The sequence below is a fragment of the Lynx canadensis genome, chromosome D4, assembly GCF_007474595.2.
Source record: "Lynx canadensis isolate LIC74 chromosome D4, mLynCan4.pri.v2, whole genome shotgun sequence".
NCBI classification, from domain to species: Eukaryota; Metazoa; Chordata; class Mammalia; order Carnivora; family Felidae; genus Lynx; species Lynx canadensis.
In genome coordinates, this window is record NC_044315.2 from 4,467,431 (window position 1) to 4,611,609 (window position 144,179).

At 51.7% G+C, this 144,179-nt stretch overlaps 1 protein-coding gene across 1 annotated transcript; it reads right to left on the reverse strand.

Annotated features, from left to right (window-relative positions):
* Positions 1 to 32,871: 32,871 nt before the first annotated feature.
* Positions 32,872 to 97,976, reverse strand: ROR2 (receptor tyrosine kinase like orphan receptor 2). Its single transcript, XM_032595656.1, is given in 10 exon segments — positions 32,872 to 34,121; positions 34,124 to 35,240; positions 36,778 to 36,980; positions 40,178 to 40,423; positions 41,975 to 42,289; positions 45,653 to 45,780; positions 61,180 to 61,210; positions 62,053 to 62,340; positions 79,160 to 79,237; positions 97,782 to 97,976. Coding segments are annotated over 10 exon segments (2,805 nt in total). The 5' UTR covers positions 97,858 to 97,976; the 3' UTR covers positions 32,872 to 33,798.
* Between the last annotated feature and the right edge of the window lie 46,203 nt (positions 97,977 to 144,179).

Below are 144,179 nucleotides of genomic sequence, written 5' to 3' on the forward strand. Positions count from 1 at the left end.
TGGTTCTCCCTCAGCATTGCCTCTTACACCCCCAGGTGAAGAAAGTGCGTGTGCATGTGTGTGTGCACTTGTAGGAGAAGTAAAGGGAAATGCTTATGACCATGTGGATACACAGGAAGAAATAAGAAAAGCTCTCAGAAATTAAAAAGGAGAAAGGACCCACGGGACGGCTTTTAAAATGGAGTTCAGCTTGGGGCACCTGGGTGGCTCACTCAAGATAAGTGTCCGACTTCAGCTCGGGTCACGATCTCGTGGTTCGCCAATTCAAGCCCCCTGTCGGGTTCTGTGCTGACAGCTCAGAGCCTGGAGCCTGCTTTGGATTCTGTGTCTTCCTCTCTCTCTGCCCCTCCCCCACTCATGCTCTCTCTCTCTCTCTCTCTCTCTCTCTCTCTCTCTCTCTCCCTCTCTCTCAAAAATAAAGAAACATTTAAAAAAAACTTTTTAAATTGAAAAAAACAAAATAAAATTGAGTTCAGCTTAATGAGTGATTGGAAGCTTTGAAGAAAGGTGGGGCGCCTGGGTGGCTCAGTCGGTTAAGCGTCCAACCCTTGGTTTCACCTCAGGTCGTGATCTCGCAACTCGTGGGGTCAAGTCCTGAGTCGGGCTCTGCGTTGGCAGCATGGAGCCTGCTTGGGATTCTCTCTCTCCCTTTCTCTTTGTCCCTTACCCACTTACACACACACACACACACACACTCAAAATAAAGAAATAAACGTTAAAAAGAGAAGAAGAAAGGTAAGCTCTAATGATAACAAGATTAAAATGCCTTAAATCACAGGGCAAAGAGTAGACATGACCAAGGAAAGTGTGACAGGAGTAAGCGTGGAGTCCTGTACTTGGACCCAAGAAATTAACACAATACAAAACTGAGTATGTAAACAAAGTGGGCGTAGCTGAACTCAATCTCAACTGAGTATAAACTCAGTATCAATAGCCCTTCAACAGAATTCATGTGGCCATGAATACATTAATAAGGTGACCGTATGTAGAATAAAGATGGCCGAGGTCCCTCCACCTTGTGTCTGCCCTCTCTGTAGGGTCCCAGGAATCCAAGGAGATGAGGGTGACGCCCAAACCCGCCTACCAAGCAGAGGGAAGAGAGAAGCGAAATAGAAGAGAACAAGTCTAGGGTTCAGCAGCCGCCAAGCCGGGGGCCAAACCAACAGTGAAGCCTCGGAGGTTGAGAAAATTCAGGTGGAGATGGGCTGAACGTCCCCACCCGTGTTAGCTGCTGCTGCTAATTGTTTGCCAGGATCTGGGGCTCGGAGGTCCGGGGACAAACACATTCTACTCTGAAGGTCAAGACCATGCCAGGGCACCATGGCAGTTGTTGAAACACACTTTATAAAGGCTTTTACTGGGGCGCATCTCAAGTAAAGCAACTAGACGGTGGGGGCACATGGAACGAGGACTGTAGCCTGGAAGAGACGAGTCCAAACAAGGGCACACGGGACACATGGACGTTGTCTTTAACGTGCGAAGAGCTGTCTTCTGGAGGGGGAATTTTGTCCTGTTTGATGAGTCACCAACAGGAGTTATACAAACATATAGTTCAAATAAAGAACTGACGGCCAGTGGAAGAGAAATGAGAGAAAACAGTTTCAACCCAAGGAGATAGGTGTTACAGTATGTTATACTGCCTGGGACCCGGTCCTCCCTCTCTCCAGCAGGTGTGTGTAGACAGAGTCATTGGAGCCTCTGTCCCAGCTCTTCTCTAAACACTGTAAGACTTGGGCACATCATTTACATCTCCTGTCATGCTGTGTGTCCGGGTCATCGGGAAGGATGTATCTGAAAGTGGTCCACACGTATCTAGACACTACAACGCAGGTATTGTTATCTGACTATGGAATCATGGGTAATTGTACCGATTAACTTAAATTTAAGGTCCCTTTCAATCTCCAGAGTCTATGATTTACAAGACAGGGCAAAGTTAAACTGCAGCCCCCACAGGGAGAATTATGACATATTCCAAGATACGGAATTAAACAGTCCCCGTGCATGTGTCTTTTCCGTTACCATCTGCTCGCCACGCACGGATGCTGGATCCCGGCAGCGTGGCCACTTCTGGTAACAAGAGGATTTACAACAGTCATCGATTCTCAGACTTACTCACAAAAAGACAGGCAAGGGGCGTTCAAGAGTCCTCTGGCTACCCCAGTGACTCCAGTCCCCCATCCCTCAAAGGCTCCAGAGTCTCAAAAGTTCCACTGGCCTTGGTACACGTCCCACACTCCCCCACTCCTCCGCATCTGCCCCACCCCACCCCGAAGGTAAAGGATTGGTATGTTCTGGAAAGCCCTGATCAAGCTGTACAACTGACTGATGCCTTGATTTCTTCCTCTCTAAAAGGAGGTGAATACCTCTCCCCTTCCCCCCTCCTTGGGTTGTTATGGGGATCAAATGATTCAATAAATAAAACATTTTCTAATTTAAATAATCATTTAAGAACTTCCAAAATCCCATGTTCCATGTCCCTGTACCAAATCATTTCCCAAACATTAACTTCTGATTCTCAAAAGTCTCTATGACGTCTCATTTTACATATTAACTTGACTGGACCACGGTGTGCCCAGATACGTGGCCAAACATTATTCTGGGTGTGGCCGTGAGAGTGTTTTGGATGAGTTCAACATTCAAATCAGTAGGACAGAGTAAAGTAGATCTCCCTCCCCAGTGTGGATGGGCCTTGTCTAATCAGTAGAAGGCATGAATAGAACCAAAAAGCTGACCCACTCCCGAGGAAGAGGGAGTTCTTCCCGCCTGACCGCGTTTAAATTGAGACATCAGCCCTTTGTCGTTTTCACATTTGAACTGAAACATCACCTCTTCCCAGGTCGTGAGCCAACAGGCCTTTGGACTAGATCCAAACCATTGGCTTTTCTGGGTCTCTAGCTGCTAACTCATCCTGCAGATCTTGGGACTTGTCAGCTTCCGTAATTATGTGATCCAATTCCTTATAATAACCCCATTGTGTGTGTGTGTGTGTGTGTGTATTCATATACACGTCCTACTAGTTCTATTATTATGAAAACACTCTCCTATTAAAATAGTGTTGCCCCATTTGACACAGAAACAGATGCGCAGGTTACACAGTACTTGTAAAGAGTAGCACCGGGATTTAGATGGAGCTCTAACTCCAAATGCTGTGTTCTCCACCATAGGTTATACTGCTTCCTTCTTCTGCCCATTATGATCCCCCCTTGGACAAAGCCAGGAAGGATCTTTGGAGAAAGGAGGGCGAACAGAATAAGCCCCGCATCCCTCAGAAGCAAACTTCCTGGGGCGCCTGGGTGGCTCAGTCGGTTAAGCATCTGCCTTGGGCTCAGGTCTCTGGGCAGACAGCTCAGAGCCTGCTTGGGATTCTCTCTCTTCTCTCTCTTCTCTCTCTCTCAGCCTCTACCCTGCTTGCACTCTCTTTTCAAAATAAATAAACTTAAAAAAACTATTTAAAAAAATTTTACAAGAAGAGGTAAAGTTCCTGTGTCTTCAGGAACCCACCAGAGAAACTGAGGCAGGCGGGAGCGTGATCGTAACCCATGAACTGCTGCGAAAGGCACACGCAGGCGCCGTGAGCCTTCAGCTGGAGGCAGGCGGCTGTCAGGACGGTCAGACACCGCCCTGACGGCTGTAAAGGCTGGAAGAATGTGGCTGCACTGATGTGTATCTGCTGGAAGTTTCCCCGGAGATCCACACACTCCATCGGCGTGCCTCAGCCCAAGTCATCCACAGATTGTCATCAAGACGCAAATCTGCTTGCAAAGAGATTTTCGCGGAGTTTAATTCCACGAAGAAAACACTGCTGCTTGTTAACGTGAAAGAGAGATACCTAAAATACTGACAAAGGCTGCATGCTGGGCAGTCCCCCAGAACCTGGCCTGCTGTCCCCTAAGTCAGCACAGATGGTCTATTACTTTGGAAGTATCATGAAAGGTCTACGGTACTGTGTTCATAAGAATCACAAATGAGGAAGGTAAGTATGTCTGTGCTTATGTGGCTACTTGAGTTGGCTAATCCATGCTTTCTTCTCTTTCGTTCTGTTTCTTCAGCAGTGGTTTCTCCTTTTTAAATTATCTTTAACTGGAGACCTTTAACACACATAAGCCTGGTTTTCATTATGAATCTGTAGGGCCGTTTGACCTTGTTTAGAAACACAACTGTATCACTTTAGTAAGAAATGATCTCCCTCCAATTCCCCCATTCCACTGTTCTTTCTAGGAAGTCTTATCAATTTCTTGTGTATCCTTTTATAAATCTTCTATGAATATACAAAAGCATTTTTTATATATTGACATAGATATGTATGGATATAAGCATATATGATTGCCAATATATATAGTAGAAGCTTAAATAGAGCTCTTTACCCTTTATTGTCTAATATTCAAATTTCATTTGAACTGCTACCCTTCTACATTTTTAAGTGTTTATAGCACATACAGTTCTGGTTCACTGTTTTTTAAATCTGCTCAATGTCCCAATATATGGAAGTACCGTACTTTATTTAACCAATTAACTATTGAGTTAAAGATAGGAACGTGGTTCACATTTTGGACAATTATAAACAATGCTTCGAATAACTTCCCTTCACGTACGTTGACGCTTCCCACCTGGGTACTTCTATGAGATCGATTTCTATAATCTAGCCCGCTGGATCCAAGGGTCGTATTTACATTTCTACACAAATAGTGACCCAGCCTGTGAACTGTGTACATGCACGTCCGCGTCCTCGTATTCTCAGAACGGAGGGCTCCGTCACTAGCTTCAATCAATTAATCCGGTTAATCTTTAATTTAAACTTAAATTTAAATTAAATTTTAATTTTAATTTAAACTTAAATTTAAATTAAATTTTAATTTAACTTGTGTTTCGTCGGTTATTGGTAAGGCTGCGTTTCTTTCCAGATATTGTTGAACATCTTGGTTTTCCTCTTCTCTGTTCATTTCCTTGGTCTGTGTTTCAGTTACACGATCTCTTTCCTGTTAATAGGAGTATTTGATTTGTTACTCATTAGCATTCTAAAAGTATTCACACAGGTCTTGCTGGTTTCTTTACGGTATGGCTTACTAAGTATGAAGTCTGTGGTCCTCCAGGCTTCCAATTCGACATCGCACTCAGAAAGACTCTTCCAACAGAATATTATAAAAAGTATCTATGTTTTCTGCCACTGAGAATTAGATTTTAGTTCTTGAGGCTTTCTGGAATTGACTTACGACTTGGCATAGAGATCTCACTTGTTTTGTTTTAGATTGCCAATTTTCTCAAATAATCCATATTTTCCAAACTGATTTGAAATGCGACTCTTATCATGTACCAAATGTCCATATTTACGTGTTTGAGTTGCTGGACTCCCTTCTGTTGATCCTTTGGTCCCTACCACATGGTTTTAATTGGTATAACTTTGGATTCTGTCATTTGGGGAACTTTAAAAAATACAATTATAGATCAAAGACAGTAGAGAGAGAGCCTGTGTTTCCTTCCCATTTGTCCCGGTAGTTCCGTCTTACATAATTATAATGCAACTTCAGAACTAGGAAGTTGACATCGTACCCTGTGTGTGTATGGTTCCATGCCATGTTATCACAGGTGCAAATTTGTGTCACAACAACTACAACCGGGATACAAAAATAGCCCATCGTCACACAGATCTTGCCTGTGCGACCCTTTGTAGTTACGCATCCCCCTCCCCCCCTCCCCCGCGCGCGCACACACACACCTGTCCCCATCATCCTTAACTGGTTCCTGGCAACCACTAATCTGTTTTCTATCTCTACAATTTTGTTTTTCCAAGAATGGTGTATAAATGGAATCATACAGTACGTGACCTTTGGTATTGGCTTTTACTGCTCGGCGTAACGCCCTTGAGACCCAGCCCAGCCGCTGTGTGTATCAACAGTCTACTCCACGTTCGACGTATCACACTTTGCTTGACCGTTCATCTGTTTAGGGACACCGCGGTTGTTTCCACTTTGGGGCTATTACAAGTACAGCTGCTAGAAACAATTATTTACGGGTTTTTATGGGAACATAAGTTTTCATTGATCTGAGATAAATGTTCAAGAGTACAACTGCTGAGTTTCTTTGGTACACGTACGATTTCGTTTTTTGCGAAACTGCAACTCTCTGCCAGAGTGGCTGTCACGTGTCACATCCCCACCAGCAATATGTGAGAGATCCCGTGTCTCTGCTTCTGCGTCAGAATTTGGGATTATCACTATTTTTTACATTTTCGTTCTAATAGATGTATAATGATATCCCATCAAGGTCTTAATTTGCATTTCCCTAATGAGAATTAAGCTAATGGTATTCAATATGTTTTTAAGAACTTGTTCACTATCCATATATTCTCTTCATGCCTTTTGCCCATTTTGTGACCCGATTATTTTTTTTAGCTTTGATTTCTCAGAATTTATCATTTTAAATATGAGTCCTGTGTCAGATATGTGGCTTGCAAGTATTTCTTTATCCCTTTGTCTTTCCATGTTCTTAACAGGGTACGTTGTAGAACAAAAGTTTTCATTTTCGAGGAAGTCTACTTCTTGAATTTTTTTTTTTTAATTTTTTTTTCAACGTTTATTTATTTTTGGGACAGAGAGAGACAGAACATGAACGGGGGAGGAGCAGAGAGAGAGGGAGACACAGAATCGGAAACAGGCTCCAGGCTCTGAGCCATCAGCCCAGAGCCTGACGCCGGGCTCGAACTCCCGGACCGCGAGATCGTGACCTGGCTGAAGTCGGACGCTTAACCGACTGCGCCACCCAGGCGCCACCCTATTCTTTTTTTCTAAACACGGTTTTGTTTTTAAATCTATGCTCAATTTTGTGCCAGTTTTTGCATGAAGGGTGAAATATAGGTGGAGGTTCTTTTTTGAGTGTTTTGCCTGTGGATACCCAATTCAACATTACCTGTTGAAAAAACTATCTCTCGCTACTCCATCGTTCCTGATCATAGTGAAAACACCCACTGTTGTCGATGGTTTTAGCTGTGGGGTTTTTTCTACATATTTTTTGTCAAGCTAAGGAGGTTCCCCACCACTCCCAGTTTTCTTCAGAGATTTTTCTCATAAATTAGTGCTGAATTTTTCAAATGCTTCTTTTCTTTATCGATTGATAGAGTCGTGTGACCTTTCTTGAGCATGGGAATATCATGGATTACATGGATTGATTTTTAGTTTTCTAGCATTCTTGCCTATTTTGGACATGATGGGTAGTTCTTGTCACATGTTGGTGAATTCTATTTGCTAATATTAAGAGCTTTTGCATCTTTATGATGATACTACTCTAGATTTTCTTTCTCTTTTGTACTATCTTTGTCTTGTTTTGCTATCAGCGTAATATTTGCTTCAGAGGATGAGGTGAAAATGTTTCCTTTGCTTTTATTTTCTGGAAGGTATTCTGTAGAATTAGTGATAATTCTTTAAATACTCAAATAACTCTCCGGTGAAACCATCTGGGTCTGGAGATTTCTTTTTCAGGAGCTTTTTAATGACACATTTAATTGTTTTCATTGTTAAATGGCTGCAGATGATCTATTTCACATTAGGTGAACTGTGGCAGCTTATTTTCTAAGGAATTGGTCCATTTCATGTAAGTTGTCAAACTTATGTGGGCACAATTGTTCACGGTATTTCCTTATTACCTTTCTCATGTCTGTAGGGTCTGTCATGGTATCCTCTGTTTCACTCCTGATATCAGTAATTAGTGTCTTCTCTTTTTTTCTTTGTCAGTCTTGCCAGAGATTTGTCAATCTCCTTGACCTTTTCAAAGAACCAGCCTTTTGTTGCATTGATTTTCTGTATTGTTTCTCTGTCCACAATGTCCTCTATTTCTCCCCTTCTCTGTATCATTTCCTTCCTTCTTGTTTCGGTTAGTTTTTGCTCTTCATTTTCTGGTTTCTATTACTCACTGGAGAATTTTACTCTCTTTCAATGCAGACATTTAGTGGGACAGTCGTGTTCCGCACATGTCGGCAAGATGTGTTTCATTTTCATTTAGTTCGGTGTTTCTGTTTTTGTTTCTTTATTCCTCTGAGACTCCCTTTTTGCCCCGCGGATTACTTGGAAGCGAGCTGTTTAGATTCCAAGTGTTTGGAGAAACACTTGGAGAAAAGTATCTCCAAGAGAGAATTTTCTAGTTATCTTCCGGGTGTTTCCACTTTAATCTTACCGTGGTCAGAAAACACACTTCAAATCTTTTACGTTTGTGGAGTTTATGTTATAGCCCAGGTTGCCGTCCATCTGTCTTGGTGTCTGTTCTGTGGGCTCTTGAAAAGAAGCAATCCTGCCATCATTCAGTGGAGTGTTCTCTGCTATTGAGAGACCAGTGTGGAAGTCCCCAGTGTGGATTTGTCTTTCTCCTTCCAGTTTTATCCATTTCTGCTCAACATATTTGGCAGCGCTCTGGTTCACTCACCTTTGGAATTGCTGTTTCTTTATGAGGTGACTCTGTCATCGTATGTAATGTTTCTTTCTAGCCCTGGCAGTTTTCTTTGCTCTACAGTCTATTTTAGCTGATATTAATATGGCCACTCCAGCTTTCTTCTGATCAATATTTGTATGGTATATCTTTTCCATCCTTTTACTTTCAACCGATGAGTATCATTGTATTCAAAATGAGTTTTTGTAGGCAATAGATACTTGAGTCATGTTTTTTTAATCCATTCTGCTGATCTCTGTCTTTTAATTGGTACATCTAGGACATTTTCATTAAATTAACTATTGACACATTAAGACTTAAGTCAGCCATTTTATTTTTCAAGCTTTTCTTCCCTTTTTAAATTTCTCTGTTTTCTTTTTCCTGCCTTTCTTGGGTTTCTTGACCTTTTCTAGAATTCATCTCTCTTTGTTTACAACAATTTTGACTGTCTCTATTGCTTTTTTAGTGGTTGCTCTAGGCATTATATTATATATTCAAAACTTACAAAGTCTGTTGGTGTTGACATTTTACCAGTTCAAGCAAGGTGAGGAAAAATTACCTCCTTTTATACCCCTTTACCCTTCATAGTGAATAATATAGTTGATTAAAATATTTCCTCTACATACTTTGAGAACCCTGTAATTTTTGCTTTGGCCATCAAATATAATTTAGAAAACCCAAAAAGAGAAGGAAAGTCTACTGTATTTATCCATTATTTTGCTCTACTGTGTTTTCCCTTCCTTCTTGATGTTCTGAGATTCTTTCTCTTATTATTTTTTTCTGTTTAGAGTACTTCCTTTAGCCATTATTTTCAGGTAAGAATGTGGGAAATAACTTCCAATCTTTCACCTAAGACTACCTTTATTTCATCTTTATTACTGAAGGATATTTTTGCTGGATATAGAATTCTTGGGTTTAGACTTTTTTTTCTTTTCAGCACATCAAACAATTTGCCCCTTCTTCCTGGACTCCATGTTTTCAGGTGAGAAATCCACCATCATTTAAATTGTTTTCCCTAATAGGTAATGTGTCATTTCTCCCTGGCTACCTTTAAGATTCTTTCATTGTCTTTAATTTGGGGACATATGACTGTTACATGTTCTTGAGTGGACTTCTTTTGAGTTTATCAGACTTAACGTGCACTTAGTTTTTTAATCTGTAGGTTTATGCTTTTTGCTAAATATGGGTATTTTTTTTAAGCCATTATTTCTCTGAATACTTTTTCAGTCCCACTGTCTTTCTCCTCTTCTGGGATCAAATGACATGAGTGTTAGATATTTTGTTAAAGCCCCACATGTCTGTAAGTCTCCTTTCATTGTTATTCTTAGTCTGCTTTCTCTCTGTTGTTGAGGCTAGCTAACTCCTATCATTTTATCTTCGAGTTTCTTTCCTCTTTCCTCTCTATTCTTTTGGTAAGCCCATCAGGTGAGTGTCTTATTTTGGTCATTGTATGTTTAGTTCTGAAATTTCCATTTGGTTCTCCATATCATCTATTTCTTCGCTGAGACTCCTACTTTTCCATTCACTTCAAGAGTGTTGGTGATTGCTTGTTGGAACACTCTTATGATGTCTGCTTTAAAATCTTTGTCATCCAATTCCACACACGTGCCCTTTGGTGTTGGTGTCTATTGATTGTCTTTTGTCATTCAAGTTCAGATCCTCCTGCTTCTTGTTTGCCAAGAGGTTTTGATTGAGACCTGGACCTTGATGTTATAAGACATCTTGTTGAAACCAGCGTTTTAGAAGGCTTCTTCTGACACCACTCTGGTGGGTGAAGTAAAGGATGCAGTATCACATTACCACCAGGTGGGATGGAATTCCAGGTTTTCTTCTTGATCTCCATGGACTCTGGGAAGGGAGGGGTTCCTTGTTACTGTTGGGCAGGGGCAGAATTTCATGATCCCAATTAGGCCTCTAATGGTACCCTCCTGGCTGAGAAGAGGCCTCCATTGATTCTGTCGGGAAGGTGACCTTCTGACTACTGATTGGTGGTGAACACCCCAATTCTCCACTAGGCCTCTTCTGATGTCACTCCTGTGAGAAGAAGTAGGGGCACCCTGAGTGGGGGTGGAAGTCTAACCTCCCCATCTGATCTGCACTGCCACCACAGGATGTGGGAGAAGGACTCATGGCCACCCAGTGTGAATGAAAGTCCCGGTTCCTCACTCTGCCTTCTCTGACCCCGTCCCAGTGGGAAGTTGGAGCGTCTTGTTGACCTGTCAACAGTGGACATCTAGGCTCCCCTCTCTGCCAGCTGTGAGTATGGCTCTGGGGCCACAGCCTTTCCTGTGGTGCTTGGTCTGAACAAAGTGGTTACTATCTGACAGTTCTGTCTTGCTGTGCTGCTCCTTTCCTGGTCCTCTGCAGGAAGGAGACGTTTCTGGGAACGTTTTTCTGTCCTGTGCACATGGGCGTTTTTAGGTTGCTGGCTTCTCCATTATCCAGTCTGAGGTATACGAGGCCAAAGAGAAAACCCAGGGAATTCACCATCATGTCATTCTCGGGTTCCAAGGTCCCTAAACAGTCTGCTTCTGCTGTCTGCCAATCAGAGTATATATATCCTATAGTTGTTTTATATATAAGTTCTAAGGTTTTTAGTTGTATTTATTGGGAAGTGTAAGGAAATGTACACCTTCTTCATTTCCCCAGCACAAGTCACTATAGCATGTTCTCCTTCTGTTAAAGAAAAGCAATCTCCATTCATCTTTCTTTTTCTTTTTTTTTCTTTTTTCTAATGTGTATTTATTTTTGAGAGAGAGAGAGTGTGAGCGGGGGAGGAGCAGAGAGAGAGGGAGACACAGAATCTGAAGCAGGCTCCAGGCTCCAGGCTGTCAGCACAGAGCCCGATGTGGGGCTTGAACCCACGAACTGCGATATCATGACCTGAGCCGAAGTTGGACGCTCAACCGACTGAGCCACCCAGGCACTCCTCATCTTTATTTTTCAAAATTATATTGGCTATTATGTTTTGCTCTTTCAGAGACTATTTGGGATAAACCTGTTGACTTCTCTCTTAAAATCCCCATTGGGATTAGATTAAATGTAAGGTGACTCTGTGACCCAGGTATGTAGAATATTCAGTAACTAAATCGTAAGTAATCCAGGGTCTCATATCAGAATGCTTGAAAATCTTAGGTTCACACATCAGCCCTGTACACTTAATGAAGGTTCCAAGATCAGAAGAGTTTCACTTCATATGTAACCGGTTGATCATAAAGTTCTGCCTCAACAGGTCTGTCCTCTTCAGTGACTTCTGTTTTTCTAGCACATCACGATACTCTATTATAAAAATTCAGCTTTTCCCAGGTTTCCACCCTAGTGGTAGGGCTATGAACTCCTACAGGATGTACCATGCTAACTGGGCGTTTGGTCTACTAACTTATGTCGCTGCTTTTAAATGAGAAATCTTTAAGACAACCATTGCCTGGCCTGTCCCTGTTGATAAAGAATCTATAAACCCTGGCTTTAGCTGGCTCTCCTCGAGAAAGCAGACCCAAATTTTTAAAAATAGAGCAAACAGGAGTTTCCTGAGTGTAGTACATGTCTGTGTTTGTTTTCTCCTGGTTATATAAATATAGCAAATCACTCGACAGAGAATTACATTGCATTTCCTGGGCTCCCAGGAGGGAATGTTTTCTTTTCACTTACCATTTCTGCAAGAATGTGACAGCAGGAAGAAGGAGGTGGTGGCATTAAAACAAGGAGTTACGACTGCAAGTTGCAGAAGGAACATTTTTGGACAGATGTCGGAATAAAGAATTTCTGGTCTGGAGAGTAATTTTTATGTAAGCGAGTATGAGGCAAATCACAGCGAAATCGGAAAAAGCGGTAGTTAAGACAAAGTGGGCCTTTTAAATCCAATAACAAGCACTAAAGGCTTTTTAAGTAACAACACCCTTATCCTCACAAACATACTATGATGGCTCCCCTAACTTCTCCTTGTCTCGAAGCACATGTTCCATTTCAGGGACACCGAGAACATGGCAGGATGTGTATACAGGTAGGGCAGAGTCGGCCCGAGAAGGTCTTCGTTTGACATTGTCATGTAACAAGGCCTGACTCTACTCTACGATGCCTGATTCCATTTCTTTTTGCTTAAAGATAAATTGTAGACATGCCCAGAAGAGCCCTCTTCTTTCCTTACTCGAAAGGGATAAAAGGACTTGATGGGGGGGGGGAGGGGGGAGTGGGGAGGAAGAGGAATGCTTTGTGATTCAATTACGAAGATTAGGTGACAATAGGCTTTCCTCTAGAGGAAGTACATTGTGTATGAGACACTCACTTACTGGCAAATGAATTTAATTAAATTTGACTGGTTGAGCTTCCAGTGTCCCAAGAGAAAATTCGTTAGCTTCTTTGCTTCTTAAAATTCTTTGGCGGTAACATCTTGGAAGAAGCATTTTACTTAAATGGAGTGTTACGGGCTGAATTATCCCTGGGCCTCAAATTCCTATGTTGAAGCCCTAACCCTTAGGACCTTGGAATGGGATTATATTTGGAGATTGGATCTTTCCTGAGGTAATTAGGTTAAAAGGAGGCCATATGGTGGGCCCTCATCCAGGATGACTGCTGTCCTTATAAGACGAGGAGACTAGGACACAAACGGGCACCATGGGACGACCACGTGAGGACATGGGAGAAGGTGGCCGTCGACAGCCCAGGAGAGGGGCCTCAGGAGAAACGACACCTTGATCTCAGACTTCCAGCCTCTGTCGCCGCAGGAAATACATTCCTGTCGTGTAAGCCGCCAGTCGGTGGCACTTCGTTGTGGCGTCCCTAGCGAAGTAACACATGGTGTTACGCCACCTTAGCAGTGAAGCTGTGGAAAGTTTGTTTCTGTGAATTTAAATCATAGACAAACAACAGAACGCGAAGCGAGTCATTTGTGAACCTGAGATGAGGCAGATAGAGAAGGCGCCCTTCCCTGGGCGTGCTCTCTTGGACAACGTAAGGCTGCAAACCTCCTAGCTCCTGCGGGCACGAGCGCGTGCCCAGGTCATGCTGCGTTAGGGAGCCTCTAAGCTTACCAGACGCTTCCTGCTGCTGAGAGTGATGCTGGCGGGGGCTGGCAGGGGCTCTCGGGGCCTTCCGAGTCTCTCCGCCCCCCTCACCAGACCTGCCTTCTGGGCTGTGCTCCCCTTGGCCTTGTTCATCTTTTTTCAGATCTCCCCCTCCCCCCCCCCCCCACCCTGCCTTTCTCATTCCCTCCTGGGAATCTCCACCTGGGGCTGGCCCGAAGCCACCTGGGTAAGTCTTGATCCTTCTGGAGAGGCCTGTTCCAACTCCAGACTACTGGTCTACCTCCTGCTGCCTTCTTCTACTCTTGGTTTCCCTCCACTCAGTGCTGGTTGAGTCGCTGCCTCCCTGTGGGACTGATGGGCTCCAGAAAACACAGTCCCTGGTCCCTTGATTGCTGCATTCTCAGCTCTGAGCCCAGCTCATTATTACATGTACACCCACAAAATATTTGATGAGTAATAAAAAAAAAGTCTAGAAGTATCTGTGTGCTTCCAGAAAATCAGCAGAATAAAGGGTCTTAAAGATTCTCCTATGTTTGTACCGCCCCATTCGTGAGTTTCAATAAGTCACTGCCTCCTATATCCTAATAAGCATATGGAAGAGCCCTCCAGGCCCAGGAACAGAAGAAAATGAAGTCCATTTATCCTTTGGGCCACGTTATCAAACTCATCTCAAATTTTCACTTATCCACACTGATTGAGCACTCTCTAAATGCGAACCGAACACCAGTGACATAGTCCTCGCCTCCGATCTGCTAGATAAACGATGGGTGTCAGCCCCCGTCATGTGTTATGGAGACAAAAACATGTGGAAAGGCTCTGGCAGAAAGCAGTGCTAAGGCACCCGTTCTGGAAAAGAAGTGGCTGGAAGTCCCTTTGGGAGCCACATCTGTGAGGCTAAAAAAGCATCCTCCTGGTTGAGACAGTCCGTGAACGCTGGGTTTGAAGCCAACTCGACAGTGTCACTTAGACTCTTCGGGGTACGTGATCGACAGTCCGAGGTTTCACAGGAGAATGCTCGGGCCTGGGAGACAACACATCAGATCCAAACACTTGACGAAGACTTCAGGGTCAGGCCTCTGGCCCCACGCCTAACGAGCTAATCGCAAAGTCCTCGCTGCCTCAATACGGGTTTCTTCATCCTGCAAATGACAGCTTGTGGTTTTATGACAACTAAATTAGCGTAATTCAATTCGTAGCGTTTGTCTCATCATTTCAGTGTGACCTGTGTTAGCTCTGGCCAACACGCGGATTTAATGAGAAAGACTCCATGAGAAATCCTGGTGCATTTCTGAACGTGCCAGCGCTGACTGACGGGACTTCTGAGACGCCCTGGGGAAGGCTGGCCGGCCCAGCCTTCCCGGCAGCCCGAACTTACCGAAGTGGATGAATTAAGAGAGGCGGTCTCTGTCCCCTGAACTTTGCAGGAAGGATTGGTCTTTGGCCTTCCTCCTCCTATCCAACCCTTTTTCATGGAGCTCTATGAAAGCCCGAGTTCCCGTCTTTTTATGGTGGCCTTGACCTAAAATAGAGCAACTCACATCTCACATCCTATTGGCTCGTGCTGTTCAGTTGGATCCTGTTTCATCTAATATTTCCAAGGGTGATCCTTTAAATGGCATAGAAATTATTTTCAACAGCAGGGATCTCCGTGACGCCTTCCCGGTCCCTGTCTTACCCCATGCCCACCTAACGTATCGCGTGGTCCCCCAAGGGCACCAGCACCTGCCTCCCAGGTGCCCCTCACCCCTGCTCTCCACCCACCTTCCTCCTACAACAGGGAGAGATGTGACCACAGGGTGTGGACATCTGTGCCACAGGGACCCCGCCACACAGTGTTGCTTAGATCACACTGTCCAAAATGAGGCTTGAGCTCATGTCCATGACTCTGTGGCTGGCTCTTGTCAACAATGAAAAGGAAACACACAGAAACAAGGCGGGGGAGGTCATCCAAGGGGGTCTTTGGCTCCTTGTAGCCTTTGAGGACTAGGTGTGGGGACGCGGCCAGTCTGGGACCACGCGCTACCCTGTCCTTCCCTTCCCTTAGGATATTTCCACTCTCTCCATCTGCTCCCTCTTCTTTGTGAGAGGACTAATACTAGTACCTCTAAGGATGCCGCGAGATTAACGAGGCGAGGCAAGTCATTTGAAGTCACAGAGTAAGCACTCTGTAAATGCGAACCCCGTCCCTGGTTACCTTCGTTCGCGAGGAAAATTGCAGACTTGTGAAGGACCTTTCTGCTCCCCTCGCTCCCTCCTAGCGGTTTGCACGGAGGCATCCGATCGTGATTGGAAATTAAGCGTGTGCAAGCACTTCTCTTCGCACTAAATAATTCACAGATGAAGAATCGGCCATAATGGGCCCACCCATCTGTATGAATTGTGAGAAAATCAGCTCTCGGAAGAGCCAAGGATGCCGGGAGTCAATACACATTTCTAAGGAGCAGCGCTGAAGCCGCGGGTGACAAGCCCTCGAGCGCCACCTACAGGCCGCGGCGGCCGTCACAGGCGGCCGGGCTCGCCCAGCTCCCAAACCCGAGTCCCTTCCCAGGGGAGTGACCGGGATAGATAAAAGAGAGTTGTACTCAAAATTTATACACGGACATAGACGTATGTGCGCGCACGCGTGTGCATGTGTGCGTGTTCCGGTGTTTCCAGTGGGGAAGCCTTGACCCCGAGCTCGATCTGCCACTCAATGTTTGGGGCGATCACCAGCCTCTCGGAACCTCTGCTTCCCCACTCGTAAAAAGGGAGTGACTCCACTTGCCTGACGAGACTATTTCAGTGATTCAGAGGATGACGCACAGGACACATCACAGAGCCCGAGACGGAGAATTACAGTAATAAGAAGAAGGTGGTGACAGCCCTCTGTTCATTTACCTACTGATTCCACAAGGATTTCTGGGGCCTACTGTGCACCAGGCGCTCGCTGGCCCCTTCCCTCTGCAAAGCCACCGGCTCCGGAGCCCCGACTCACAGGCGGGGAAATTTGGAAAACGTTACGTGGTTCTGAAGCACTGTTATGCTGGGAGAGAGTTCATATAAACACTCTCGTATCTCTTATCTGGGTAAATACAAACTCAGTGGAATTGGTTGGAACATTCCAACCGACAGCATACGCATTAGCCAGGGAGTGACTTTCAGAAATTATCTGCAGGTTAATGTATTAGTTTCTATTGCTACATAACAATCACCAGGTCACTACAGACAGGCTTAAAATGACACACACTTATTACCTCCCAGTGTCTCTGGGCCAGAAGTCCAGGCGCTCTGAGCTGGGTCCTTGTCTGAGGTCAGAGAGGCGGTAACAGGGGTGCCCACCGAGGTTGGGTTCCCGTCAGAGGCTTGGTTGGGGGTGCTCCTGCGGCTGTAGGATTCACAGCAGTCTCCTTCTCCAAGGCCAGCAGCGGAGACAGGAGGGCCAGCCTGCCGGCAACAGAGTCTTTAATAACACGCTCTGACCACAGAGTAACAGGCCAACCCCTTGACCATTTGCATCGGCATAAGCAAGCCACACTCTGAAAGAGGGGACCCTTCGGAGGTGTGAGCACAGGCGGGCAGACGCCTGAGGGTCTGTCCACACCTCGTTCCCAAAACATACCAAATAGGAAAAGGAGAAGCAGCAACTGTTTGCCAAGTACATCTTATTTCAGAAAATAAAACAGCTCTAAAAAAAAAAAAAGAAAGAAAAGAAAAGAGAATGGATCCAAGATGTGCCATATACCTCGCGGCAATGATTCCCATGACAATTCTGGAGAAGGCGAATACTTCTCAACGGTCCAGGAGCTTGCAAGCTTAAGTTTCAGGACTAAGAAAATGCTGAGGGTTTCTGAAAGAAAAGCAAGTGAACAGGTAACGGGACGACGAAATTCCTTAAGACTGGCGTTGCCACCCTTTAGGTTTTAAGGAAGAAAAAAATCTCATTTGGCAGATAAAAGTAAACTGCTTATCAATCAAATAGTCGCTGACTGATTGCCTAGAAGGGCCATCCTGGGATCGTCCGGATGCCTCCTGGGATCACTGTCGGTGGTGAGGGAAAACGGCACTGGTCCTGTGGTCCTGTGACCTCCCAAGCAACTCAGAGCCTCACCAAAAGATGATGCGTCTGCTCCTCTCTACAACCCAGATGAACGAGACTGAGAAATGAGAGCTAACTGATTGTGGCACAAGAGTGTAATTTCCCAACCTGCTTGTCATGTGTGGGCGGCATTCAACATGCAAATGGAACCTTAAAAACAGAGTATTATTGGTTTTAATGAAGCATTTTTTAAAAGTTTTTATTTATTTATTTTGAGAGACAGAGACAGTACCAGTGGGAGAGGGGCGCAGAGAGAGGGAGAGAGAGAGAATCCCAAGCAGACTCCACACTGTCAGTGCACAGCCCGATACAGGACTCGAACTCACGAAACCGTAAGATCATGACCTGAATAGAAACCAAGAGTCGGACGCTTAACTGACTGAGCCACCCAGGCATCCTTAGAAGCATTTGTTTTTAAAATATGGCTAGACAAATGAACCAGTGGAGAAAATAGTCTAGAAACAGACTTCATATGTTATCCAGAAGTGGCATTTCTTTTTTTTTTTCTGTTTTCTTTTTTAACGTTTATTTATTTTGAGACAGAGAGAGACAGAGCATGAACGGGGGAGGGTCAGAGAGAGAGGGAGACACAGAATCTGAAACAGGCTCCAGGCTCTGAGCTGTCAGCACAGAGCCCAACGCAGGGCTCGAACTCACGGACCGCAAGATCGTGACCTGAGCCGAAGTCAGACTCTCAACCGACTGAGCCACCCAGGCGCCCCCAGAAGTGGCATTTCATTAATAGAGAACCATCCACTCAATGGACAATTGGCTGTCCTACAGAAAAATCGCACCTTTGTTTTCCTACCTTACACCACGCATGCGCGCGCGCGCGCGCGCGCGCGCACACACACACACACACACACACACACCACGGTGTATTCTAAATGGATTAAAGACCTACCTGTGAAAGCCGACTGAAATTTTTGGAAGGAAATACAGGCAGCTCCTTGTGGAACACCAGGATAAGGAAGAAACTGCTGAGCAGGACACAATGCATAGTGTAAATGTTGATTGTGTTAAATATATAAAAAACTTGATTATGTTAAAGATAGATGTAATGTTGTATTTTAAATTATGTTAAAAATATAAAAAACTTGACTGTGTTAAGAATAAAAAGTTTTGTGAGGCAGAGGCTATAAACAAAGTCAAAGCCAGAGATCTATTGGAAAATATATATTTCATTTATCTGGCCAACTAAGGATTAATATCCAAAAATACGTAAAGAACCCCTATAAGACAGTAAGAAAATGGCAAGCCGCTCAACAGAAACAGTCAAGAGCTAGAAAAGACTCAATGAAAAAGAAAACCAGGTGGCCAGGAAATATGAAAAGGCGTTCAACCTCTCCAGTAATCAGGGAAACGCAAATTAGAACCGAATTAAAAGTGCAAATGAAAACCGTTAGCAAGATACCATTTCACCCACGTGGGTTGGTGGCCAAAGTTGTGGCCTGCAGTCCAGCACAAAATGACACTGTCTGTGTGACGGATTGATTTCTCCGGATGCCGAGACAGTGCCGTGTGTTACTCTGAAGCCTAAGATACAGAGGGGGAAATGCAGGGATCCAAAAGAGGTGAGAAGGCCCTGGTCCCCTACAGCACCACCCCCTGCAAGGCCCCAGGGAGAGACATGGGGCCAGGGCCCTCCGTGGGCTCTCATCCTGGGGAGGAACCTTGCTCCCTGGAACTTTTCTGGGAAAGCCGGCTGCCCCACCTGGGAATCTTGGAGCCAGTGAGGGTCTAGGCTGTCCTGCTGGGAGACGGGGAGGCCTTGATCCCACCTAGCTCACCCAGAGGTCCAGCCAGTGACCCAGAGGGAAACCTTGAGGTCATTCTGAGACAAGGCTCTTGGCACCCCGAGAGATATCACTTAAGGTGCGGTCTTGGTGTAAGATAGGCTGGGGTGTTTGCCTGTACCCCAAAGGCCTTACACAGAAAAGGGGAGGTAATCCAATGTACAGTTTAGGAAATTGAGTCGGACCTCTAGAATGGATGAGAAGCCCTCTAGACCTCTAGAATGGATGAGGTCCTGCAGGGTTGGGGGCAGGGGGCTCGGAGGCTGCTGGTGCCCCCCTTGTAAGAGGTGACGTGGCTTGCATGGAAGGAGCAGAACTGGGTTTCTCTGAAACAGGAAACCAGGAGGAAAATGAGTTTTAGGTAAAAAGATATGTCTTTCCGTGAAAGATTTGTGAGTTTGATGAGCCAGTGCGCCATGCAGGCGGAAACATCCAGAAGGCACTCGGACGTGTGAGTATGGGCATGAAACATTGGATCTGGGCTTACCAGTTCACCAGGAGCCGCTTCCTTTGGGGTTTAGCTCTGTCTTCACGCTGCTAAGTCAACCTAAAACGGCTTCTACTGTGATCCCCAAATTCTGGCCAGCAGCCGCGGGACCCCCACATTTCACGGATCACGCCCAGAGAAGGGAAGAGAGGCAGAGACTTTGTCCAGCACTTCTGGTAAGCCCTTCAGCTGACTGGTCCCCAGCTGATTCCACCGCGACCACTTTGCCCGGACCCGAAGTCAAGCGCAGAGCCAGCCCCCGCTAAGGCCATAGGCATTCCCAAACTGAAACTCGGGGACGTCAGAAAGGCGACGGGGGAAACAGGTGCCATGGTGACAGCCAGCAACTGTCCCCTGAAACTGTTCAAGGAAGCTGGCCAGTTGAGCTCTTCTCTGACTTCATTGTCTCAGCTCTCTCGGGGGCTCAGACACTGCAGAGCAAGGAGCTGGGGGGATCTGGGGCCGTGGGTCCGATCAGGAGAAAGCCCGTACAAGGTGGGATGGCGGCTGGGGAACCTGCAGCACAGAGGAGGGGGCTTGCCTTCTCTTGAGACCCGAGGCCGAGGCCAGGAATCCACAGCCCTGGGAGCTCAGCCAGCAGAGGACAGCACGGGGAGGGTCACATCTCAGCAACTGCCCGGCCCTGGGAGGGACCTGCATGGGGGCCGCTCCCCTCCCCGGCTGGCCAGGGAGTGGCCTAGAGACCTGACTCTCCCCCCTGGGGGACCCTCGGAGAGCTCAGCGCTCATTTACTTCTTCCCTTGTTTGGCTTTGTTTTCATTGACTGAGTTCTCCGGCTCTGGGCTGGCGGTCAGACAAAGTTGAAGGACAAGAAGCAGTTAAGTCATAAATTTTCTCATGCACAGCACACAGACCAGAGCCCCCGTGGGCTGTAGAAAGGTACGGCATTCACTTTGGAGAAGGATTTCAGGAACCATCCGTGGCGCCTTTTAATTCTAAGAAGAAGACACGAGAGGCTTGCGTCAGCCACTCCATTCGAAAAGCCAACTCGTGGTTGCACAGCAGGTTCTCTTTTCTCCGTTGCCATGATATCTGCCACTGTTTTAAAAGCCACACGTCCAGGGGCGCCCAGGTGGCTCAGTCGGTTAGGCGTCCGAGTCTTGATTTCGGCTCAGGTCACGAGCCCGTGGCTTGTGGGTTCAAAACCCGTGTCGGGCTCCGTGCTGACAACGTGGAGCCTGCTTGAGATTCTCTCTCTCTCCTCTCTCTCTCTACCCCTCTCCTGCTTGTGCTCTCGCTCTCTCAAAATAGATAAATACACTTAGAAAAAACTAAAAACTAAAAATAAAAACCATACATCCAGCAGCCCCGTGCCCTTTGGGGTCTACAGCATGTCTGAGCAAGGAGCCACCTGACGGCAGGACCCCTGTTCCCGGGAGGCTCACGACCATTTTCTCTCCTCTAGGGGCTCCCCTGCGTGCAGGTGACACAGGGCTGGCTGGGGAGCACAGAACAGATTCGGGAGAGCCTCTGTGGCAGTTTGAGGAGCTGCTGTGGAAGGAGACCTGGCCAGAGAGGCTCTGACTCGAAGGCAAAGGGCTTCACCCACACCTCTGACAGCAATGCGGGTGGGTCACAGAGGAGCCACCCGGGCGGAAAGCAGTTCGGTGTTTGTCCAGGTGGTACGCACTGCATTCCGTGACCAGAAGAACGAGCTGACCTGGCCTCACTGAGGGCCACGAAATTTATTAGCACGTTATCCCTGCTCTAATCACACCTCGATGTCTTCCTGAAGTCCCCGTGTCTGGAAACGTGCTCGGAGAAAGATCTGCCCAGGGAGCGTGTATTTCACTGTCACTGGTCAACCTTGAACCTATGTCTCGTTCCACATCCATTCAGGGGCATGTGAAACTGTACAAGCCCCAGAGACAAAGCCTTGAAGGGAAGACAAGTCTCCCACTGTGAGGGTGTCCAAGCTGAGAACTGGTTTTGTCTGGCGGCCGCAGACCTTGGCAGCCGCAGACCTTGGCGGCCGCAGACCTTGACGCCAACATAACCATCACCAGCACGCCGCTCACCTCTCTGGGTTTGTCAGCCGTCATCCAACGAGACCAGAAGCCTCTTTGCTTCCCACCCCACTCGGGTTTATCAGTACTTAAGAGGTTTTGTAGCTTTTGCTGATGATTGATGATGCGCAGAGCCATGGACGTACGAGAGGGGAGAAAGGAGAGGCTCCGCAAACGTCCCAGCCACCAGAGGGAGGAAGGCCCAGATGGCAAACGTCAAATCGGTGCCTCCCACGGGGGCAGATGGAACTGGAAGACAGATGAGAATGTTATCCAAGCACTAGTAAGAATTCTCAAGGAGCTGCACCAAAAGCATTAAATGACTTTGTAGAAGTAAATACATGCTTTTCAAACTTCAGTACGTGAAACGAAAAACAGGATGGTCTTTGTTCAGACTGTCTCTGGAACACCAAGTAGAAGAAAACCTCAGAATGCAGAGCAACGATGCGAAGAGGGAAATCACGAGGAGAAAGATAGGAGCCTTCGAGCACAGACCCAAGCAGATGGGACGTGTAGCCATAGAAGCGCAGAGAAGAGATCCGTAAGCAAACACAACCGACATGATCAACGTGAAGAATCAGACCCACAAACTGGCCGATCGAATATATTTAAAGGGACACATGCTTGGGGTCATGGGTTGAATTGCGCTCCCTCTCCCCAAATTTGTTAAAGTCTTAACTCCCTCAATCTCAGAATGTGACCTTGTTAGGAAATAAGGCTATCACAGATGTAATTAGTTAAGACGAGGAGTGTGGGTGTTGGGGCGGGGGGTGGTCCTAATCCAAGATGACTGGTGTCCTAATAAAAAGGGGAAATTTGGGGCGCCTGGGTGGCGCAGTCGGTTAAGCGTCCGACTTCAGCCAGGTCACGATCTCGCGGTCCGGGAGTTCGAGCCCCGCGTCGGGCTCTGGGCTGATGGCTCAGAGCCTGGAGCCTGTTTCCGATTCTGTGTCTCCCTCTCTCTCTGCCCCTCCCCCGTTCATGTTCTGTCTCTCTCTGTCCCAAAAATAAAAATAAACGTTGAAAAAAAAAATTTTAAAAAGGGGAAATTTGGACACAGAGGCAGACACAAGTAGAGGCAAGAAAATGTGAGGACTCCTAAAGATACCCGTCCAAGCCGGGGAGAGAGCCTGGCACAGATCCCTCCCTCACGGCCTTCAGAAAGAACCAACCTTACTGACTGTCCTTGACCTCAGACTTGCAGCCTCCAGGTCGGGGAAGCCGGCCCATCTGTGGGTCTTTGTCATGACTGCTCTAGCAAGCCAATACACTTGGCAACAGCCTGATGAAATTGCTGAATTAGAAGGACAAAAATCCTAAACGAAAAGACAGAAAACACCAGATGGTTATAATGTAACAAGAGAATCAGAGCGGCATTGAACTTGGCTCCCAGGACAGTGACACTTTTTCAAGGGTGGCCCACACTGGTTGTCATTCATTTCTCTCTTCCCCTTTGCTCTGGAGCCCTCGGTCTCCCCACCCAGGTGTCTCTTATCGAGACCTGAATGGCTGTCCCTCGTGAAGTGCACGCAGTAAGGACCGCTGGTGACCTCAGCAAGAGCGTGGCCATGGCTGTTCTCTCAGCCCTCCTCCAGCCTCCCTGGACGTACCTCGCCTCCAGGCCCCACCAGCGGAGGGCTCCCCAGCTCCGTCTCTTGCTTCTTCTGCTTTTAATCAACGCTCACTCCTTGGGTGACATCTCGTCCAGTGTCAGGGCTTGGAATGCGAACAAGGTGCTGAAGGCTCCCAAACTTACCCAGAATTCCAAGCTTGCACACCTGCCGGCCTCGGTCAGCATCTCTGGCTGAACATCCTACGGGCGTCTGTCTACACTGGGTGCCCTAGAAAGCAGAGTGAGACAAACTGGGGAGACCAGGACTGAGGGAGAGCCAGTGTGACAGAGTGAGAGACCGAGGGGGCACTGTTGGGCCCACGCACAATCAGGGGACTGTCGTCACACATGGGTGACTTGCAGGACCTGGGGAGAGTCGATCTGCAAGGGGTCAACCCACCAGCTCCAACCTTCCCGGCTCACGGTCTCAGCCCGGCGCCCCTCTTCATGTGGGCGGCCTGTGTGTGGTCACCTCAACAGAGACAGGGAGTCTCCGGAGCGGGTCCCCAGGGCACGTGGTGTGGCCCTGCAGCAGACCCACACGGAGGGTCCCCAGGGGTGGAACGGGGCACCCTGCCGCCCCTCCCACATCAGTCAAGAGCAAGCCCAGCCTGGCCAAAGCCAAACACCTCATCTGGTCATTTCCATCCTCCGATGCCGTCCCATAGTGGTTGCAGCCGCCATACTCCCCCGTGTTGCCCTGAATTAGGGGCAGACTGGCCTTGGGAGTCTCATCCACTTGCAGTCACGTGGTGGTTGAAGCCGGGGTCACCACCTCCCATGTCCAGGGACTGGCCTGCCCCTCGCGACCCGACTCTCACTCCTCTCTCCAAGCCTGAGGCGGAAACGGTCTTTCCATCTACACGACGGAGCAAAAAATTTTTTTTGATTACGTGTGACTGTAAATAGACTGGCCTTTTGAAATTCTGTGATTGGCAGGCATTGGCATCTGCATTTAAGAACACGGGAAGGGTGCTTTGTATTTTAAAATAAAAAGCACTACCTTTTCAAGGTGTCACTTGAAGTGTATAATTTGCACCCACTTAAAGTGTCTAACGTGGTGAATTTTGAAAACTGTATACTCTTGTAACCATCTCCACGTTCAAACTGCAAAATATTTCCATCCCTCCTGGAAGTCTCAGACAACCCTGGAGATGCCTCCTACCACTACAGATTCCCATTTCCTGTTCCAGAACTTGACACGGAGTCGTACCGTAGGCAATGTTTTCTGTGTGGTCTCCTTCGCTCTGATGTTTTCGAGACCCACCAGTGTGTGTGTGCGTGTGTGTGTGTATGTGTGTGTGTTACTTTCATGGCCGAGTAGTGTTCCCTTCCTTGGGTGTGCCATAGCTGGTTTTCCATTCACCTGCCGATGGACACTGGGAGGTTTCCCATGCTTGGACACTAGGACTAAAGCCACTATGCACATTCCTGCACGATGCCGCGGGCAGACCCATCTTTTCATTTCTCTTGGGCAACCTCTTAGGAGGAACGTGCTCCCTCCGGAGATCCCCTTCTGGCTCCAAATGTACAGAATCTGCCCAGCAAAGCCCAGGTGTCACCCCAGCCCTGGGGAGGCTTCTGTCTTGGGGACTTTCAACTCTTGTCAACCCACCTCTGCAGGAGGGAACTGACCTCTGGATGGAAAGGCACCTGGAACGCACTTCTCTCCACTGACTTACATTTATGCCCCAGCACACTTGATGGTGCATCAAACAGCCACCCTGCCCTTTTTTTCTGGCTGTGAACTAAAATTATTTCTAGGAAAAGAGACAGAGAGGGAGCTCAGCGAATTAATTCAAGTTTATTTTCTAGTGGCCTCTAGTGGCATTTGTCAGAACTGCATCTCAGTCGGTGCTTTGGAGACCCCTGACTGCCCCAAAAGGCTGAGGACACCCTCCCTGCCCCCGCCCCCAGCCTCTCCTTCCCTCCCCCGCCAAAACTAGTTCCGGCTCAGCTGAAAATACACCACACTCCTAGGCAGCTAACCCTGTGGGGTAAGACTGGCTTCTCCTCCCCATTGAAAAAAATCAAAACTGCTTACCACCGGTTTCTCTTTGCCACTCCCTATGATTCCAAAACCCCAACCTTGTGAATTAGAAATTCACGGATTGTAGGGATAGATGTAGTTAATACGGCCAATTTCTCCGTTTCTGTTATTCTGGTTTTTCCGTCTTGTATTAGCGGGAGCCCGGTTGCTATACCCGCATGGTTTTGTTTCCAGTCAAAGTGAGTGAAAAAAGCCACCGCGGGTCACAAGGAAAGGAACTTTGAGCACAAACCTTTTCAGAGGATTCTTGGTCACAGTGTATCTTAGAGGCACACTTGGCGAGTAAAGACCAGATCGTGTAAACTGCCCACTCTCGCCAAGGGGTCTCCCCTCGTGCTGCTGGGTTTTCCTCAGACAACGGAATACCATGGACATTCGAGAATGTACTTTGCTTCTGAGCCCATCTGCTGATCTCCCTGGTTCTTCGCACGACCCCCAGCACGGCAGGCTGCCACCAGCATTGGTCACCACGCTAATCTAATGATCTCGCCTGGGGTCAGTCTGGAGAGGGTCTTGTGTGGTTTCTGTGGCCCAATCTATTGGACGGACGTCGGACGGAACGTTTCACCCACAATGAAACCCGCGCCTGCTGTTCCAGGGAACAGTGTTACCTCCAGCGTGTCAAGAGCGGAGTTTGCCACTAAGCGCTCTCATTTCCTTGCACGTATCAGGTTTCTACACAACTGTTTCCGCAAAAAAATGCCCCCAAGGTATAACCAAGCTAATGAAATTTATTGAGAAGACACCTAGTGCAATGAACACGCATATTGATAGGACCTACATCATCACCAGCTCTCATCAGACCACTGCACTTCATGAAGTGAGCGCCGTAAGTTTGTAAGAAAGGAATGGGACATTTCTCTTATGCTAATGAAATCCACCCTGAGAGCAATCTGAAGTAGCTAGAAACTTAGCCTTATTGGATAATCATTAAAACTCGAAGAACATGTCCCCGGAAGGAAAGGGAGGGCCTGGTTCTCCGGGTGAGATGATGGCCTTGCTCCCAGAGCCTCCAGGAGCCCGAGGCCCCTCTGCTCCCCCCGGGGACGGTGGGGCACAGAGAGAACACCTAGTGTATTGTAGGGGCCTGTGAGCACAGGAGATGTGAAAAATCAACAATTTTGAAATTTCAAAAAAAAAAAAAAATACAGAACCATTCTGTGCCCCCATCCAGCTCCTACATCGCCACATTGTCTTCTTGATGTGCGCTTAAAAAACTTTGCTTTGGATGTTTTTATTTATATTTAAGACAGAAAGCACGAGCAGGGGAGGAGCAGAGAGAAAGGGAGACAGGAACCGAAGTGGGCTCTGCGCGGACAGCACAGACCCCAACACGGGGCTCGAGCCGTCAGCACAGAGCCTGATGCAGGGCTCAAACCCACAAACTGGGAGATCATGACCTGAGCCAAAGTCGGACGCTTAACCGGCTGAGCCCCCCAGGCGCCCCTATGCAGTATTTTTAAAAGCAAAGTTAGGATGTGGTATGTGTGCTCCTGTATTCACTCAGGAACAAGATTTTGCAGCAGGTCTGATCAGGGGTATGATCTTGGAGGACCGAGGATCGAAACCAAACGCGGGGGCATCTGTCACAACCACAGGGGTTCAGAAGAATAAGCGATTTCCACCAGCAGCCAGCCCTGAGAGCGATGAACACCTCTTTGGGTTTTCCCTACGTTTATGATAAGAGGAAATGCTACATTTCACTCAGAGGTTAGTGAAAATAAACATGTGGTTTCCCCACCACGTTCACAGGCAGGTCTGGAGGCAGGGGAGGGGGGCACCTGCAGGGCTCCAGGGCCCTGCCAATGTCTTCTGAGATCCAGGAAACGCTGGGGTCTCTAGATGAAAGCGGATCGTCCAAAGAAAGACCCCAGGAATCTATAGTCCTCACAAGCCCTGAAAACAGTGGGCAGCAAGTCGCCAGTGTGCTCATGACAGTGGGGAAAGTTTCTGTCCTTTGTCGCTGGCAGAGGCAGGGACCTGATCTAATTACACCTGAGGGACCTTCATCGGTGGCCACAGTTGGCTTCTGCCCAAGGCATCAATGAATGGCAATTAGTGCTACCCCGGCGGGGGTGGGGGTGGGGGTGGGGGGAAAGAGCCTGTTTTCACAGTATTTCTTGCACAATAACCTTCCTCTTGAGAAAGTGGGAACGTTCCCTGTCTTGTTCATCACGGAATCCAGCCAACTGCACACACTCAAGAAACATTTGTTGGGGCGCCTGGGTGGCTCCGTCGGTTGAGCGCCCGACTTCGGCTCAGGCCGTGATCTCGCGGTCGGTGAGTTCGAGCCCCGCGTCGGGCTCTGTGCTGACCGCTCAGAGCCTGGAGCCTGCTTCGGGTTCTGGGTCTCCCTCTCTCTCTGCCCCCACCTCCCACGCTGTCTCTATCTCAAAGATAAATAAAGATTTAAGCAATTTAAAAAAAAAAAAAGAAACTGGAGTCCTCTATCATTGCTGGCGGGAAAGCAAAACGGTGCCACTGCTTCTGAGAACAGTTTGGGAAATTTCTTAGAAAGATCGCTGATTTACCGTATGACCCAGCAATTCCACCCCTAGGAGTCTACCCGAGAGAAGTGAAAACCTATGTCCACATAGGTTCATAGCAGCACTATTCATAATACCCAGAAGCTGGAGAAATGTAAACACCCACCGACAGATGAGTGGCTAAACCAGCGTGGCCTATCCGTACGATGGAATCCTACGCAGCCGTAAAGCGAACTTCTGACACGCCCCGCAACACGGGTGGACTGCAAGACCATCGTTCGGTGAAAGAAGCCAGAAGCGAAATGCCACGTACTGTCTAATTCCGTCTAAATGTCCGGCAAAGGCGAATCCGTGGAGACAAAAACCAGAGAGCCCAGGGCTGACGTGCAGGAAGGATCTTGGCGAGGGGATAGAAATGTTCCGAAGTTAGATTCGGGTGAAGCCCGCACGCTTAGCACATTTACTGAACGTCACCGAACTGTACACCCGGAATGGGTGAATTTTACGGGAGTCAATTACAGCACAGTTCAGCTGGTAAGAAAAGAGTGATGGTCAGGCCAGTGGAGTCTGAAAGGTCCTGGAGACCTCGACCTGAAGGAAAGGGAAACGCCTCCTCCGGAGCCCAGAAGGAACTCCCTGTTACAAAATGCTGTGGGTCTCCCGGGGTGAGCAGTGCGGAGATACGGTACCTCAGAGCCTGGAAACGAGGTAAAAGCCAGGCGTGGAAGTGTCGTATCTACAAGTGGGAAGGCTGGGCCATTCCTCACCTGCAACAGTCATGCAGACACCCAGTCACGTCGGATTTAGTGCCGTGGCCAAAGTACACCCTTGTGCTACCCACGGGGAAAGCTCTGTGTGGACACCAGTAGCAGGAGGAAGGGTCCTGAACACTAAAAACCACCTTTCAGGCAACTTGCACGTTAGTTTCTTCACTCTCTTTCCGGGCTCTCAAAGCCTAATTTGTGCATCTCAAAGTCACGGCGAATCTTCTTAAAATTCTACGGTGGCATGGATTTTTTTTAATTGAAGAAAAAAAAATTTTTTTGGAGAGACAGAAAGTGTGAGTGGGGGAGAGGGGCAGAGAGAGAGAGAGAGAGAGAGAGAGCATCTTGAGCAGGCTCCATGCTCAGTGCTCAGTGCAAAGCCTGAGGTGGGGTTCAATCCCACGACCCTGGCAGGATCACGACCTGAGCCGAAATCAAGAGTCAGACACTCGACCGACTGAGCCACCCAGGCGCCCCATGGTTGCACGTTCTTGGGGTCGGTTTAGACTGGCGTTCCCCCAGAGAGGTGGCTTTGGTGCAGGTTTCCATTAAAGACACCGTAGTGAGGAGACACTTTCTAGTAAGGAATGAAGAGGGCTCTTCTGGGCATGTCTACAATTTATCTTTAAGCAAAAAGAAACGGAATCAGGCATTGCAGAGTCAGGCCTTGTTACGTGCCCATGTCAAACGAAGACCTCCTCGGGCCGGACTCTGCCCTACCTGTACATACATCCCTCCTTCCGAGAAAAAGGAGAAGCTTCAACGCGGAACTGGCACGAGTTGGGGCAGCAGCACAGGGAGGGACCAGGCTGCCTTTCCTCCCCCCCAGTTCCCTTTAACCTGCCTGCACCCCGCCTCCCCTCCACTAAGAAAGATCGGGAAGCAGGTAACACCACTCACCTGAACTCAGCCCCCTGGTGGATGTGACAGCGAATGACACCTGCACTTTACTACCTAGAGCCGGGGTGCAGGGGCGGTAATACCCATCCTGGGCTGGCGGCTATCCGTACAGCTGCCTTCTGGAGTTTTCTCACTTGGTCTTGTGTCTCCGCGGGTAGCTGCACACGCCCCTAAGGCCTTCCAACACACAAGGGATGGTTTATCAATCTGCTTCTCTGCCTCTGGGCAACATTTCCCACTAAGGCCTCAGCACTGCAGAGTGGGAAAAAGTGAACGGGACAAATTCCAGAAAAAGCAATACTAGGGAGTTAAAAATGCTAACTTGCTCTTTTTTCGAGAGAGAGAGAGAGAGTGTGTGTGTGTGGGCAGCAGGGGAGGGGTAGAGGGAGAAGGGGAGAGAGAGAGAGGATCTTAGGCAGGCTCCACGCCCCGATGCAGGGCTCAAACCCACAATCATGACCTGAGCTAAAATAAAGACTCGGATGCCTAACCTGCTGAGCCACCCAGGACCCCCCGTCCCATCTGGTCCTTTTTAAAAACATGTATGAGCACCAAGCCAAGGCTCCTCAGTCCTGCTCAGCTTTATCCCCACCTACGCCTGCAGGCGAACAGCGTTCCAGGCCCAGGGGCTCGGGACTGGCACTGAGACATCACTGAGGGGCACTGCGAGAAATTCCTCCAGCAGACTAGCTCCCTACCCACCGGAGGGCACAGAGCCCCAAGATACATGGTCACCATGAAAAGAAGCAAGGCAGGAAACAATCTGTAGAGAAGGGGACCGCGTACACATTAAAATAAAGGGCTACAGATGAGAACATACAGGTATGTTTCCTCACGCGTGTACTAAAAACTGGGTGGGCCCGTAACAAGCCAATGACGGGAGTTTACCTGGAGGGACACGGGGCGGACGGGATGGGCCGTGTCTCTGACCTGCAGGAGCGAATTCACTATGCAGTACTTAAGTGAAACAGAAATACAGAATTATGACAGCGCTATTCTGGTTTCAACACCTGACCCCGGGGCTCATGTCCTCGCGGGCCAGTGCCAGGGAGGCTAAACCCAGGCTTCCCCACCTAAATAAAACCTCACTCCTATTTCAAGAGCCAATGGCTGCTTGCTCACCAAGTATCATGCCAGGAAGTACTTAGTCTCTAGTACTTTGGGGACTGATGAGGAGGGAGGCGGGGGCGTGGTGGGAGGGGGACAGACCTTCCGTAGGTCACCTTGGCTCATGGTGGCGAGGTTTCCAGACGGTACTCCGAGCTCCATTTACTCTTAAAAGTTAACCTCTTAAAAGTTAACCTCAAACCTCCCCCCACCCCCCCAAAAAAGGTTTAAATGTTCCTGTAAGAATCCCACACAGAACTGATATCTGTGTAAGATCCGTTTCAAACAAAGGTGTAAAAGCACCAAGTCCCCCCACGTAGGTACCGACGCCGAATTTCCGAGGAGGAACCGAATGTCAAGGGAGCCTATTTAAAAAATGTTTCCGTGTTGAGAGAAGCAAGAGGTGTTCTTGATTTAGAGGGGGGGCTACCGTATACGGTGGCGTTTGGTCCAACCCTCTAAAATTAGTACAGAAAAATCAGCCATCGCTCTGACACGCTGTTCCAACAAAGGCTGTTCGTCAAAAAAACACAAGAACTGAAAAAGCTATTTGGGGCTTTGCACGGCTTGACGAAACCAATCACACGTACACGAGTTACTCAGCAGCTGCGGCTGTCTCCCGCCGTGGGATGGACGGGGACGGGCGTGCGGCCCGCGCACGGCGCGCGGGACGTTTATCTGAATCCTGCAACTTGGCTCTAACGTCAGTGGTTCCAGAACCTCCCCGCCAAGTACCTGTTGTCCAGCGGACTCCAGAAACTCAGTCACCTTCCTCAGGATGTAAGAGGCTTTACAGTTAGAGCCGTAACAAAAGAGGCTGTGTTTACCCAACAAGCAAAATCCCCCAATTCAAAGCCTCTCCCGCTCCACAAAAAAAAGCCCTGCCAACTTTTCTGCAGAGCCTGTGCTGGGGGCTTCAAGGCGTCGGCGGCCTGGGCCGCTGTCCCCGGCTGGGCACCGAGGGCTGGGGAGCCGAGGCGGCAGCTGCTGCCCGCCTGTGCCCGCGGCCAGGTGACAGTTCCCATTTTCCACTCTCAGGTGTCAACCCAACGGTTAAACCATCAGGTCAATGGAAACGGGAAGCAGCCCTATCCGATCCTGAGTTCTTTTCCTCCGCGCCTCAGACCACACTCGCCAGGAGCAGGGGGCTCCCGGGGGGGGGGGTCCGGGGGCGGGGGTGGTGTCCCAGTCCCAACCGCCCAAGCATGCCGCTTCCTCTGCCAAGCAGGGAGGCCCTCCGGTTTCAGGATACACATTCCGACATCCTAGTTCGTGTGTCAGCAGCATTCTGCCGAAGCAGCGGGTGAGGGCTGCACACGACGGCCCTGAAGCTCAAGATGACCTCAGGGGCCGCACCATCACGTGGTCCGGTCCGTGGCTCCGTGGCTCGCCCCCCTTCCGGCCGCTTGTACAGGCAACATCTTGGTCCCATCCAGACCTGCCGGGGAGCAGAGAGGGCGGTTCTCCAGCACACGTGATGCAAATTCCCCGCTGAGCCTCGCCGGCCCCAGTGCCACGGACCCACTGCCACCAGCTCCGACGGCCTCCTCCCAGGCTGGCACTGGGGCCAGGCTGCCTGCCGGTCCCCCCGCAGCTGTGCTGCTACAGTGGCCCCTCTCCCGACCGGAAGCCCTGGAACCCCCCCGGGGGGGGCCGGTTCATTCGGGCTGAACTGCCCAGCCAGCAGAGGCACAGGCGGCCCTGGGCGGTGGTGCAGACAGCCCATTCCCAACTCACCGCCGCGCCCCCACCCCCGCCCTGCTCCAGGGCCCTGGGAAGTGCCGGGCTCCAGGTCCCCAGCTGTCAGGGGCCATGGGACCTCAGGAGGAGACAGGCTAAAACCCCAGACCAACTTCACGTCATCGGCCAGGAAATCACCTCCGAGAGACCCTAGCAGAAGAGCGACGGCATGGGTTTGCATCTGTCACGTGGCAACGTAAGTCCACACGCGGACGGAGTTGCCGGTCCTGGACGAGATCCCCCCCCCACCCCGAACCCCGACCCACGGCAAGCACTCAGCCCCAGGCATCGCCGTGGGGTCACGCGGCACCTCCACTGCCCCACGTCCTCGCAACCCGCAGAGAGCCGACCAAAAGTTCTGTTTCGCTTTATTGGATACGCCAGGTATGGGAGTTACAAGTGAGAGCCACCGGGATGCGGGGGTGGCGCTGTCCCGCCAGCTCGGACATGAGCGGACCTCGCCTCCACGTGGCAGGGGCGCAAGCAAACGAACGCACGAGCAAGATCCGGTGGCATCGCCGCGCGGGTGGCGCGAACGGTTAAATTACTAAAGCGCACGAGACGTCAAGGGAAACGGTGCAGAAACCACATAAGTTACAGTTTTCGGGCCCGTACATGATTCTCAAGACACAAAAGAACAACACCGTGCTCTGTACGACGTCGCTCCTCGCGCTTCCAAACCCAAGAAACGCTTTCCAGAAAAGCGGGCAAGATACACATGCGGGAGAATTCAAACCATTTCACAAAGATACAAAATCCCATCGGTGGGTTTCTCTTTTTTAAGGCACATTTTCATTGAAGGCACACAGAACTCCCACTGCAGGAGCCCCGGGCTCGTGGGACGCTGGTCGGTGGCAGCATCCTGGGTGGCTGAAGGGGGAGACCGACCCTGGCGGGGGGTGGCGGGGAGAAGGCAGGCCTCCCCCGTCCTCACACAGGCCAGCCGCCGGGAATCTCAAAGCCCGAGGTCGCGCCTCGCCGCCCACCGGGGCCTGTTTCCCCAAAGTTTCATCACATTCGATCCATATGCCAACGTGGAGGGAAGATGCCACCTACGTTCCTGCCGAGCACGGGCAGAGAGCACCGCCGGTCTGACCTCAGGGAATGCAGGCCGTGCAGGTGGGTGCCACCCATTTTCCCGGGCCCCCACCCCCGCCCGGCTGGGTGCCACGAGCACCCACACCCTCCAACCACGAGTGGCCACCGCGGCAGCTCTGTACACAAGAGGACGACGGAGGAACAGATTTCGCACGGTGACACCGCAAACCAGCCCGGTGGGGGTTGCCCAAGCCTCCCCGGGTGCCCGGCGGCCCCGTGCCCCTCAAGCTTCCAGCTGGCCCTCGGCCTCATCCATCTGCAGAGTGTCATTGTCCCCCAGCAGCTCGGTCTCCGGGACAGAGCCGTCCTCCTCCTCGGCTTCCTGCACAGGGCTCTGGGCCGCGTCCTCCGGGGTGTTCTGTGCGTCCTCGGTGGCCTCGGAGAGCAGGGCCGCCCTGTCCGCCATGGACGTGTTGGAGGGCGCGGTGGTGACGTAGCCCGTGCTGGTGGAGCCGCTGCCGCTGTGGTGGGAGCCAGGCTTGGGGACCACCTGGGCGGGCACCTGCTGCGGGGCCATCTGCATCGGGATCTGGACCGGGTAGAAGTTGGCAGGTAGGCCCCATAGGCTGGCACGGGCTGGTACCCGTTGACGGGGATGTAGAGCTGGGGAGGGGGCACCATGGGCCTGATCTGGCCCTTCATGGGCATGAACGGGGGCTGCGGGAAGGGCTGGGCCTTCGGCTTGGGCCCCCCGTAGCGGGCGTTGCTGACGTTGCTGACCGGGCTGGTGCTCAGGGAGCTGGTCTGCGTGGCATTGCTGGCCCCCGAGGTCTGCGCCGAGCTGTTGTAGGCGGACAGGTTGCCCCAGGCCCGGAGCCGGCCGTGGATGTCCTTGAAGCGGGGCCGCCGGCTGGGGAACTCGTTCCAGCACTCGAGCATCAGGGCGTACACCCAGGCCGGGCAGTCGTCGGGGCAAGGCAGCACCTGCCGGCTGCGTATCATCTCCACCACGTCCTGGTTGGCGTGCCCGCAGTAGGGCTGCAGGCCGTAGCTGAAGACCTCCCACAGGACCACGCCGTAGGACCAGATGTCCGAGTCCACGGAGAACTTGCCGTACACGATGGCCTCGGGAGACATCCAGCGAACGGGCAGGAGCGCGCTCCCCATCAGCTTGTAGTAGTCGGCCGAATACACTTCGCGGAACAGCCCCAGGTCCGAGATCTTCACGCTCAGCTTGTCGTACACGAGCACGTTGCGGGTGGCCAGGTCCTTGTGGACCACGTGGTGGCTGGACAGGTACTCCATGCCCGAGGCGATCTGCGCCGCGACGTGCACGAAGTCGGGGGGCTCCAGGGTGGACTTCACCGTGCGGTCGTCGTCGGTGCTGCCCACGTCCGAGTGTGGCGAGCGCATGACCAGGAACTCGTGGAGGTCCCCGTGCGAGCAGTAGCTGAACACCATGCTGAGCGGCTGGTCCTTGGTCACCACGCCCAGCAGGCACACGATGTTGGGGTGCTGCAGCCGCGCCCGCAGCATGGCCTCGTGCCGGAACTCCTCCCGGAGCGGCCCCTCCGCTTTGTCCTTCAGCGTTTTGATGGCCACGGCCTGGCTCTGCTCCCCCGGCGTCGGGCCGAACAGGTGGCCTTTGTAGACCTTCCCGAACCGGTCCTCCCCAAGCTCCTCCATGAACCTCACCGAGGACAGGCTGATCTCCTTGAGCTTGGCCTGCCGAGGAGAAGAGGCCCAGTGAAACACAGGAGGGGGACGAGCGGAGCAGCTGGGAACGGGGGAGGGGGGGTGGGAAGGCTTAGGGGGCAGTCCCAGCAAAGCCCCCCGGCCCTGCCCACCACTCTCTGCTCTTCAACACGCTCTGAAGCCGTGAGGCTGCCTGAAAACCGTGAACGGCTCCCAAGCAGCCTGCAGATGACGTCCCCCCAAATACTCCGGGGACGCCGTCGCAGTGCGCGTGCACCTGTTCACACTCAAGCGCACACCGCGCCCCCCCCCCCGAGCCAAGCTGGGCTCCACTGTCCCGGGGGCACCCCTGGACTCTCCCAGCCGCGCCCCCACCCGGGCCTTCCCTGCTGCTCTGGAAATGTGCCCGCCCTCAAACGAGGTTCTGCGACTCCTCACCATCCACCCCCAGAGCCCCCCAGCAAACACACAGTGACTGCCGGCTACACAGCTGAACGAGTCCACTCTACCTCCTTCAGAGCCCAGACGGGAATGAGCTTTCCCCCCCCATGCCTGCAAGTAACAGAAACGTCCCCTCACGTAAGGCAGGCGGGTGATGACTTTCTCGTGTGCTGTATTTTGGGGTGCTCTCGCTGTCCTAGGAGCTCTCGGGGAGGGGGGTGGCCTTCAGCAGCGCTCTGTCCTACCCCCACTAGGAGTCTGCTGCGCCCCAACTCCACACGGACCAGAAAACACACCCCAGCCCCTTGGAAGAGCCAGCCTGGCCCTCGGGTCGTGGGCCGATCCAAACCCTTTTCCTTTTGTTCTCCTGTGGGGAGCGCGGAAGCCCTGCAGGTTCAGGACCAGGATGGCTCCCTCGGGCTCCCTCGTTAGCGCGAAGGTCTAGGCGGAGGGGGGAGCCGTAGACGGTGGGGCGGCCGATCCCAAACATGCCTACAGCTTACTTCCTAAGCACACGAATGTCCTGATATGTCTTAGAGAACATACAGCAAAATCAAGGGCGGTTTAAAATAGTTACGTGTCAGGGTGCCCGGGGGGCTCAGTTGGCTGGGTGTCAGACCCCCCCCCGCCCCGGGTTTTGGCACAGAGCATGATCCCAAGGTCGTGGGATCGAGTCCCGCATTGGGCTTTATGCTGAGTGTGGAGCCTGCTTGAGATTCCCTCTCCCTCTGCCCCTCTCCCCAGCTTGTGCTCTCGTGCTCTTAAAATATAAAAAATAAAATAACAAAATAAAGGAAAAAGAAAAGAAAATAAAATGAAAATTAAAAAGTAAAAAGAAAAGAAAGTAAAAACAAAGAAAGTAAAGAGAAAAGAAAGTAAAAAGAAAAATAAAACAAAAGAAAATAAAAATAAAATAAAGTAAAATAAAAATAAAACAAAACAAATTAAAAGTCAAAATAAAGTAAAAATAGAACAGAGTAGAATAAAATAGGATACAGGAGTAAGAATAGAATAGACTAGACTAGACTAGATTGGAATAGAACAGAATAGCTACGTGTTGAATTTCGAGCAAATCGAGAAGCCCAGCGATCTCCAGGTAGAGGCTACGCCTGGAGGGGCGGGAGACCTGCTTATGCTGGTTGATGAGAGGCATCTCCACGTCCTGGCTGGGAGAGGCCATCAGCTGCCGCCGCTGTGGTGTAGACGCAGAGGCCTTCTGCTTATTCCGACACATGCAGACCAAGAAGAAAAGGCACGCGATGACCAGGGGAATCGCGATGCTGGGAACCAGGATGTACAGAATTCCCATCCTGCTGCTGTCCTGGGGGCCTGTGAACAGCAAGGGTCACGAGTTTTTAAGAAATATCCCCCTTCCCACCCGACGTTCTCCACCAGCCCCCCTGCCCCCGACTCCACTATAAGAGTCAAACACAAGTGGATACGTTTATGAGACACGATCCCAAACTGCCACCAAGGAATCAAATGGGAATGCCCAGCCAGCACAGAAGACAAGTGAACTCAAAGGGTCTTACAGGAGTAATAACCAAGGTACTGGGATGAGCAGTGACCCTTGTCTGCAACATTTGAGGATTTTCCACATTTTCTGTATAACAGACACATATTCTTTTAAGATAATAATGAAAAACGCATTTGATTTGAAGGGCACAGGCAGCCAGTGAGTTTGACCCTATACGGTATGCAACTGGGGCTCGAGCATTCTTGAAGAAAGCATGGTGGGATGTGGGAGGCCTCCATGAGGATTTACCTTTCTCGTAATGAGAAGCAACACTCTGTCTCCCTCTACAGGATTTACGGAGACGCACAGGGGGCACGCTGGACTGAAGCACTGTCCCAGACCAGGGTCTGTCTGTCCCTCCCGTCCGTCCCATGCCCCCCACCCCCACACATAAAATCAAAACTCTCCTGGCCCCACTCTCGAGGCAGATGTTCTAGAAGCCTCAGGGGCAGTGGAGATTCCGGGTCATGGTCATTTGTCATCAGGAGGGCTGGGGGGAGATTCCACATGCCCCTCAGGCCAAGGTCAGTGATGTGAGCTCAGTCCAAACACCTGTGCGACCATCCATCTTTTCAAAATCACCAACAGATAACATGCTTATTAAGGACTCTAGTATTACGGGAAAGTGGGTGTTCCTAACAGCACATTCACCAAAGGCTATCCCACTGTCAACAGGTTGGTGTTCACCTGATTCTCTATGTGTATTTTAAGGTGACCCTGAAATAAACGATATTCTGCTATTTCGGCACACAGAAGCAACAATTTGACATGCTTTTTAAAAATAGAATTATCAGTAGAATTCTTTTCAAATAGAAATCATATCAGCCATATTTTCCTGTTCCTGGTTTTGGTGGCAGAATGACACATCTCAGACAAGGCTTCATGAGAAACAGACAGCCCTAGGCATTCTTCAATGGCCGCACACAATTCCACGGTACGGATGTGGTTCGATCACCGTCCAACCCCCTACTGGTAAACAAGCAGCCTGTTTCTTATTTAGCTACTAAAAGTGACACTGCAATAAATATCCTTAGCATTTCTGCCCTCTTGAGTGCAGGTATTTTTGCGATGTTAGGTATTCTTAGAATTGCCAAATCAAACAATGTACAGATTTTTAGGTTTTGGTTTATTTTTAACTACAAAAGTAATCACTGCTCGTTGTAAAAACGTCTTACATTTTAACATTTCTGTAGGCCGTGGGAAATCACCGCTAAAAGTTTGGTGTGCAGTGTTCCAAAGCTTCACCCAAAAAATGTAGGTGCCTATGTGTGCTCACACACACACCCACACACACAACCCTTTCCTCTATGAAGAAAGAGACAGAGAAGGGGAAGGAGGGAGGGATGCAGAGAGGGGAGTTGCGGGGAGGAAGAGCAAAGAAATAACACAGCTATTGCCCTACAATTTCCCTCTTTCCCTCAACAGGACACCATGGACATCCTCCCTTGCAGGAAATTGTTTTAGACAACTGTAGCATTCCACGAAGTAGCTGTACGATAATCTAACTACTGGCATTTTCATTCTTAAAGTTTATTCCTGCAGCGATCACACATTCTTGAAGGCCAGTGTTAAGGTCTGTGGTGAGAGGTGCCTGAGTGGCTCAGTCAGCCCCGTAGCTGGCTCTTGATTTCAACTCGAGTCATGATCTCACAGAGATTAAGCCCCTCGTCGAGTTCTGCTTGAGAGTCTCACTCTTCTCCCTCTGCCCCTCCCCTGCTCTCATTCTCTCGAAAGAAAGAAAGAAAGAAAGAAAGAGGAAAGGAAAGGGAAAGGGAAGGGAAAGGGAAAGGGAAAGGAAGAAAGGAAAGGAAAGGAAAGGAAAGGAAAGGAAAAAAAGGAAAGGGAAAGGAAAGGAAAGGAAAGGAAAGAAAGGAAAGGAAAGAGAACAAAGGAAAGGGAACAAAAGGAAAGAAAATGAAAGAAAAGAAAAAGAAAGCTCTGTGCTGAGTAAAGAGTGGCAAATTTGGAACTGCCCAATTATACTTCCAGAAGGTGATGGATGCTAGTTTTCACTCCTGGTGACTGCAGGTGGAGACGTGCCCGGCCCGGGGCCAATAGGGGCACAGTGAGCCGGGTTTTGCTTCACTGTTCATCTCTCCTCATCCATGTCTTCTCAGTAACATTCCACCAACCCACTGCCTCCAGGGTCCAAAATATGAGACTCAGAAGGCTCTTCTCTCGGGGTATCCAGGCGGATGGGAGCCGGCAACACGTAAATAAATGGTTGCAACAGAGAAATAACGTTTGTAGTTTGTACCGTCTGCAGCCCTTAGTCACACTCTCTATGTAACAGAGAAATTGCAGGGAAACTGGTTACAAGACTGAAGTCCTGTTCTTCCCAACTCCGCCGAGCCCACCTACGAAAGCTGGTGCAGCGGGAGGCAAGGGGGGGGCCAGGCGGTGTTGCGCCCCTAGCGACAGACGCCAGGAAGCACCCTATCAACACAGCAAAACCTTGGATTGGGAGTAACTTGTTCTGCGAGTGTTCTGCAAGACGAGCAAACATTTCTAATAAATTTGAACTTGATCGATGAGTGAGGTCTGGCGATACGAGTCACCGGACGTCACATGATCAGCCCCGAGCCAAGGGTTCCCGAAATTCGCTTTGGGTCACAAGCATGTTTCCGGGACGAATTACGCTTGCAAATCAAGGTTTTATCGTACTGGCACACGTTCCGTGACGATGCTCGTGGAGAGACGAGGGGCCTAACGGAGCATCCCAGCACCACACACAGGCGACAGAGGGCCCCCAAAACGTAAACAGCAGTCCACGGAGCGGTGCAATTAGGGGTGACCAGCCCACGCCTCCTCAGACCTGTCTCTAACTTACAACGTCCTAGAATGACCAGGTATTACTTCCCTAACCGCCAACGGCTTTACTTAAAACCGACAATCACGGTGGTGACGTGGGGGCGGCGGCAGCCCCACCAGCCTCCTGGCCCCACGTCACCACGAGGTCGCACACAACAGTCAACACGTTAAAAAAAAAAGAGAGAGAGAGAATACATACTACAAGGGGGTACGTCACACAGTTCCATGCGTACGTTTTTATTCTGCGTGAAGCACCAGGGGCCCTCCATCTGCCCCCCGGGGTTCCGGCAGTACGCGTGGCCCCCTCCGAGCTCGGGGAAGTCCGTGCTGCTCAGGTGGTGGCTGTGCGGGAGCTGCAGGGCCCACGGCTGGCACTGGTGCCCGGACTTGGTGGTGGTGGCCGTCCCCCGGTAATCCGTGCCGGAACCGTTGTAGCACTGATGGTCTGCGAGGGAGGAGGCGTTAGGAGGCCCGAGGGCAACGGGCAGCGGCCCACCCCCGGGGGGGCAGACAGCACCCTTGTTCAACTACCCCACAAACGGAAGCAACGAAACCACCGCACCCACGTCTCCCACACTGGAAATTTCCAGACCAAAAGACTGTACGTACATGGCTTCCCAGAAAAGCGCCACTAAAAGTCATGACTTCGTAAAGCCCTGAGCCCACGAGTTAAACTGGGGGTGCATCTGGGGCGCCTGGGTGGCTCAGTCAGTTGAGCGTCCGACTTCGGCTCAGGTCATGATCTCCCGGTTTGTGGGTTCGAGCCCCGGGTCGAGCTCTGTGCGGACAGCTGGGAGCCTGGAGCCTGCTTCGGATTCTGTGTCTCCCTCTCTCTCTGCCCCTCCCCTGCCCACCCTCTCTGTCTCTCTCTCTCAAAGCTAACCATTCAAAAATTTCTTTTAAAAATTGGGGGTATATCAGGGACACACAGGTGGGGAAGAAAACCCACCCGGCGTTATACCACGATCCTGAAACCACCTCTGGGACCCACCAGGAGCCTGCATTCCAGAATGAGGACGTCAACCCCAACCTCATGTTCACTTGCAGCAGAGGCAAAGCAGAAGTGAACGGGGTGGGGTTGGGGGGCGGTAAACCCCCAGGCCCACAGCCTCGGAGACCCTCTTTGCTGCCCAGCGAGGACATCACGTGCATCTCTGCAGCCCAGGAGGAGACCCAGAGAGCTCTCTGAGCCAGACCTGGGGTGTGGGCGTTGAAATACAGAGCTTGCAGGGCACGGGCACTGTTCTAAGCACTTTCTAAAGATGAGCTCACTTGATCTGCCTCCCAGCTTCGGAGGATACTGGTTCTTATCCCCGAGCAAGGGGAGGAAACTGGTATTTAAACTGTCCAAGGTCGGGGCGCCTGGGTGGCTCAGTCGGTTGAGCCTCCGACTTCCTCTCAGGTCATGATCTCACAGTTTGTGGGTTCAAGCCCCGCATCAGGCTCTGTGCTGACTGCTTGCTCAGAGCCTGGGGCCTGCCTCAGATTTGGTCTCCTTCTCTCTCTGCCCCTCCCCCGCTCACGCTTTGTCTCACTCTGTTTCTCAAAAATAAATAAAATGTAAAAAAAAAAAAATTTTCAACTGTCCAAGGTCACACTTGGGGAAGCCCTACAGCCAGGATCGGGGCGTGAGCGGTGAGCCCAGGGACCAGGCTCTGAACTGCCCTTGGTGAGGAGCTCCGCCCGGCTCTGGGACCCCCCCCCCCCAGCCTCGCCAAAGAAGTGAATCCAGTCCCAAGCCTGCGGGGGGGGGGGGGGGAGAAGGTGGTCTCTTCCCTGGGTCCCCGCCCCCTTCAAGGGGCAGCGCACCTGACCTGGTCAGGGCTGAGGCGCTCGGGGATCCCAGGGCAAGTCTGCCTCCCTCGGTGCTGTCAGCCTGCGGCGGAAGGACTCCTGGTGACTGCGCCGGGCCGGTGGGGACCCCGGGGCTCTAACAGACACCCCGCGGCTCTAACAGACACCGCGCCCCGCCCCGCCCCGCGCCCGCCGGACTCACAGCGGCCCAGCCTCTCCGCAGGGATGCCGATGCGCATGCAGTTGGCGGCGTCCGGGCTCTCGGGCAGGGGCAGCGCCTCGCACTTGGGCAGCTGCAGCCGCATGAGGATGAGAGGGTTGGAGCGCGCGATGGTGTATTCCTGGCGGCACAGGTCGCTCTCCAGCACCTCGCACTCGTCCCGGCACAGCTCGCGGGGCTTGGGCGCCCGGGAGCGCGCGTCGCACAGCGGGAACACGAAGTGGCAGAAGGAGGGGATGGCGAACTGCGAGCACTGGTCCGACAGGTGCGTGGACGTGCCGATCATGGTGAAGGCCGCTGCGAGGGCGGGGAGACTGGCGTTAGCTGTGGGGGCCCCCGAACCCCGCCCCACCTGGCGCGCCTGGCCCCTGCTCTAGCCAGGTGTTCCCCGCCTGCCCGCGGCCCCCGGCCCCCTCTCTCCTTCCCCGCACAGGCCCCCCCCCCCCAACCCTCCACCTGTCCTGCGCACACCCGGAAAGGCGCTCACACGAGCAGGCCCCTGGACCGCGCAAGAGCCGCCCCGATCGGCACCAGACACAGAAGGCCCTGGTCCCCACGCCTCACTTAACACAATCCAAAGGGGAACAAGGAAAACAAGGGTCTCATCCAGCTGGATTGCTTTTTCCATCAAAGGAAGATCCGGATTTCCGACCCAAAGCCTTGCTAGGGCCCTCCTGTGACTTGTGTGGGTAGAGCAGTGACTTCTAGAGGCAGAGATTGGAAAAAAGCACAGGGACCCAGGAGGGAGCCACCGTCTTCCGGCATCCCGCCCTGTGGGCCTGCAGGCCGACGCCACAGCCTGGGGAGGTGAGAAGGCACCCCAGAGGATGAAGGCTGTGCCGGACAGATGGACAGGCGGCCAGCCCTGTGAAATGCACCGCAGGAGGAGGAGTAAGAAGACAGTGGCGGAGGCAGAGGCGAGAGGGAGAGCCAGGAAAGAGCTGGAAGGTGCTCAACGTGGGAAGGGCGGGAAGGCTTTGTGACAAAGAGAGCAGAGAGGCAGGCAGAGGCAGGGGGGTCCGGAGCCAGGATGGGCTGGTTTGCTGTTCAGAGGTAGCACACAGGACGGAGTGTGCCGGCAATGAACCTGACCCCTGGTGTGGGGAGAGGATACGGGGTGGGAGCTGCAAGGTGAGCAGGATGAACAGAGCCATTACTCGCCCCCTCTCGGCCATCGGGGCCCAAAGGAAGGCATCAGCCACATGCCCACTGCCAGGAGGCCCATCCCCTTTGACCTGCGAAGACCTGCTTGTAACAATTTGATCCAGGGGAGCTGAAGAAAAAGAGGTCCCTTTGCTGGCACACCTTGCAGAGATGGGGAGAAAATGGGACAGGTTGGGATTCAATCCCTGGGACGCCCCAGCTCTACCCAGGACTTGTGGTGCGGTGCCCAGTGTGACCAGCAGGTGGCGCTGCGGGCACCCGTTATCCCGGGGGGGACGCGCGAGGCACCCGCAGCAGCCCCAGGAATACGTGAGCTGGTGTGGGAGCCCCCTGCCCTGTTATTTACTATAGGTCAGTGGGTCACTCAGTCCCTTTCTGGTCCTGTGTCTTTATCTGCCAAGTGATTTGTTGAGGCTGTTGAGGCCAAACACTGTGGAATGGATGGCTGCACAGAGCCTGTATGAGCACATGAGGTGCATTCAGGGTCCTGCCTGGTCCCTTCCGGTCTGTATTAAAATTGAGGACCGGGTGTGGGTGCAGGGTCTCTCGGAGACGGCTCAAGAACCAGGTGTGAACCCAGTTCTGTCCCCTCATGGCAGAGCTGGTGACCATCAGGAGTGCGGTCATGATGTACACCTTGACCACCAGGCAGAGAAAGATTGTCTAAGAAAGCCAAACCCGGCATTTCTTTTGGGGTGATCAACCAATAGGGTGTCACAGCTGACCCTGTAAGGGTCTCTCCTCTTCCCTCTCTCCCTCAGAACATATCACATGAGGGCTGACTTCCGATCACCCAGAAGATCCAACAACTCATGTCCTCACCTTCCCCCGCTCCCCACATCACTCTGAAGACTCCTTGGAAGGTTCCAGAGTCCTGGGACAAGCACGCTCTCCAAACAGAACATCTCCACAGCCAGTCTCTAAACCCCAAGCCGGTCCGTCTAGAGCAACTTTCACTTCAATCCACAAATCTAGAGATCCTCATTTGACCCTTTTCCCCAAAGACGGCTGTAAAATCAGTCTGCTTAGGTATCTGAGTTGTTTAACGCTTCAGACAATTCCTAAAGAAATCACTGAGGGGCAATCTTGTGCCTGGAATCAGGGCTTGCCAATTAGTGGGATGTAAAATTCTAGAGTCTGTGGCTAGCATTCTAAAAGAGGGTTAGAACGCCCAAGAGGACGTCAGAATGCAGGGTTCACGATAAAGCGGTAACCCGCTCTTCTCCCTTAATGAAATAAAACCGAAGAGAAAAACCACTGCTTTCGTTAAGGGTGCAGTTTGTTTTCTGCAACCCGTTTCCCGTCTGTGAGATACATGCACGCATACACCAAGTCCTAATGTAAAGAACATGGCTCGCTGTCTGTGGTCCCCGAAAAGGTTTGAGAAGTTCTGCTGCCAATGGCATGAAAAGCTTTTCCGAGGAGAGATACCAATGGTTTCAAAACGTTCTCCTGCTGGGCCCCCGACTGCCCTTTCCACTTCTCCCTGGACACCTGGCCCTGTCCTCAGAGGGCTCAGTCACCACGGGCCAGGCAGGTCTATGCGTGACCGTGACCTCAGCCCCTCCAGGCTGGGGTGAAAGGCAAGGCCACGGCGCACCCGAATTTAGAAGGGCGTGTCAATGACACCCCCAGGAGCATACACCTAGGACCCTCACTCTTGCCCCTTACCAGGGCACCGATTTCTTTGCCAGGCCCTCTGCCAACCCCACCACGCGTCTCCCGGGGAGCCCGGCCTCAGAGGCTGGCCGGTGGCTCCAGCGTGTGCCTGGGGGGACAGCAGAGACAGGAGGAACAGGGCTTTGCAGGGCTTTGGTCTAATTCATTTTCTTACTTCTCAGAGGATTTCCCCTAAGATGACCTTCACATCAACATGTAAAGGTCAGTGCGTTGAGGGCTAACCGCCCACCAGAAATGCTAACTCCCAAAGAGACAGAGAGCCGGCCGCTTCATGCTGAATGATCGGCTACGCTGTTCGTGCTGCGAAGAGGCACCTGAAAACCCGAAGGCTGATTCGGTCTGATGGCGCAGCGTCCCCACGCACCACCGCCAACCTGCAAACCTCTCTCCCGAACAGCGCAGTTGTGGCCCTAGTAACCAAGCACAAGTCCGAGACGGCGCAAGAGTCAGGAAAGGCGGAACAAAGAAGTCAAGCGACGGAACGCCGTGGGCACCGGCCCGCCTGCAGTGTGGCCAGCCCAGGGACAGGAGGCCCTGACGACGCAGTGAGGACAGGACAAGGCAAGCCTTGGGACCCATCTGGTTGGCCCGATTCGACGAATCAGACGTATATTCTAAGCAATCTGCCCTCGGTACTGTGAGCGCACCAATGGGGATGTTCTGGATCAAACCACAATGGCGACTCCAAATGCTTCTAATAAAGGTCTCCGCCTTTCCATCGCCAAGAACACAGAACAGGGACTGACTGTCCGAGCGAGTAACTGGCAAACACAAGCGGGTGCTCACTGTCTCACCGCAAAGATGTCGGGCTCCTACCTGTGATTCGATTTTCAATCTCTCCCTGCATCTGGAGGGAGTCCACATAAATGGTCCGGTTCCCGATGAAGCGTGCACAGGCGATGCCCCGGTAAGGCTGGCAGAATCCGTCCTCGTGGTAGTCGTCTCTGGGAAAGACACAGTCTGTGAGCACACCAGAAGATCTCGGGTATCCTTCAAGATTTTTTTTTTTTTCCCTTGAAAATCCATACCTTATGATCTAGCCGTCTCGTTCCCCGGTATTTACCCAAATGGACTGAAAAGGACCACACGAAAATCTGCCCACAAATGTTGATTGCAGTTGTATTTATAACTGCCAAAAACTCAGAAGTAACCGAGCTGTCCTTCAGTAGGTGAACGGATAAATAAATTGTGGTCCATCCAGACAGAGGAATGTTATTCAGTGCCAGAAACAAAGTGCTGAAAATGTATTTTCTCTCCCCTGTGATGTTTTCAAAGTGTACTTATTTTGAAAGAGAGAATGTGAGAGGGAGTGGGGCAGAGAGAGAGGGAGAATCCCAAGCAGACTCCATGCTGTCAGCACGGAGCCCGACTCGGGGCTCGAACCCACGAACCCCGAGATCATGACCCGAGCTGAAATGAAGAGTCGATGCTCAACAGACTGAGCCACACAGGTGCCCCTCCCTTAGGATTTTCTTGGTAACATTTTCTTTTCTGTAGCTTACTTTATGGTAAGAGTTCAGTATATAATACATACGACATACAAACTATGTGGTCATTGACCATTTACGTTATCAGTAAGGCTTCCGGTCAACAGTGGGCTATTAGTAGTCAGGTTCTGGCGGGGGAGTCAGAAGTTATACACGGACTTTCAACCATGCGGGGGGTCAGTGTCCCCATCTCCGTGTTGTTCGAGAGTCAACTGAACATCTGTCCAAATTTGCAGAACGTCCATCACCAGGAGTGAATGCTAACGAATCATCATGTATTGAAACTGGCCCATCGATCGTAACAAATGCACCACATTAACGCAAGATGCAACTAACGGGGAGACTGTGGATGTGTGGGTGCTGCAGGTGGCACAGACCACACGTAGGAACATGGGGGACAGGCGGGGGGGGGTGCTGGGCAAAGGCACGGCCCTCCCGCTGGGTCCCCCAGTCTGACTCCTGCCCCGGGGCCCAAGGGGAACAGCCTGCACATGCCCACCATGCGCACGCCCACACCCCCTGCCACCGCTGGAGTCTGTGTCACATTCTTTCCTGCGGAACCTGTCAGTCCTGCCTTCAGCCCACGGGATCAGGCATTCTGAGGACCCAGACGCTTTTCAAGGGGCCCTGAGGATGCTCCCAGGAGACAGTGGAAGCTCCCACAGCAGATACATGAGGACTGCCACCTGCCGGGGAGCAAAGGACAGGGGCCTGGGGCTCCCAGGGCAAGCTTCTAGCAAACGCCTTCGGCCTGTAATTACGTCAGTTGTTTTCCAGCAAACCTGTAACCTGCCCCTAAGCCTCGTCATCTCACCCCGCGCTGATGCAGACCACCGCCCGTTGAAATTCTGCGTTGTCCAATTCCGCCAAATGGACTTAAAAATCCCTATCTTAGCTCCCTCCCAGATGTAAACTCTGGACGCTCCTAACAGTGGAGACAAAGGACCCGGCGGTACACCCTCTCTTCAGCCGCCTCTGGCTCTCTCCCCCCTCGGCACCTGCAGAAGCTCTTTTTCTCTCAAAGAAAGGAAGCTGGAGCCATAAATAATCTAAACAAAGAGACTGTGATGCCAACCACAGCGGGATGCCCTTTCTCGTAAGCTGCTCAGCCATCATTTCTTCGGGTCAAGGATTCCTCAAATATAGTTTAAATGGCCCAGCACGCGTGCTGGCCATACACACCAGCACACGCACCCCAGCCCCAGCCCCGTGAGCCGAGTTAAGTGCTGATGAAATTAAAGCCAATGCCCACGCTCACCAAACGCACCGAAGGGCAGGTCAACTCTGCCCCGGGGTGTGCGCTACAAGTCGCCGCAGCTCGGTTCGGGGCGCTCGCACACTGTGCCGGGAAAATCGCTGAGAGGCGCGTGCTCTGTTTACCGTCACCTACTCCTAGGTTAGGGGACTTGATGCAGCCGGTCCCCGGGGGCGACCCCACAAAGCGAGCACTTTCTTTCCTCCGCTTCAAGAGTCAAGGCATAGAGAGCCTGGTCCTCTGCCGTGGGCTTCTTCCTGGCCCCTGTCAGGTGCCCCCAGAATGAGGGAAGGAGCAGCGGGCGGGCAAGATACGCTGAGAAGGGGCTCGAGGCCACTGTGTCCCATCCACTGCTAACTCAGCTCAGGGGGCGTCTAATCTGAACTGCAGAGAATGTCCGAAAACACAAACAGAAGTGGTTGGAAAATGACATGCTTCGGGTTTCTGAATTCTGGTACAACAAGCGGGAATTACTTTCTAGTTTCAAGCACAGTTCTATCTTATCTTTACGGGGCAGAGTTGGGGACCTCTGAAGAGTGACAGAGCTGGAAAAGTGTGTACAACTGGCCACTCAAAGACAAAAGAGAAGCACCGAGACAGACGCCGTCATCCGTAAAATCCCTTAAACCACGCAAGTGAAACAGACCCGAGTACCAAATCGCAGAACCTCAATGTTACGGAAATGCAATTTTGGGGATCTCCTACATTCCTAATGTCCCAGGCACTAATCTAAGGCCTAATGACACAGATGAAGAAGAAACTTACACACCTGCAGATTCATGGTCAAGGAAGGGAGACATGAGTAACTACAATATTGGATTAAAAAAACAAAAAGCAAGGGAAGGAGTAGGCGATTGAGAAGAAAGGGAGGAAGGACAGAAAGTGTTTTCCGCAAAAGGCAGAGAAGATGATGGGCTGATGGCAGGTACCTTCCCCTCAATGGTACACACGTAAAAATTAGTCTGAAGAAAAACATGGAAAAATTCCTTGATATAAGAAATGAATGACCTTTTCTTCCCCCCCCCCCCCGCCCCCAACCCCAGTAAGCTGCATGCCCAGCGTGGAGCCTGCTGCAGGGCTTGAACTCACAACCCTGAAATCAAGACCTGAACTGAGATCAAGAGTTGGATGCTTAACTGATTGAGTCACCCAGGCACCCTCAATTAATGACCTTTAAAGGGAAGTAGGCTCCCTTGAAATTGAAAGGTAATCAGTGTCAAAATTCCAATGTAGTTACACATTATGTAGGAAGGTAACTTCCCCCCCCAAACAGTTTTTTGCTAAAACTGTGGTAACACCGTTTTCCTAATTGTTGTTCTTATTATGAAAGGGTCAGCCTGCATTAAATGGGTTGTCTGATGGAGTGAAGCAGAGGAGGCTATCTCTCCGGCATAGTGGAACGGGGGGAGAGCAAGAAAGAGCAAAAGCACAAAGAATAAATGGAGATAAATCGCTTTAACAAAGCCTGAAACTCCCTAGGTTTCAGGTGACCCGACAGCAACCTAATAGGCTGCAGTAACAAAACACTCTTCAGAGGAAGGTAACAAAATCTAGAGTACAAACTACAATGTCTGGTATACAAAGAAAAATTACCAAACACGTGGAGAAACAGGAAAGCTTATAACCCAGGGTCAAGAGAAACAAACCCAAGGACGATCCAGATGTTAGACTTGGCAGACCAGGGCTTTAAGGAACTCTAAGTGTGGTAAACAGTGCATGGAACAAAGTGTAATGAAGATACAGGTAGTTTCAGAAGACACGGACACATGGGGCGCCTGGGTGGCTCAGTCGGTTGAGCGCCCGACTGCGGCTCAGGTCATGATCTCACAGCTCGTGAGTTCGAGCCCCACATCAGGCTCAGTGCTGACAGTGCAGAGCCTGCTTGGGGATTCTCTCTCTGTCTCTCTCTCTCTGTCTCTCTCTGTCTCTCTCTCTCTCTCTCTCTCTCTCCCTTCCTCTCTGCCCTTACCCACACTCTTTCTCTCAGAATAAATAAAGAAACTTAAAAAAAATTCCAACCTGAAACAGAGACAGACCAAAAGATTTACAAACAATAACCAGAGCCTCAGTGAGCTGTGGGCAAATACAATGGGTCTAACTGATGTGCCATCAAGCCCCAGGAGAAGACAGATGCAAGGGGTCAGGAAAAAGGTTTGAAGAAATAATCCCCAACATCTTTCCAGAGTTGATTAAAAAAACAGTAACAGACTAAGCAATGTCAGGGAAGAGCGAGCGGGATAACACCGAGGAAATCACACCTGCTCACATCACAGTCAACCTGCACAAAACCTAAGATAAATAGAGGCAGAGCAACACGACAAATAATGGCTGGCCCTTCATCGGAAACAACACAAAACAGGGTGACAGCTTCCATGCACCAGCACAGAAAATAAATCGTGAACCTGCAATTCCACACTCAGCAGAAACATCTTTCAAACAGAAGGGTCTGTTAACCAAAAAGATGTAAATACGAATATATCTAATTTCAGAGCTTCAAAATATATGAGCAAGGGATGCCTGGGGGGCTCAGTCGATCAAGCGTCTGACTCTTGATTTCGGCTCAGGTCATGATCTCACGGTTCATAAGATCGAGTCCCGCGTGGGGCCCTTTGCTGACACTGTGGAGCCTGCTGGGGATTCTCTCTCTCTCTCTCTCTCTCTCTCTCTCTCTGCACCTCCCCTGATCATGCTTTTTCTTTCTCTCTCTCTCTGTCTCCCACTCGCTCTCGCTCTCAAAATAAACATCTAAAACAACACAACAAAACATAAACAAGAATTGACAGGACTAGAGGACAAAACAGAAAAATGCACAATTATAGTTGAAATATTAACACCTGTCAGTGGTTAATCAAAGTAGACAAAAAATCAGTGAAGAAACAATGGTGGAAACGCTGGCCACCCCCCTTGACCTAATGGACATTTGGAGAACAATATACTCAATGAGACAGCATGGGTGCTTCAGTGTGCACGACACATTCACCCAGACCGACCATATTCTTGCCGTAAAATCAATCACAGTAAAGTTAACAGAACTGGAGCCACAAATCTCAGATCGCGTTGAGTTAAATTAGAAATCAGTAACAAGAAGCTATTTAGAAACTCTGTAAATATTTTAAAATTAAAGAGCCCATTTCTAAATAATCCTTGGGCTCAAAAAATAAAATACAAGAAAAATTAAATGGTATTTTATTTTATTTTTTAAAGTTTGTTTGTTTATTTATTTCTTTAGAGAGAGAGAGAGAGAGAGAGAGAGAGAACGAGAGGGGGAGGGGCAGAGAGAGAGAGAGAGACAGAATCCCATCTAGGCTCTGTGCAGATGCTGGGCTCGATCTCATGGTTCCATGAAACCTTGACCTGAGCCAACATCAAGAGTTGGGATGCTTAACTGACTGAGCCACCCAGGAACCCAGGAAAATTAAATGGGATTTTAAATGAAATATGAAAATATAAAATACGAAGAATGAAAACAGGCTACTAAAAATTGTGAAATGCAGCTAAAACAGTAATTAAAGAGAAATTTATAGCTTTAAATGCTTAGACAAGCTTTTGCATCTTAACAAGTTGGAAAAAGAATACCAAGTTAAGCCTGAAGTAACTAGAAAACACTAACGATGAGAGCAGAAATTAACAAAATAAAAAAGAAACAATAGAAAAATCAATAAAGCCAAAAGTTGGTTCTCCAAACAAAGTAATGGAATTGCTTATACCTAGAAAAACTGATCAAGAAAAAGAGAAAAACACATTACTGATATCATGATTGCGAAAGGGGGCATCACTAAAGACTCTACATATGTTAAAAGATAGTAAGAAATATTATGAACAAATATGTGAACACAGATCCAATAACTTAGAAAAATATGGCAAACTCCTTGAAAAACACAATACGCTAAAATTAATGGGAACGGAAATAAAAACTCAGAATAGACCTAAATGTCTTAAGGAAATTTGAAATTATAATTAAAAAACCTCCCCACGATTAAAACCCCAGCCCCAAACAATAGAAACTGGTGACTTCTGTTAAACATTTAAGAAAGAAACAGCAATTTTACACAAACTCTTTCAGAACATAAAGGAGGAAGATACTTCCTAATTTACTTTACAAGGTAAAATGATACTAATGCCTGACAAGGATGCCCAAGGACATTATAGACCAAAATGCCCTTGACCAAATGGGCACCATGCTTCACAAAACTAAAACAAATTGGACCCAGCAAAGTTTTTTATTTTTTATATTTTATTTATTTTCTTTTTGATAACAGAGACTTGGGTAATGAACGAACTGCGCTAACCAAGAATACAAGGTTATTTCAGCATTTAAAAACCAGTCACCAAAAGCACAGAGACAAAGAGGGAAACCATGTAATAATCTCGGTTGATAGGGAAAGGGCAGTTGACAAAGTCAACCCTCATTCATTACCCAAAGTCTCAACAGTCGCTTTCTTAATCTAATAAAAAGGGCATCTATCAGAAGCCTACAGTGAATATGCTACTTAATGGTGAAATACAGAACACTTTCCCCACAGACATCAAAAACACAAACCTGTCTGTTCTTACCAATTCTATCCAAATTGCTGTGGAAATCTTAACCATTATGATCAGGAGATAATCAATCCATCCATCCACTGATAAACAGACACGTAAATGGTATTTGGATAAATGACTTACAGATTAGAAAGAAATAAAACTGCTTTCACTCACAGCTGATATCGTAATTTACATAGGAGATGTTAAGTAATATGTATGCATATATATATTTTTTTAATTTTTATAATGTTTATTCATTTTTGAGAGAGAGAGAGAGAGCACACAAGCGGGGAAGGGGCAGAGAGAGAGAGGGAGACACAGAATCCGAAGCAGGCTCCAGGCTCTGAGCTGTCAGCACAGAGCCCGATGCGGGGCTCGAACCCATGAATTGCGAGATCATGACCTGAGCCGAAGTGAGACGCCCAACTGACTGAGCGACCCAGGTGCCCCTGTGAGGAATATATTTTTAAACTACTAAAAACAGGGGCGCCTGGGTGGCTCAGTGGGTTAAGCACCCGACTTTGGCTCAGGTCATGATCTCGCAGTTCGTGGGTTTGAGCCCCGCATCGGGCTCTGTGCTGACAGCTAGAGCCTGGAACTTGCTTCGGATTCTGTGTCTCCCTCTCTCTCTCTACCTCTCCCCCAACTGTACTCTCTCTATCTCTCAAAGATAAGTAAACATTAAAAAAAAATTTTAAATGGGGCGCCTGGGTGGCTCAGTCGGTTGAACATCCGACTTTGGCTCAGGTCATGATCTCACAGTCCGTGAGTTCGAGCCCCGCGTCGGGCTCTGTGGTGACGGCTCGGAGCCTGGAGCCTGCTTCAGATTCTGTGTCTCCCTCTCTCTCTGACCCTCCCCCATTCATGCTCTGTCTCTCTCTGTTTCAAAAATAAATAAACATTAAAAAAAAAATTTAAACTACTAAAACTAGTACAGATTTAGTAAAACCATAGGACTAAGTCAATACAATCGTTTTCCTATACTTAACAATTAGCAAATGAAAGTTTTTTTTTTTTTAATTTTTTTTCAACGTTTATTTACTTGTGGGACAGAGAGAGACAGAGCATGAACGGGGGAGGGGCAGAGAGAGAGGGAGACACAGAATCGGAAACAGGCTCCAGGCTCTGAGCCATCAGCCCAGAGCCTGACGCGGGGCTCGAACTCACGGACCGCGAGATCGTGACCTGGCTGAAGTCGGACGCTCAACCGACTGCGCCACCCAGGCGCCCCTGAAAGTTTTTTTAAAATGTCATTTACAATCATGTTAAAAGCACACAAGAGAGTAGTCAGATTCATAGAGACAGAAAGTAGAATTGTGGTTGCTAAGAATTAGGGGGAAGGGAAAATTGGGTGTCATTGTTTAATGGATACAGAGTTTCAGTTTGGAAAGATGAAAAAGTTCTGAAAATGGATGGTGAGGACAGACAGCCACATAAGAGTGTGAATGTACTTAACACCATTGGATTATACACTTCAAAATGGTAAGATAGTTAGGTGTAAAACTAATAAAATACATCTAAGACCTCCACACTTAAAACTTCAAAACACTGTAGAGAGAAAGAAAAGGGACAGAAATAGAAATATCTATCATATTCACAGGGTAGACCATTCAATGGCTTTAAGGAGTCCATTCTCCCAACGTGCAATCCCACCCATCGAAATCCTAGCAGGATTTTCTTACAAATTAGTTTCACTTATGCAGTGAAAAATAACTCTATCATGAGAAATTTTTTTAAAAAAAGAAAAGAACCAAGTGGGCACAATTAACAGCACCAGTAAGGGGCAGACTGACATCATGTACCTCCAGATACAAGACCCTGAAAAGGAAACATCACTTGATCCGCTTTTAAGTAAAAAAAATGCATGGCCAGAATCTAACATCATAGTCATAACATCATAAACATCAGCCAAATCCCAATCCAGGGACGTTCTGTACAATAACTGCCTTGAACGTGTCAAACATTTCGATGTCGTGAAAGGCTGAGGAACTGTTCCTCACTAAAGCAATATGGGGGGCATTCTGTCCCAGGGAGGGGGTCTCCACAGAATCACTGAGGCCATGAAGGCAACTGGAGAGTGATGGCAATCTGACATACACCCTGAATTTGAAGCTGCTGTTCTGTAAGGAAATACGGTTGATCTTAGGGAATACGCACAGAAGTATTAAGGGGAAAAGGGTGTGATGAATGCAACCACTTCTCAACTGCCCCAGGAAAAGTAACACTTACAAACATGCATGGGCAAGTGATAAATCAAATGAGAAGGGATAAGCCTGGGGAAAGAGATCTGGGACTACATATTACTCTTCGTGGAACTTTTCTGTACATTTGAAGTAATTTCAAAATGAAAAGTTAAAAAAAAAAGTCCCAGCACATACTTTTGTAGAAATTGATGAACTGGTTCTAGAATTTACTTGCAAATTGCAAAGATACTAGAATGGCCACAACAATCACGAAAGAGAGGAAGAATGAGGGCGCATTTACACCATCTGATTGTACGATTTACCGCGTTGTAACTGTCGAGACAATGTCACGTTGGGATATAAGGACAGGGCAATAGGACGCGATACAGAATCTCAAAATAGACGCTCACCTGTGGTCAACTGATTTTCAATAAAGGCACTAAGGCATTTGAGGAGGACCATACAATCGTTTCAAAAACAATATTGGAAGAACTGGATATCTGTACGGAAAAAATAAACCTGAACCCATAACTCTTACTGTACACAAAAACTGCTTTTGAGATAGATCACAGACCTAACCATAAAAGCTAAAACTATAGCATTTATAGAAGAAAACACCGGAGAATGTCTTTATAGTATTGAGACAAGGAAAGGCAAAGATTTCTCAGACACGACGCATAAAAGAAAAAAAAATGACAGACTTACCAGAATTAAATCTTCCTGCTCATCAAAAGACAGCACTACAAAAATAAAAAAGCAAACCACAGACTGGGAGAAGACATTTTACGTATTTGACAAAGGAATCATATACAGAATATATAAAGAACTCCTATACCTAAATAGGAAGATACCACAGTAAAACTGAACAAAAGCCTAACAGACACTTCACAAAAGTGTGGCCTGAAAAGACGGCCCACTTTTGGTGATGGGAAAATGTAAGTGAAACCACCGTGAATCATCACAACACAAGATGATGAATGGCTAAAATCGTACGAGGCCACACGTCGGCGTGGATGTGGAATAATTGAAACGTTCACACACTGCTGGTGGCAGTGTGAAAATGGAAAGACCACTCTGGGGAAGAGTCTGGTGATTCCTTATGACTTAGGTACACATTATCATCTGACCCAGTAATCGCACGGCCAGGATGCATTCTAGAGAGATGAAAACATGCTCACAAAAATACTCGAACACGAACGTTCATAGCAGCCTTAACTGTAACTGCCCCGAAGTGGAACCCAAACTTCCATCAACAGGTGAATAAACGTATTGTAGTATCTTCATAAAACAGAATAGTTATCACCAATAGACAGGAATAAACCACAGGAACAATCATTCAGATATTACATTCCATGAAAGAAGCCAGACCCAAGGGTCTCCCCAGAGGATGTAAGCACCCCACGGCAGGAATTTTTAGTGTTTGTCTGTTTCCTTCATTGTCGTATCCCCAACACCTTGAGTAAGGCCTGGCACATCCTAGGCCCTCAATATAAATCTGTTGAAAGAATGAATGATTTCCTTAAAAATTAAACACTGTGTTTTATATTTCTGAATCCAAGACGAAATGCTCCTAGCCTCCAATTATACTGACGTCGTATTAGATGTGGCAAAAGCATCCACATGATCCAAACGAACACGCCCGACACCCAAATTCATGTCATACAAACTCAAGTCTGCAGCACCTCTTAGAAATACTCACTTCTGCCATGGCCCTCTCTAAGGCCAGGATCACACGCGGCGTCCAGAGGCGGAGAAACGGCGGCTCCGGCGTTACCGGTTTACCGAGAAGTAAGTGTAATTCTCCTCTACTGTGTTCACGGGGCTGGCCCCTCCCGGGCAAACCTTGGAAGGTTGGTATTTCCTTGGATGACTTTGGAGGTCGGTGTGTAAAAAGCATTCATCCACGCATCATAGGGCATACCAGCTAATGCATGGGCTTAAGTGAAAACAAAAGGCTAAGTGGGAGCATTAAATGTGTCACTACACGTCCAGTGCTAATACTCTCGTTGCCGCTACAGCGCAAACGTCTTCGCCTGTGTCGCCTGCGTGGTCTGAATGAAGGAGAGTGTGCGTGTTCTCTAACTACTTTACCCACGATGATCTCTTCAGTCACCTGTTACCCACATCGTCCACTCTTAAAATGAACTACCTTTCTATCTTTTATTCAAGTTCCGCGCTGTGGGATTCCGGGAGTTACGTTTTCCAAGAAATGGAACCTATCGTTAATGAGAAGTCACGGAGAAAAAAAAAAACAAAAAACAAATCAGGCTGGCTTCTCTCCTCCCAACAACTCAGTTTGATTAGGTCGGTGGTTTAATGGCTTTAACATCAAATGCTCTGCGTCAGCCTTCTGCCTGAGCTAGTTTACTTACCAACGGTTAAGGCAGCTTGGTTTCTCCTGAAGTCATTTTTAATCACTGGCTTGGCAGTCTCAGGTTTTGTGTTTTTTTCATAGTGCTATTTTCCCGTAATTAGGATAAAGTTTGAACTCGGTTATGACAGTTCCCTAAAAATACCAGTGGAAGCAGTTGGAGGGAGCAGACAGCCGAGTTCTGTTTAGACACGCCAACCGTGGGGTGCCTCTGAGTCACCTGCCTGGAGATGCCCATGGCTGAGGTTGGGGGCCTGGAAGTGGGGATTCCAGGGCCACGAGCATTTGGGTGGTGAGTAGCCGAAGCCTCAGAGTCACCTGCAGTTTGCGAAGTAAGAAAATAAAGGGGCTCAGGACGCAGCCCCAAGGAAAACGGTTTCCCAGGGGCCAATAACGAACGTAAATGGTATTTGTCCAGAACAACAACACATCTTCCATTAAGCAGTGTTTGTTGAAGCCCATTATGCGTGCACACACTTTGTGGCCCGTGAACTCGGCCCGGGACAGCAACGCAGGAAACACGGAAGCTCTCAGGTGCAGGTTTCGGGGGCCACCCCGCCACCGTGTGGCCATGCCACCGGGCTACCCCGTGGTGTGCGTACGGGTCTGTAGTCATGAACACGAGCCACTTTTTAAGAGAGCAGATAAAAATGAAACCCACATATGAAACGTGAGACACGCAAGTGTTGCATTAATCCCCTCACGTTCCCCAGGCTGCTACCTGAGTAAGCTATAATAACCCTGTCTTTGAACCTGCGTCTGTGGGCTAACAGCCTGTTCTGAAAGGCTTTGTTCCCCATATACACACCCTCCACACCCTCCCTCCAACAAGATGAAAGGAAGAGCAATGTTTTAACGGTAGTAAATCCCTCTACCTCCCCCGACACACATGAACCGCTGTCCGGCGAACCTCCAGAGTCTGGGCGTGTGGGTGCGTGCGGGCAGCAGCTGGGGGCGTGACCTTGGATGGGAGTCACTGCGGCCGTCCCTGCTAGTGTTTCCGGACAGCAGCATGTCCCAACGCTGACCCGCGGCATTCGGGGATCGGCCAAGGCTCCGCTATTACTCACCGCTCAGCTCCCCATTTGGAGGCCCCAGCACCCCGCTTGTCCAACAAGGAAAGAGCCTCGGGAAATGGCCCAAGAGAGGAGTCACAGGTAGGAAGAGCAGGTGACACTCCAGGGACGAAAATGGAGAACGTGTGGACACATCTGGCTTAAGCCCACTGATTTCCCCCTCTTTCTGTCCTGGTTTTGGTTAACTTCTGAGATGCCACAAGGAGGTGGAGGTTAGTCTAGAGACCTGTGATCAGGGTCAAGCGTGGGTACCCCCGACCACCAGGTGCCCGATTACAGCAGGTCATCTGCCACCACAACGCAGCGGATCAATTCAGCAGCCTCCTGAAAGAATAACTCCCCCTGACCAAGGGATTTCAGGCTCGAACTGTAAAGCTCCCCAACTCAAGGAGTTCTACTATGCAACATAGTATGTTCAAAGGAGAGAAACTACACAGTCACCTCTGTGTCTGAAAAAGTAACGGCAAAAACTGGATTTCTATGCAACTCTAATAAAACACAAACTGACAAAAATCCGAACGGAAGAATAAAAAGACAATGGCCAGGAGATCTAAAAGACACAGTCCGGGAATAAGGCGGATGTATGTGTCAGCTTAGGCTGCTGTGACAAATGGCCCAGATGGGGTAACCTGACTTCTCATAGTTCCGGAGGCTGACAAGTTCAGTATCAAAGTGCTGGCCTCTTCAGCCCCTGGCTTGCAGATGGCCGCCTTGTCGTGTCCTCACACGGCAGAGAGAGAGTTCTGATGTGTCTTTCTTTTCTTGTAAGGAGAAGTCTGGTATTTCTTACAAAACTCAGCACACAAATACCGTGTGAGCCACACTCCTCCCAGGTATTCACCTAACACAAATTAAAATGTATGTCCACCAAAACGTGGATGAGAATATCCTTAGGACCTTTCTCCAAATAGTCAAAAGATGCAAACTACGTAGGCATCCATCAACAGAAGAGTGGGTAACCAACCGGGATGGTTATACTGTGGAACATTCTTCAGCAAAAAAAGCAGTGGTCTATCGATACAGGCACAACACAAATAAATCTCAAAAACATTATGCTAAGTGAAAGAAGCCAGCCTTAAGTGGCTACGTGCTGTAGGATTTCATTTCTACGAAGTTCCAGAACACATAAAACAAGTCCATGGTAGAAAAAAGAAACAAAACAAAACAAAACAAAACAGAACAGTGGTTGCCCGAGGAGGAAGTAAGTTGCCTAAGAAGCTACATGATGGAACTTTCTAGAGTGATAGGAATGTTCTGTGCCTGGACATGGGGTTTGCACCGCAGAGATTTTTTGGCATTCGCTGGACCTTATTAATGGGATACTTAAGATCTGTGTGTTTCATTGTATGTAAGTTTTTTTTTTTTTAATGTCTATTTATTCTCAAGAGAGAGACAGACAGAGACAGAGTGTGGGTGGGGAAGGGTCAGAGAGGGAGAGAGAGGGGAAACACAGAATCTGAAGCAGGCTCCAGGTTCTTAGCCGTCAGCACAGAGCCTGACACGGGGCTCGAACTCACAAACCGAGAGCTGAAGTCGGACGCTTAACCGACTGAGCCACCCAGGCGCCCCGTAAGTTTTCACTCCAAAAGAAGAAACAAGACTAGGACACAGTCACTGAACTCTTGTCAATGATTTCCCCGCTGCAATATTTACGTACAGATACACAAATACCTATAACTGATCATGAAACACATTAAACAAATAAGTTGGATTGATGATGGAGAGACGGGTGATAAGGTTAGCACAGTGAAGTGTATGTAAACGCAGGGTCTGGTTGGTGGGTATATGGATCCCATGTTCATCGTCAGATCCTTTCTGCTTTTCCATATGCTTGAAATTTTTCCTAGTAAAATGTCAGGGAAGAAAAGAGCATCTCAAAGCATGAAGAAAATGGTCCTTGACACAACAGTTCAATTTAGATATTAATTTCCACCAACTTTATCCTACAGTTCATTGTAATTCCAATCAAAAACACCATCGGAATTCTTCAAGGAAATTGGGGTGTTCTTTAAGACCTGATACAAACACCTTAAAATCACTGGTGACTACTGATAAGTGACAGAAAAATTTTAATTTCTATGTGATCAACTAAAAATCACGAAGGAACAATGTGAGGGCCGTGGCCAAAGACAAGGAGACAGGTGACAGAGTGGAAACATGAGTGTCCAGAAACAGCGAGCAAACGTCACTGGTGGCAGGGAAAATAAAGTAGTCGATACCAGTCTTCCTCCTTCAGAGTAGCAACAACGAAGAGATTTACGGGAATCACCTTGGAAGTTAGGGAGAAACGGGTCCTCCCTTCGTGGCAGGGAAGGAACCCGCGCACACCTCCTCGGCAAGATCACCGATCAAAGGTGATCCTGTGCCCCTGCGTGTCTACGCTTCAGAATGTCCCCCAGAGAAACACCAGCCAGCCTCGGGACACACACAGGGAGGCCGCGGTGGATGTGGGTCAAGGGAAATTCTCATCACTGTGGGAATATCACACGCTTCTCCCGGGACAGAGAGAGGGAGAAGGACAACCCGGGAAGTTTAAAATATACTGACGTCCTGGGCATCAAACATGTCCAGTGTAATATCCTTTATGTAAAAAAGTGCACGGCAGCCAGAGGAAGCCACTCTCCAGATACACGCGTGTGCTAAACGCTCGGAGAGGCCTTATCTGGCACCCACCCAGTGGGAGAGATGATCCTGGGGGCCGGGCTGGGGGTGGGCCGGGGAAACTTTCACTGGACCAGAATGGCCTGAATGGTTGATCCTTCATTAAATGCATCCTTAATTAAAATGGATCCTTAATTAAAAATGAGAAAAAAATAAATGCAAAAATATTGTTGAAATTTTTATATAAAATGTGACTATAGTTGATATTTACATGTTTAAGAATTACATTACGATTACATATAAATTATATTTTGTGTCTTATTTCCCAATAGTGTCTGTTTGCGTTATAGAAGGTTTATATAAAGTTTACAAGTATAAAAAAATAAGTCCACTTTGAGATCACAGACATTTTCTCCAAAGATTCACAGCTGTGCCCCGGACGATGGCCACACGCATCAAACACCACAGCAGGTGACGCGGTTGGGGGCGGTGCTGGGATTTCCGTGGGAACGGCCTCCCCGTTTCCCAATGTGCTCGGGACGCCTGGGTCCTGGGTGGCCCCAGCAACCTGGCCTGTACTCCCACACACGCCCTCCAGCCTTGTAGGGTCACGGTCACGGAAAGGAACGAGCAACCGTTGCTCTGAGACATTCCTCCCTCACCCTGAGCCACGGAAAACGGAAGTGTTCTGGCCCGAGGCCAGCACGTCGCCATCTTGTGTGAAGACCAGCCAGCGTCCAGCAAATTCGGCAAAGACATGTGCTTGTTGGATTGAAAAACCCGGATTCTTACATAACGGAAACCCTCAGGGAATGAGAAAATGGTTCGAGGAAAACAGATACTTACTGAAAGTTATGATTTGGGCTGTGTGTTGGACCTAAAAAGGAAAAAAAAGATAGGCTATTAATGCTTTATAATTTGGAATAAAACTTTTTTCCAAACCAGCCAATGGTAAAGGCAGCCACAGCCCAATGCACTCATTTGTGGTGAGCCGTCCTCGGGCCCCGGGCTTTGCCGCTGCCCAAGATTATACAGCAGGGACGATGAAAAACCACAAAATATGGAAGAGACGCTCTCTGTGTGTGCAGAAACGTCTAGAGGGATTTTTGGGGTTTTCGCTGTCTTCCCTCTCTCTCTCTCTCTCAGCTCATCCAACCTTGACTCACAAGATCTGGTTACTAACAGGGGCCCAGATGGTCTGGAGCCTGTGTGACAGGGCTGGGGCACCGTGGGGACCATCTCACAACCGGGATGAGAGAGGAAGCGTCCCCTCCGGTCGTGTGATTTCCCCGCCACCTCTGACGGGCACAAGCGTGTGGAACCATCAATGCGCTCCGCTCTGGGTTCTGCCTCTCAGCCGGGCCCGGGCTTCTGCGGGTGTCCGTGTCCCCGTCTCGGGGTACACGAGGCCGGCCTCCCCCACCCGGCGCACGGCCTTCCCCCTACGCCTCGAAGCTCACCTTTGTGTCTGGGGTTATTTTCTGCACTCCAGGTTTACAGACCACTCCATCTGTGTCTGTTTTCCTTTATGACTAGTAAATGGCTAACAGGTTAAGCCGGGACCTCGTGCACAACGGGAAAGGCCCCGGGGAAATGGTTTTACGGATTTCCTCTCTGCTGGCTCGTGCGTGTTCGGTTTCAGGCTGCAAAGTAATCTCCTGTTCCGTGGCTGCGAGCGCTGCTGGCTGATAACCACACGCCTGGGCCGCCCCGACTCACCGAGCCGCACGAACAGGACGCCGGTGGCGGTAATGGTCTTCACCCCGTTGGTGGCCACGCACTGGTAGTAGCCCGTGTCTGTCGTGTCCAGATCTTGGATGCGCAGCCGAGAACCGTACTCCGTCTTGCGGATGATGACGCGCCTCGGCTCCTGCACGACCGGGGCATCGTTCTTCAGCCACCGCACGGTGGGGGGCGGGTTTCCGGCCACCTTGCAGTGCAGGATGGCTGTCTGGCCTTGCACTATGGTGATGTTGTTCACCGGCTCCAGAAAATTCAGAAAGTAGCCTGCAGGGGAGAGAGCGGTCACAAAACAGCAAAGCTGAGCGAGGGCTGGAAGAAAGGGCTGCCTGCGAGGAAGCCTTCCATTTTCTCTCATAAATACAGTCCGTTCCTGTCACTGGTGGGGATTACATTCTAGAATGTTCTGAGAGACATGCATCAGCAAACACTGAACCACCGCTCCCGGGGAAATACAGCGTCAGGTTCCTTCGGGCCTCTGGTCGCAGTATTTTCATCAATCGCGGCATAACCTCATTTTCTGTGTATTTCCGCTTAAAAATGCCTTATTAACACGTATTGTTGATTCACTGACATCGAGCCCACGGCTGACGCTGCTGTTAACTCATGCCCGAAAGAAGCTTATCTAACATGTGGTTTCCTACCACGAGGCACAGCACAGCCTTCTGGTGTTTAGGAACGCTAGGCCGCCCTTCACCACTGTCCCCGGGGGGATTTTGAACTGCAAAATCACCAGGGCGCCTGGGTGGCTCAGACGGTTGAGCGTCCTGTTTCAGCTCAGGTCATGATCTCACAGTTCATGGGTTCGAGCCGCACGTGGGGCTCTGTGCTGACAGAGGCTCTGTGGAGCCTGCTTCGGAATCTGTGGCTCCCTCCCTCTCTGCCCCTCCCCCACTTGCACTCTCTCTCTCTCTCTCTCTCTCTCTCTCTCTCTCAAAATGAATAAACGTTTAAAAAAACTAAGCTGCGAAATCACCAAAACAAAGCACAAAAGTGCAGGGGGAAAAAAAGACTATATAGACCCCAAAAAGTACCCTTGTTTACAGTATAAGCTGGGACAATTAGACGGGTGTCGCCTTCCTGGGCCTCAGCTAGGAACGTGTGCATCGGGCAACTCTAAATGTTCACGGCTCTGGGCACGCCTAAACGCCCCCAGTGTACCAGGAGTACTGATTTGGGGTTACACGTACACGTTAGGCAGTGGGTGAACTCGAAAATACGGAACCCGAAAATGAAGATCAGCCGTGTTTCTCTCTGCAAACCCTAGATCTTAATCCAACCTCAGGGACTCGTGATGTAATTCGCACTCGGAAAGGCCATCCCCCCTTCTGGCCACACCTTAAAGCTTCGATGAGGAAAAATACAAAACATACAAAACAGACACACACTGAAAAATGAGCTAATCCCTGGCCGGGACAGAACAAAGGTGTCTAGGCCGAGTGCTGCCGAAGGCTCTGTCCCACGGCACCCCGGGCAGGAGCAGGGGACCCGGGCACAGCCCCACGCGGGAGCGAGAGCGGGCCTGACAGTGCCCGGGGTGCAGCACGAGCGGGGCTGGACAGTTGGGTTCAACCCATCCAGGGACGGGATTCTCAGCTGGTGAACAAGAGGAAGTGAAACAGTTGGCAGGGGAGAGGGGCGTGTGTGTGTGTGTGTGTGTGTGTGCATGCGCGAGTACGTGCCTGGTGTGGGTCAGGAACTGAGAGGTTACTCGAGATGGACGTGCACTGTTAAATTCTACAACACGTAAAAAAAAAAAAAAAAAACAAAACTAAGGCTCGACAGACAAGACGGTCAATCATGAGATGAACTCGCTTCAGACCAAAGGAATATAATTGAGCACTCTGAAAATGACCACAAAATACATTCACGTTCTGAATCTTTGGGTTCCTACGCTTTTTTAAAGCCGTGAGTTTGAAAGACTGAAAGACGGCACAAATCTGTTAGGACTGCCTTAACTGGATGGCAAATGACAGGATTTCTAGTGGGCCCTTGGGGTACATTTCACAGCATGGATGGTGGCCCCTAGATGTTGTGTGGCAGGGGGCAGCAGGGGGTGGGGAGGCTGTGGGTTTTAAGACGAAGGGATGGTCTTACTTCACAAGGGAGGGTGGATGCATAGCTGTTTGTAAAGATTAATTAGCACTAATCGTCATTAACCACATCCTTAGCTTCTCCTTGATTCTCTCCTAGCCAACCCTTTCCTCAGTGCACTCAAGTAAGTTGCAGGTGAGAATTCTCGTGGAGGGACACAAAGCTGGAATGTGGAACAACCCCCTGAAAAGACAGGCCGGACCAAGCAGGGTGGCATTCTGGACGTACACTCTTCATAAACGCAACTGCACAAGCTGGGCCGGGGGAACCCTGGTTCCCGCGGCTCCCACCTTAGACCCCGAGTCTTTGGACACTAAACCCGATGCGATCTGACAGTCTGCAGCGGTCACTTCGACACAATCTGGACCGCCCTGATTAGGATAAAGACACCGCGTCACGGTGTTCTGGCCAGAGCCCAGCTTAATCGGAGGGTTTCATACGAAGGAAACTTCCAAGTTGCTTGATATTCAAATGCTTTGTCAAGGTTTGCCTAACATGAATGCACCAGGAGGGCATATAAAGTGGTCATCAAGCCGGAATGGGAGATAGCAAATGACACATTAAAATCACAATGCTCTCTTTTGGGCGTGAGCTGAATTCCCATCTCCCCTGATGGGAGAAACTGATGACAGTTTCTCCAAAGCCCGGCGACAAACCGTAGCTTCCCAGCAGGCACGGGCAACGGGTCTGTATTCGGGTAGAACAGGAGCATCGGCGTCTCTGGGCTGATGAGCAAAAACATCTACAAGGAGCAGGCCCTGGGGATCTGGGGGCCGGGACATGATGGTCACGACTGGCTCTCATCTCCTCCCTCTAGGGGACCAGGTTGATGGTACTTCTCCCACGGCCTCCCTCCACTGTTAGGACGTTCGCACACATCCACCTGGGACAGCTCCGCCAGCCGGGGCTGCGTCTCCTGAAAGATACAGGAGGATCTTCTTCAACACGGATACATTCATCTAGAAAGGGAGGGGGAAGTGGGGGAAGACGTCAGAGAGGAAGGTCAAGGGGATCGTTCCTTTTGAACCACCGAGGAGACTTGAGGAGAAGCCAGCTGGTATTTGCTGCACAATTACCACAAACAGACCCAGTGTCTGCTTCTCCAGAATATCTTTTTTTTCCATCGAATAGATACGGAAACACGGAATAATTCTTCACCCTGCCCGCCGGCAGCTTCTCCTGCACCGTTGATTGGCAATTAGTCTTTCGGTGTTCCCCAAGGCTCCTTTCTGAGAAGTCAGGGTAGGGAACATGAACTCCTGCCTCTCCTGCCCCGTGCAAGGACACGGAGAGCGAGGTGTTACCCCACCCCACCCGGCAAGGTGCCGTGAAACCATCTACCGGAGTCAGAACAAGGCTTAATTCAGAGATGGTGCCAGTATTTCCTTTTTAGATGCTTCAGCCATAATAGCTAACGTGGCCTGAAGAGACGCGCATGTGCTGGAAGCAAACACCTTACGCCATTGACTTAACCACTCAAGCACTCTTGGCTCTGTCTGTTTCTATGAAATATCCAGGTCACGTGAACCTATAGAAGCAGAAAGCAGACGAATGCTTGCCAGAGGCTGGGGATGGGGAACTTACAGAGTGACTCTTAATGGGTATGGGGTCTCCCTGTGGGGTGCTAAAAATGTTTGGAACGGAAGTGTGCTGATGGTCGCACGCCACCACAAGTGTGGTCCTGGGTCAGCAAATGCTCCTGAGGAGGGACGGACGGGGAAGGTGAGACCAGGTCGGACAAACCAGGTAAAAGTGGGGGGTACGGTGGGGTTGATGGAAAGTGTCCGGTGTGGGGGAGGGGCCACTCTGTCGAAAGCATCCTTCCCCAGGTGCCGGCAACCACCCTCAGATTTGCTGGAATCCTGGGGTGAGGCCACCACCGATTTCTTCTGGGCCTGAGGTGTCCGATTTTTCCAGATCCCCTTCACTGGCAACAGATGAACACTCACCCCTGAAGCCACACCCTCCTCAGTTTGCAGACAGCGAAGGAGAATCCGGTGCAGTGATCCAGCCCGCATGTGGAGCTCTCAACCAATTCTTCTTGACCCTCCACCATCCAAACCAGGGAGCTCAGCTCTGTCTTCACACTGGAGCCACCTGGGAGCTTACAAGAAGACCCACGGTAACCAGGACCCAGGAAGGGTCTGGACAATGGCATTCGTCAAAAGCTCTAAGTGTGTAGTCAGGACCTGGGACACCTGCTTAAAAATGCAGAGGACAAAGAGAAGCTACGGTTTCTCTTGGGATGAATCAAACCCATCCAAGAACAAAGTCAGCGCAGACCAGAGACAACCCCAAGATGAAGCATTGTTGGAGGAGAGCATCAGGACTGGAAAGAACGTGTCTGTATGTCCAGCACCAAACCCTGGAGGTTCTGGATGCAAAGGCATACGAAAGCCTCATCTAGCTGGGAATGGACAGGGCAGAATCTCCATGGACGGCACCCTTGCCTTGACATGGGTCTTATATCTGCCTCTACCAGAAGCTTAGAGAGACCAAAACCATAGGTAGATACCATGGTAACTTACTATAACCTCATAGTACCCTCCCTAGGTGAGTGCCTAAAACAGCCTTTGGGAAGAAATTAAGACGTCATGGTGAAGAGCTGATATCCATGGTATCAATGCTTCTGGAATTTTCTCTAACCTTCCCATACTCTTCCTCCACTGGAAGCGGGGGGGGGGGTCCCTTACTCTTCCGGAAACACACCCAGCTGGTCCCTCATCTTGCAGTCAACCAGAACACCCTGTCCTCAGATCTCTGCTGTTTCGCCAGGGTCAAGTCTCTGCCAAAAGGTCATGTCCACGGACGGTGTTCCCCTGGCCGCCCCATCTAAAACAGCCTCTATTCATTTCTAACCTTGCTCCCCACAGCACCGATCTTGGCCTGATGCTATGGCAGAGTCACATAACGGTTAAATTACGGTAACTGAAGTAAGTTAATGAGTTTTGACATCAAGAATAACAAAATGTGACTTTCTTGGGGCATGTTTCTCAACTTCATGGCTACTTCTTGTCCAGATTCAATTTAGAATCACCCCGGTAAGTTTGATTTCAAGCCTGGGGTGTTGATGGAGAAAAGCGCTGCGTTTAGAGATGATTTGTATAAAGCCGCCCTCTAGACAACAGGGAGAAAGCATGCTCTACGTCTCAGTCTCGGGCCTTCTCACTCATTTTGGACATCTCTTTGTCATTTTCTTCCTACAGACCTTCACGTGTATTTTTAGGTAGTTTTTTAGGTATCCTGTAATTCTTGTCACTGGGGTGTGAACTGTTTTCATTTCTATCTAAGTAGTTTAAAGGAGGCTTAGTGGTTTAAGAAGGCGTGGAAGGACAACTCTTAGATTTCTACATCGACTTCCCACTGCTGCTGTAACAAGTTAGCACAGACTTAGTGGGGTAAACCAGCGCCAATTTATTGTTTTACAGTTCTGGAAGTCAGAAGTCCTAACATCCAGGTAGTGACAGGGCTTTGTTCCTTCTGCAGGCTCTGGGAGTCTCTGTCCTTGCTCTTGCAGCGTCTGGAGGCGACACATGCCCTGGCTCGTGGCACTTCCCTTGCGTTTAGCTCCACCTCTGCCCCCATCACCACATCTCCAACTAGTAACGGTCACCGGCCGGCCTGCCTTTATAAGGACCCCTGCGAGTGTGAAAAGTAACAACACGTCACAGGTTCCAGGGGCATCTTTCTCTTCTGTCCACTGTGTATATTTTGCTTTTATCTTGCCCCTTTACTGAACTATCTTACTAGTTCTAACAGTTTCTGAGTCGACTGTCCTGGATTTTCCGTGCAGATCTCTTCTTCTTCAAAGAGCAATAGTGTGGCCTTTTTGCTTTCAAAATTCACACCACTCACATCTCCTTTTGCCTAGTTGTTTTGCTCAATATTATTTTTTAAAATAATTTTTTAAACATTATTTTGAGGGAGAGGGAGAGGGAGAGAGAAAGAGAGAGAGCACACCCGAGGGAGGGGTAGAGAGAGAGGGAGAGAGAGAGAATCCCAAGCAAGCTCCATGCTGTCATCACGGGACCCAACTTGGGGCTCGAACTCATGAACCCATGAGATCGTGACCTAAGCTGAAACCAAGAGTCAGATGCTTAACTGACTGAGCCACCCAGGCACCCCCCAATATTAGTTCGTTTTAATTTAACAATTTTAAATACTGAAATGGTACAAACACACAAAACCACAAATATTAATATAATAAATACCTGTGTACACAACATTAACATTTATGCTAACATTTTGCCATAGCTGATTTAGAACACTGTTAAAAAAAATTACACATTCTAGAATGCATCTAAAACCCACATTTCCCTGTTTCTTGAAAACTGGTTATGCACCAGGCCAATGCACATTTCTACTGTTTTATATTTTTAGAAATGTTCCCTGAAAGATCACTTTGTTAGTTTTTTTTCCCCGTTCAAAGTCAGCTTGGGATTTATTTTTGTTGATGCTCATTCATTTTAATGACTGTGTAATATTTCACTGTACAAACCAACCATAGTTTCTTTATCCTTTTCCCAAATGCAGGGCAGTAAATTGTTCCCACATTTTTGTTAGGGCTTAATCACCACCTGTACACACATCTCATCGTGCACACATACAAGAATTCCTTGAAAGTGTCCACCCGGATGCAAGAGTGATGTCACGGGGCTTTGAAATCTCTCATTTATGTAAGTCTCAAGGGTTCCCGAAACCACCCGCGTTCACCATCAACGTCAATCGAATTGTTTCCCCTTCAGCTATGTCAACATTTGTGTTTAGGGGCCAAAAAACGTTTGCCAACCTGATGAATCTGAAATAGGGCTGTTTCACTCTCCATCTTAAGAATGTGTCCTGAGATGGGGCTCCTGGGTGGCTCTGTCAGTTAAGTGACCGGCTTTGGCTCAGGTCATGATCTCACGGCCCAGGAGTTTGAGCCCTAGCTGGGCTCTCTGCAGTCAGTGCAGAGCCCACGTTGGATCCTCTGTCTCCCCCCATCTGTCGGCTCCTCCCCGAATAGCATATGTTTGCCTTTTCTCTCAAACATAAATACACATTCAAAAAAAAAAGTAAGAATGTACCATGAGCTGGAGTCTCTTGGAAAGGTTACTGGCCCCTGGCCTCTCCTTCTGCAGCTGTCTGTTCAAACCTTTACGCTGTTGCTCTAACTACTGCCATTCATACATTTTCTTTTTCCATTTTTTTTTAAATTTATTTATTTTTGACACAGAGAGAGACAGAGCATGAACGGGGGGAGGGTCAGACAGAGAGGGAGACACAGAATCGGAAGCAGGCTCCAGGCTCGGAGCCATCAGCCCAGAGCCCGACGCGGGGCTCGAACTCACGGACCGCGAGATCGTGACCTGAGCTGAAGTCGGACGCTCAACCGACTGAGCCACCCAGACGCCCCTTTCTTTTTCCATCTCTAATATAAGCATTCAGTGTGCAGATTCCCTTCCACTTCTTCTTCAGCCATCTAATAAGTTATTTAATCTCCATACGGTTGGTCGGCCAGACCCACATATCTTCCAACTTACATTATAATATTTTCTTGTAGCTCCAAGTTATTGAAAGTGTGCCTACCACACTGTTGTCATAGAACCCGGTCTACGTGATGATGATTCTTCGACACCACCGATATTTGCTTTACGGCCTAGCACGGACTCAATACCCAGAGTAGCGTTCCACATTTTACCAGTAAGAATGTGTTTTCTCTAACTGCTCAGTGCAGGGCTTTACATACGTGCATTAGATTAAACTTGTTAAGTTTTTCAAAGTGTTAATAGGCTCATCTATTACTTTCGATGACACGTGTGTTCACAGACTCTGTATTTGTCACATGGCTATTAGTAACTCTGTGAAGGTGTGTTTACATATTGGAAACTATGTTACTGGGTTCAATAAACTTCAGGTTTATGGCATCAGCTAGTCTTTATATACCGTCTAATGCTTTTGTCTAAAAGCCCATTTTGTCTGATTTTGAGGTAGGGTACTCTTTTTTTTTTTAATTTTAATTATTTATTTTGAGGAAGAGAGAGACAGAGTGCAAGCTGAGGAGGGAGACACAGAATCCGAAGCAGGCTCCAGGCTCCGAGCGGTCAGCACAGAGCCCGACGCGGGGCTCAAACTCACCAACCGTGAGATCACGACCTGAGCCAGAGTCGGACGGTCAACCGACTGAGCCAACCAGGCACCCCTGATGTAGGGTACTCTTGATTAACATAGTCTTGCACTGTATTTTTAATTTTTTTTTTTAATTTTTTTTTTTCAACGTTTATTTATTTTTGGGACAGAGAGAGACAGACCATGAACGGGGGAGGGGCAGAGAGAGAGGGAGACACAGCATCGGAAACAGGCTCCAGGCTCTGAGCCATCAGCCCAGAGCCCGACGCGGGGCTCGAACTCGCAGACCACGAGATCGTGACCTGGCTGAAGTCGGACACTTAACCGACTGCGCCACCCAGGCGCCCCTGTATTTTTAATTTTTAAAACCATTTTTATGATTATACTTTAGAAACGAATCCTGTAAACAGCATATAATTTAACATGTTAATTGATGAATCTTTACGCATGAACCATGAGTTTTTTAACTGGCAAGTTTTATTTTGAATGTTTCCATTTTGTATTTTATTTCTCATTTCATTTTCATTTTAATCTGCTTTTCCTGTTTTCTACTTGATTTTTTAAATTTTTCTTTTTCCCCTTTACTTGTCTAAAACATGTAGTAGGCAGCTAACTTACCAATTTTTTACAGGCAGACCTAATTTGGCAAAGTTTCCTCCAAATGCGACCAAATACAAGTGCCATGAAATGCTCAGAGATGCAACCACATGCCCACCCACCAGTTTTGAGTTACTGCTTCCCGGTGTTCAGTTATATTGGATATCTAAGCCCCAGCGGTCGTTATTATTTATGATTTTTACTCTCAGAGTTTATTTAGACTTGCTGACCTGTTAACCAAGTGCTTTTCCTTGCTTATGTGGCTTGTACTTCACCCTTCCTCTGGGCTCAGCTGAGCTCATCCTGAATCGTACTTGGTCTTTGGGTAAAGGACTGAGGTTGTAAACACCCTCGGTCTTGGTCTAAGAGTTACCCATGACTTTCACACTTGAGTAATAGTTTAGCTGGGTATGGAATTCTGGCCTGACACTTACACTGCCATCTTCTGGCTTCTGAGTTTTCTGCAGAAATCAGGCTGGTTCTTGTTCATTTGTGGGTAATCTGATGTTTCCCCTTAGGCTGCTTTTCATGTTTCCCCTCTATCTTTGCCACTCCCACGTATCTCTAGCTGTGAATTTATCTGTATATAGACTTAATGGGCCTCAGTACCATTCCCGATTCCACCAATTCTGTAAAATTCTCCACCAATACCTCATGAAATATCGTTCCTCCATTTCCCTTTATTCCTCCTCTGAAATCTGCTTCTGCATAGATGCCAAATTTCCTCCCATATGTAGTTTCTCTGTGTGCTTCGCTGCTTTGATATTCCCTAGCTTCTTTTAATCTCCAGCTGGGCACCCTCTTGCTCCTTGATCTGCCCATTAAGTTTCTCATTTCTCCGACTACAATTTTTTATTTCTAGACAGCCTCTTTGGTTTTCAAATCCACCACTGCCTTTTCTTCCTTTATTTTTTAATCCTTCTGGCTTCCTTGTTTACTAGCTCACCACTCATCCCAAGCCTCTCCGAGTGTGCCTTGTAATTTTCCACTATAGGGTGGGTTTTCTGTGGGAACCCCTTGGGGACTAGGTTCCTGCAACAGTCAATGCCAAGTCTTCACGTTAACTCTTGGGCCTGGGATTCCCCCCCAACAACATTCCCAGCACGTAAACCGGGTTTCCTGGGGGGTGGGTCCACGTCTTGTTTTTCATGGTTGCGCCTTCCATGTTCGCCCCCACGGGCCAGGGCTGAGGCGAGGACTGTAGCCCCTAGGTCTCCTCGCCTGCTGCCAATCGCTTACCTACCATGGTCACTCAGTTCCCTGGACCCCACAGGTTCCTTCCTGGTTTGACGCTGAAACCCAAGGTTCCTGCCGTGGCTGAGCCCTGATGACCGTTCAGAGGCCTTACATAGGGCACAAGAAATGTAAATTCTTTCACTTTCCTGAAGCCAAATTCGATTTCTGTCTCAATCTCTTATTTCTCCTGATTGAAGGAAATGTAATACCTCCAATTCCAAGTGATGTCAGTAAAGCTAAGGAATTTATTCACGTGATCGCAATCAGCATTTTCCCTCTCTTGGCTATTCTCTCCAGTGTCGCATTTGCGTCTGGGGACACTCCTCCAGCCTCAGTGCTTGGAGGATTTGAGGCATCTGCAGAAGCCTTCTGCCTGTCTCCAGCATTTGCCAACGTGTGCACGCCTTACTGGTGTTCCTTCTACTCTGGAGCCCACGGATGTGTCCATAGCCACATGGGGACACGTGTTGGGGAGCCCTCATCATAAGTGCATGACACCTGCAAAACACCACTTTGTCTCAGATAAACTAAACCATGGGGACACTCTCCGAGGCTGCAAACAGAGTAGGACCAGCTCAAGTGGCTTGTGCCCTGGCAGCCCAGGGCGGCCACAACTCAGCTTCCTCCCTATTCCTGGCTCCTGGTCACGTCTCCATCTCTCTTCGCAAGTGCACATAAGCAATTACATCTTCTACTAATGTTTATTGAGCACTTGTATGTAATTTAAGCGGGGGGGGGGGGGGGGCAAGTTAGTTTGGTCCACCATCGTAACCATCATTAATGCTCTGGAGGCCAAGATCCAAGCCAGAAAGAAAGTTCTCTGAAGAGGAAGCACAGTGTTGTGTTGGCCCCTGGGGTTAGTTCACAGGCTCCCATTTAAACTCCTGGCTTCACTTCCCTTTTGTGCAAAATACGGGGTTTGTACTAATCTTTGCTCAGCTTTCCTCCAGCTCACAAGGCTTCCTTTTAGGACCATTCCAAACCACTCCGGACACGACAGAACAGGCCAGGAGGGGCCAGACCCCGGCGACTGAGAATCTGGCTAACTTGGATCAGTCAGCACCCCACAGTGTTAGAGGCAGAACAGAAGTCTTCCCTTCTAATTATCCAAGAGGGTTTCCCCTCTGCACAGCGGGGGAACTTTAACAACGATGCTAATGGATTCCGCGCCCCTGTTCCCGGGGTCAGCTCTCTGCTCACCCCTAACTCCGGACACCAGACCTGAGTCCAAGCAGGACCGACACGCCAAGGGCAGAGGTAACAGGAGAGCCCGTCACTATGGGCCAGCACTCCCGTCTCACAGTCGGATCAGTGATGGATGGTCTTTTTCTCCCAACTGACCGTCCCCACGTTTTCCCACTCGGTCAAATTACTTACGTGTTTGAGAAGCGGCCTGTTTACCAGGCCACGCTGACTGGTCTGGGAAGGAGATAAGGAAAGCCTTATGCACCAGGGGTCACAAGGTCACAGGGCTTTGACTGGTGGGAAATACAACAGACGAGCTGCCTGGCAGGGCAGGTGAGGAGGGGACCCTGAGGAGCACACGGAGGACATAAAGCCACTCTTCTCAGGGGAAGTATTTACAGCTCCATAAATCAGCCGGGGGCAGGGGTGAGGGGTCACTCCGCTCAGACGCTCCCGCTGAGCTGTCTAGCAGTCTGCACAGAGCCAGCTGCAGGTTGGGGTGGGGGGGGGGGAGGATGGCTGAGCAGAGGAGCCACAGGGACAGGATGGGGGGTGGGGAGATGGGCAAAGGTGGGAGTCAGAGAACACGGGAAACAGGAGCAAAGGAACCCGAGGGCCTGAGAAATGCAGAAAAGGACGTGAGCGTTTCTGCGCATTTGGAGGAGAGTGAACGGTGGCCCCAACGACACGGGTTGGAACCTGTGACCGTGCCCTTATTTGGAAATAGGGTCACTGCCGATGCAATCAGGTTAAGAGGGGATCACATGGGTGGGCCCTAGTCCAATGGCTCTTGTCCTTATCAGAAGAGGGACATGTGGACACGGATGCGCAGAGAAGACCACAGGACAAGAGGCAGGGACGGGAGAGACGCGGCCACAAGCCTAGGAAGTCTGCGGGCTGCCGGGCGCCACCAGCGGCTGGGAAAGAAGCCCGGGACACTCTCTCCTTCAGAGACCCCAAAGGAACAACCCCACCCCACCCCCCGCCCCCGTAGACACCCTGATTTGGGACATCTGACTCCACAACTGGGAGCCGGTTTCTGTCATTTGAGACACCTAGCCTGTGATCCTTTGGTAGGACAGCCCTCGGAAGCTACTGCAGAAGGGTAGAGGGACTGAGGAAGGGAAGAGCTGGCCCCACAAGCCTACACCTGCACCGGGCGACACCCACAGACTCACAAAGGGTCAGGGGCATGAACACACACACACACACACACACACACGCACCAGAAGTTCCAGAAACGTACCCAACGCATACACTAATCAATCCACATGCCCTACAGGACTCAGGAGCCCAAAGCTCAGGAGACAGAGACAACAGGGCTCAGGGCCAGGCCAACACCGTGATCTGCGAGCTCTGCTGATTGTTCTGTCCCCTCTGTCCCGGGAGTCTTCGGGTCAGCACCGGAGCTCAGCACCTGCAAATAGCAGGGGGCAGCCTGGACTCCTGCCCTGTGATTTAGGATGCCCTTGAGATCACCTACAACTGCAACGTATCCTCAAGCGGGGAGAGCTTGGAATTCTCCTCCTGGGCCCTCAGAAATTATCCGCTTCCCACACACATTCCAAAGTACTGATTTGACAAAACCCCAGACGTGTTACCTCTCCACCTCAAATACAGCCTTGGAGCACAAGACCAAAGGGTTTCTGGGGCAAACGTATGCTTTTGTAAATGTCACGACAATAACAGTGACAATGACAAAAATGCTAGTGACCTCGCCAGTAATAAGCAGTGTGTCTAATACGGCAAGGAATCTAAGCTCCTGGTATATATCCACTCCTGGGTTAGCCCAGCACCGTAACCCAGGAGTCCTAGGCCGGCTTCCGTCCGAACCCTGACGGTCGTTTGGCATGCGAAAACTTCAGGCGAACTTTCCTGGCGTAAATCACGTCTTCTGTGTTTTCTCTCCTACGTAGGCTTTTCGCTTGGGGGTCTTTCTCTGCCGATAACCACCACCAACTATGTATCTGTTAAAAACCGACTGCTGGCAGATGGCAGAGTATATCTGAACACAAATGCTGTCTACGCGTGTGCCTAATTCCCAGGTCCCGGTTTGCTCGGAAGAGACGAAGTGGTTCTCTCACCGGAGGACTGGCCTGCCAGCCATTTCCCCCTGCTGGTGATTTTATAGATGCTGGGGCGTCATAAATGCTAACCGGATTAAAAGAAAGAGCTCATAGAGTCCATTCAGCTACCGACACTTTTTTTTTTTTTTGTATGATTTAAGCCACATATGGCCAAATAGTGACACTCCCTGGAGTTCAGCAAAAAAAAAGCACACGGAACGACAAGTGTGGCAGGGCCAGGCCAATTCCTTCCGTCACGAGCGCGTGACGAGGAGGCCGGGGGAGCAGAAAGGAAGGGTAGAGTGAGTCCCCTCTTGTGCAAGAGCCGTAACCCAGGAAGAAAGAAAATCGCACTACAGAACCAGAGAATTGGGCTGCAATGACCGGCTGGGGGCATTCGCTAGGATCCTGTCCCCAAGGGGCCGCTGAGGTCTGGACGCCTGGGACTGAGGCACACGCGGATGGTCGCGCCCGGGAAGAATAACAAACAGCATAGGCCTCCTGCCACTGCTTCCTGGGTGAGTGCCGTGCGCTGAGCCCTCCCGTCCCGCCGACAGCTGGGGGTGCGCCGGCCACAGCGGGATGCTGGAGCCGCATCCGATCCCGGGGTGTCCTCCAGCCACACCAGGCTCACGCGGCTGCTCTGAGCAGCTGGCGGCACCCAGGCGGCCCCCACGGGGAGAGGGGCCCAGCTCGCCGTGGCCCCCTGCTTCCTTCCCACGGCCCAGGCACGGCGTGCACACACAGGCCCACACGTGTGCACACACGCCCACTTTGCCAGTGAGCATCTGCAGCCGGTGTTTCTGTGCCCCGGAGAAGCCAAGGCAAGCTTCCAGAAGCCTCAGCACTGCAGACACGAAAGCACGCTCCGTTTTCACACAATCACATGTGGGTTAACAAAAGCGGTCAGGAGGCAGTCGAATCCCAACCAAGCAGAGGGCCTTACAAAGCATGCGGCTGTGGGCTTGAGAAATTGCTCCCAGACCCAAGAAGGAGGGCCCGGATTCCCACCCAAGGCACTTATCCACGTTTGGAGCTCGTGGCTGGATGCAAATAAAAATTTCTGTGAACGTTCAGCCTACGGTCGCTTCCGAGCCTTGGTCAGCAAATGCGTCTCGCATCCAGGCGGGCCCGAAGGACCTTTCATCTTGCAGCTGTGACAGGCCCTTCTGGCCCCTGGAGACCCCGCACCCTGCACCTGGGGGACAGGTCTGCTGTAAACACGTTGCCCCCTGGGGAGTCTGGAGTCTACGAGGGGAGTGCAGGTTAGAGTTCGACTCTGACTGTGGCTGTCCACTTCTCCTCCCGCCCACCGCCCCCTCACCTCTCTCTTCTCTGCCCCTCACCTCCCTCCCACCGCCCCTCCCATTTCCCCCCCATCACCCTCCAGACCACCAAGGCAATCTTTGCACAGCCATCAGGCTACACCGTGTCCCAGGCCAGAACCTTGCACAGTGGAAGACGGCGCTCAGAATAAAACAGAACATTCTCCTGCCACCTAAAAAGCTGTATATGTCCTACCCAGGGCTGCCCAATATAACTTTCCGTGGTGATGGAATGTTCTAGATCTGTGCTGTCCATCGTGGTGGCCTTTAGCGCATATGGCCACTGACCACTTAAAATGTAGCTCTGAGAACTAAGGAACTGGATTCTTGATTTTACTTAATTTTAATTGATTTAAATTTGAAGACCCACGCATGGCTTGATGGCCTTGGGACTAGGTCATGTTGGTTTAGTCCCCTGACCCTTCTGACCTCAGCTACCCAACCCTTTCTCTCAGCTGCCATTTGCATAGGCACTGCCATGCCTCAGGACTCCCCCGTCTTCGCCAGCTCTTCGGATCTCAGTGTAACATCTCGTCCTATGCCAAGACGCCCTTCCCTTCCTTCCAGATCAACACAGCCCTGTCTCTTCCTTCCAGCTACTCTGTCGAGCATTCAGGATTCTGACTCCCCAGTACGGGGAAACGTCATGAAACAGAGACCACACGGGATGGTGTCGTGCTGTTTGGGTCACCAGCGTGTACCTGGGCCTCACGCAGCAGGGGCACAAAGAGACGGTCAGGGAATGTGTGTGGACCATCTGGACTGCAGGCTAAGTCAGCCTTCTGAGAAATGTTTCACCAGGCCCAGCATCCAGAGCACAGGCCTTGCCCCCTGGGGACACATCCTTATCCTGCTGGAGGTCTGCAAGCAGCCCGTGTCCCCGTGAGGTCCCATCGAGGTCCACACACCAGGCCCCACCAAGGGCAGTCACCGCTCCACACGCCCTTGACTGAAATGACTGGCCTGTAAGCAAACAGCACACACTGGTGAGCGTTCTGGGACGCGGAGGGAGCTCAGCACCCCGTAGGACCCCGGGAAATCTCTCGGGACCTGCAGGGACAAGCCGGCCCTTAGACTGAGGCCAGGAGACTTGGGTCCTAGCTGCTCAAAGCCCAGGAGACCCAGCTGCGGACACACGGAGGGGCGACCTTCCTGAGGGGACGCGGGACCCTCAACATACGGCGGGCTAAGAAATGATTATGGATTCCTGGTCTTTGAATAATTAGGAAGAAATCAGGCAGAAGTAGAGCGGATTTTTTTTTTTTTTTAGCATTCTCATTTTTTTTTTAAAGTTTACTCATTTTATTTTATGGGAGAGAGAGAGAGCCCGTGTGAGCAGGGGAGGGGCAGAGAGAGACAGAGAGGGAACCCCAAGCAGGCTGTGTGCCGTCAGCACAGAGCCCGACGCGGAACTCAATCCCACCCACCAGGAGATCATGACCTGAGCCGAAAACGGAAAGCCAGACGCTCAGCAGACTGAGCCACCCGGGCGCCCAGAGTGGTCGCTTTAACAGGCAATCGTCGGGCACTGAATTGCGTCTCCCCCGAAACGCACACGTCGAAGCCGGTGCCCAGTGCGACGGGGTTTGAAGGTGGGCCTTCGGGAGGGGTTAGGTTAGATGAGGTCTCGAGGGGTCCCCACGAGGGGGTCAGTGCCCCAATGGGAAGAGGAGCCGGAGTGCTCTCTCCGCCACGTGAGGCTAGAGAGAGGGCGCCGTCCGCAAGCCAGGAAGAGAGGCCTCACCCAAACTGACCTGCTGGCGCTCTCACCCTCGCCCCCCAGCCGCCAGGACGCTGGGGAGTGCATTCCTGCGGATGACGCCGCCCACACGTGGTGCTTCCTTACAGCAGCTGGGCTGGGACGGCGATCAAGGCGACAGGGTGACAAAGGGCTGAGCGGGAGGGCGGCCACCTCCCCGAGGAATCGGGCTGTATCGGAAGAAACGTGTCCCATCCACTCACGCTACCAACCCAAGATGCCTGCAGAGTGCACCTCGGGAGCAGCGAGCCAGACGGTGACCTGTGGGGGAGGCTGAGGCACGAGACAGACCACCCGCTCCTCCGTGAGCCACCCGCTCAGGCGGGACGCCGACCGGCTCCGGACGATTTCAGGGAGGACCCCAGGAGACCGCCACCCGTCAGCAGGTGACGGCGGCCCAGCAAAGAGTGCAGCTCCTAAGGGTCTGCTCAGCCCCACGGGGCTCCCCACAAGGCCCCTTCCCCCCCTCCCGCGACCATCTGCCCGCCACCTGCCAGCCGCCACCTTCCGACCGGCTCGGACCAGCCCTCGATGCCCCCACGGCTGCCGAGGCAGGCACGTCGCCACACCCATCAATGGGGCAGCACCGGGCCACGGGCACCCGCCACCCATCCCAGCAGCCACGCCCTGGGTACAGAAGGCACCCCACGCCTCTCCACGCGGGCCCCCGAGAACGCTTCCGAACACCTGCTTCCAAGAACTCCTCACTCTTTTACCTTTCAGAGTTGGAATAGGGTCGTCCTGTCCAGCCAGCTCTCCCAGAGGGTCATTCGGGTCCGGAACCTCCATTTCCCCTGGACGAAAGAAAGAGCACAGCACACACATCCGTGAGGTTTACTGCACGCCCTGTACTCTGCTTCTCGTGCAAGAACAACAGTATTCTAGCAAAACCATCCACTGTGTACAGAAAACCTAGGAGGACAAGGCGCTGTGGGAGCTTCTGGAAGGCTCTGATCTGGCATTGCAGCAGAAGGGATTCTTCAGGTTGACCCCCAGGGTGGCAGAACACACAGACGAAGCACACGTGTGACCGAAGCCCTGAGCGCCATTCAGGGAGGGACAGAGATTTGAACACGGGCTGGCGAAAGAGAACACCTCGGTCGCCAGAGTCTGCAGGTGGCCCTCCGGAGACGGGCCCTGGAGATTGTGAATAAATTCGGAACCGGGGTGTTACAGGCAGCGTGTTCCCCTCCTGGTCCCCCCGGATTCACTGGCAGCCAGCGGCCAAGGACGGACCTACCTACAGCTGTGAGGACAGAGGTATCTCGTCCTACAGCTCTAGCAACCCACCCTGTAGAGACAGGGTCACAGCAGGCGCAACCACTCCCAGGCTCACCCCCACCCAGCGCGGGGGCAGATCTGGTCCGCCTAACCCGGAAAACCACACAGAGCCGTGGGCCCCTGTTCCCGGGTCCCACCAGTCGGGCTGGGAGGGTGGGGTAGAAATGGTGGCTCTGACGACACATCCGGATGGATCTGGGTCTGTGACATCAAAGCCTAGCATGGAATGGGACACACGTGCCGAACGTCACGCGGCTTAGAAGGAAATCTTGCCCTGCTACACGTGGATGAACCTGAGGGACATTATGCTGAGGGAAAGAGCCAGACACAGAAAGACAAATAGTGTCTGACCAGTGAGGTCCCCAGAGGTGTCCAATTCATAGGCAGAAAGCAGACAGGGGGGCGGGGGGGGGGGAGGCAGGAGTTGGTGGTTTAATGGGGACAGGTTCTGGAGATGCGTGATGATGGCAGGAGTACAATAATGTGAGTGCCGTTAATGCCACTGAACCCCGTACTTAAAAATGGCTAAGACATGGGGCGCCTGGGTGGCTCAGTCGGTTGAGTGTCCGACTTCAGGTCAGGTCATGATCTTACGATCCATGAGTTTGAGCCCCGCGTCGGACTCTGTGCCGACAGCTCGGAGCTTGGAGCCTGCTTCGGATTCTGTGTCTCCTTCTCTCTCTGCACCTCCCCTGCTCACACTCTGTCTGTCTCTCTCTCAAAAATAAATAAACATTTTTTAAAAAATGGCTAAGACGTGTAGAGGTTCCTCAAAAAATTATATCACTTCTGGTCCAAACTCAACCACACAACAGACGCCACGCTCCATGCCGGCTTCCGTAAAATGTCCCCCATCGATCACGCGTCCTTATTCTCCAATTCCCCGTATCGCTCAACGTTCCCCAGGGGACTGTAAACAGCGGTTAGGCCATCCCAGCATTAGAACCTAGACAGAATCCGGGGCCCGGGCAACACAGACACAGGCAGAAACCGGGCAAGGCAGTCCACGGATGTGTGCTGAAGAATTAAACTTGAGTTGGGTTGGAAATTTTCAATTGGCATGTTATACATGCCATCACTCAGCGCTGTGTAAATGCAGAGAGACCACAGGAAATCAAACACACTTGTACTATATACACACATCTGAAAGAGGCATAAAAATTATTAACTGCTTAGAAATTGACAAATGGTGTGAAACAGTCAAATAAATATACACCCTGAAGAAAAATAAGCACTATTAGCCCAATTCTACCGCGGAACAGATTCCCAGCTCTTCCAAGGTAGCTTTCTGTTTTGCGGCACAAGGTTTCCCGGCGCGTCTGAGTCACGGTGTCCCGTGCGAAGGAGCCGGAGGCGGCCCCGATGCTTCTGCTGACTCTCGGGTCAACCTCACCCACCCACCCACCCAGACCTGCAAAGTCACTGTTCACCGCAGAAATGCTAAGACTCTGTTTGGACAGGTTGTGATGGTCAGCACGGAGGCTGCAACTTGACTTTTCATCTCTTTCGGCCTCAAGCTTTGCCTTAAAAAATAATTTAGTAGGGGCGCCTGGGTGGCTCAGTCGGCTAAGCATCTGACTTCGGTTTGGGTCGTGATCTCGCGGTGAGTGAGTTCGAGCCCCGCGTGGGGCTCTGTGCTGACAGCTCGGAGCCTGGAGTGTGCTTCGGATTCTGTGTCTCCCTCTCTCTCTCCCCTTCCCCCGCTCACACTCTGTGTGTCTCTCAAAAATAAATAAACATTTAAAAAATTTGTTTAAATAAAAAATGACAGCAAGGGTCACATATGTGAATAAAGGCAGAATATGGCCCATTACCGTGGTCCTTAGAGCTGACACCCTAAGTTTCCACAGAACGGGGCCCCGTTGTTGCTTCCTGAGAAATGAGGACCCCACTGATGGCCTGATATTAAAAACTGTCATTCTCCTACAGAGCATGAAGTCGGACACAGAATGGTTGTCCTCACTGAAAATGCTGCACGTCCTAAAATTTAAAAGCCAAATGGAACAGGTGCAAATATGAACTTGGGGAAAGGAGACAAGTGGGTCCAGCATTTCAGCAGATGCCAACAGAATCTCTCCTGGCCCCCCAAAAGGTTTGGAAACACCCCAGAGGAAAAACACAAAACAAACACAGGCCAGAACCAACAAAACAATTACAAAAACTACCACACACACACACACACACACACACATCCAAATGTCACTGTTGCATAGCCAGAATTACAAAGGTAATTTAAAATTTCTTCTTTTATTTTATTTTTAAACACCTCTACGATGAAAAAGCATTGGATTATTAATCGATGTAATTCACATACCACAAAATTTGCCATTTTAAAGTCTACAGTCCACGGGCGCCTGGGTTCAGTGCCAGGCTCTTGATTTCTGCTCAGGTCATGATCTCACAGTTTGTGAGTTCAAGCCTCACATCAAGCTCTGCGCTGTCAGCACAGAGATCCTGTCTGCCTCCCTCTCTGCCCCTCCCCTGCACATTCTCTCTCTCTCTCTCTCTCTCTCTCTCTCTCTCTCTCTCCAAAATAAATAAACTTTAAAAAGTATCTAAAAAAAATCTCAAAAAAACTAAAAATAAAGTCTACCTTCCAGTTCCAGCGGGTTTGGGGATATGCACAAGATTGTGCAACTGTCTCCACTATGTAATTCCAGAATATTCCATCGCCCCCAAGAGAAATCTTGTTCTCATCGGCAGCCCTCCCCGTTCCCACCTCCCCCAGGCCCTGCAACCACCAGTCTGCTCTCTGCCTCTAGAGCTTTATGTTTTGGGCATATTATATAAATGAAATCACACAACATGTGGCCTTTTGAACAAACACCAATTGTATGACTCTTTCTGCTTTTTGATATTATGCGTGGAAGTGCACACAAGACCCGAGGTGAGTACAGGACAGTAGGCTGGAGTCACCGGGATTATGGATGCCAAGACGGGTCTGAAAGTCACCTGCCAGGCCACCAGCACACGTCCACACGCTGCCACGGGAAAGGCGGGGCTCCAGGGCTCTGGACACAGGGCACCAAGTCGGGGTTCAGCACCGCCAGCACTGGAGCTGGTCTCTCTTGCTTGCGCCCTGACTAGCGGGTTCTCCTGCATGTCACTGCTGCTGGCTGACTGACCTGTACCCACCTTCCTAACTCCGCACACTCCCTTGGTGATCCCTGCCAGCCCGGCTGGCCGGTGACAGTCCCCGGCGGTGTGAGCCCCGTGACATCTCCCTGATGGCCTGCTCAGCACCTCCTCACACAAAGTCCCGCTTCGGGCTTGCCTGGTGCTGCTGCCCTCGCCTCCGCTGGCCATCCGACAGACAAGGAGACCCGAACAGGGAACAACCTAGGGGAGGAGCCCCGGCTGCCCCAACGCCTCGGGACTTAATCCTCTTCTGAAATGGAGCAAATCACATGTCTTTCATTTTGGTAGAAGGCTACAGGGCGTGCTACGAAGGCCACACGTGTCCATCAAGGGCGTGGAATTTCTGATGCTCTAACTCTCCTGCACCAGACGTGGGGGACTTTCACTGTGAAAACCCACGCAGGGAGACACGTAAGGCCACCGGAACACAAACCATCGATGGCCTCAATCAAGTAAGGGGTTTATTAGCTCCTTAATTGTTTGTTTGATGTTTGAAGAAGAGAGAACATTTAATTTGAAACCAATTGAAATGTGGCTGCTTTAGTGCAAAGACACATTAATTGTATAGTTTGATAGTCAAACTATTATAGTCAAAATTATACTTTGGTCAAAACTATAGTCAAAATTATACTTTAATGCCTAGAAGCAAAGGCTGAACACAATGTGATAATAACCCTCCCGGAACATGGGATTCTGGAACAGAAAAAAATACATTAGGTAAAGTCTAAGCAAAGAGGAACGGTATGGATTTTGGTTAAGAATAGTGAGTGGCCGGGGCACCCGGGTGGCTCAATCGGATGGGTGTTCGACTCTTTTTTTTTTTTTTTTTCCCAACGTTTATTTATTTTTGGGACAGAGAGAGACAGAGCATGAACGGGGGAGGGGCAGAGAGAGAGGGAGACACAGAATCGGAAACAGGCTCCAGGCTCCGAGCCATCAGCCCAGAGCCCGACGCGGGGCTCGAACTCCCGGACCGCGAGATCGTGACCTGGCTGAAGTCGGACGCTCAATCGACTGCGCCACCCAGGCGCCCCTCGACTCTTGATTTAAGCTCAGGTTGTGATCTCGAAGTTCGTGGGATCGAGCCCCATGTCCGGCTCCATGCTGACATCGTGGAGCCTGCTTCGGATTCTCTGTCCCCACCTTTCTCTGCCCTTCCCCCACTCATGCTCGCTCTCTCTCTCTCTCTCTCTCTCTCTCTCTCAAAAATTAAAAAAAACCTCTCCCTCTCTCTTTCCCTGCCCCCACCACATACCCTCTCTTTTAAAATAAATAAATAAACACTTTTTGCAAAAAGAATCAGTCAATCGAGGCACATTTGCTGTGACAAATGTCCCACACCAACGTGTAAGATTTAACATCAGGGGAAACAGGTGCGTGGTGCAGAGGAACTCGATACGACCTTCACAGCCTTTCTACAAATCTAAAACTGTCCTCACCGAAGAGCTTACTCAAAAACACTTACACATCCCATCACACGGCTTAAGCCCATAACCAAGGCTCACGGATAGAGAAGGGCTGTAGGAAAGATCCTATCTCCAAACACCTCGCATTCTGGATCACTGGATACGGCCCCAAAGCCAGGCATGAACAGTAGATTCAGTGTCAGGTGTTCAAAGAGTCCACAGCAGGCCAGTGACTACTCAGAAGTTAAGTGAGTTAGGTGTGGACCTGAATCCTACGTTATTCATCAGGCGTGGTGACGTCAGCTGTTATTCAGGAACTTAGGGCATATTCTGGGCAGCACTTATCAGTGCCCCGCACGTTCAGGGCTGAACTGACCGGCGTCAGAATGGCCTGATGAAAACATTTGATGCTGGTATTTCACGGCACACACACGGCCCACACGTGGGAAAATGCAGAGCGATTAGGAGCCAGGCACCAGTCACACACACACAGAATCTTCCACAGACCTTCTCTCAACACGGGCCTCCAGCGTGACGTCCTGATTTAGGGCGTCCGTAAGAGACGTTTACGTCTGCAAAGCAGCAAATGGGTCTGTGCTGATTTCCAGGCTCTTTCTGTCCTATTAAAACCCCAGCTTTCTCATTAGCAGCAGAGACACTATGAAGCAAGAATTTACTAATGAAGTTCAACCCACGCCCTCGGATTTGGGTCCGTGGTGCTATTTTGTTTGCGATTTGCGTCTCTTAGAAAGTGTTTTGTTATTCATACTGTTTTCATCCTTGCTCCCTACCTGTTGATCTGAATCGGTACACGTGCCGTGATTTAATTAGATGTAGTTTCTGGAATATCTGGACAACTTCAAAGCAGGCTCCTTTTAATTAGTGAGGCTGCCTTATGCACCGAAGCTTGGCATTCTTGGATCTGGTCATCCTTGTGAAAAGGTATAATTTCCAGGATATGAGAAAGAACAGCAGTCAGGGAGGGCCCAGAAAAAGCCCACAGTCTGCAGGGGTGACCGTGGTGCAGAACAGGAGCCTCTGGAAGGACAGGCCCGGATTTTACGAAGAAAACTCAGACAGCACACCCGTTTTCGACGGGCAACGTCGGCCGTGCATCCAGCGCAACCCCTCAGCTGAGCACCACGTGCAACCAAAACCATCCGTGACGCTGGAAGAGCAAGAATGGAGGGAAAGAAACTAACAACCGGGAGGGAGCGCGGTATATGGTCCTAAAAGGTGCGCCCGTTAGCCTGGGCGTTCGGCCGGAGAAGGTACGTCCAACAGTAAGAAGATTCCATAACGTCTCTGGGAACACGCTGGTTAAAACGTCGCAGGCTGTGTGTCTCCAGCCAGAAAAGCGCACAGCGGTCAGGGTGAGCGGCCTGTGCCTAATCGCCGGCCGTCTTTCTTCTCACTATTGCTACCTCGGGGTTGAGTAAACATTGGTGGTGTTCTCCCTCAAGGGCTGGCCTGACCCTGCTTTGGAAACACGAAGTAAAACCCACCGACCTGAAACGGAGTCACCAGGGTCCCTCACCAACTTACACTCCGTTTTGATTCCACTTCTGCGGCAAAAAAAAAAACCCCGTCAAGGCCGCAGGTGAGTGGGAGCCCAGACCCAGCTGCTGCCCCGGCACCCCCTGAAGTGAGGGCTTTTCCACCCTGGGTCCCCGGTGGGTCCCCCGGACCCCCAACAGAGGCCCCGCTGTCAGGGTCCAGTGAGGATCTGGCCGAGGAGGGGGAGGGGCCGCTCGGGAGGCTGAATTGGGGTCTTCCGTCTGCCCCAATACCTAGAGCCCCCCGCAGAAAAGGAGCCAGCAGACATGCTGGGTATGTGCTCTGTTGCCACTGGGTTTCACGGACGAGTCTCGAATGTCGGCTGTCCCCCTGCACACGAGGAGTCGTTTCTTACCTCGAATCCCTAGATTTCATTAAAGGTAAAAAGAGGAAAAGACACCTTAAAACAAACAAACAAATAAAACAACCCTTAGTGGGAAAAGAATCCAGTCGTGCAGTAACCCATAGAAACAGAGGAAGTGACCTTCTAACTGTTTAAGGAAGGGATTTAAAGGCCTCGGCCACACGCGCTGCAGCCCTGGGACCCAGGCCTGCGAGACCCGTAGGCTGGCATGAGCGGGATTGGAGAGAACGGGGTCCGAGGGTCGGGAGAGACCTGCGTCAACCAAGAATCTATGTCCGGCTTGTGTGGCCAGATGCTGCTCTCGTCCCCAGAGGCGAGACTGTTCTCGTCCAATTGTTCTTTTGAAAGTGGGACATGCGATCGCCTCAAGTTCACGGAAATAAGCAACAAGACGGGGGTCAACGTCTGCTATAATCCAGGTGGTGGATGTTGGTTTTTTTTTTTAATTTTTTTTAACGTTTATTTATTTTTGAGACAGACAGAGACAGAGCATGAACGGGGGAGGGTCAGAGAGAGAGAGGGACACAGAATCCGAAACAGGCTCCAGGCTCTGAGCGGTCAGCACAGAGCCGGACGCGGGGCTTGAACTCACGGACCGCGAGATCGTGACCTGGCTGAAGTCGGACGCTTCACCGACTGAGCCACCCAGGTGCCCCAGTGATGATTTTGTTTAAAGGTACCTTCCGTATGAGCTTGCCAGCAACAATGCACCACAGCCTGGATGGCCAAATTGTGGAGGCCGAATTAGAGATCCCGATGCGAGCAGGGCTGGTTTCTTCATGGCCCCTCTCCCAGGCGTGCGGACGGCCGTCCCCTCTGTGTCCTAATCTCTCCTTATAAGGACGCCAGTAGCATTGGCTTCAAGCCCACCCTAATGACCGCATCTAAATTTAATTACTTCTGTAAAGACAGTATGTCCAAACAAGGTCCCCCTCTGAGATACCGGGGGGCTAGGACTGCAGCGCATCTATTCTGGGGGAGCACGATTCAACCGACAACAGGTAGCGTTCATTTGCCCTCATTGCCTCTTTAGAAGGAATGCGGATGTGAAAGCGGCTTTTGCGAGCGCGGGGTGCAGACGGACAGACAGGCCTCAACGAGACAGGAAGCAGGGGTTTGGACCAGGGTACAGAGGTGCATCTGGGGGACCCGCCCACAGCCCGCTGATGATTCTAGCACCCTGGCTGCTGCCTCAGACACCTTCTCTCTTGTACGAAATACACCCGTGGCTGTGCTCCCCCAGACGTGAGTCAGGACAGGGGTTCTCCGAGCTCCACGCACCCGCGATTTCCAGCAGCAGCTGTGACACCTTCTGAGCCCGCACCTGCCAGGTCCCTCCGCTCACGGCGCTCACTCACGTCAGCGCCACTGTGCCCGCTGGGCGGCAGGGAGGCCCGCAGGGAGGGGGGCGCGGGTCAACGTTTACATGGTGCCTCAGTTTACCCACGTCGTCCTCATAGCCCCTTCCCATGACCTCTGCATCAGGACCTTCTCCTCCTGCGACTGAGTGTCTTCCCCTCCCTGCTCTTCCGAAGGCTGCACCTGCAAAGCTCCTCCCTCTTTCCACCCTTGAGGGGAGAGGGGGCTTGGCTTTAAAAGAGCAAAACAGGGGCGCCTAGGTGGCTCGGTCAGTTAAGCGTCTGACTTCGGCTCAGGTCATGATCTCACTGTTCACGGGTTTGAGACCCACGTTGGGCTCTGTGCTGACAACTCAGAGCCTGGAGCCTGCTTCCGATTCTGTGTCTCCCTCTCTCTCTGCCCTTCCCCCGCTCTCTCTCTCTCTCTCTCTCTCTCTCAAAAATTAACTTAAAAAGAAATAAAAAGAAAATGCACAGAGCCCCCAAGATGTACCTTGTCAGGTCAGACCCCTCCCCGGGAAGCCAGTGTCACAGACCCGAGGACCGGTTTCCATCTGACATGCACATCATACTCGACGTGTCCAAGCAGGAACCCCGCTCTCCTCCACAGACTACTCCCCTGCAGCTGCCCCCCACCTCCTGAATTCTGACTCCGTCGATTCACAGGCCAAGGCCCCAGCCCCCCCAGTTGTGTCTGACTCCCCTTCCAGCCACATTCTGCGTCCAACCCGTCATGAAATGTCAACCGCTCGGTCTTCAAAATGAGTCAGAATCGATGCTGCCGGCCCCGTCCCACCCCCGCCTCGCCCCTGCCCCGCTGCTCACGCCTGGTCCCCGTTGCTCCTGGTTCTGCTGGGTCACATGACAGCCCCTGCATGGCCCACCTCCCCTCCAGAAGGGGCTTCACACACCATCACCTGAGACAGCAGAGGTGACCCTCGAAAACATAAGGCCCGGCGGGAGAAGCCGGACACAGAAGAGCCCGGATTGTATGACTCCGCTTACACCAAGTTCAACGAGAGCCCGAGGCACGTGTGGTGACGGAGGTCAGCAGCACCCTTGCGGGGGACGGCCAAGACGGAGCAGGACAGAGGTTTCTGCGAGGCTACTGGTGACGTGAGAACTGATGCACATATGCGTATTACGCCCACCCCAAGCTTACCGCGTTTCCCCTGGCGTGTTGGCTCCTGTAACACTACCTCCTTCAACGAGGCCCACCCTGACCCCTTCCCTCCACATCAAGCTCTCAGTCCTGCTGCCTAAAAACCACATGCTCGTTTATTCCTCCGTCTGTCTGCTCCCTGCTCAGCCCGGCAGCTGAGCAGGGATGGTTCATCTGGCGAACGAGTGAATGAATGAATGCTCCTGTGCTCGACACCTTCCAGCACCTTCCACCTGCTCTACCCTCTGTCCGCCCTCCATGCAGATGCACATGCACACGCGCCCTCCTGAACTCGCCCGGGCTCCTCTACCCTTCACGCCCCCTCTCCCCCGGTTAACAACTCCAGCCCCTTCTCCCTCTAGAGTTGACGTCTGTTTGTCCCCCGCCTGGAAAACGCCACCTGAGACCTCTCTGCTCCGTTGCTGGCTTGTGAGGCCACCCTCCCCATCCCTTGCTGCATTTCTCTCCAGAGCAATGCGTCTGTCCCACGTCAGCAGAGGGTGGTCCGTGGAACAAGGCTGCGGGTGATGGTCACAGGCATTACCTCGAACCCCGGCATGCAGGAAGCACCCCAAAACCCCGAGGACAAAACGCATGCTGGCAGAGTCGTGGGACCGTCACGCTCACGTTCCGGAAACCCTGAGGTTCAGCTCACGGTGTGAAGGGGGGCTCACACCTGTCCCAGGCATGCGGGGGGCCCCTTTGCTGCACTCCTCTTCTCAGAGGCAGATAAGGGGGTCACAGTGCGGGCCCCTGCTCCTCCCAACAGCAAGCGAGCACCTCCCTGCTCCACTGCCCTCCGACCCGACCTTCCTCCCCGTGCCCCAGCAGGTGCACCTGCGATGCATTCTGCTGAGAGACGCCAGGCCCCCGGACCACACGCTGCAGAACTGGCCCGCAGAACGGTGGCCTGAGGATCTCGGTGAACTCACTCTGCCTCCAAAACAACAAAATCCTGGGCCACGCGATGAAAACCAAGCATGTCGGAACTCCGAGAATTCACCGGGGCCACCGAACGAGCTGAAAACAAATCGTCCATGTGAAAGAAAGGACTGAAGGACTGGGCCCCGGGAAGATGGCCTCGCTGCATCGTCTGAATGTGCAGCACCCGGGGGAGATCCTAGGTCTGACTCGGCTGGGCTGGGGCTGGGGTCGTGGGGAGGCAGCGGGGAGGGGGGTGTCACCCCTGGGACACTGTCAAACAGCAGCAGGCTGCCGGCAACACCTCAGCAGCTCCCTCGTGGCGACCACAGGGCAGGAAACACCAGGCGCCCAGAATTCAAAAGGAAATCCAGACCCAGGGGACCACGGGAAACTTCGAGAAGTCCGACGTACTTCCCGGATCAACAACGCTGCGCACGCGGGAGGCCATGCTCACGCCCGAGGAAGGCTAGAGGGGGAAGACACCGGCCCCTCATCTCTGGTGCCATCAGGAAGAGGCAGCGAAGGCTGATGTTTGATGGATGCCCGCTCACAAGATCCCCTTGGCAAAAGGTTCAAGACACGCAGCGAGGTGCGTAAGAAAGTCTCCTGACCAGGGACTGGCTGGCCACACAACAGTGCTGACTGAGAGGTGACCCTCAGGAACCCAAACTTGAAAACGGAGAGGACCTTCGGCGCCGGGGTGGCTCAGTCGTTTAAGCGTCCAACTTCAGCTCAGGTCACGCTCTCATGGTTCATGAGTTTGAGCCCCTCGTCGGGCTCTGTGCTGACAGCTCAGAACCTGGAGCCTGCTTCAGATTCTGTGCCTCCCTCTCTCTCTGCCCCTCCCCCACTCATACTCTGTGTGCGCGCGTGTGTGTGTGTGTGTGTGTCTCTCAAAAAATAAATAAACATTAAATAATTTTAAATAAAATGTAGAGGACCTCATGTTAAGTGTTCTTATCACACAGACAAAATAATAACAATAATAACAACAGTAATAAAGACGGGAGAAGGAGACTTTTGGAAGCAATGGCTGTGTTTATAGCCCAGACTGTGGTGATGGTTTCACGAGCATACACTGATCCCCAAACTTACCAAGTTGTGTACGTTAAATCTGTAAAGCTTTCTGGATGCCAATCATACCTCAATAGAGTGGTTTAAAAACAAAACAAAGAGGGGCGCCTGGGTGGTGCAGTCGGTTAAGCGTCCGACTTCAGCCAGGTCGCGATCTCGCGGTCCGTGAGTTTGAGCCCCGTGTCAGGCTCGGGGCTGATGGCTCAGAGCCTGGAGCCTGTTTCCGATTCTGTGTCTCCCTCTCTCTCTGCCCCTCCCCCGTTCATGCTCTGTCTCTCTCTGTCCCAAAAATAAATAAACGTTGGAAAAAAACAAAACAAAACAAAACAAAGAGAACTTAAGAATAGCGCACAACTCAGCGGTCACACATCATAGGAAAGAGAGAACCCGCAGAATTAGTAAAGGAAAGCCACTAAGCAAACAAACAGTAACAAGAAAAACACCCCCCAAAACCGAAATGAAAAACAAAAACAAAACCACAGCAGCAAAAACAAACCTTGATGGGTAGAGGGGTTTGCTACTAGAGTTGCTAAAATATTATTTAAAATGTCCAATTTTGGGGGTGCTTGGGTGGCTCAATTGGTTAGTGTCTGTCTGACTCTTGATCTCAGCTCAGGTCACGATCTCAAGATTTTTGAGTTTGAGCCCCATGTCGGGCTCTGTGCTGATGGCATGGAGTCTGCTTGGGATCCTGTCTCTCCTTCTCTCTGACCCTCCCCAGCTTGTGTGTTCTCTCTCTCTCTCTCTCAAAATAAATAAATAAATTTAAAAATATTTTTAATAAAAAAAACAAAATGTCCAGTTTTAACAAAGAATACAAAGACATACAGAAAAAAAAAATCAGACAGCATGCCACATACACAGGAAGAAAAAAAACACCTAACAGAAAATGTCCCTGAGGAGACTAAGACCATTATAAATATAGTCTTAAACATATTATAAATATGTTTAAAAAAAGAGGGGCGCCTGGGTGGCGCAGTCGGTTAAGCGTCCGACTTCAGCCAGGTCACGATCTCGCGGTCCGGGAGTTCGAGCCCCGCGTCGGGCTCTGGGCTGATGGCTCGGAGCCTGGAGCCTGTTTCCGGTTCTGTGTCTCCCTCTCTCTCTGCCCCTCCCCCGTTCATGCTCTGTCTCTCTCTGTCCCAAAGATAAATAAACGTTGAAAAAAAAAAATTTAAAAAAAGAAAGAAAACCACATCTAAGGAATCAAAGGAGGGGCACCTGGGTGGCTCAGTCAGTTAAGTGTCTGACTTCAGCTCAGGTCATGATCTCGCAGTTTATGCATTTGAGCCGCCCGTCGGGCTCTGTGCTGACAGTTCACAGCCTGGAGCCCACTTTATATTCTGTGTCTCCCTTTCTCTCTGCTCCTCCCCTGCTCATCCTCAAAAATAAATAAACCCTCAAAAAAAGTGTATAGAATCAAAGGAAATTACAACAACTTTTTTTCACCAAACAGGGAATATCAATAAAGTGATAGAAATCAAAAGAATCAAATAGAAATTCTACAGTGGAAAGAACAATAGCTGAAATTCACCAGGTGGGCTCCACAGCAGATGTGAGCTGGCAGAAGATTCAGTGAACTAGAAGACACTTTACTATCTTTCCTGGAAGAGAGATTATCTACTCTGAAGAGAAGAAAATGAAAAGAATGAAGAAAAGCAGCAGAATCTAAGGCACCCATGGGACATGACCAAGAGCACCAACACATACATAATGGGAGGCCAGAAAGAGATGAAAAAGGCAGAAAAAAATATCTGAAGAAATGATGACGAAAAACTTACCAAACCGGAGAAAAAGTATTCATTTAAACACTTAGAAAATCAAGAAACTCTAAGTAGGACAACCTCTAAGAGACCTACAACTGGACGCACCATAAACAAACCTTAAAAACGAAAGCAGAATCTTAAAAGCAGCAAGAGAAGGGACTCGTCATGTAGTGGGGGTCCTCAGTAAGATTAAAGAGTTGGTTTCTCATCAGAAACCAAGTGGGATGATGTATTAAAAGTTTTGGGGGGAAGAAAAAGACTGTCAGTCCAGAATTCTATACCCAGGTAAACTCTTTTTCAAAAATGAGTAAGTTAGGCCACTTCCAGATGAACCACAAATGGGGAAAATCTGTCATTAGCAAACTTCTCTACAAGACATAGTAAAGGGAGTTATTTGAGGGAAGATGAAAGGACATTGGAAGGAATCCGAATCCACACAAAGAAGTAAAATAGTACCAGTAAGGTACGTACATAGGTACTATGAAAGTTATATAAACGTATTTTTGTCTGTAGCTCTTTTTTTCTATTTCTTTTAAAAAAACCACTGCATAAAACCATAACTATAAAATTGTGTTGATGAACTTAAAACATATAAAGATGTAAATTGTATGGCACTAATAGTTCAGAGGGAAGGGGAAGGAATAGCAACATATTGGAGCAAAGTATTTACTATTAATATTAAGTTAGTATTAATCTGAACTACATTTTTTAAATGTTCATTTATTTATTTGGGGGGGGAGGGCAGGGGCAGAGAGAGAGGAGGGAGAGAGAGGATCCCAACCAGCCTCCACACTGTCAGTGCAGAGCCCCACACTGGGCTCAATCCCATGAACCATGAGTGAGCTAGATTTTTTTTAAATAAGATGATAATAGTAATCTTCATGCAACCACTGAGAAAATGATTTTTAAAAATGACATATATGAGAGACACATTAAAGAAATTTTTAAATCACACCAGGAGCTATCTACTTAATACAAAAAAAAAAAAAAAAAAAAAAAAAGGAAGGAATCAAGGAACAGAGGAACAAAAAAGAAGTGATATATAGAAAATAAGTAGCAAAATGACAGAAGTAAAACCTACCTCATAATTAATTAATTAAAAGCAAATGGGTTGAAAGGACAAATCAAAACAGCAGAGATTGGCCAAAAGGATTTTTAAAATTATCCAACTTTATGTTGTCTATAAAAGATACTTTGTATTCAAGAACACAAATGGCTGGAAAGGGGTATCACACACACAATAATCATAAGAAAGCTGTAAGGGCTATATTAGTACCTAACAAAATAACCTGCAGGATATAAATCATTACTAGAAAGAAAGGACATTTTATAATGACAAGATGGTCAATCCAATCTATTTTAAACATGTATGCACCTAAAAACAAAGCCCCAAAAACACAAAGCAAAAACTTACAGAAATGAAGGGGAAAATAGCTAAGTCAGCAATAATAACTGGAGATTTCAATAACCCACTTTCAATAATGGACATAAGTACTAAACAGATCAGCAGGGGAACAGAAAACTTAAACAACACTATACACAATGCCTAACACGAAAGAACATTCCACGCCAACCACAAGATACACATTCTTCTCAAACTTACACAGAAAGTATTCTAGGGCAGATAATATTCTAGGCAATAAAATAAAATTTGATAGATTTAAAAGGAATAAAGCCATGCAAAGTACGTTCTCTAGCAACAGAATGGAATTAGAAATCAGTAACAGGAAAAAATTTAGGAAATTCACAAATATGTGGAAATGAAACACAACATTTCTAAATAACCAATGAGCCACAGGAAAAAAAAATCACAGGAAGATTATAAAATACTCTGAGAGGAATGAGAGTGATGCCCAAAATAACAGAACTTAAGTGGGCAACTAAAGTAATGCTTAGAGGGAAAGTTACAGTCTTAAATGTCCATACTAAAAAGGATGTCAAACCAATAACCTCGCTTTACACGTTAAGGCCTTATAAAAAGAAGAGCAAACTTAACCCAAAGCTAACAGAAGAAAGAAAAGAATAAAAATAACAGAGAAAATCAAAGCTGGTTCTTTGAAAAGATGAACGGAATTGAGAAAGCTTTGTCTAGGGTGATCAAGAGAGAAAGAGAGGAGACTCAAATTATTAAAATCAGAAATGAAATATGGGGGCATTACTATTGAATTACAAGAAACAAAAAGGACTAGAAAAGAATACTATAAATAATCGTGTGCTAACAAGTTAATAATATGGATGAAATGGACACATTCTTACAGAAACACAGCAACTGACACTGATGTCAGAAGAAACAGAAAATCTGAACGGGTCTAGAACAAGTGAAGACATTGAATTAACAATAAGAAAACTGCACAGAAAGAAAAGCCCAGGGCCGGATGGCTTTTCTGGTGAATTCTACCAAATGTTTAGAGAAGAATTAACACCTATAACTTCACAGACACTTCAAAAAATGAAAAATGGAATACTTTCCAACATATTTGATAAGGCCAGTACTGCCCTGATACCAAAAGCACGTCATGGTAAATCTGAACAAAGTAAATCTGTATACAAAGTGCAGAAAATTGCAAAGTCAAGACTCTTGAGTAAGCGGAGCAAGGTGAGAGCCAAGTGTACCCTGTGTCCCCCAAGGCCAATCCCAGACACAGAAAGGCAGGTGACCTAGAGTCGTGGAAGCTAGGCAGGAAACACAACCCTGCAGAGACTTACGCAGGAAACAGGATGCACCATGTCTGAGTCATGTTAGCAAATTTAGACATGTCCTTTTCCACTAAAAAAAAAAAAAAAAAGTAGCTAGATTTTTTAGGTAGAACAAAATAACTCATCTTGGAAATTCCATAACTAACGAGATTTTCTAGGGGGATCTGGGTGGCTCAGTTGGTTGAGCGTCTGACTTCGGCTCAGGTCATGATCTCACGGTCCGTGGGTTCGAGCCCCGCGTCGGGCTCTGTGCTGACAGCTCAGAGCCTGGAGCCTGCTTTGGATTCTTTGTCTCCCTCTCTCTGTGCCCCTGCCCTGCTCACACTCTGTCTCTGTCTCTCAAAAAAGGGAAGAAACATTAAAAAATATGTATATATTAAAAAAAAAACTAATGAGATATTCTAGTTTTTTTTAAAGAATGTCAACAATTTAATGAAACTACATAACTTAAAATATCTACTGCACAAAGAGAGATGCAGCCATAGTGAGAGTCCCCTGCGCGCCCCAGGAGTTTTAAACAACCCGAAAACAGTCTTTATATTCTGTTTCCCAAATACCTGATCCCCCTGGAGAGTATCTGATCCGTTCAATGCAAAGAGCAAGGACTTGCAATAGCAACACGAATATTTGCACTCTGTCAGTTATGATTTTGGACCGTTAACATTGACTATATTAAAGCAATACAGGGGCACCTCAGTGGCTCAGTCGGTTAAGCGGCGACTTTGGCTCAGGTCATGATCTCATGGTTCGTGAGTTCGAGCCCCGCATCGGGCTCTGTGCTGATGGCTCAGAGCCTGGAGCCTGCTTCAGATTCTGTGTCTCACTCTCTCTCTGCCCCTCCCCTGCTCACACTCTCTCCCTCTCTCTCAAAAAATAAATAAACATTAAAAAAAATTGTTTTAAACAATACAAACCAGTGCAAGTGGTTACCATAAAAATGCAGGTAATTGCCAATTATCATTTTTTCTATAAATGAATGTCGTTGTCTCTTCTAAGCTTCTCCTTTTAAACTGACTTACTGAAAGCATGAAGTTGGCAATCCTATCACCAGACACTGCCTATTTCCTCATGCTCCAATAAAAAAAGGACATTTTTCAGTACATTGTTTTACCTAAGTGAGACTCCTAAACTCATAAATCATGGTTGCTTCAAGATTTTCTTTGAGGCTTTCTTTATTTTCACAGCCAGAAGCCCTAAACTAATCAATCATGGAGTAATGTCATGGGCAATTACCACGGGCGGGACTTGCCTGTTCTGTCTCTCAAGGTGTGTTCTCAGCTTCATATTTTTTGTTTTTTTAATTTTTTTTTCAACGTTTATTTCTTTTTGGAACAGAGAGAGACAGAGCATGAACAGGGGAGGGGCAGAGAAAGAGGGAGACACAGAATCGGAAACAGGCTCCAGGCTCTGAGCCATCAGCCCAGAGCCCGACGCGGGGCTCGAACTCCCGGACCGCGAGATCGTGACCTGGCTGAAGTCGGACGCTTAACCGACTGTGCCACCCAGGCGCCCCTCAGCTTCATATTTTAAAGCACATTTGTTTTAACAACCAAAGGGCACCATGGAAGCTCTCTCTCTCAGTTGTTGGGACACCCAGGAAACACATACACACACACACACACACACACACACACACACACACACACATGCATGTGCCTGTGACTCAGAGGATCCCTGCAACTTCCTCCTCATGACTTTAAGCTTTCAGGATCTTAAACAGACAGATTTGGAAGAAAATGCGACCAGATGAAAAGAACAATAAGGGCTGGCATCCCTGGGCACAGGGACAGGGGGCTGGCATCCTGGGCACAGGGACAGGGGGCTGACATCTCTAGGCACAGGCATAGGGGGCTGGCATCCATGGGCTCTCCCTCCTTGTCCATGAAAAATGGTAGCATCTCAGATACATCCTATGCAATCTGTCAGCACTGTACTGTACCTTCCCGAACCTTCTTTCCCAGCAGAGAATTCAGGGAAAACACCATTTCTGCTCATAATACATCTGTGAGGCTGAACAGACCTCGGGGTGAGGGAAGCAGGGGGAGAGAGAATGGCCACCAGCCAGAGAAAATCCCCTCCCTGCTCATCTGCAGGCAATTTTACAAGGACAATACAACCCTTTTGGAGAGCTGCTTGTAAAGAATTTTCAAAGAGAACCAACAGGTTAATGGAAATGAGTCTCTCTCTCTCTCTCTCTCTATTCCTGCCTCCCTTCCTCTCCTCCCCCTCTCCCATTTTAATTCTGTTTTTCCTTTTCGTTTTGAGGGCCTGTACGTGTAGGGGTAGAGGAAGCTGTAATGGGACCATTTCTCTGTCTCCTGGTCAGGTTCTCCTTCCAGACTCCCAGAGGGTACCCTTCCTTCGCTCCACTGGTTCTCAATGGGCAGAGGGATTTTGCACCCTCCCCCCTCCACCCCCACTGATGTCCAGCAATGCCTGGAGATGTTTCTGATTGTCAGACTGGGGTGGGGACACCAGTGGCCCCTCGTGGCCCAAGGCCAGGGACGCTGTAATGCACGCTCACCATGCAGAAAACCCCCATCGCACAGAATTATCGGGTCCCAAATGTCAACACCGTGCGGTTGAGAAACCCTGCTTGGGTCTGTCCTACCTTCTATTTCGCTGCGTGTTCTTAGTTGAGGGTCCGCAAGCCTGAGAGTGGGAATAAAACTCAGATACGATCTCATCCAGCCATCAGGGCTCCGGGCTCATCCTTTTCCAATGTCACACGCGATCTAAGCCCCGGAAGGCTCTGGCATGTTGGACGAGCCCAACTTTTACAGTCGGACAGAGGTCCCCCCGCCTCTGCCTCTTACCAGCTCTGAGGGGGGGCAAGACAAGTGGCTTCCCGGCCTGACTCGTACCCTGGGAGACAAGCTTACAGAGCCGTGACGGTCCCGGGAAGTCACACGGAACTTCTTGGACTGGGCTTTACATCCCTCCCACCGAAGCCGGTAAGTGTGTGTTCTTGTTCTCCATCTGTCCCCTTTGTCTAAGCTTTCCTCCTCTGCCACCACGGCTGCCAGTGAGGCGGGGACCCCCCACGAACACCGGCCCAGGGCAGCGGCCGCAACTCAGCCGTGAAGGACCGGGCAGGACCAGCGGAAACACCAGCCACGCCTATGTTTGCTTCTGTGACACCCCGTCACCGCGGACGTCCTGCGTGTGTCCCAGGGTGCCCGCAGGCCAGCCGCTGGCTGGGGCTGCACAGAAGGCGGCCCGCTGTCATCGGCCACGGAGGGACTGGGGTCGCCCAGACCGCTAAGCTACTGGAGGAAACACGCGCCCTTTGACCAGGGTGAGAGGGACGCGGGCTCTCACCCACCCGTGGCTTCTCACCGCCATAAAAGCGCGAACAAGAGAGGGGAGGGCGGCCAGCGGCCCAGGCCGTCTCGGGAAGGACACGGGGACTGCGGCTCCCAGCGCCCACACGGCCGTGCGGACGCACACCCTCTCGTACTTGGCTCCGCGCTTAGTGACCAGGCCACAGTGAAGTTCACGGCCCTGCTTCAAATATCTACCAAAACAGATGCCAAGGGTAACAGCCCGTAAACGTCGCGGGGCGCGAAGGCCGGGAAAGCCTCCGCGCTGGAGGGGGAGGTTTTGCAGAAATGGGGAGGTCAGACCAAGGCACTCCAGTAGCGCCTAGCTCCTACAAAGGAGGCTGGATCGTACCCCCAGGCCACTCCGCCTTCCTTCCCACCATCACCTTTATGTGTAAGGAGTTCACAGCATGGGGGCCCCTGGGGGGCTCAGTCGGTTAAGCCTCTGACTCTTGGCTTCGGCTCAGGTCGTGATCTCGCAGTTTCTGGGTTCGAGCCCTGTGTCGGGCCCTGCACTGACAGGGTGCACCCTGCTTGGGATTCCCTCTCTGCACCGCCCCCGCCCCCGTCCAAAAAAATAAGTAAACTTAAAAAAAAAAAAAAAGAGTTTGCAGCACGGACGCGGACGTACCCATCAGAGGAGGCTAAGCTGTCCTCTGAACACGGGAATGGCCACGACGTGAGATCCGCAGGGCAGGGTGCTGGGCACGGTTACTCTCTTCCAGGGCTTTCTTTGGACCTCGCTGACCCCCAGGCCTTGTGCTAAAAGCGGAGAGTAAAAAGGAAAGAGCCCAAAGATACCTCGGTGGCAGTTTTCAAGAGGGAAAGAGGACAAGGGATCACCTCCAGCGGGAATACACTCTCCTCAGTGGGAACAGAAACGTGCCTTCAGCACACCACACTGCGGCCCGGCACGGTGACGAGAGGCAGCGTCCACGCAGGGGGGCCCTCCGGAGGGGCAGACAGGTCCACACCTGAGGAGCCTGTCACCGATGAGGGTCCCTGAGGGCCCGAGGCAGCAGCTGTGCACAGGAAGATTGGAAAACAGCGGGCTCTAAAAGGAACTAGAACTCGAGGGCTGCTGTGATCTATCCAACATCCCTGAGGCCATCTTACCTGTCGACAGGTAGGCTGGGGCCGGGTCCCAAGTGAGAGGCCTTGCGGCGGCTCCGTCACCAAGTCCTGAATGACAAGCGCACACGCGGAACAAAACTACCACTGGCAGGCTGCCAAAAGGAGTTTGTGCTTTCAATTTAACACGGGAGGCAGCCGAATGTGTGCGGGGAGGGGTGGGGAACCATCCAACGTGTGCAGGCCCATCTGGGTGACTCTGGCCCACGAGCTGCCCCGGACCAGAGTTTACCTGGCGTTTCAAAACTGATGGTTCCCCCCCCCCCCCATCAGCTGGCAAAGATCCCCAGGTCAGGCTGAGGAAGGTGCGGACACGGCGACGGGCGTGTATCTGGGGGAAAGGCCACACGGGACAGCCACCTTCCTCTGCGACGTTCACACCCGCCACCCGCCCGTTCCACCTCCAGGAAATGCATCTCGCAAAACGAACTCACGCACGCATGAAATGCTATGCGCCCACGGTAACCGAAGCGTTGCATTTCTGCTTTTGTTTGCATTTCCATGGGCTTTTATTTTGTCTCTCAGTGTCCAGACTTAACAGATTTTAACACAGGAACAAATTCATTTCACCACAACCACAACCGATATGGAGAACAGACTCATCACCCAAAAAACTCTTCCCACACTCTCCCTTTACACACACACACACACACACACACACGCACACACACACACACACACACTTTTTTCTCCATTGGCTTTTTTGAGAAAAATGGAATCACATAAAATGTAACTGATGGAGATCAGATCATGCCACCCCCAAAAGAGGCTACTTTGGCAGAAGGATTATTCTGAATTGAAGACAGCTAAGAAACAGCAAAGAGAGGGGAGCTCTCTGCTCTCTGCTCTCTGCATCCGCCTAAAAGCAGGGCATACATCTCCCTTTGTGAAGGCGTCCCCCTCTTCTGTACCAGGAGGGAAGAACGGTCCTGATCGTGGTAGGTAGTACTTCCGGGTCCCTTTGTCACAATCCACCACCCTTGGAAGCCCAAACTCTTTCCCTTTGCCTCATCTTGTCTCCGCGATGTTTTGCCCTTCGTTTACGCAGCGTAAGGCATCCGAGCCTAAGCAGTTCTTTGGGTTTTCGCGGGTTTTTTTCCACAAAGCATTCATCTGCGTGAGAAAATCAACATCAACAAAATCCGTGCACCTTTCCTACTGTGAAGCCGTCTGTCAGTTTAATTCCCAGGCCTTAGTCACAGAACCTAAGGGAGTAGAGGAAGCTTTTTTCCTCCCCTACGTGACCTTTGATACTGGCTATTTTCTCTCAACATAATGTCTTTGAGGGGCCGTCTAATTTGGTGTCTGTGGAAAGAATTCACTTCCTTTTTTTTTGATAAAACAGTATTCCATGGTATGGAATGGTATGGTATGGTATGGTATGGTATGGTATGGTATGTGGATGGGCCACAGTTTACTTATCCATTCATTCACTGAAGGACACTGCACCAGTTTGGGGCCATTCCAAATAGAGCTGCTAAGAATATTCATGGACAGGTTTAGTGGGATTAAGTTCCCATTCTCGGGGTACAGGCCAGGAGCGGGGAGTGTCTGCTTTGAGGTGACCCCGTTGGATTCTGACTCGGCTGGCTGGGACCTGGGATTCTGCATTCCTAACGGCCCCCACGCAAAGCCATGCTGCTGGTCCGAGGACCATCATGAACGGTCTTGGCTTCTGGGCAGACGGGTCACACGCTTTCAAGTTGGCATGAGTTAAGACTGGCAGCCGTCACCAGGCCCTTTGATTGGTCAATGACACTCGTCACAAATAAACCTTTGCTCAATCCGGAAGGTTGTAGGTGAAGGACACACTTGGCACTTGTATTCCCCACCGAGCCCTGCGGGCGTTTGGGTCTGAGACCCTGCTGAGTCTCATCTGCGAGCAGGAGAAACTGTGAGCACAGCTGTCTGTAGACCCTAGATGTAAGGGCTGTACTTCCTCTGTGCCGCAAAGCATCTTCCAAGGCACTGAAATGGGGGCAAGTTCACCTGCAGGGCTCAGCAAAGGGAGACACAGAAGAGGCCAGGGCAGTGGGGAGGGGAGGTGTGCAGAGAGCCCGTGAAAGAGCTCCAGATCACCGCCCCTTTTGCCCACGGGAAATGGACTGAATCCAGCCCCACGGGGCCATGTTTGCAGGGAGAGCCAAGTTAGGAAGGATGTGAGGTTTTTCTGGCTTTCCAACCATGGGGAGGGGCAGGAACCACCACACCATTACCCCAGGGAGAAAGTGCAGGGCGTCGGAGGGCCACGCAGGGATGCCGCCTTGTGAAAAGCCGAGGGGACCGACCAAAAAGTGGGCAGAGGGCCCAAAGAGACATTTCTCCAAAGAGGAAATGCAAACGTCCAACAAGCACATGCAAAGGGGAACCTGGGTGGCTCAGTCGGTGAAGCGTCTGACTCTCGGTTTCGGCTCAGGCCACGGTTTGCGAGATCGAGCCCCGTGCAGGGCTCTGCGCTGACAACACGGAGCCTGCCTGGGATTCTCTCCTCCCTCTCTCTCTCTGTCCCTTCCCCACTCATACCCCCCTCAAAATAAATAGACTTAAAAATAAAAGCACATGAAAAGATCACCGATCATCAGAGAGATTACAAAAACATCGGCAATCACTGGCAAGACCCACGAGCCACCACAATGAAATACTTCGCATTCATTAACAGAAAATGACGAGCGTGGGAGAGGATGTCACCAAGCCAGAGCCCTTGTGTGCTTCTGGTCGCAATGCAAGATGGTCACCTGCTGGGAAACGGTATGGCAGTTCCCCCCAAAATTAAGAATATAATTACGACATGACGCAGCAACCGCACTTCCGAGTATGTACCCAAAAAACCCAAAAGCAGGGTCCTGAAGAGACAGCCGCACACTCATGTTCACAGCGGCCTTAGTCACAGCAGCTGAAACATGCAAGCAGCCCAAGGGTCCACCCGGGGATGAACGGACAAGCTAAGTGTGGTGTATACGCACAACACCGTAGTGTTGAGCCTTAACAACGAAAATCTAACGTGCGCTGCAGCGTGGATGAACCTGAAGATGTTCTGCTGAGTGAAATAAGCCAGTCACCAAAAGACAAATACTCTAGGATTCCTATGAAGCGTCTAGAATAGTCAACCCCACGGGCACAGAATAAAGAATGGCGGTTGCCAGGGGCCAGGGCTGGGGAGTAGTGGTTTAATGGGTATACAGTTTCAGTCTTGCACGGTGGGAAAGTTCTAGAGGTTGTGCGACATCGTAAATGTACCTACGACTACTGAACTGCACGCTTAGGAACGGCTAAGATGGCAAATTTTATGTGGTTGGGTTTTTTGTTGTTGTTGTTGTTGTTTTTAACCACAATTGAAAAATAAATCTGTGCACGCTGGATGGGCGCACAGAAGGACGCACAGGTGGGGCGCGTGGGTGGCTCAGCTGGTTGAATGCCCGACTCTTGATTTTGGCTCAGGTCGCGATCATGGTTCGTGGGATCGAGCCCTGCCATCAGGCTCTGCGTTGACAACACGGAGCCTGACTGGGATTCTCTCGCTCTAGCTTTCTCTGCCCCTCCCCCACCCCCAAATAAATAAACCAACTTGAAAAAAAAAAGGAAACAAGGACACACAGTCTGGCCTCAAGACACCCACGTACGACGTTCCAAGCAGAGAGGCACCCGACGGTCTCAGGCAGAACCACAAACACTCCCCCAGTGGGACCACGGCCGCACACGGACGAACACGGACACACATCCTCTCCGGACCGGCTGGAGCCCTGCACAAAAGCGGTCTATGCTTTCCACGGGGCCTCGGTCACTGGCAGGAACTCCTCCTACTCCACAGGTTCTGCCTGGCGACCGCCGCCTTTAGAATCTCACGTAGTCGGGGTGTGGACGTCAAGGCCCACATCGCGTGGGATTACGTCATCTCTGAGTGAAAGCATTTTACATTTTTCATGTACCGGGACTCCCGGGAGGCCATCGTCACCAGAAACACGCTCGTTTCTGAATGTCTGACACAACGAGAGCAATTTGTGGCTCTGGGTTAGGCGCCCGGGGGCGGCTCAGGCGGTTAAGCGTCCGTGGGTTTGTGGGTTCGAGCCCGCGTCCGGCTCTCGTGCTGACGGCTCGGAGCCAGGAGCTGCGTTGGATTCTGTGTCTCCCTCTCTCTCGGTCCCCCCCTGCTCTCACTCTGTCTCTCAAAAATAAATAAGCGTTAAAAAAAAAACAAAAAAATAAACGCGTGGCTCTGTCTCCCGTCTGCAAATGGGAGCAATACAAACAGCGCCCACCCGTGAGAGCCGCCTATCAGCACAGCACCGGGCACATGGGGGCTCGGGGCTGGCCCACTGCAGCGGCACCCAACGCGGAGCGCACGGTGGAAGCATCACATGCCACCCGCGTCTCCCCGCCGTGCCCCAGCAGCCCCTGATTTCCCACGCCGAGCCAACGTACGCATCGCTAGATCCCGTGCCTGTCCCCACAGCGGCAAGGCCACCACCTGGCTGCCCCCAGAGGGGCCTTGGCTTGGCAGTCTCTTAACCTGAGGTCCTGTGCAGCTGGGGGCCTCCCAGGGCGGGGGGGCTCACTCCCTGGCGTCCCGGCCCACAGGCTCCGCGTGGTGGCCAGAAGGTAACGGGCACACGGGACCAGCCTGGGCAAGCCCACTCCGGGTCAGGACTCGGCAGGTTGGCAAGAACCTACTGCCATCCCAGCGTGCCCTCCAAGCGTGACTGCCCTGCGTCGTGGCCGGTCCTTGCCCAAGATGCCACTGCCCTTCTCCGGCCACCTAAGCTCTGGACTCTGTTAAGAGCAAATCCTTTTTTTTTTTCTTTTTAATGTTTATTTAACTTTGAGAGAGAGAGTGCAAGCAGGGGAAGGGCAGAGAGAGAGAGAGAGAGAGAGAGAGAGAGAGGGGGACAGAGGATCCCAAGCAGGCTCCACACTAACGGCAGAGAGCCCGACGCGGGGCTTGAACCCAGGAATCACGAGATCGTGACCTGAGCCGAATGGGACACTCAACCGACTGAGCCATCCAGGCGTCCCCAAGAGCAAATCTTCAGGGACGGAGCACGGCAGTGGTCCTGAGCTCTGCAGACCGGAAGTCTGAATGCAGATCGTTGGGACATTCCTTCACCACACGGCTTTTGCATCATTTTCCTCTATTTTAATTAACTGGATCGTTTGAAAGCTTCATTTGTCTTCTCCAGTCATCTCTATTAGCATTTCCCCCGAGGAACATTCCTCTTCCTTTTTTTTATGGTTTAAAAGCTTTAAGCGAGACGCTCAGCAGGAATAAGGCAGATGCCCTTAATCCTCCAGACCTACCCAAAGCACTTTACGTTAACACTCCCATACTAAGTGTTCAATGAGTACAACTGTACTCAACAGCTTCTGGCCTTCAAAAGCCACAGGACTATGCTCAAGTCTCCAATCTCCTCCGTATCCCCCTCTCTGTGCCTCAGTGTCCCTTGCACACACACACACACACACACACACACACAGCACAGAGATCGTCACACAGGGCCGACACGGGCCTCTGGACACCCACACTGGGCCAGCAACAGTCACGGGCCACTTGCTTTTTACCCACTCCCTCCCCAGGCGCTGAGTTCAGGGAGGAACAGGTAACCTGAGAGTCCCTCCTCTGGCATTAGCTGCCCGCTTGGGACCCAGTTACACAGGCAAGGACCCCAAGTCAGCCCGGGCAGATCGGCCGGAGGCAAAGCTAGAACAGCCCTGAGGTCCTGCCTCCTCCAACCCGCCCCTCACCCTCCAAACACGGCCCCACTCTCCCCCTCTGTCCTGAATTAAAGATGCTGCACTCTGGCCTAGAGCAAGAAGCCTAGAGAAGGGGCACCTCTTGGCTCAACAGTCCCACACTCCCAGCACACGAGCTGAAAAGTCAAAATGCGGACACTTACAAGCAAAGGGAGCAGGACAGGAAGAAATGCCAATGTGCTCTGGGTGTATCATGAGGGGGAAGCCGCACTCACAGATGCACGTGTTCACACATGTGCACACATGTTCACTCGCATGGGCACTCATGCTTTCGTGTGCACACGCATACGTATATGCACACACGCACGCACACATTAACTCACACGTACACCCATGCTGTCGCGTGCACGCACGTACATGTGCACACATATATGCACACACGCACGCACACATTAACTCACACGTACACCCATGCTGTCGCGTGCACACACGTACATGTGCACACATATATGCACACACGCACGCACACATTAACTCACACGTACACCCACGCTGTCACGTGCACGCACGTATATATGCACACATATATGCACACACATATATGCACGCACAAGTGCAGATCCCCACACACGTGCACATATGTTCACTCACATTCGCACACATGCTGTTGCGTGCACACACATACATATATGCACCCATGCACACACACATACATGCACGCGCGTGCAGATTCCCACACACGTGCACAAGGTCACTCACAGGCACACACATGCTGTCGTGTGCACACGCATACATCTATGCACACACATGCACACCCACACATGTGCACATGAACACACATATAGACAACACATGCACACACAACTACACTTTTCACAACACCTCGTTGGGAAGCATCTCACGGCACGCCCTGGGTTGAACGAAGAAAGAACAGGGATGGAAGGGGCTCCTGGGCGCCTCAGTCCGTTAAGCGTCGACTCTTGATCTCGGCTCAGGTCATGATCTCACAGTTCACAGGATCAAGCCCTGCGTTGGGCTCTGCGCAGACAGCGAGGAGCCTGCTTGGGGTCCTCAGTCTCCCCCTCTGTCTGCTCCTTCCCCACTCTCCCCTCCTTCTCTCTCTCATAAATAGATAAACATTTTCTAAAAAAGGGACCAGGGACAGGATGATGAGAGCCCACTCAAACTTTCAAAGGAATTGCATTCCATCATCAACATCATCCCTTCCAAAAGGATAAAGGGTCTATTATCCTCAGCCAGCATTCTTCCCGGGGCGTAACTCCCAGGAGAGCACAACACGTAAGCACGGGAGGGGGCGGGGTGCACATCACCCCACGACGCGGACACTGAATTCAACAGCAAGTTCAGCTTTACTTGGATAGACAGCTGCGTGTGACGTGCATTTCAGCGGTAGGACCAGCTGCTCCTGACTCCTGGGTGGGGAAGGCGAGAGAAAGGGGCCCAGGGTGGATTATTAACAGAACCAGGGAAAACACGTAAGCGGTGGTTTGGGACGCGAAAAGGCATTCCATTCGGGGCTCGCTGGGGGAGGCGGATGAGATAACTGCAAACTACGGGAACATGACAGACGGTTTCCAAACCAGCTGGCGGACCCACTGGGACAGGCCGTCTGGCCTCCCCTGGCGGGTGTCCTGGTCCCCTCCACGCCCCGACCGCATCGCCGAGCCCTGTGCCTTCGAGTGGCAGCTGTCGACCCAAACCTGCTCCTGGCAGCCGTGTGCTACTTGCACGGGGCCGCTGGCGAGAAGGACGTTACCGCTAGAGAAGCAAAGGTGAACGCTTCCGGAAGAGAAATGAAAGTGGGTTCCCTGGCAACACTCCACCCCGTGTGCACATGACAGCAGTAAACACTGGGAGGAACGGAGGCCCGCATGCTGTAAGTGTCTCGGTGCTTTCTTTTTCTTTTGTTTTTTAGGTTTTTATTCAGTTACAGATAGACAGGGAGCCAGCAGGGGAGGAGCAGAGAGAGGAGAGAGAGCATCCCAAGCAGGCTCTGCACCGTCAGTGCGGAGCCCGACGCGGGGCTAACGCTCACAGACCCTGAGATCACGACCGGAGCCGAAATCAAGAGTCAGACGCTCGACACACTGAGCCACCCAGGCGCTCCCCCACGGAGGTTTCTTTCCATTTGAAAGCAGTGGATGGGGCGCCTGGGGGGCTCGGTCGGTTAAGCGTCCGACTTCGGCTCAGGTCGTGGTCTCACGGTCCGTGGGTTCGAGCCCCGCGTCGGGCTCTGGGCTGACGGCTCGGAGCCCGGAGCCTGCTTCGGATTCTGGGTCTCCCTCTCTCTCTCTCTGCCCCTCCCCCGCTCATAACTCTGTCTCTCTCTGTCTCAAAAAGAAATAAAAACATTAAAAACAAAATTAAATAAATAAAGTTTAAAAAAGTAATAAAAAAAAAGAAATGGAAACATGAAGGTCTCTGAAAATGTGCTCTGGGTGTGGCCGGTGTGAGAACGATACTGTGGCTCAAAGGCCTCAGCTAAAATCCCAGCACAGCAACGCACGCTGGGAGTTAAAACAAAACGTGTGGAGAGGACACATCTTTGCGCTTCCCGACCCAACCTCCCCCAGCTGACAGTCTCGCGGCACCAAACGTGGGGACCGTTCACGTCATCGGCGGCCTCCAAGCTTCCCTCTGCTGAACGTTTTCGCTGTGCTGAGCATTTTGCAATCTTACCTCCCGCGTTCCTTTCAACGACCCAGTGAAGCAACCACTATCATACCCATCCTGCGGATGAGTCAACTGAGGAAAAGAGCAACCGAGCAATTTAACCAAATGCACATGGGGCCGTGCAGGGGTCTCGAGCCATCTTCCCGCCCGACAGCCGCTGTGGAGACCTCGCTGGCCTGCAGGGCCCATCGCGGGAAGTGTCGGCAACATCCACTGAAGCTGTTCTCGTGAAAAGAGAGCTGCCAACGGAGAAAGCGAACGGGACACGTACGCTAAGCCACAGCAACGTTTTACAGGCAATTCTCTTTTAAAAACTGGAAACTTCCACGCACGCCCGACGAGTGAATTTCAACCACTGAAGCCCTCACTTACGGACCCTTCACCCCCGGCGACCAGCTCGTGGCCAGACGTGGCAGCAGCTTCAGAGACACCAAAAACGCGCACGCCGGCCTCCTAACCGAGCGGGAGAACACAGGACAGAGCCTGGGGGCGGGGGGGAGGGGCCCGTGCCACAAAATACCCAGCACGTTTCGGAGGCAGTGCAACAGAAATTAAACAAAACTCCACTCGACAAAGAAGACAGGACACAGTCCGTGGCCTCAGTGGCCAGGCAGCACCACGTCGGGGGCCCACGAAGAACTCTGTTCCAGCCGTTCCTAACACGACCCACGCAGACAGAGCACCTTGAGGTCACCCGTCCCAGAACCAGCACGCACATGGCTCGGCTGCTGGGCTATGTGACACAGAAGGACACCTTCCAAGTTTATACAAGACACGGCCACCAAGGACAGAGACATGGTCACTGAGGAGAGGGCTTCCCTGGAAAGACACGCCCAGTGGTTGTGCCCGTGGACAGCTTTTCAGGACGGCAACACGCCTGACTGGGGAGTCGGTCACTTGCGTGTGCCGTGCGTGTCCCCTTCCCCGTGTCACAGGAAGAAAGCGGAGCTCGAGAAACAGCCAGGAGGACCACCCGCCCGCAGCTGCTTCACGTTTTGACCCACGTGTCTTCAGGAGAGGTCCCCCGGCAGTTAGAGGGCCCCCAGGACCGGGAAGAACCGGCTTTCAACCCTAGTATACACCGGGACCACAGGGGCTTTGTAAACCCCATGCCCAGGCTGCACCCAAACCTGCCAAGCTCCCCGGATGATTCCTGCATAGACCAGGGAGCACCGCTGTCCGTCCCCGCTCAACCTCGCTGGCCCGGTGCCTCTGAAACCCGTGTGGGCGTCAGCCACCTGGGAGCCTTGGGAAGAGTCCCGCGGGGCTCAGCAGGGGTGGGAAGGGCCAGGGAACCTGCACGTCCAACAAGGTCCCAGCGTGTGATGCTGCAGGCTCAGGGACAGCACGCGGATGACAGCTGCCCTGGACGGTCCACCCACGTGGTGTCATCTGAGCGTCCCCCGAGAGGATCTGAGACTCTGATGCTCACTGACCTCCCAGCGATAACAGCGTGCCAGCTTTCCTCCGCTCCCTGCGGCTTCTGCTTCTCTGCAAGTAACCACATGCCTTCCCGGCCACTTTTCTGGCAGAAGCAATGATTTGGCTCCACAATTGTCTGAATCCCTTTGGACAAACCACTGACTCTCCCTGACACACACACATACCTAAGAGACACGGAGAGAGAGAAAGAGGAGGAGGAAGAGGAGAGAGGGAAGACAGGTGGGGGAGGGAGGGGAGGAGGAGGTGGGGAATAGGAAGAGAGAGGAAGGAGGGGCAGGAGGGGAAGCAGGAGGAGGAGGAGGGGGAAGAGGGGGATGAGGGGAGAGAAGGTGGGGGGAAAGAGGGGAAGGGAGGAGGGGAGGAAGGGCGGGTGAGGAGGGGAAGGGAGGAGGGGCAGGCGAGGAGGGGGAGGAGAGGGAGGAGGGGAGGAAGGGAGGAGGGGAGGAAGGGTAGGGGAGGAGGGGGAGGAAGGGGGAGGAGAGTGGGGGGAAGAGAGGGTTGGGAAGACCAAGGCAGGGAAAGGCCAGGCCTGCCTCACGGCCGTCTGCAGCTTGTACTAACCGGGGAGGTCCTGGGCCAAAACCAAACCCGGTCAGCAGCCCGCAGCGCTCACCAGCATAATTCACATTCAGCAATTCACTCCCACGTGGCCAAATACTGTGGGTTTCGGGGAGCGGGGGGCAGCAAGGGAGGGTACACGTAGCGGGCGCCCTCACTGCTGCGTGCGTCCAAGCGCCCACGCGCCCACAGACCGGACCCAGGAGCCCCCACGCACCCCACCGTGGGTGCCGTAAGGGCTGAAGTTAACCTTTAACGGATGGGACCACGTCGCCAGGAAAGGCTGTAACACATCCACACCCGTAACGGCATCTAAAGGAACAGTCAGCTGTGACCCACAGGGAGGGCCTGTCTCGGACACAGTTTGTGGCAATTTGGTGAAACGGATGGGACGCACCCGCAAGAACAAAGCTGGCCGAGCTGTGCCGGTGAGCCCCGGCGCCCCCAGCTACGAAGGGAGGCAGCGGGGCCCGCCCGTGGAAAGGACGAAGCAGGAGCGAGCATCACGGGGCGGGCTCCCACACCACCCAGAGGGTGCCGCTGGCCCGGGACACCTGCCACCCCGCCTGGGGCCGCCCCAGCCCCCGGACGGGCCACCGCGATTTCCCGACGCCCCGGCTCGAGCTGGGAACGCCTTTGCGGCCACCCCGTCTGTGGCACGGGGAACACGGAGCTCGTTCTAAACCTTCCTGTGCGAGGGAACCGGGCACAGAAGAGAGAGGCGGCCAGGGAGCGACTGGCGGGACCCGAGGGCCTGCGGGACTGACCGGGGTGGCGTGGCAGGACGCGTAAGCAGGTGTTTCCACAGGAATCACCTACCCGTGCTACGCGCTCGTGCAGGCCCACGGGGGCCACCACACTCGGAGTCCGCTCCTGCCTCCTGGCGTCGGGCTAGGTGTCCGTGCAAGTGTGCCCGGCCCCCGGGGCCGCGCGGGTGGCCGCGTCGGGAAGACACGGGACACGGCAGGGGACGCCCTGCAGCCACGTGCCTCTAACACTGGGGTAAACTGGACCCGAAACAGGCCGTAAACACGGGACACCTCCAGGCTCTCCCCACGGAAGCCCGGCGGCTCAGGAATACAGGCTGCCGCGTGCTTCCCACGGACGGCGGGGACCGCAGTGTCTGCACTCACAGTCCCGGCGTAGGAGGTGACAGAGGGCACAGCAGGGCGGAGGGTGTCCAAGAAGCCTGGGTACTGAGGCTGGCCTTGGTGATGACCTCAGCACAGGGGGCCCTGTGGGGCTGTGTTCCAGCTGTGCTGGGGCTGGGCCGAGCCACCTACGTCCACGGGGGCCTGCATGCTTTGCGCGGGGAGGAGGGCAGCCCCCCACCTCGGCCGGAGCCCCCTCCAGGGTGCCGGTGACGGCGGCGACAGAAGACGATGCCAGAGGGACTCCCTGTCCTGCTTTCTCAGGTTGGCGTATCTGTTATGGGCTGAATCGTGGCCCCCACGACCCGTGAGTTGGAGTCCTAACCCCAGCACCTCAGAATGGCGCTGTATTTGGGTGTGGAGCACGGACAGAGGTGATGAAAATACTATGAGGTCACTCGGGTGGGTCCTAAGCCCATAGGGTTGGTGCCCTCGGAAGGGGAGATCGGGACACAGACACGCACGGAGGGATGACCCGTCGACACACCAAGTAGGAGGCCGAGGGGGAAGCCGCCCGTGCCCACGCCTGCCTCCCGGACTTCCCGCCTCCAGGACCGGGAGACAGTAAGTACCTGTTGCTAAGCCACCGGGGCCGTCGTGCTTTATCACTGCGGCCCCAGCAGACGGACACAGCACCTTCCAGAACGGGCAGCCGCTGGGTGCTAACAGGCTGGAGGCGAGGACAAAAGGTCACTGCAGCGGCCTGGAAGTGCTCGACACCTGCCCGGGAGCCGAGAGCGGGCTGGCGGTCTCCTGCCTCGGCGGCCCCGGCCCCGGGCTGTTGTTTCTGTTTCCGTTTATAATCTGCTCTTGGTCATGACTGCGGATATAAAGGGGGCACTTCAAGTAGAGGAAGAAAGCCAACGGGGTCCTCATCCCCGGCATCAGAGCTGGACCTCCACACACCTGCTGGAAGGGGTGTAGCCACCTGTGTAGACACAGTGCCCTCCCTGCCCCCCCCCCCCACAGGGGAGGAGAACTCACAGAAACCTCCAAGGACAGGCTCCAAACAGTCACATGAGACCCCACCTGCAGTGACAGGAGCCCGTGTTCCGTTCACTCAGCCGATCCCACGTGCCTGCACCACCTAGGTCCTTGGGCACCACCGTGGCCCCACGAGCCCCTGGCCTCCTGCAGCTCACACCTGCCACCAAGAAGCCACAATCGTGTCACTGAAGATGGCCGGCCTTCTGCGGGGATGGGCAGGGCTGAGGGGAAGAACCTGAGGTTGGGTGGGGCCCAGGAGACGTCCGTGGGGACCCCAGGAGCAGCGAGACGATGGGGGGAGCCGGGTAGGTGAGGTGCTGGTGGGCTGCAGGCGTGGACGTGGATGGGCAGGAGGCCAGCGGGGAGGCCGGGGGCCGCACGGATGGGGCAGAAGTCCGCAGGAAGGCGGTAGGTGGCAGGGGTTCTGGGTGAAGCCAGCCCCCAGTAGCCATGCACACCACGGCTATCTTTTAAAAAGTCAACAAGCAATAGCCTTTGGGCCTGTCTGCAGTCTGCGAAGAAGCAGAACCAAGAGCCCCAACTCTCCAATGCCACGGCCATCGGCTCCTTCTTGAGACGAGGGTGGGAGCCAGTCAGTGAACTGCGAGGCCCCACTGGGTGGTAAATTTCTGAGGTCCAGTTAGAACCCTTACATATCCTTGAAAGGAGCAATTAATAGAGGAAATCCACGATCTTTAGTGACAGCGGCATCGAAACTATTCGTACAGCGGAACGTGAATCACGAAGTGGATATCCAAACAGGACCCGCATATTCGGTTCTCGCCAGCCTGGGGGACTCCAAAAGTGTGGCCCTCGGGAAGCAAACGGCAGAGCATGAACAGGTCTCCCCCAGGCGGACGCCTCGGGCCCCCTTTCAAACGGAGCTGGATTCCAGCACTCGGAAACGTGAGCCCATCACACCTCGGGGTCAAGAGGAGAAACGAAAAAGCACAGCATGCCCAGATGACTTGTTTTTCCGGAACCGTGTTAGTGGAAACGGTAAGATGATACACAAAGACGCGTGGAAAAACACGCAGGAAAGAGCCGTCGCAATCCAGCGATTAGTCGGAATGTTTCTCTGCCTCCCTTAGGTCAAGCCAGGCACACGCGTGCGGCCTGAAACCCTTCTCATGGCTTCTCTCTTACGAGGATTTAGATTGTTTTTTCTTCATGTAAATATCACAGGCTTGTAAAGTAAATGAACTGATACTATCGTAAATGTACGATAATACATTTCTGTGATCCGATTAAAATAACCCCAAGAAACCCAAATAAAATGAATTCCCGTGATAATATAGACATCCTAAGACACAGAGAGTCAAAGATGTTTTTAGAACCGCTCCCTCTGCGCACCTCGCTTTGCCTCGTCTCTGGGGCACCTCTTCATTCCAGGTAACCTGGCGAGCCTCCTTCCATCCTTTTCTCCAAAAGAAATGCTCCTGGGTGTGGCTGGGGCCCACGTGAGGCCTCCCTAAGGGAGGGGTTATATTAACCACTCCTTTGTATTTTCTGCAGTTCTGGTGTTTTGACATTCAGGGCCTTTTGGACCCTGAAGACACCGGCCCCCACCCGTGGGGCTAGCCAAAACGCAAACCAACCAAACTCTCAGACCATCACCCCCCTGCCCTCATCACCCCCAGGGCCAACCCCCACGCCCCAACCTGCTTGGCCTGCTCACGCTGTCTCACCCATTTCTTCCTGTGGAAACTACAGTCGAGGCTCCTGGCCCAGACTCCCCTGTGCCTCCGGACTGACCCCCGAGCTTCCCCACGCGGCCCTGCGGGCATCCCGGGATCCGTCAGGATAAAGCTTCTCTCTTCAGAAAAGTCGTTTTCCATGTCTGCCGTGTGTCACGCCTGATTAAAGCAAATCCCAGGCACATCTGGGAACGGAGCCTTGCTGTCGGGGGGATGCCCGTGCACACTTCCAGCACCTGCCTGCCTCTCACTCGGGGCTCTGCTGAGGCCCGCCCTGCTGTTCAGTTCACCTGCGTCTGCCTTTGCGCTCAAACACACACAATCCCTCCTTCAGCTCCTGTGGGTGCGTGTGTGTGTGTGCACGCGCGCGTGTAACCCACAGTTCTCGTCTCCTGGAAGGGGAGATGCAGTAGAACGTAAGTAGATTTAGCAAACAGCTAGTCAAGATGACTGATCTTGTACTTTCCCAAGTAGGTAAGCTTGTCTTTTTAATTGTTTTAACGTTTATTTATTTTGAGAGCACGAGCAGGACGGGGGCCGAGAGAGAGGGAGACACAGAACCCGAAGCAGGCTCCAGGCTCCGAGCTGTCAGCACAGAGCCCGTCGCGGGGCTCGAACCTCCGAACCGCAAGATCATGACCTGAGCTGAGGTCGGACGCTCAACCGACTGAGCCACCCAGGCGCTCCCCCCTAAGTAGGTAATCTTAAAACAAATATGGCCTCAAACCTCCAGGCTGGGCTGAGCATTTGGGGAGGAGGGGGCATCAGGGAAGCCTCAGAAGCCGCCCCTGAGTTGCAATGACTGAAAGTCGACGCAAGGGTGACCTCCAAACACGGGGCGGGGCGGGATCAGCACGTCCAGGGGTCAGGCACCCCCAGGTGTGTGGCCGCCTGACACCCCGGGGACCCTCTCCAACAGACCTTGGATGGGAAGCAGGGATGCTGGAAACCCGCCGTCGCTGGGGAGAAACCCCAGTGATCCCTCCCACCCGGGCGGCTCTCTGCCTCTCCCGTTTCTCCTCATAAAGAAAACTACTTAATTTTATGGGACGTCCTGTAGTTCCCACGTTGGCCAAGAAATAGAGAGGGAGCCTCCGCTCTGTCCTCCCACAAGAGAGGCCCCGCCCTCCATGCCCCAGCGGTGGAGCTTGAGGCCGGGGACTTGGAGGCGACACTGCGGTTCCTCACGCGTCCTTCTGTCCACTTAGCGTCCGAGTCACCTCAATCACAAGTCTTTGTGGCTTGTCTCTCGTTCTGTTTCAGTACCGGGAAAAGAGCCGCTACAGGTGACAGCAGGCCCCGGTACAGAGTTCACCGTCAGCCCGCCCAAGCCAGCCTCGTTAACACCAGCCACCTATGCGGGGTCGACTTTTGCCAAAGACATCTTTTTTTCTTTCTGGCAGGTGCCGCCTGCCCCCTCGTGATCAATTCCCCGCGAAGAAAACAGAACGGCGTTGGCCTCCTGGCACGATGACAAAACACACATAAGCGAAAAGGTGGGCTTTCTCCGGCTTACATCACTCACACCCCTCCGTCTCCGTGGCGTACAAATTACAGCTGTGGAAGTTTTCACATAATCTAAACTTTCACTCGGCAGACCTCTTACTTGTCGAAATGTATTTATACTCTCGGTAATGGAGGGGCTCATTATTTACACCGGTTGTTTAAACAGTAACCAGATTGTTTGGGGCTGGCGCGTCTGGGTCGGGGCGGGTCTGCCGTCTGTGGGCCGCACGCTTACAGGAGCCAAATAAGCGGGCAGCGGGGAGATTATGACGTGAGAAGGGACCGTTGTGGGTTGTAAACAGGGGTACATTGTAGGGCCTGCTTTCTGGATCCTCGGTGAAACACGGTGAGAAGCATTCCACCACAGAAGCCCCACCGGTCCCTGTCCCAGAGCCCAGCGCAGCCTTCTAGAAGATTCTGTCGTGCCCCGCCCACTGGGCCACTCAGGAGGAAGTCGGGGCCCACTCTAGAAAGTGCCCTGAAGAGGCCTTTCCGACTCTCCCTTCACGGATGCCCCATCGGAATCACGAAGCCCATGCAAGAGAAGAGAAGGCCTTCGGACACTGGAAATGAGCAAACTCCACGGGGAAAACGTAAAGAGGGCAGAGCAAGAGAGCTGGGGACCCGCTGGGCACCACGGGCACTCGTGATGACCCTGAATACTGCTGCATTTTCTCTCTACGAGGAGAAACCGCAACATAATTCTGCCAAGAAAGGAGGAAAAAGCCCAAGCAAAATTAAGTCTGGCATATTCCTATCCTCCATTTCTGAGGGGTCAGCGGCCCAGAGAGCCGAAAACCATGCCCAAGGCATGCACGCCTATTTCCGGCCTTTAGCACAGCCCTGTGCACGTTCTGGTGAGGACAGGGGACACTCAGGGCTGCGGGTAAGACCTCTCTGGGACGGGGGCACAACATCACAGCAGGTGGCTGCCCCGGGGCTGTGGCATGACAGGAATCCCTAGATCCTGGTCGCTGGCCGGGTCGTCGCTCAGTGACTGCAGGGTTGCCACCAACCCGTGACTTCCGAATACAAGACAAAAATACAACGTTACCATAAACAATACTGTGAAAGCAGACCGGCGGCTCGGAACTGCACTTTGGACCACGCTAGAAACAGTAACAATAATTGGGGCGCCTGGGGGACTCAGTCGGCTAAGCGTCCGACCCTTGATTTTGGCTCAGGTCCTGACCTCACGGTTCATGATTTGGAGCCCCGCGTCGGGTTCTGCGCTGAGAGTGCGGAGTCCACTTGGGATTCTCTCTCTCCCTCTCTCTGCCCCGCCCGTGCTCGTTGTCTCTCTCGCTCTCTCTCTCTCTCTCTCAAAATAAAGAAATAAACTTAAAAAGAAAGTTAACTTCTGTTCCCTGAGGTTTAGGAGCTCCGCTCGTGCTCCATTCTCTGCAAGAGTAAAGCGACGGGGTTCCTTCCTGCCTCTCAAGGGTCTGGACGATGGAGGGACAACCACAGCCTCCCAGGAAGAGACAGGGTCTGTACGGATCAATACCGTGAAACGGGAACATAGGCTTCGTGATTTAGAAAGCAAAACAAAGAACACAGAGTTCAAACCCACCAGCTGCACTCCCCGGGCGCTCTATTCCCCCCCCTCAGCCCAACGGGCCGACACAACCCGTGACAATCCCGGGGCAAGGGTGGGAAATGAACCGTTCCTGAGAAGTGCCTGGTGAAGGCACTTTGCCGTCCAGCAAGGTTTGCCCTCACGATCCGCTCAAAATCCAGGGTCCAGAACTCGGTAGGACTTCTACGTCAGGGTCCGTGAAGGCAAGCAATTTAATCCTCCTACTGAATTGTGAAGGTATGTGTGTGTTTAGGAGAAAGTTCACCGTTAACACAGATTATGTGTCAAGAAGGAAATCCAATCACGTCAACCACCCTTTCCCATAATAAATGATACGCATTACATTTTTTAAGCGACCTATGGCTTCCAATGGGCCGTATTACAGATTCATGGCGTATATAAAATGATTTTTCTCTGACGAGCCGGTATGAGAGAGCACTCTAGCTCCCTCTCAGGAGCGAAGAAACCACCAGCGTTCTCAGTCATAATAAAAGTTATCACGTGGCTTGAAAAATAAACCTTAAGGCAATTAGAATACACGGGTCAGAAAAGGTGCTTAAAAGAGAACATTCACAATTTTGCAGGTAAAAAGACTGAGGCGTTAAATCAAGCTCCCCTTACATTTGACAGGCTCCTGAGAATTACAGGATTTTCACTAATCCTCGAATAAACAGTGTAAATACTGTTCTTAGCTCAGAAGTTGCTGGCTGGCCGTCGAGGGGGTATTCTTGATGGAAACTGTGACAGCACCTTCACTGTCAGCCTTCCAGAAACTGATGGTCTTCCTGTAAATTCCTTACCAACCAAAACTATTCGAAGGGATGCCAAAGGAATCAAAAGGGACCGCTTCGCCATGCCGGGTAGCTCTGGGGACCTTTGTAATCGATGAGGAGGAAAGCACGAATCCCTAAGCAACACCCAGAGGGCTGGAAGGTGCCTGTGCTTCAAACACCCAACAATAAAAACAATGCAAAAGCAACAATCACCCAGGGCAAGGGGCAGGGGTGGCGGGGCGGGAGGGGGTGGGGGGCGCTGCCCTTGAATCTGCTTTCCAGAGCTGGTTCTCTGAGTATGCTCACGGTCACGGGCAACTGATAACGGACAGCCCTGTAGAACTCCCAGAGCCCATGGCTTCCTCCTCTCAGAAAACCCTTCTCAATCAATGGTAAACAGCCCCGTCTTTGGTCCAGGTGTTCAAGGCAAACACCATCCGCCATCTTGCTTCTGGCAGCCAGTGGGTCAGGAGTCAGTTCTACCCCAGGGCAGGTCCCGAAGCAAGTTTCTTTTCCCAGCCTCCCCTGCCCCAACCCAAAGACCAGCCTCCGCCATATTTGTTCTGGTGCCACAATGCGGCCTTCACTCAGGCTCTCCACCTCCACATTCGCCCATCATAATCCACGTGCTTGCACCCCCCCACATCCCCTCACACTGCTGGCTGCATTGCCGCTACCTCTATCCCCAATCCCTTCGCTTACCCTTTAGTTGGTTACTGTCTCCCCCCTTTTCCAGAACTGGTGGGCTCTTCGTATTTCAAAGGAAATTATATGATAATCCACAGAGGCTTTAAACATGAGATAACAAATCAAGGGCGCAGGCCAGTAGGGGAAGACCTTCATTTACCACGCATTACTGGTTTTGAGCCCAACTTCAAAAAGAAAGGACACTTATAAACGCGACTTGTGAAAGACTCATAACCAGTCGCTGGCAAGTTGTGTTATTTTAAGTCGACATTATCTCAACTCTCCCAAAACTGTGACAAAGTGTAGTTTAAGGGACCACCCCCGCTTCAACGACTTTCAGCAACACGTTCTGGAAGCTCGGTGCTGGGGAGGCCCCTGGCTTCGGTCGTGGCCAACATCACATCTGGGGTAGAGCCTGGGGGGAAGGGAGGTTTGCACCCAGCTGTGGGACAGAGCTGGGTGGGTGCGTCCCCCCCATCTCCCCAAGGTCATTCCTGCTTCCAACTGGTGGGAGGCTTTCCACGGCGTCCAGGGATCCCGGTGGCCGCCCAGACCCACAGGACCACGGCTGCCCTGAGGGCTAACCGATGGATCACATGGTCACGGTCAATGAGCGAGGCCACGTCAGGAGCTTGTAACTGTGGCCTCAGGGTATATATGCATCTGAGAAGAGAACGTCTACCACCAGGAGCCAGAGAAGGGGGTCTGTGTCACCTCGTCTTCCCACATCTGGCAGGCCCCAAGAAGGGGCCTCCCTTGGTGCCCGCTGGTCTGGTGATGACGCCCGGGAACACAGCACCACGGTCCCCCTGCAGCCGGGCAGTCCTGCGTCCATCTCGCCAAGCCGAGGCCCCATCTGGTAACCATGGGAACGGAAGAAGTCAAAGCTGGGCTTAACCACCATGATGCAGATTTACTTAGGGAGTAAAAGCAGAAAGAAACCACAAGGCCGGGGGGGTGTTAAGGGGAGAGGGGAGAAGGCGGGAGGAGGGTGCGGAGGAGGGGCCGGCCAGGCCTCTCGGTGTCTCCCGCGTTTGTTTTTGGCTGTTCCAGACGATCTGAAAATTATCAGGTGGGGGAGAGGGAGCCTCGGTGCGCTGGTCCACGGGGCAATTTATGAAGCATTTCCTCTTCTCCGGGGCCAGAGATGGGGTCCCGTGAGCCTTTGCTTTTCTGAGTTCCATGTTTGTTTTTGTAGTTTCTGCCAAACTAAATCAATCCAGCTTGTGGCCACCTTTAAAGAGTCGTGACTCGCTCCAACAGTCTCCAAGTTTGACTTCCTTCCAGGAACGTCGACCAACATTTGTACAGGCTTCACATGCCTGGTGATCAAACCCTCTAATTACTCAAGTCTGTGTCACATAACTGTACATTAGTGACTTCTGAGATGACAGATTTCCACTCTTTGATGTGCACAGCTGAGCATCTTTCATTCAAGCCGGCAGAGACACTCAAGCTTTCCCAACAGCACCCGCCAGGCGGCCGCTGGTGCCTCTTGTAACATGTGTAACGGGAACAGAAGGCCACACGTCCCCGACAGCCCTCTGCCTTCACCCCATCATGGCCCCTACCCCCCCCACCTGGCCATGTCAACCCTCCCGTGGAGCCACCCCTCAGCTGCATGGTCACCGCGTCTCTGGAAGCCTGATCGGTCCTAACAGAGCCCTCCGGTGTGGACAGAGGAAGAATCTGTCACAAAAGTAGCCCCCGTGGCTTTCTGCAGAAGACACGGGAACAAATGTTCCAGGCCGCACAGAAATCTAACCCTTTCATACAGGAGAACACAGAAAAGAACGGGCAGAGGTCAGGAGCACTCAGCCACTGCCCCAGGGCACTTGTGCTACGGTCGGAATTCCTGTATGGTGGCGTTAGTGGGGGGGGGGGGGGCTTTGGGACGTGAGCAGGTCCCGGAGGGGGGGCCTTCACGAATGGGATTAGCGCCCTTAGGAGAGGCCTCGGAGAGCTCCCCACCCCTTCCTCCACGTAGGACGCAGGGAGGAGGCAACCACCTGCCATCCGGAAGAAGGCTCTCGGCAGACCCCGCTAGCACCCTGATCCCACACTTCTGGTCTCCAGAACTCTGAGAAACCTTGTTTTTCTAAGCCATCCGGTCTGTGGTGTTTCTTCACAGCAGCCTGGATGGACCGAGACAGCTTGGAAACACCAAACACCAGCCAGAGGCCAACTGGCCCGCCCACGGCACCGGGAGCATGAACTTGGGTCTCTCTCCCCGCTGGAACAGACACGGCCAACGGCATGAACGTCAACTCCGGTGAACTCTGACCTCTGGACCCTGAAATCTCCCTACCTGTGACCTGCGGGGCATCAGACCTTCTCCACCCTCCTACCGTCTCCTCTCCACGGGTCACCTCATTTGCCTCTGTTCTTCAAGCACGGCGCCCCTTTCTCTGCTCCCCACTGCTCCGCCCGGGCAGACCCTGGGGAAGTCACCCCTCCTTCCCCGCCTCAACTGCATCGAGGAGCCTGATGGTCCAGCTTCAGGGAAGAGACCACTGCTGGGCAAGCAACTAGGCCAGGGTGAGCGTCTGGGGGACAGGCTGGCCGGATCCCCTGTGGCCCGGGGAGGGCGGGCAAGGGGCCAGGAGCGGAATGGATGCCTCCATCCCGTCACTAAGCTTCCGATCCCTTCAGCCGCTGGGCACCTCGCAGGGTTATCACCACACAGAGATCACCCTTGCTTCACGGTCTCCTCCGCATGTGGCCCTGAACACTCTTCCCCGGGGCTGTATTACAGGGTGGTGGTGGGGAGGGTATCTAACACCCACCAAACTTGTTAGGAATGACTAAGTAGAACTGGACAAATCCCAGCTCTGAACTGCTAACGGGGGGCGAGGGCGCCTCCCCTCCCCCAGAAACGTGTGTTTCTCTAAGGGGCCAGGAGTAGAAACGGGTTGGGGAGCATGACGCAAACGGTGCCTGGGGTCAGGTCCCAGGGGCCCCGTCTCCCAAGGCTTTCTGCTTCCTGGGCAGGTCACATAAAATTGGTACTTGAGGTGCACCTGGTGAAGGGTGAACACAGGCAGAGACGACACGGGAGGAGACAGCGTTACACACTCACCACCAAACAAAGAGCAAGAAAAGACCCTTCAAGGAGCGGCAGATGGACAGCGAACCGAGGTTGGGATGCGGGGAATTCAGGAAAGTGAGGAAAACGTAGAGGCGTGCATTCCGATTCCAATTTGAATCACAACGATCTGGACAAAATCATAATTTTTTTTTTTTTGAGACAGAGAGAGAGAGAGCGAGCTGGGGAGAGGAGCAGAGGGAAAGACCGAGAAAGACTCTTAAGCAGGCTCGGTGCAGAGCCCAACACGGGGCTCGATCCCACAACCTGGGGACCAGGACCGGAGCCGAAATCAAGAGCTGAACGCTCAACGCAGCAAGCCACCCAGGCGCCCAGAAGTCACACTTTTTAAAAACATGGAGCTGGCCACAGAAAGGGCCTGGAAGCAATGAGGGCCCCGTAACCAGGAGGCCAGCAGCACCCATACCTGGGGTCTCCACATCGCTAGCAAGGACCAGGCTCCCTGGGAAAAGGGCTGCTTGTCTGTCTGGGTCAGGGGGACGCTGAGGGGAGCCGGGCAGCAAGAACGCACCCTCGAACGCTAACAGGGTCAAGTTGAAGGACACAGGTGCCAGCCTAAAGCACTCCACTGACTAAACGTGAGCATCAGCAAAACTAAAGATGCCTTTAATTCTAACACATTGAGGGTTTTTTTTTTTTCCTTTTTTTAAACCCGCAGTCCTAACAAGTCCCAGAAACTGGGGTGGAAGGAAGCCTTGCGGTATTAACGACTAAATGAGAACGTCATCGTCTCGCCACCTGCCGCGTCGCAACTGGTGGGGACAAGGCTCGTCCCGGGAGGCAGAACACGGTGCAGAGAGGGCTGTGGGGGAGCTGGGACCCTCCGTATGCGACGCAGTAGGAAGCACACAGCTCACCCACCCAGCGTTCGGGCCACGAACGCTCAAATACCGTCCCAAGAGTGCGCACGAGGGATAGGGGCGCCAGCGGGAAGGAGTCCGGCATTCGGGGCGGGCGACATCCCACAGGCTAATCGGCCCGCTGTCACATGGCCACATGTTGACCACATGGCCAACATCACAGAGATAGGAAGAATGGGGGAGGAGACTTTCTGGATAGAAAGAGGCCAACTGGTTATAACCACCAAACCGATGAGTGTTTGGGGACCCTGGTTTGGGGGGGGAGATAGGAAGGACACACGCTCGGGGAGACCCGGAGAAGAGAGCATGTGGCCCACAAATCGGCAGCCGCTGACATCCCGGGACAGTGGCCGCTCTTCCCCCGTGTAGGAACGGTGTCGCCGGGATGTACAAGGAAGCCGGAATTCTCAGGAGATGCTCCTGTGCGAGGTCCGGGGACAGGCCACAACGTCAACAGCTTACTTTCAAACAGCTCAGCGAACGAGGCTTGCAAAACGTTAAGTGCGGGGGCGGGGAGTCTGTGCGCCTCTGCCCTACCAATACTTTTTTTTTATTTTTAAAGTTTATTTATCTTGAGAAAGAGAGAGGGAGCATGAGCAGGGGGAGGGAGTTGACAGAGAGAGAGAGAATCCCAAGCAGGCTCTGCACCTCCAGTGCAGAGCGTGAGACGGGGCTCGAACCCATGAACCGTGAGATCATGACTCTGGAGTCTGCCGATTACCCGACTGAGCCTCCCAGGCGCCCCCTGCCGTACTGTCTTTCACACTTCTGCACACCGGAGCATGTGCATCGTCAGGACATGAGGGACATAAGAAGGGAGGCACACGGGCAGGGTGACGACGAGTCCACAGGGTTATGTTCAGTTAGGTTCCCGGGGAAGCCCGATACGCCGCCCCCCAAAGTCCTCGCACGCAGTCCTGCTGGATTTGGGTGGCTCCTCTGAGATCCCCAATTGGTAGCCGCTCTTCCCCCCTCCCCGCCCCCACCTCCCTCGGGTTCGCGAGCCCTTAGAACGCACGCCCTGCTCAAGACACATGGTCTCTCTCTCGGGGAGGAAAGAATGAGGTCTGCTGACCGTGCATTTGCGGGACACCACTTCCTGCGTCCCTGGTGCTCATCGTGACGCCCCCCCTGCAGGGGAGAGATGGCTGCTGGCCCCTCTACATGGAGAAGGGACTTCAGGGGGCACCCGGGTGGCTCAGTCGGTTAAGCGTCAGACTACGGCTCAGGTCACGATCGCCTGGTTTGTGGGTTCGAGCCCCGCGTCGGGCTCTGTGCTGACAGCTCGGATTCTGTGTCTCCCTCCCTCTCTCTGCCCCTCCCCTGCTCGTGCTGTTTCTCTCTCTCTCAAAAATAAACATCAAAAAAATTAAAAAAGAAAAAAAGAACGGACTTCAGGGGGGTCAGCGGATGCTCGGGGCCACAGGGAAGTGGCCAGTGGGACACAAGCCCATGACTCACTCACGCTGCTGTGCACGCAGGCCCTCCCCACTCCAGGTTAGGCCCCTCGGGCGGCATCAGCGTCCCCTCTGCGGGACACAAGGCAAACACGTTCACAGGAAGAGAAAGGAGAGGCAGAAAGACTGGAAACCATTTCCCGGAGCTGCAGAAGGTGCCCCAAATGCAACCAGATCCCAGCGCTCAGCAACCTGCCCCAGGACGTTTGTGACGGGCGCGTCCGGGAGGCGCACCTGAGCTGAGGCAGGTGTCCTCTGTCCCTGGTAAGGGAGGGACGGCCCTGCTTCCTCGAGGAGAAACAGGGCATCAGGGGCGGGACACGCACGGCTCTCAGCAGGCGGACACACAACCGGTCCCCGAGTTCTGGAACTCACCCATGTGTTTGCAATCGGGAGGCGGCCTGGCAGGAGGGGAGGGCCCAGCAAAGCCTCCTGCCAGCTGTCAAAACAATGCCCCCTAAACCCAGCGAACGGCACTGCTCACAGGGCGCCCCGGTCCTCTGGCCTGTGGGAAATGGAGGACAGGGAGCTCTGGGCTGCACATATGTGTCCAAGTCAGACGGGCCACACGGCCAAGCCCCTGAATATTTCTTTACGGCCCTCTGGAAGCCAGTGCCAAATAACATGCGTCTCTCAGACTTAGGGGACGATCCGAAAACCACACACATCTGTTTCCACCGCTGGCATGCCCCACACAGGGGCCAGTGCTGTGCGGTGTGAGATGGCCAGCAGGGAGGGGTGGAGGGGAGGTGCACGGGACGGGCCCGGGGACACCCCCACCCTGGAGAGCCGGCGTGCGGGTGACTAGTACGTCCCGCTCACGTTTAATTCATCTGTAATCACGCTGGGGTGAAAACTGAAACCGAGCAAAACATCTGAGAAACCATCCTGAGATCCTGCCCCTGAGAGAGCTGGAGAGCTGCCATTGCCCAATTACTTACAACGATTCCTATAGGACTATCTGGCCTGGGGCACAGCATCTGACTTCGGCTCAAGTCATGATCTCACGGTTCGTGGGTTCGAGCCCACGAGCTGTGCTGACAGCTCAGAGCCTGGAGCCTGCTTCAGATTCTGCATCTCCCTCTCTCCCTGCCCCTCCCCTGCTTGCGCTCTGTCTCTCACTCTCAAAAATTAATATCAAAAAAAAAAAAAATTGGGGGGGGGGATATCCAGCCTGACACCCGGGAGGGGAGAAGGTGGCTCTGAGGATGCCTCCCGACTCCCATCTTCTGGGACGCCCAAGGGACGGGACACGAGTCACATGTTATGGTTTTATAAATCACAGGACTTTTGAATCAGCTCAGAATTGGGCCATCAAAGGAAAAGCATCAATTTAGCAAAGCCGCAGAGAGAATCCTCGGATTTTCTCCATGGCCACAAACTGCTGACTCGGGCAAACACTCTGATTTTCAGCAAGACAAAGTCCTCCTGAATTCAGCAAAGGCACTGACGAAAGGCATCAGGGCTCATTAAGTCAGCCATGATCCACAGGCCCAAGGGACACCGGCTTTCAGGTCCACACGTTCCTGGCTTCTATGAAAATCTAACCGGGTGGGAAGACGGGAAGGCCCACGTGGCAGTTCTGACTCGCAGGGGAGTAACCACTTTTCCTGGGGTCTGTTCTGACAGCATTGCAGTAGATGTCCTATAGTTTTCGGCCAAGTCCTAGACAGGCCAAGGATGGCCCCAAGGAAGATGCTCTCCTGGTTCACAGGATGAAATGCACAGAAGTGTAGACAGAGCATGATACATCGAGCATCCCACCCGTGCTTACGGTGGTAGTTCATTTTTATACGTGTCTTTCTTTTCCTTTCAGTTTTTTTAGATGTTTATTTATGAGAGAGAGAGAGAGAGAGAGAGAGAGAGAGAGACAGCACGAGTTGGGGAAGGGCAGAGAGAGAGGGGACACAGAATCCAAAGCAGGCTCCAGGCTCTGAGCTGTCAGCACAGAGCCTGACTCGGGGCTTGAACTCATGAACCACAAGATCATGACCTGAGCAGAAGTCAGACGCTTAACTCACTGAGCCACCCAGGTGCCCCCATGTGTGTGTCTTCTCACACACCCCAGGTCTTCTTCTTCTGCGTGGTCCTTTTATCCTTGACATACTTTTTTTTATACTTGACATCTTTCTTTGTGTTACAACCAAAGTGTTCTCCTAGAAACCCCACATGTGTTGTGGTTAAATTCCTTGACCCTGCAGTTGTACAAGGTAACTACAAATCCAGTAGTTAATTCATGGGTTAAGCAGACGATCTTTTGTCAATGCGAAGAGGCAACAATTACTGTGTATATAAATGACTCTGTGTTTAATTACTCTTGTGTTCACATTTTGAGAAGGGAACACTGTAAGTTCCCTTCCTTTCTCAACTTTGTTCTTAGCTTTGTTCTGATCACTGAAATAGAAGTCAGATTTTACGGAAAATTTGGGAAATACTAGAAAGTACAGGGAAGAAACAAAAACAAAACAAAAAAACCTATCAGACTTTGAGCCAAACAAAACCAGTATTAACATTTTGGTGTGCGTTTCTTTTTGACTCCCCAGACTATACATGCTTACGTGGTGATAAAAACACTTTTTGTTACCAGAGGAGAGCCATTTTGTAAACTGAGCTTTATATTGTTATATGATCATTAACAGTACAGTCATAATTCCTCCCTGGGCTCTATGCTCCATCAGGAAGGGAATTCTTCATAGTTCAAACAGATCCTGGGAGTCTAGAGCACTGTCTGAGACACGTGAAGCACTCAATATGCCTTAGTTGAACAAATGAATATTATATTGTAACATTCTCCCCCTATCATTATAGGTATCATTGTGTTATGAAGATTTTGCCGTATCATCAATTATTCTTTGAAAACGTAATTTTTTTAATGTCTACAAAATACAAAATGGAGTATGTCAAGTTTATTTAACTAGTCTCCTGCTGCTGAACACTCAGGCTCTTTCTAATAATTAGCTGTACCAAACGAAACTGTAATATACATACCCCTCCACAATTCTTTATCTCTCCCCATATTTCCAAGATGGATTCCTAAAAGTGTAAGTAATAGACACAAGGTCTGGTCCTATCCACACATTTGCTTATGATATATATAAGAATACTGGGGCACCTGGGTGGCTCAGTCACTTAAGCATCTGACGTCAGCTCAGGTCATGATCTCCCAGTGGGTGAGATCGAGCCCCACATTGGGCTCTGTGCTGATAGCTCAGAGCCTGGAGCGTGCTTCCAATTCTGTGTCTCCCTCTCTATCCCAGAAATAATAAATAAATGAATAAACAACAACAAAAAAAGAATATAATTTTGGGGGCACCTGGCTAGCTTAGTCAGTCAAGTGTCCTACTCTTGATTTTGGCTCTGGTCACGATCCCAGGGTCGTGGGACTGGTACCCAAGTTGGGCTCTGCACTGGGTTTGGAGCCTGCTTGAGATTCTCTCTCTCCCTCTGCCCTTTCTCTGCTCATGCGCAAGCGTGCGTGTTCTCTTTCTCTCAAAAAATAAAAACTAAAAAGAATATACTTTTTGAAAGCTTCATGATTCAACAACTAAAAAGCAGTTCATCATTGAGGTTAATTTTTATTTGCATATTTTGAAGGATGTTGAGGCCTTTGTACATTTCTGTGATGCCCGTTAGTGTTTTTCTTCGGCAAAGTTACTTGTATCATTTGCCTATTCTCCTATCATTCATTAGTCATTATTTGGGGCAGAATCATACTGTGTTAGAGACTACAGTTTTATAATGTATTTTAAACACAGCAATGATCTGCTTTAAGCACTTTTCTTACCCAAAAATGTTTGTAGCCACTTAACCAATTCTTTATTCTTCAAGATGGGCTGTTGGGTCATTTTGTCCAGTGTCACCCAAAAGCCCTATTGGGATAGGGATTGAGATTATTTCTGATGTTTGTTACCCTGGGGGGAATGGACACCTTTAAAGCATTTAACCTTCCTGGGGCGGCCGGCTGGATCAGTCAGGAAGAGCATGTGACTCTGGGGTCTCAGGGTCTTGAGTTTGAGCCCCACGCTGGGTGTAGAGACTACTTGAAAATTGAATCCAGGGGCGCCTGGGTGGCTCAGTCGGTGGGGCGTCCGACTTCGGCTCAGGTCATGATCTGACAGCTCGTGAGTTCGAGCCCCATGTCGGGCTCTGTGCTGACAGCTCAGAGCCTGGAACCTGTTTCGGATTCTGCGTCTCCCTCTCTCTCTGCCCTTGCCCTGCTCATGCTCTGTCTCTCTCTCTCAAAATAAATAAAAGAAACATTATAAAGAGAAAGAAAGAAAAATGGAATCCAGACCATGCCTGAATTGTTGTCCTTTTAAAATTTTTCATCATTCTAACACACGTTCATACCCTTTGGTAAAGGTGTGGTTTAACTGGTTACGCTTTGTGCAGTGAAATGTTTCCCCTAGACAGTTTCTGATCATTAATGGTGTCTAGAAAAGGTTTTCCAATGGATTTTCCCCAAATATATTAATGATTTCACTAATTCTGAAAGTTTTTAGTCTATTTACCCAAGTTTCTAAAGTACACAGTCTCTATCAACAGTCACCATATCTTACACAACCCATTCAACCTCCCCTTACCAAACGTCACGTAAGGCTTCTTTAATTGGCCTGGTATTAATAGGATTATGTAGGCTACACCACTCATGTTGGTTTCTACTTTGGCATAGATATTAATTAACATTATAAAAAGTTATCTTTTCTATCTCTCGTTTCCTACGGCTTTTAAAAACGAGAAATGTGTGATTAATTTTCTTAAAAGCCTGTTTGGGGATCTCATAATCTCCCTGTTTACAACGTCTAAATGGTTACAGACGCCAGAAAGTAAACACCAGCTGAGAACGAGGGAGAATTCCACTTTCAAGTGACCTCAAGGTAGAGCTTAAATACACATCGGCGGGTCACTACCGCTCCGCCACACCTCTGACACGGCACGAGCAGTCACCTCCCTGGAGTGCATTCAGAGAGACAAAATGAATGAACACAATGCTGTTCTCCCCCAAACGTGTGGCCACACTTTGTCACGCGTCGGCGCTTAACCGCGGACATCCAGGGCAGGTGTAATCTGTATTTCCACATCCCTGGAACCGCCAGAGAGAGAAGAATTTTAAACAATCAGAACGGGGAGTGATCAAATGAAGGCACGGCCAGATCCTGGAGTGTAAGCCCAACGGACACCTTCGTCCCAAAGTGACCGGGATTTGCAGATGGCTGATTAATGGAAGCCAGCCACATGGAGCGGGGAAGTCGTAAAAAAAATGACATACGCCTACGATAAATATTTTATTTTAACCTAAAACACACAAAGGAGCCATCATTAATCAATCTACTGGTGTAGATAGAGCCCAGGACCTTTCTTGGAGTAAAAATCTACTGAGTTCTGTTTACACTGATTTCTTCACAAAGCACATACAGCTGATCCTTGAACAACACGGGTTTAAAATGCTTCCGTCCACTTTTACACAGATTTTTTTCGATACAGTACTATAAATGCATTTCCTCTTCCTTAAGATTTTATTTATTTTTTTTAATGTTTATTTATTTTTGAGAGACAGAGACAAAGAGTGAGCAGGGGAGGGGCAAAGAGAGGGAGACACAGAATCCGAAGCAGGCTCCAGGCTCCGAGCTGTCATTACAGAGCCCGACGCGGGGCTCGAACCCACGAACCACGAGATCATGACCTGAACTGGGGTCAGCCGCTTAACCGACTGAGCCACCCAGGCACCCCAATTCTTTCTTTTTTTAACATATGGGAAAAAAAGGTTGGAAAAAGAGACACCAGACTATTACCAGTAACTTGAAAAAAAAAAAAAAGAAGTATGCAAGCAGGAAGTCGTTTTTGGGGTCAGATGAATCAAATGACCTTCTGGAAGAGACCAGTAGAGTTTGGATTTCACTGCCGTTACCTCTTAGAGGCAGCTGTGTGCACAACCTCCTTCCTTTTAAGAAAAGCAGCAAAGTGGGGCGCCTGGGTGGCTCAGTTGGTTAAGCGTCCGACTTCAGCTCAGGTCATGATCTCCCAGTCCGTGGGTTCAGGCCCCGCATCGGGCTCTAGGCTGACAAGCTCAGAGCCTGGAGCCTGCTTCGGATTCTGTGTCTCCCTTTCTCTCTGCCTTCTCCAGCTCGTGCTCTGTCTCTCTCTGTCTCTCTCTCTCTCTCTAAAATAAATAAACATTAAAAAAAAAATTAAAAAAAAAAAAAAAAAGAAAGAAAAGCAGCAAAGTGACCGTGGATGTCAGCTCGCACTGCTGGAAGAGAGCACCCGTCTCCCATGCCTGCCTGTAAAAGAGGTTCTGTGTGAGGCCAAGTGATAACTGAGAACGTCCCAGAGTCAAGAAGGGGCGTCCTGATTGGGACTCCTCACCCAATATGCCACACATCGGGCCGGACTAGGTCTCCTGCCCTGCTGGGCCTCGCCGGCTGATCCTGGCAGGTCACGGCAAAGCCGACCTTGCAGAACAGGTTCAAGGAACAGAGAGAGCCAAACGAGGCACAGGCACCAAGGGTCCCCAGCCCTGCCCCAGCCACTCCCGCACTCACAGGACATGACAGCCCCATCCTCTGAGTGCACAACATCTCTAGTCCCTCCATGGCACCCCCAGACCCCAGTTCCCTGCACCACCTACCTCCCGGTGCCCCCCCCCCCCCCACTAAAACAACCCAAGACCCAGCCCAGTCTGTGGACCTCATGTGACTTGACCAGCAAGCACCCAAACACCCTCGGTGACCCATGTTCTGCCGGCTTTCCCGTGGTCCACCTCCTAGACCCTGCCTTCCTTCCTCCTCGCACAGGAGAAGGAGCTCCTGCCCGAAGCATCTGCTTGAATGCACCGATTAGATCGGCTTTTTCCCAGCCCAGCTTTCGGGGAAAACCCCAAGCATTTGTGAGCAGCATGGTATCTTCCAGGGGTCTTGCCCCCCAGCCGCCAGCACTGCTGGCTGAGGTCAGGGGCGGTGCAGGAGGGCAAGGAGGGCTGGCCCTCCCCCCTTCCCCCCCTCTCCCCCTCCCCCCCTCCCCTGCTGGGCTGTAAAGCTCATCCAAGTTCCCTGCCAGCTGGCAGAAGGAAAAGCAAAAATGTGGCTCAGGTTGCAAATTGATTTCCATGACAAAGAGCAGTAAATCCTGTTACCCAGAGAAAAAGAAAAAGGCACACCCTTGGCGTGGGGGACAGGCCGAGGAGCAGGGACAGGCCTAGGATCACTGGGACCAGCTTCCCACCTTCAAACCTGCGGCCCCGCACGGCTGCCGGCTCTTCCAGCCAGCCCTGCTTGAAGGGCCACTGTGCTCTGTGGTTTCTTTTTTCAATCCAGGCACTGAGCAGACATGAATTCTGGACTTGGCCCGGCGTGTGCGGTGTGAATTTTCGGTACTTCTAACTCCGGCCGAGGCAGGAGATCCGCTCACCCAGCCTCCCAGAGGAGTAACAGGGAGAGAGAACAGCCCGCCAACACCCAGTCAGTCCTTCCAGGGCCACTCAAAGCCAAGGTCAGCGCGATTTACATTCTAGCCCCAAGCCAACATCACCAGGTAACGGACCCATCTACCCAAACGCTTAAAATTCCAAAGTAATTTTTTTTTAATGTTTATTTATTTTTGAGAGACAGAGCGTGAGCACAGGAGGGGCAGAGAGAGAGGGAGACACAGAATCCAAAGCAGGTTCCGGGTTCCGAGCCGTCAGCACAGAGCCCGACGCGGGGCTGGAACCCACGCACTGTGAGATCATGCCCTGAGCCCAAGTCAGATGCTTAACCGACTGAGCCACCCAGGCGCCCCTTAAAATTCCAAAGGCAAAAACCTGAAGTGGAACCAAGTTTTTAAAGCCTCCTCAAAGGGTACAGACCCCCGAGTGGAAACCCTTGCGATTTTAAAGCTGAGACAAACGTTTGTCGAATCCTGAATCGAAGAAGGTGTGGCTCTGAAGTTTACCTAAAGGTTTCACTCGAGCCTCGGCTCTGACTCCCGCGGGGCTCAAGACAAGCACAGCCCTAATAAAACCCGATAGCGCGGGCTCTGCTCACGGGAGGCCGCTTTATAACCTGGCCAAGCCCTCTGCCAGGGAATGATTGCTTTTCCACCCCAGCACAAGAATGCGCCCGGCCTCGTGTCTGGGAGCGTCGACGTCATGCGGACGGGTGGGCCGGGGGCAGCGGGCCAGAGGCCGCGTCGACGCCCGACGGGGACCCTGCGGACCACGGCCCGGCCGGTCTGGAAGCAGCAGGAATGGAAGGGGGCCCGCGAGCCACCTCCTCCCTCCTTTCCTGCCAGTGTCCTTTACCAACCCAGCCGCTCGCTGATGAACGCTGAGATGTGCCTCACGTACCAACGGTGCAGGAGAGGCAGCCGTGTCCGGTCTTCGTAAGGCATTCCAATTCCATGCTTCCTCGGCAACTCGCTGGGATCGCGGCCTTGGTCACGGGCTCCTTCGCTCTCTCCACGCACCCACCACCCCGCCCCCAGCCCCTATTCCAAAACAGCAGCTACAGCTCAGCCAAACAAGCAGGTCCGGAACCCTGGGCTGCCCCGGCAGTCTTTGGGTTCGATGCACGTCAGAACGGGCCTCTCCAGGATCCTGGGCCTCATTCCTGGCCCCCCCCTTCGCCTACTAGGGAAGATGCCCCGCTCTTCCTCTGGTGCACCTGTGCCAGGGGCACTGGACGTTCTTTCCAGAAGATTCCTGAAAAAACGGTGCACAAAGTTCCTGCAGAAAGGCCAGGAAAGGCCTGAACGCAGGGGTGTACCTGTCACCGTGGGAGAGGGCAGGACACAGCTTGGGAGGCTAGGGGCTGACCCGGGGAGGCAAAGCCGGCCCCTCCCCTGGCCTGGAAAGGTCACCCTGAGAGGTCCTCCTCAAGGAGACACTGAAAAGTACTCTCCAGCGACGTCTCCGTGCGTCCTTCCCGCTCAGGGTCCCAATCCCATCCGAACATAACCAAAATGCTTCTGTGGTCACGGCTTCCCCACTTCTCTATAGACGTCGACCGCCTACATCGTCGGCCGGGCGGAAAGCAGTTCTGCAGGTTGGAATCCCGCACCTGCACCTGCGGTCTCTGGTTAGTCACCCGCCCGAGAGATTCGCCCACGATGCGGCAGGAGCGCCCCCGCTGCCCTGGCGTGTGTAGACCGTCCCCGCCCACGGATCCAAGGCTCATTTTCGTGCAGCGCTAAGAACATTCTGAACCAGGTCTCCTGTGTCCAACTGTAGTGATGACGCGGGACGGCACCCCGCCTCGCCCCGACACCCCACAGAGTCTGGGGGCTGCACAGAGGCTGTTGGGCACCCCCTCCTCACTGCAAGAGCCGGAACTTCCCGGGGCGTGGCTTACCCAGCTCGCCCAATCAGGACTCATGGTCATGGTCAGGGCGAAGCCACGTGCGCGCGTCTGTGACACACTCAGTGCGAGTGGGCAGCCCCCCCCCCGCCCCCCCGGCGCTGCCGCAGAGCCCGGGCAGCGACGGTCCCTAAACGAATGTCCCTCTGCAGCCCCTGTGGCATACAGACCATCTGGGTCTGAAGGTCATCACCAACAATTCGTGCCCTGGCCAGCAGCTGGCTACCCCCCAAAGGATTTAGGGACGCCCTACTATGTGCATCAGCTTCTATACCAAACACCTACTTCTATTCAGTCCGAACAGCAGCTCCTAACCTTGGCCATACTTTAGAACCACTGAAAGTATACCTGCTCTGGGGCGCCTGGGTAGCTCAGTCAGTTAAGCATCCAACTCTTGGTTTCGGCTCAGGTCATGATCTCACCGCTTCATGGGTTTGAGCTCCACATGGGGCTCTGCGCTAGCAGTGTGGAGCCTGCTTGGGATTCTCTCTCTCTCTTCTCTCCGCTCTTCCCCCACTCGTGCTCTCTGTCTCTCGCAAAATAAAGAAATAAACTTAAAAAACACAACACGTTTCCACGCTACACCCTGGACCGAGGAAGTCCGCGTTTCTGGGCCTGGGCATCAGCATTTCCCGAGACAGTCTCAAGGAAGGCTCCCAGGCATGGGACAGCATGGCGGGCTGGAGGCAGCAGAGAAACCTCGGTCCTCTCTCACTTCGCCTCGAGTCTGGGTGGGCTCCAAGGCTACTCTGACCCCAAGAAGAAGGCAGAAGCGATGCTGTGCCACCTCTGGACCCAGACCTCATGAACCCCCGGCAGTCTGTGCTTCCGGTCCCCCAGAAAACTCCCTTCTGGGGCATGAAGCATCAGCTGTGATGCCACCTGCCTCAGCCTCCCACACACCTGGAGAGAGAAGAATGATCTGGGCCGCCCTGGGGTTCCAGCCTCCCAGCCCAGGTACCAGGTGAGGACACCCCGGGCCACCTCAGCCTGTCCCGTTCAACCCGTCTGCTCCAACGCGCTGCACTAACCACAGTATTGAGAGCCGGGCCATCTCTGTTTGCAACTGCAGTCAATGGTGTGTGGTTATTATTACCTCCCAGAGAAAAGAATTTACAGTAATTCCAGATTACTGGATTTGAGAACCATCAGAAAAAAATAATGAAAACATTGTTTTTTTCTTTATGGAATGTGTACCCAAAGAAGCTATTTTAAAAGTTCATTTCAGGTTAAAAACATTTATATCTATGCATGTTATTAAGTCTTTCCTTAAGAATTTCTGTTCTACGCTGTTTTGCGGGCTGAAGACCAGAAAACCATGTCATGAGGTCACATCCAGGGTAGCAAAGCCCAAAACTGTAACAGTAAAAAAAAAATCACCAAATACTATAAGCAGAGATGTAAATGTTGGGGAGGGAGGGAAACATGACTCTTATGAACACCATCCAAGAGCGGGAGACCTTGAGGGGTTTGGGGGGGTGTAAATCAGTTACAGGGGGGCAGGTATTCTCAAAAAGCTTCTCATAAATTTTCCATTTCCCAAATGTCTCATTTCCAGGATTCTTAATGTGTTTCACAAGGAGGAAAAAAATCCCAATCGTGCCCCAGAAAATGTCTTAAGGTCCAGGGTCCTTAGACTGATCGGTGCACATTTGGCAAGCGGAAAAAAAAAATTTTTTTAAGTGCTATCGTGGGTTCAACTCATGGTCCCCATACCTTATTTTAAACTACCCAGTAGAAGTAAAAGAATAAAAGATATGGCAGGGTGTCTGGGGGGCTCGGTCAGTTAAGCGGCAGACTCCTTTTATTTTTTTAAGTTTATTTATTTATTTTGAGAGAGAGAGAGCCCAAGCAGAGGAGGGGTACAAAGAGAGAGAGACAGAAAGAGAATCTCAAGCGGACTCTGTGCGGTCAGCGCAGAGCCTGAGGTGGGGCTCGAACTCACTAACCGTGAGGTTGTAACCTGAGCCGAAATCCCGAGTCCGACGGTTAACCAACTGAGCCACCCGGGCGCCCCGGGCAGCGAACTCTTGATTCCAGCCCAGGTCGCCATCTCAAGCATCATGAGATCGAGCCCCACGTCGGGCTGTGCGCTGACAGCTCGGGGCCTGCTCGGGATTCTCTCTCTCCCTCTCTGCTCCTCCCCCACTTGCACTCGCTCTCAAAGAAATAAACTTAAAAAAAAAAGAAAGAATGGGAGACGTGGATTAAAGTGCCACTTGCTCCCACATTCTAACTGAAAACACGTAGAAGAAAAAACACAACCCTCACGTTAGTTCTAATTGTCAAACTGCTACCTTAAACGCACATTTCCGGAAACACAGCAGTCACCCACACCCCCACTGCCCTCACAAGCCCAGTTCTGTGTTTGCCTGTTGACTCGGACGCTTTCCTGCCTTGTCCAGAGTTTATTTTGGGATTTATAGTTCATGAGGCAGTAAACATCTTTACCGTATTCCTGAAAGATGCAACTCAGACCATGAAAAGACTGTCCCTTTGAGAAGGTCAGTGTCTCCTGTCAGCTTGTAAAGGCAAATGAGAGCAGGCGGTACGAGCCGTCTGGGGACAGAGCAAGCCACCTAAACCACCAGTTTGAGACTGCGTTAACCTGAGGGCCCAGAGGGAAGGCATCAGGGCCTCCACTTACTTCTGACCCAGTCTGCCGCGGCCCAGGCCCCGTCCCCGCACGGAGCACGCAGGGGGACGCCCGCAGCACGGCCCCATCCTCTCCGGAGGGGAGGGGGCCCGGGCTCCTGGGGACACCGACCCCGAGCAGTCAGAAAATGTGATGTGTGGTACCAGGCCCTTTTAAAATAGCAAAGCAGGCATTGTGTGTTTATGCACTTCGCCATTACAGATGTTATGAATTTTCGTGAAACCCAGCATTCATAAAAGCAAACGCTCCGCTCTGGGGTTTTAAATAAAAGGCACAAAGAACAAGAAAATCGTTTTTCGGCCTAATGTGGAAGTCTGCTTCAGCAGAAACTAGAGAGAAGGTCTCTTTGTGAACTCGGGAGGGAAACGTGGATACATTTCCCTTCGGTAGGGGAAAACCTAATGACCCATCCTGGACAGGGAGTCAAGAGGACATTAAAGTAGAGACACTCAGAGCTCCCTCTCCACGAGGCGTGGAACAGACAGGGGAAGGGGCTCACGGGGAGCGCGGGGGCCTTCTTCCGTCTTTACCAAGATACCTCCTCCAGTATCCCGGGCTGATTCTTGGGGTGGCCGGCCCAGAGCACACGCGTGCGTATGCATGTCTGTGTGTGTGTGTGCGCGCGCCTGTCTCTGTGTCTGTGTATCTGCCTCTGTATCTGTATCTGTGTGTGCACACTTGTGCGTGTGTGCGCCTGTCTGGGACGGGGTCAGCGGGCAGCGTCGGGAGCCAGAAGCCCCCGTCTCGGCTGACGTCACACCACCCGCAGGCCGAGACCCCTATAGGGAAGCCGCGTCTCACCTGCCCTCCACCCTTCGCTCGCAGCCCTGAAGCACGTCCTGGTTCTCACGAGCACGTCCGTCTCAACGGCTCACAGAAAGGCCTTGCTGGCGGCCAAGTCCACACCCGTATTGCCCGAAGCCCAGCCCACGTGTGCGGCCTCCCTTCTCCTGCAGGAACAGCGTCCCGCGAGTGAGCCTGCCCCAGAACATTCCAGAGCCCTACCTAGACGTCTGCATACTCCACCCGCAGCCCCGCCACGTGGGTCCAGGCGTCTGCGTCTGGGAGGCCGGATGGGAGGCCTGCGTAACTGCGGGTCGAGCGGGGACAAACACTGGTGCCTGCACACGTGGCTGATGGAAATGAGGCAGAACGTGACCCCCAAGAGCAGAAACTCCCAGCCGCACGGGCTGTACCTACGAGCGACCCCGCGAACACGCCGCAGCCACAGGTCACATCGGGGCATCCTTCCTTGTCTAACCGTCCCTCTGTGATGAGGAAGGCCAGAACCGGGCTTTCGACGAGAACAGACATTTCCGCACATGCATGAAAACATAAGATATCTGTCTTTCTGTGACTGACTTATCTCACTTAGCATAATACCCTCCAGTTCCATCCGCCTTGCTGCAAACGGCCAGATTTCATTCCTTCTCATTGCCACATAGTACTCCATTGTATATATAAGCCGCATCTTCTGTATCCATTCGTCAGTTGATGGACATTTCGGCTCTTTCCATAATCTGGCTATTGTTGAAAGCGCTGCCGTAAACATCGGGGTGCATGCGCCCCTATGAATCAGCACTCCTGTATCCTTTGGAAAAATTCTTAGTAGTGCAACTGCTGGCTTGCAGGGCAGTTGTCTTTTTAATTTTTTGAGGAACCTCCACAGGTTTCTTTTTGTGGCATCGATACTTCTAGAAGCTGTTCCACTGAGCACACGTTCATAACTCCCTAGCTCCCTGCCCTGACGGTCGGTTCTGGAGGCCCCAACATTTCACTCCGGCTCGTGGGACCCAGGACAGAGCCAGGAGGGAAGCCGGGCCCAGGCCCCAGCAGAGCACCCAGGACACCGGGAGGGGAAGGGCAGAGGCGTGCCGGGCTCTCCCCCCGCCACCCACGCCCCAGGCTCCCGCACCACCAGCCCCACGTCTGCTGGGTCTGCAGGACCCTGAGCGACGCTGCACGTAGCAGAGCTAAAGGGCACAGAAGCCACGGATCGTGGCAGGCTCCCGGCCCCCAGGGCAGCATCCTCCCAAGGCACACTCCCTTCCGCCCCTTGGACCCAGGTGTCCACCCACAAGGCTGGTGCAGCCCGCACCCCTGCAAGATGGCCTTCCAGACTTGCTTTCCATGAGCACCTGCTGGAGGAAGATGGACTTAGAAGAGAAACCCCAGGGACGGACTCTGGAGAAAACCAGCCTGTCCCGAGTGCTCCGAGGGACATGAGCCTACAGGCTAAAGGGAGCACCCGGGGAATTTCGGACGGACACAGGATGTCGGAAGGGGCCGGTGGGAAGATCCCGATCGCAGGCACAGGGATACAGCCAGTTCCTGTCGGGGGGGGCTCCACGCTGCCCCTGGGAGTGGCACAGGTACCAGAGCCGCCCAGAGGCCCACACGGCCCCATCAGACCACCTGTGTATCCTAACCTTACTGATAGTTCCAGAAAGCTTCTCCGGGCCCCACATAACACATCCTGACAACCTACAGCCCCCCATAGGAAGTGCTCATCTAGACTGGGGTTGGCAAGGGTGGCTGTCAGGGCACTTCTGCTCCCGTCTTTCCGGCTCCTTCCCACTTACCGATGACCACATGTCCACCAACCCCACGTGACTGTGCATCTTCCAAGTGGACATCGAGGTCTATGTGTAACTAACCAGGGGGCGGTTGAGAGCCTGGAACACGTGTGCGATCCTCCTTCGCAACCCCTGCTCCCCTTCCCAGCAACCCCAGCCTCCGCGGACACCGGGCAGAGAGGCCGCTCGTCCTGGGCAGCGGCCCCCACCACCGACACAGCCGTCCGAGAAACGGGGCCAGACCCGCTCAGCCCAAGCACCATCTGCACTTGGACCTAAACCAAAGGTGGGCACACCAGCCCCGACGTGAGGGGAGGAGGGCAGACACCAGCACCAGAGCAAGGGTGACGGAGAGGCCAGGGGGGCCCCACGGTGGGGGGCTGTGGGGCTCCGCGCCTCGCCCACCTGCCACCACAAGGCAATCAGCCCGGGCCCCGAATCCACACCTGCTGATGCCGGCCACCTGGTCACCCGTGCAGAGCGGTGCCACCAAGCCCAGATCCTGACACCAACGTGGGGAACACAGGCACAGAGCCGCCCCTCCCCGGCCAGGATGGCTCCACCCCGCTGTCCCTGCTCCCCTCTGTGGAATGGGGGTCTCCAACACCGAACTCCAGGGTCTCGTCCTGTCGGAGGCGCAGAGCCCAGGGTCCCAAAAGCCTCAGCTCAGCACAAAAGGAAAGCAGCCCGCGGGCGCGCATTTCCCCGCTGGTTGGCCCGCCCGGCCACTTCCCTGCAAGACCCCCTTCCTTTCAACAGCCACTCGCTGCACCAAGGGCCTCCCCGCCCTCCTTCTGAAGTGTTTTTTCATCCCTGGAGTGGGGGGAGGCCGCGGGGAGGGGGTCCTCCTAACTGCGCGCAAGCCGCCCAGAGCCCAGGGCATAAATCACAGCGTGCCTTAGCGTTTCGGGGCAGAGGAAACGGCTCTCCAGCTAAGCTCCCTACTGTTTCTTAAAGTGATTATTTTGATTTAAACCGCTGCCTGTGACTAGACTTCCAGCTACCAGCTCCAGGCCGTTAGTCCCGGGAGCCGCGCGCACAAAGAAACACTGTTGGCTGGGCGTCGGGGCCTCCTCGTCCAGGAAGGCGCGGGCTCCTGGCTCCGGTTCCGTCCACAGACAGCCGCTTGTTCCAGCCCCGGGACCCGGCCACCGTGGACTCGGCCCACGGCCGCCACCGCTTTCCTCGGGACCAGCCGTCCGTGTTCAGCTGAGCAGGCCCCCGCGTGTCTGGGGAACATCTCGTTGCCGCCAGGACCCGCGCGGCTGGGAGGGCCGCGGGGAGAACCAGAACCGGGGGAGATTCACTGGGGCAAAAACGAAAAGAGGCTGCACTGAGTAACTGTTCAGCCACGACCTCCGCGGTCGCCCCTGGGTCAGGGCCGGACAGAAGAGCGGGACCGATGCCTGCGTTTTCCAACACACGAGTCCCGACTCAGGGCAACCATTTCCTGGTTTGCAAACTCCTGCCAGGCCAAAGCGCAACGCATTCGTGACCCTGCTGGAAATTACGGGTCCGATCAAAACTGGGGGTGGGGGGCGGCGGCTACGGTGTCGTGCTGGGTGCTCCTCGTGCCCTGTCCTCTCTGGGCCCAGGTGCGGCCCTCCCTGCCGTTCAAGGAAGGACGAGGACGGCGTTCTCTGAACGGCCGTCTGTCCGGCGACATGAGGACACGGTGGGGTCGGTCCCCCCAGCATCCCTAACCCCGGTGGCCAGCCTGGGCAGCTCAGAGTCTGCGCTTATCCTGGAGGAGGTCGTTCTGGACTCACTCAGGGTTCTTCGATGGAAAAGCAAGGAGGCCGTCCGCCTGCGAGCCAGGAAGAGGCCTCCCCAGAACACGAGGCTGCGGGCACCCCCGATACTGGCCTCCGGCCCCCAGAGCTGCGGGGTGTAAACGTCTGTTGTGGGAGCCGCCCAGCCCCTGGTGTTCTGTTACGGCCCAGGCGCAAAGACACAACACTTGCCTTAAGGAAAACCTCCGGGGAGGCCCCACTTACTCAGCATGTGACGGACCCGCCCTACTCACGTGGGCAAAGGGCTGCAGGTCGTGCTGTCTCCTCCAGGGCTCGGGAGAACCCCCGAAGGCCCCCCAGGCTAGAACGTCTTTTTGTTTCCTGCTCCGTGCTTTCTACAGAAGAGGAGATGCATTTCCCTGGGAAACCCCACCACCCAAATATCAACAGCTCGGGGACAGAACTGCGCTTCCAGAAACTATGTGTCAAAATGCATAAAGACATGCTCAGGAAAAAGTGTCCACCAGCACACATTTGGAGATGCCGGGGGAGGGGAGGGTGCCACAGAGCCGAAGCTGAAAGAGGGCTGGGTTGCCCAGGAAACGGAGGGAAAGACAGCACATGCTGAGGGAGCAGCATGTGCAAAGGCACCGGGACACAAAATGGCACAGGGCGGAGAAGGGGGGGGGAGAGACAGGGAGGGGGGTTTACGGAGGGAGGCAGCAGCTATGCAAGGGAGTCTTGGCTAAAAGCAGGCCTAACCCCGTCCCTCCCAAAAAGGACAAGGGGGCTACTGTGGCCAGGACGGGCAGTCACTCACAACAGCCCCATGAGCCCAGGGCGGGACGCTGTCCCCACAAGAGGAGGCAGATCAGACTCAGGGTGTCAGCATGTACCAGCCATGCAAACCGCAGGGGCAGGGTGGGTGCCGGGAGGGGGCACCGCCCCACCGGGACGGGCTCTCACGAGCCACCTGCCCTCCCTCCTGGAACCTCCCACCCAGCCGAGGCCTGCGTTAACTGTAGCAGGCAGGCCACTGTCTCCAAGCACCCGTCTTGCTAAGAGCTTGGATGCCCCCGTGTTCCTCCCTGCCACGCACCCGAAAATGGAAGGCTGCACTCACACACCACACAGAGACCCAAATACGCCCCAGAAAGCGCTACCAAACCCAACTCCCCACCTCAGTCAGCTGCCAGAGCAAACACCACCGCCTGGGGGCCTTCAACAGCAGACATTTATTGCTCAAAGCTCCGGAGGCTGAAGTCCCAGATCCGGGCACTGGCAGATTCGGTTCTGGTGAGGGCTCTCTTCTGGGCGTGCAGACGGCTGCCTTCTGGCTGTCCTCACGTGGCAGAGGAAGCGCTGTGATCTCTTCCTCTTCTTACAAGGGCACCGACCCACCACGGAGACCCCATGCGTCATCTCCTCCCAAAGGCCCAACACCAAACACGACCCCGCTGAGAGTTAGGGCTCCGACACGCGGACGTGGGGCAAACGGAGTTTCAGTCCAGAGCACCCCACACACAGGCAGGCTCCGAGGGCACCAGAGACGACAAGGGGCAGCTTACAAATAAAACAGTAAGTCCAGTCTTTTATGTGTTTAATTTTTTTTATTTCTTTTTGAGAGAGAGAGAGAGAGAGAGAGAGAGGCACAGAGTGCGAGTGGGGGAGGGGCAGAGAGAGCCGGAGACACAATCGGAAGCAGGCTCCAGGCTCTGAGCTGTCAGCACAGAGCCCAACCTCGGGCTCGACCTCGTGAACCTCGAGACCATGACCTGAGCCGAAGACGGACGCTTAACCGACGGAGCCACCCAGGCGCGCCAGCAGTTCCCGTCTTTCGAGAGTCGCTCCGAACCCACAACACCCGGCCGTCCTCAATTCCGCCCCGAGGGTGCCGGGCGGACGTCAGGCGAGAACGTCCCGGCACACGGCGGGCCCTGCCCCTTCCATCCTGCTGTCGAGCAGGAAGGCATTCTTCACGTCTATGCTGCCACCGAAATTACACTCCCCAGGGCTCCAGTTCCGCTCGGCCGGACGCGCGTCTGTCTTTGATCTGGAGAGTGGCCCAGACTCCTTCCCCGGGATGGGAAGCACGCAGGCACCGGCTTCAGCCGACCTCATCGCCTCGCGTGTCCCGCCAGACGGTGTCGAAACTGCCTCGCAATGCGAAACAGATGAGCCTTCTAAAGAAAACGTTATTTATGCTGCGGCATCTTTCAGAGCAAGCAGAAACTCGAAGAGGCTTATCACCTGGGGCACAAAGCTAATGACACTCGGGCCTCCCTGCGCCCAAGGGGCGGATGTGTTTTACGGAAACGAAACACAAGGAAAGGCGTTGGTTTGATTCTACTACCCCGTGATTTCGCCTTCCAGTAACAGATGCACGCCGTTCTCATCCATCAAGGGAAAATGCCATTCGGTGAAGGTGCTCCTTCTTTATTCTTTGTTAATATTTACTTATTTTTGAGAGAGAGAGAGAGAGAGCATGAGCTGGGGAGGGGCAGAGAGAGAGGGAGACACAGAATCCGAAGCAGGCTCCGGGCTCCGAGCTGTCAGCACAGAGCCCGACGCGGGGCTCGAACTCACGGATCGCGAGATCGTGACCTGAGCTGAAGTCGGACGCTTAACCGACTGAGCCACCCAGGCGCCCCAGAAAGCGCTCCTTTTGAGACTGCACACCCTGAAGGTCAGGACTAAGGGGAGGGAGGCTGTATTCTAAACTCTGCTGGTTTCTCCAAAAGGGGTGGACGTGTGTGTGTCCAGCCATGCAGAGGGAGGAGGAGACGTGGAGTTGGATGCGTGGGGTCCCTGCTCCTTGTTTCTTCACCCGCCTGCTGAAGTTCTGTTACTTCGACAACGGCTGCACACAAGGCTTTGGTCCATAATATCAGGTTGGACTCGTGCTGGCCTACGGCTGGGGCCAGCCTTAGAATGATCTCCAGGTCAAACGTGGGGAAAGAAATATGTTAGACAGTACTTCTCTGTTCAAAGACTGTTGAAGCAACCAGAACTCTAGGAAAATCAGGACTCTCAACGCTCCACCCCAGAGAACTGAGAAGTCAGGTCTTCGGCACCGCCGTGCACGCACCCATCAGCGCGTCCACCTCCCCCCCTGTGTCATTCTGGAGGCGTCCACAGGCTGGTCCCTGTGCGGGGAGATCCCCTCGGCCAACAATACCGGGGGACCCAAGGCCTTCTTGCGGGGTTGCGTGATTTCGGGAGCATCTCAGGAAACGTGCCCAACCGCGGTCGCACAGGGGTCTCGGGTTTCTCTTGATTTCAACACTGAGAATCTCAGGAGGGAAAAGAGAAAAAGACCAGAGGAAGGGACCCAGGAGGTGGAAATAAAATGCAACGTGAGAAGCATCTCCACAGACAAGCAGATGGTCCCGGAAGCAAGAAAATGCAATTGCTGAGCTTCTAGGTTCTGCTCTTTAACTCTTCGGATGGGACTAACTCTTGCAACGGAGCCAAGTTCACACAGGACCCAGAGCCCGAGAACCAAGTGCATCCCCACAGACCCCACGCTTCTGGGGCTCACTGCTGAAGAGCTGATTTTGCTTCAAGTGAGCCGTCCATGCCTTTCAACCGTCGGAGTCATGCCCACGGACAAAAATGAAGTGCGCCTCAATCTCCGCACACGTTACCAGTTCTGGCTTTGTCACGGACGCTTCCAAAAGCACGTGGTTCTGAGCGTATCTTCTCCCCTAAACAGCATCACCGTGGGCGTGCTATTTTACAAATGACTTGGGTTCACTGAGCCCTGACCTCTCAGGGCGGAGTCGCCTCACTGCCTCCATGGCTGTATAATACTCCCCAGTACGAATGCACCACATCTGTGAGTGTGTTTTTACACCGCTTGCAAAACAAGAAACAGTTCGTGTTTTTTCTTCTTGCTCACAAACAGCACTGCCATGAAGACCCCATATACTCTCTGTGCCCCAAGCTCTGTGAGTCTGGAATGGAAGCCCGAGACACGGACCCAGCAGGCCCATGGGAGTACACGCTGTTCATTTATTTAAGAGATACGGCTAACAAGGGTGCCTGGGTGGCTCAGTTACATGTCCCGACTTCG